This window comes from Pseudophryne corroboree (genome assembly GCF_028390025.1).
Source record: "Pseudophryne corroboree isolate aPseCor3 chromosome 12 unlocalized genomic scaffold, aPseCor3.hap2 SUPER_12_unloc_2, whole genome shotgun sequence".
NCBI classification, from domain to species: domain Eukaryota; kingdom Metazoa; phylum Chordata; class Amphibia; order Anura; family Myobatrachidae; genus Pseudophryne; species Pseudophryne corroboree.
In genome coordinates, this window is record NW_026967486.1 from 1,064,299 (window position 1) to 1,186,356 (window position 122,058).

Sequence of the window (122,058 nt, forward strand, 5' to 3'; positions counted from 1 at the left end):
CGTGTAATATAGTGCTATGTGTAGGACGTGTAATATAGAGCTAAGCGTAGGACGTGTAATATAGATCTATGTGTAGGGCGTGTAATATAGATCTATGTGTAGGACGTGTAATATAGATCTATGTGTAGGACGTGTAATATAGATCTGTGTGTAGGTCGTGTATTATAGATCTATGTGTAGGATGTGTAATATAGCTCTATGTATCAGATGTGTTATATTATCTATGTGTAAGTGCATTCGATCCTGAACATGTGCTGTTTTCTATTGTCAGATGGAGGAATTCTCTGTGGAACCTCCACCGGACGACCCTTGTACTGAGGATGAAACAGAACAGATGTACTTCATGGCAATAGGATGCCCAGATGTTGAGCAGCAGTGGAGAGAAACGCATGACAGCTTAGAGGACATTTATCTCAGTGCATACGATGACCTCAGCCCTTTGGTTATTGATTCAGATGAGGTCAAATTGGGTAAAGATCACAAGATCCAGCAAGAGAGTGAAGATCTATTGAAATGTTCTCAGAACCAGAAATATTGTATATCAAATGCAGATCCACTGAAAGTAAGGCATGACGATGAGCCGCAGCCCTCTGACGCATCATATAGGCAAACAGATGTGTATACAGTGTATGGACCACCTAATAACATACCAGAAGCTGGGGTTCATTACACTCTGCGCTGCAACCTTGGAGCTACCACAGAAAACGTGGATTACAAAGATGAATCGTGTACCGTGAAACCTCAGACAGTTCCAGATGATGAAGTAAATGCACAGAACCTCGGTGTCCGTGAATCGCAGACCATAGGATCTCTTTACAGAAAGATAGGCCATCTAGATGATGAGGCTACAATTATAAATGTAGGTTCCAGGGAATTCGAAGGCGGTCACATCTACAGTAAGGATGACACTCCAGAAAACATGGCTATTGTGGAAAGTCCATGTCTTGAAGAACCACAAGGTGGTGGTAGTTACTACAAGGATGACAATCTAGAGAATGAGGCAACTGTGGATAGTCCAAGTCCTGAAGAACCACAGGCTGGTGGTAGTTACTGCAAAGATGACAATGTAGAGGAGGCGGCTACCCTGGAAAGTCCATGTCTTGAGGAACCACAGTCTGGTGGGAGTTACTACAAGTATGACAATCTAGAGAGTGAAGCTACTGGGCAAAGTCGAGGTCCTGAAGAACCACAGGCTGGTGGTAGTAACTGCAAGGATGACAATCTAGAGGAGGAGGCTACCATGCAAAGTCCATGTCATGAAGAACCACACAGTAGTGTTCTTTGCAGCAGCAAGAAAAATCTGGGGCTTCGGGCTGCTGTCAAAAACTTGGTTTCTATAGAAATTGGGGATTATGGAGATTACAGTAGGGTTGACAATTTTTTAGAGGCAGTTACAGCAGTAGGATCTGGGACATCAGAGGGTGTGATGGCATATATTGGGGAACCCATGGATATTCTAGCAGAAAAAGAGGTCACACTGCTGAGTGTAGATTATGAGGGAGAACCACCGGGTAGCCTGGTAAACATGCCCATACTCTATACTGGTGACCACAGTGGACAACAGAAAGCAGATGATAAAGTAAATATGCCAGGTATATCCCTCTCAAGAATAGATGGCGCTGCAGGAAGCCAGGTGGAGACAGCTGCAGAAGAACATTGGGGAAATGAAGAAAGTAACTGGGATGAACATAAATCCTCCTCTGGAAACCAGCTGTGCTTTAGAGATGACTTTCAGACTCCTCTTTCTTCAGCTGTTGAGGATGAGGAAATGATGAACAGTTTGGGGTTATCTGACATTATGAATTTGAACCCTCTTCCAAAAGATCATTCTATTCAGCAGGATGGATCCACTGACCTGAAACAACAAGAATTTGACCCAAATAATTCCTATGAAGAGCAGAGGAGGTCTCCTGTATTACAGAACACAGTAATTAGTGGGACATACCCCAATGGAAGTGTGGGCATGTCGCTGGCTTCCACCACTAACAAAATACAGCAGGCAAAATCTGTTCCCATTGTACCACCAAAACCACAGTTTGCCAAGCTGCCTCCTGCGCTGAAGAGCAAACTACATGTTGCCTCCTCATTATCCACAAAGCCACAGAAACCAGAAAAGAGTCCAGCAGACTGCAGCAGGGTCTCTACACCAAAACGACGCTCCAGCTGGCGTAATGCCACCAGTGTATCCTTTGATACAGCCATGGCCCTTGCAAAAGAGCGGCAGCAGTCCCAAAACCCAGTTAGACGGATGCAAACGTATTGCATTGGGGATTCCTATGAGATCATGGACAGTTCTAAGTCTGATAACACTTCCCATTTCCAGAAAATTACCATCACATCCGCCAATAGCAGGGCAAACAGACCTTATAGCTATATGTCCCCTTCTGCTGCTGAGCTGGAACTTTGGGGGGAAAATCGGGGGAGTGAAGAGCCGAATGTTCTAACCATCCACAGATCTCAGCCGTTACTAATACCAGACCCTGACGCATATACAAAAGTGGTTCCCCACAGAAACAGACTCAGTATGCCACAGCTAGGGAGACAGGCGACTGGTGATGACCTGACCAACCTCTGCCAACAACAGCGCCAGTCACTGCTCTGAGTTTCTTCATCATATACTGGACATCTCCTCAGTGTCTGGGAGCAGATCCACCACCCACACAGGACAACGGCATGCTCTGTACAGGGGCAGCTTACTTGTTGCTTCCAGAACTTCAGACTATAAACTTTTACTTTGTTATTAGCGGTTACTGTTTATTTTACCGTTAATGTTTGTTAGAGAAGCACCATGTTGCTTGGCACGTACAGGTAGGTGATTCCTTTCACTTCATGTCTCTTTAGATCACCTTATGCCCCCGGAACAGCTTTCATAGCTCAGTTTATATCTGACCTTACTTAGACCTATCATGGTATTATGTGTAGGTTGATGCAACGGTCACAGTGTCTGGAATGGTGATGAGTGTGACTTCACTGGCTTTATCCACGATATGTCCAACATTGGGCCAAACAAACGATCATGGGGCATATTTCAGATCTGATCGCTGGGAAGCGATTTTTGCAGCGCTGCGATCAGATAGTCGCTGCCCATAGGGGGAGTGTATTTTCGCTTTGCAAGTGTGTGATCGCATGTGTAGCAGAGCGGTACAAACAGATCTTGTGCAGTCTCTGCGCAGCCCAGAACTTACTCAGCCGCTGCGATCACTTCAGCCTGTCCGTGACCGGAATTGACGTCAGACACCCGCCCTGCAAACGCTTGGACACGCCTGTGCTTTTCCAGACACTCCCTAAAAACGGTCAGTTGCCACCCACAAACGCCCTCTTCCTGTCAATCTCCTTGCGATCGCCCATGCGAACGGATCCGTCGCACAAACCCATCGCTGAGCGGCGATCCGCTTTGTACCCGTGCGACGCGCCTGCATGCGCAGTTTGGACCTGATCTCCTGCTGTGCAAATAGGCAGCCTAGCGATCAGGTCTGAATTACCCCCATGGATAATACATCACATACGCACCCTTCCCAGGCATGTACTAATTCCCCAGTACACACATGTACTAATTCCACAGGACACACATGTACTAATTCCACAGGACACACATGTGCTAATTCCACAGGACACACATGTACTAATTCCACAAGACACACATGTGCTAATTCCACAGGACACACATGTACTAATTCCACAGGACACACATGTACTAATTCCACAGGACACACATGTACTAATTCCACAGGACACACATGTGCTAATTCCCCAGTACACACATGTACTAATTCCCCAGGACACACATGTACTAATTCCACAGGACACACATGTACTAATTCCACAGGACACACATGTACTAATTCCACAGGACACACATGTACTAATTCCCCAGTACACACATGTACTAATTCCACAGGACACAGACATGTGGTCCACCATTTTCCATATACACCCAAACCCCAAATAGATATTGAAAACATTTGTTATTAAAGTAAATAATGTAAATGATTTTACAGGTTGCACTATTGGAGTGCTGGGAATGTGATGCTATTGGGGAATAGTACATAGCTTTGTTGTCACAAATACATGTTGGGTACACTGTAATGGCCACTCACCCCTAATAAAGCTGTGTTTACAGGACTGTCACATGGGTGTTTATTCTTTAATTGCTTTTAAACCTGAGTGCGATCCAAGTGGGAAAGGGTAAGAACGAGAAAGATGGAGGAGTACAGAGAGAAAGACGAGCGTGGCAGAGATGGAGATATATATCTATATAAATGCGAAACTCTCTGTAAGGGACGCTCAATTTTATATCGGAATGGGCATGATTAAAATGTATATTATTCACATTACCTGATGTATCAATACAAGATAAATGTCTCTGCATGACAAATGGTTGGAAGTTAATGGCCTTACTGGTATTTCTTTATAGCCTCAGAACTTCAGAGACAAGCTGTTATCGGCCCTAGGATCCAGTATGGGACAGTCATTAGAGGTGGAAGTTTGTGTATAACACAGCAGGGGTCAAACCACACAATCCTAGTTAAGCCAGCTTGAAACAAACAATTAAAGATAATGGAATTCAGCCCTGCTAGAATGGGTGGTATTCAGTATACCGTTTGTTGGGATCACGGCGCACAGTATAACGGCACTGTAATCCTGACAACCGGCATACCGACACCTTTTCTCCCTCTTGGGCGTCCACGACCCCCCCTGGAGGGAGAATAGATAGCATGGCACGCAAGAGGCTCATTTGCGCTCACCCCGCTGTTGGCAAGCCGGCGGTCGGGATCCCGGCACTGGTATGCTGGCCGCCGGGAACCCGGCCGCCGGCAACCCATACTACGCCCACTAGAATGGCTGAGAAACCACAAAGTGTAAGCTGAGACTCACTCCACTCTGGTTTTGGGAGGGTAAAAGGAATCCCAAAGAGGTGGGGGGAAGCTGCAGAATGTAGCTTTAAATATGGGAAGTTGACTCTGAAAATTGTCTTTATTTTTGAGGTGGCATTCAGGGAGAGACTGGAGCCTATAATGTCCAGGATAGGAAGAGAGACCTCACTCTATTGCGTTCTGTAGTGCAGGTGACTGGAGCGTTGGTTTTCTCCCTATTTTATTTTTTGAAATTGTAATTACTTCTGTGACTATTTAAACTATTATATTCTTGTAACCTTTCTTTTTCTGTAACTATAAGCTTTAAAGTTTTGACTTGGATTAAAAAATCTTAATCTTAGTTCTGTATTCTGTGTTTTCCCACCCAAACCCAGAGAGGCTCATGTCACCTAATTTTTTACATATTAATAATTGTGTGTGCAGGTGGAAGCAGATGCTTACTCTGGGCATGGTCCCTCAAAGTCACTTGGCCTGACTGGTGCAGTGACCGGTACTTCTGTTGGTGGCAGTTACCGCGTTGATTTACCACACGCACTGAGGTAATCAGTAAGGTGTCACGGGTAGCATTCTCAGATCGGTGTATCTGGAGAATTGCCATGCCTGGAATCGTGACACCCTCACTCACTCATCACTGATCATCTTACTTCCCTGTGACCGGACGGTCCCATATGAAAGCCCTCACCTCTTTCGCGTCCCGTCCCCAGTACACAGAATGGATGTTTAGGTCACACAAGACCTGGCCACATAGGGAATCCCCGCTTACCGTCAGTAACCGCCTGTTCTGACTCCACCCACTGCGCTGCGGGCAGGTTTATGCTGCCACCACCGAACTCCTAACCTGCCGTGGAGTTCGGAACCATGGTTCTGCTCTGTATGTGCCGACACGCTGCCTTACCACACCTGTGTGGTGTTGACGAATCCCCACTAGTCTCTTGACTAGGCCTCTACCGGTAGCTGGTGGAAGGTGGAACCTGGAGATGCTGGTTTACACCCTGGACAGCCGAAGAACGGGGCTATGTTTGTTATAGCCCTGTAGGTCACAAGATGAAGTAATCTTCTTGAGGCAGATGATGTTTAATGCCAACAAATAGTTCTGAAAAGAACTCTGCAATACAGCAAGATGTTACAGCAGAAGAAAATGGTATAATACACTTTTCATGGGGCAACTGCCCTCCTTTTATCCTACTCCAATACACAAGACCACAGGGGGTAAGTACCGCCCTGTGGTTTACAACCAATCAATGTTTACCCATGGGTTGTGCATGCCTTGGTCACATGCACAGCGACCATTGTCCTCTATGGACAGTGGGGAGTGGTCACTCTCCTCTGACCGTCCCATCCTGGAGGATCAGGATACGCCCCGGTGCCGTTCAGTCTAGGAAGGGGAAGATTTCCAACCTAAACTGACTTCCAGAAACCTCCCCGGGACCTAGCTCACCATCTGCAGCCTGGATTCGGGCTCCAGAGCTGGGCAGCCTAGATTCCCGGTCAGGGTTTCCTGGCTACTACGGGTGATCCCTATGGAGCTCCAGAAAACCACTCAGCTTGTTTCAAAGCTGAGCTTCTCCTCTCTCTTCCAATGCCACTTTCAAGTGTGAGGCTGGAAGAGAAAGTATTCCGTTTTTGGGGAAAAAGGTCTGGGAGAGTCCATCAGCCTGCACAGCCATGGATTCCCCCCTCCTGGGACACACAACCAAGTAAGTGCATTTTTACCTTAAAATACATTAAAAATACACTGTACACTTCTGTTAAATATATACTGAGCCTGTGCCCTGCACAGGCTCCACATACCCAGGCACTGCAGTGCCTCACAACACAATATATTTTTATATATATAGATTTAAAAAAACAATGTTTTGTTTTTATTCTGCTCCGCGCTGGGATACCTTAACCCTGCAGCCTGGCTGCTAGGGCTCTCCCAGTGCTGGAGGTATGGGGCTGGCTTCCCCCCATCCTCCAGCCTGCCTGGAATGCCTGCCACTGGGGTCCAGGGAGCTGGCTCTCCCTGTCGCCCCAGTGTGGCACTCACTCACTGGCCTCGCCGCACGGTGCGGCACACCCTCCTGATCTGAAGCCTGGCGGCTCAGGACGCTTGTCTCGGCCCCCGCTGCTTTTTGCTCCTTGTAGCGCTGAGGTGCCAGCAGCATAGCTCCCGGACCCCAGCACTCGCCATCCTGCTCACCCCCGCCGCTAGGGAGCCGGCTAGCACAGTCCCCTGTGTGCAGCGCTGAACTCTGTGGCTTCACCGCAGCGTCCGGCAGGGATATGGGCTGCGGCGCACCCCCCCCCTGTTGCCCAGCAGCCCGGGACGTTCATCCCGGCTGCCGCGGCTGGCCACCTCCGATGGGCTGAGTCGCCGGGAGCAGTGCTCCCGGCCCCCAGCGGTGGCACACACAGAGAGTACTGCAGCGGGAGCGGATCTCCTGCCTGCAGCGGCTCTCCCTCCTCCATAGCGCTGAGGTGTCGGGAGCGTAGCTCCCGGACCTCAGCACACAGCGCACCCGCCGAACAGGGGGACGGATAGCCTGGTCCCCCGGCGGGCAGTGCAGCGGCTCTCCTCTCTCCCCCGGCGTGCACACACAGCACAGTGCGCCGGGGGGCTCTCTCACTGCCGGACAGGTCCGGGACCACGGTGAAGAGACTAAATACACATTTAAAAATACATTTTTAAAACATTTTAAATATGGCGCCTAGCGCCAGGGCACATTTAAAAATGGTGCCAAGCGCCCATTGTCCACATAATGGCGCCAGGCACTAGGGGTTAACCCCTTCAGTGCCACGGTCGCCATTGTCCATGTGGCCACCAGGGCTGTCTGGCCACATTCCCGATATGTTAGGAAGCTGAAATGTAACATAGGTATTCTTCAGGTGGGAAATAGGAAAATGACATAATTATGATTTTAATAAACCTCCCCTAAGGGGATTAAAAAGGGGGTGACATAATGTCATCATTAACGATGCGTGAGTTGTATTGTGTGAACGATAACGCCCAAACGGAGAATCAAATCAAAATTTTGAGTGCTCTCAAGTGCAGGGCCGTACCTGGGTGTGTGCGGGAGGGGCACCGCACATAGCGCTGCAAGGTAGGGGGCGCTGTTGGCGCCACTGTTTTAATTTCTTTTACTTGCAGCTTTTTCCATCTTTGATGCCCAGCATCTCCTGACCGCCTACCCTGACCCCTTCTGTCGCTAATACCTGTGCAACATTCATGAACGCAACTTGAGATTTCTTTGTTATCCAGTCACACTGTATTTTATTACATTTCAAGATGCTGACATACCCAGGATTCTAACCCATTGCCTGTGTCATTGCAGCCAGACAATCTATTAATTGAGCTATCTGCCCTTGCATAGAAAGATAGATAATTCTAAGCTAGAGAATTTATTTGAAGCTTACCTTGTACTCTGTGAAATAATGATCAGCATTGCAGCTGAGCAGATCTATGTAGTGTGTGGCTGGAAAGGATTGGATGTGTGGCTGCACACTATACAGATCTGCTCAGTTGCAATGCTGAAGTACCAGTAGCTTCATATAGTGTTCATAGTTTTTATGCAGCATTTAATATCTCAGTGAGTAGGGTGTTTGATTATCTATCTATCTATCTATCTATCTATCTATCTATCTATCTATCTATCTATCGTGTGAAGGGGACATCATAGCATGGGCTTTCTCTGGGGTCAATCTTGAGATGCCCATTCCCCACGAGGCATGCGCCTTATGTCTTTATTGAAAACAATGAGGGGGGGGGGGGGCGCCAATGCTCTCTCTGGCACAGGGCACCAAAAAGTCTAGTTACGGCTCTGCTCAAGTGCATAGAATTAATAAACTACAAATACTCCTGTCACTTTTTACCATATCTGCTACGGGTGCTCCTCAGGTAACGCCAAGAACCATGGATTAATATTTACCTACATTAAGACGTCTCAAATGTACATCTCTATAGATTTACCAAATCATTAACACATTTATATTTACAACCATAAAAATCAGAAACTCCTGTGCAAAGAATGGGTAAAACAGCTAGTGTGTGTGTGTGTGTGTATGTATGTATGTATAATTTTATATGGCTGTCTAGCTGAACTACAGGAGTGGATGAGCGCCAGTTGGCTGCGACTGAACCCGGATAAAACAGAGGTCCTTATGATACGACCGCAACATCAAAGGACAAGACTGCAGCATAGCCAACCAACTGGACTTACACTCGGGGAATCAGAATTACAGACCAGTGATCGTGTGCGGAATCTTGGCGTTGTCCGGGATGGTGGCATCTGACACTTAAACATCAGATATCAGCCACAATCAAATCCTCATTCTTTCACCTGAGGAACATAGCCAGAATCAAGCACTTAATTCCCTCAGATGATCTGCCAAAAATCATACATGCATTTGTATCATCTCGTTTAGACTACTGTAATGCCCTCTACATTGGTCTCCCAGCAAAAGAATTGCAGCGCTTACAGCTGGTGCAAAACACAGCGGCCAGGCTGTTACCCAACCAGCCCCGTTCTAGCCACATAACACCCATCCTCTACTCCCTTCACTGGCTGCCTGTACGATGGCGAATCATCTTCAAGATTGGCTTACTGAGTTTCAAAGCATTACATGACCAAGGCCCAAGGTACCTGAAACAGCTTCTGACCCCATACTGCCCCACTCCATTACTGCGATCTGTAGATGAAGGACTTTTAGCAGTACCTAGAATCTACCGTAATTCATCTGGGGTCGAGCTTTTAGTCATGCGGCTCCGACTCTATGGAACTCACTTCCCCGCACAGTGCGAGAGGCCCCAACTATAGAATCCTTCAAAAGTAGACTCAAGACTTTCCTGTTACTCAGCATTTCCATAATATCCCCATAGTATCTTCATGCTTCTGTATTGTATGAAAAGCTGTTCTGTACTTCATTGTTTCTGTACTATATTATGCTATGTATCTGTTACGCACCATGAGTCCTATTGGAGAAAGAGCGCTATATAAATAAAATTATTATTATTATATATATATCTATATATATATATATATATATATATATATATATATATATATATATATATTTATATACACATACATACACACACACACACACACACACACACACACACACCCAGTATATAAATACATACAGTTGTGCTCATAAGTTTACATACCCTAGCAGAATTTGTGATTTTCTGGCCATTTGTCAGACAATATGAATGATAACTCACAAGCTTTTCTTTCACTCATGGTTAGTGGTTGGGTGAAGCCATTTATTGTCAGACAACTGTGTTTACTCTTTTTAAATCATAATGACAACAGAAACTACCCAAATGTCCCTGATCAAAAGTTTACATACCCTGGAGATTTTGGCCTGATAACATGCACACAAGTTGACACAATCGGGTTTGAATGACTACTAAAGGTAACCATCCTCACCTGTGATCTGTTTGCTTGTAATCAGTGTGTGTGTATAAAAGGTCAGTGAGTTTCTGGACTCCTGAAAGACCCTTGCATCTTTCATCCAGTGCTGCACTGACATGTCTGGATTCTGAGTCATGGGGAAAGCAAAAGAATTGTCAAAGGATCTGCGGGAAAAGGTTATTGTACTGTATAAAACAGGAAAGGGATATAAAAAGATATCCAAGCATATGACAAATGGCCAGAAAATACCAAATTCTGCTAGGGTATGTAAACTTATGAGCACAACTGTACATATATACTGTACATGGACACCCTTACAGCTCATTGAAACAAATGCCTCATTACTCCTGAGAAGTGAGGAAAATAAAAGCTATTACCTCATGTATACCCTCTGTCTTTGCTATTTCATAGAATAAAGCAAAGAATCCATGAAAATAACAGAAGTTGTTGGTTCCCCGGATGTTGTATAATGGTGTGAGGATACCGGGTTTATGTGTGTGTTAATTATGATTTTTGCTCACCGTAAAATTTCTTCCCTATAGTCCGCGAGGGAGGAACCAATACCTCTGGGTTATGTATAGTGAGCAGTGGAGGTGGCCACTAACTAGTGTAAGACTGGCACCCACCCCCTATATAACCCCTCCCCCCTATATAACACCTCCCCCTATATAACCCTTCTCCCCATAATATAACCCCTCCCCTTATATAACCCCTCCCCCATATAACCCCTCCTCCTATATAACCCCTCCCCATCCACTAGAACCTCAGTCTACATTTTAGCAAAGCTGGAAAAAAACCACAGAGCAGACTGAGATACCAGAAAACCGACAGGTAACTATTACGAAACCAAATAAGGGAGGGATCCTGGCATTCCCCAGGTGGACTTCAAGGAAGAGATTTTACGATGAGTAAAAATAGTATTTCCTTTCTCATCCATCATTGCCTCTGGGATCTATCAAAGCAAGCCAATTAAAGGGGAGCATTGGATTCGGCCGCTCAAATAATTCTTCACCTAACACTGGTGTCCTGCGCTCCAAATGTATGGAAGTGGTTACATTTTGTAAAAATGTGTGTACGGAGAACCAGGTAGCTGCTCTGCACACCTGCTCTACCGAGGCACCATGCGTGACACCAGAATGATTGGCCATCCCACTGAACCAATCTGCAGAAGTACCTCTGATAACTTTACCAGAAGAGTCCGTCTCTCAGTTGTCCACCCCTGGAATGTAAATTGCTGAAGATGCTGGGACTCCTTTTTCTGCCCGGGGAAGTATGTGTATCTCATTGCTCGCCAGCTGCGTGTGCCACCCTGTTTGTTTCTGTAAGCAACTGCCGTGGCATTGTCTGATTGGATTTGCACTGGTAGGCTCCTTAAATGGGATTGAGCCTGAACCAATGCAAACAGAATCGCCCTCAATTCCAGAATATTGATGGAAAGAGAAGATTCGAAAGAAGCCACCGATTTCCCCAGTAACTGCATAGCGCTTAGGACTGAGATATGAGGCAACTGTAAAATTATCCTTATTCTAGATTGAAGATCTTGGATCTTTACCTGTGGAAAAAACACTCTGTGACACTGGGGGCGGGATGTATTAACATACATCGCCGCCCCTCGCCGGTTACCGCAGCGATGTCGATCGCATATGTACTAACATATGCGCTCAACATCGATATGCGGTGACGGAGGCCCCCCGCGATACCTGTTAGTTGGTCTGCAGGGGGTCTCCGTCACCTCCCAGGGGTCCCCACACAGGCTAGATGCCGGGAAGCAGCAGCAGGCTGCCCCCGGCGCCTCCTCCTCCCCCCTGCAGCCGGAAGGATGTCCAGCTGCGTTGCTAGGGGGAGACGGAGACTACCTTCCGATACCAGGGCAGCCTGGAGGAAGGTAAGCTAGGGGGGAGGAGGGGTCGGCGTCTGCGGCGGGTTGCGGCGGTCGACGAAAAGAAGCCCATAGGCTTCTATAGGGTATCGCCATCCAGAGATGGCGATACCCTGGACGCCGAAAACGCGGCGGTAGGGTGTTAGTAAATATGAAAATGCGGTAAAACCCCCGTTTTCGGGGGTTTTACCGCATTTTTGCTTTAGTACATCCCACCCTGGGTGTCAAAGAAAAAGCCCCAAAATATCATCTTCTGAGATGGATTTAAATTTAATATGGGAAAATTGATAATCCAGAGGAATTTCTGGAGCAAGTCTATGGTAATCTGAAGATGAAGTTGCAATAGGGCTATTGAATGAGCCATGAACAACTAATCATCCAGATAGGCCAACACATTGAGCCCCTGCCTTCTGAGTAGATTGATCGTGTGTGCCATAAGCTTTGTGAATACCCTGGGAGTGGTGGACAAGCTGAATGGCAGAGCCTGGAACTGTAAACGCCGAGCCCCACTGCAAACCGCAGCCGGTGTTAATGATTCCTCCATATAGGAATATGGAGGTCTGCATCCTTGATATCTGTGGAGGCCAGAAATTCCCCTTCCTCCATGGAACCAATGACTGATCTTACAGACTCCATCATGAACTTTCCCAAATGAAGGTAAGGATTTAACTGATTGAGGTTGAGAATGGGCAGAAACGGTCCGTCTGGTTTGTCTACTAACAAAAGACTGGAGTAAAACCCCAAACCTTGCTGTAGTACCAGAACCGGAATCCTTCCTCCAGAATCAGAGAGCACAGGAATCGCCTGTATGAGAGCCGCCCTTCTGCAACCATCCCCTGGGAGAAGAGTGGAATCTTTTTTTCTGGAACAGGACCCTCCAGATGTAAAATGTAACCCCTGGTTACCAGTCCACTTACTCAAAGATCTGGGCTTAATTGTTAATTACGTTTCCCAGAACCTGAGCAAGCGGGATGCCACCAGAGGTCAGGTCTCGTGACGGGCATGTGGACTTTCCTGCTGACTTGGCAGCAGGTCGGCAGATGCTGGGTGATGTGAATGAAGGCGGCTACAAAACAGATAGGGAGAATGTTCCCCTCACTCACCCCTGTGAATTTTGGTGCCCTCGGGCTGTCTGACAAAGACCACATTAGAACAAAGCCCCCTCCATCACACTGACAGGGAAATTAGCATCTCAGGGTAATAAAACTGGTCACTGATAACCCCTTGTAGTCATCTGTGATGTCAGAGGCCATTCAGCTGACCATGGCTGCCTGTGAGGGAGGTGAGAGAGGGGGCGGTGTGGGGCGGTGTGGGGCGTCAGCTTTGGGGCTTACTGTACACAGGATGGCTTATCTGGCTGGGCAGTCACCCTGGTGAACAAGACATTATAACCTACTATATATATGTATAATACAATAATCAGTACAGAACATATCAGGACATTATCAGGCTGAGAGATATTGGACCTTATTCAGCTTGGCTCACTACTGAGACAGATACGACAATGTTCTCAGAACTGCTTCTGCTAAAAATCAGATGTCAAGAGCCGCGTACCGATGTATTCACCGAGTGCAGGGACATGCGCTGAGGAGGCGCTGGCTAGTACCAGAGCCAGATTTACACACAGTATATGAGACAAAGGGTACATATGGTCGTTATACACAGGTGCAGCGGTATATACATGTGGGCGTTATACACAGGTGCAGCGATATATACATGTGGGTGTTGTACACAGGTGCAGCAGTATATACATATGGTCGTTATACACAGGTGCAGCGGTATATACATGTGGGCGTTATACACAGGTGCAGCAGTATATACATATGGTCGTTATACACAGGTGCAGCGGTATATACATATGGTCGTTATACACAGGTGCAGCGTTATACACAGATGCAGCGGTATATACAATGTGGGCATTATACACAGGTGCAGCAGTATATATATGTGGTCGTTATACACAGGTGCAGCGGTATATACATGTCTTCATTATACACAGGTGCAGTGGTATATACATGTGGTCTTATACACAGGTGCAGCAGTATATACATGTGGTCGTTATACACAGGTGCAGCAGTATATACATATGGTCGTTATACACAGGTGCAGCGGTATATACATATGGTCGTTATACACAGGTGCAGCGTTATACACAGATGCAGCGGTATATACAATGTGGGCATTATACACAGGTGCAGCAGTATATATATGTGGTCGTTATACACAGGTGCAGCGGTATATACATGTCTTCATTATACACAGGTGCAGTGGTATATACATGTGGTCTTATACACAGGTGCAGCAGTATATACATGTGGTCGTTATACACAGGTGCAGCGGTATATACATGTGGGCATTATACACAGGTGCAGCAGTATATATATGTGATTGTTATACACAGGTGCAGCGGTAAATACATGTGGTCGTTATACACAGGTGCAGCGGTATATACATGTGGACGTTATACACAGGTGCAGCGGTATATATATGTGGTCGTTATACACAGGTGCAGCGGTATATACATGTGGTCATTATACACAGGTGCAGCAGTATATATATGTGATTGTTATACACAAGTGCAGCGGTATATACATGTGGACATTATAAACAGGTGCAGCAGTATATACATGTGGGCGTTACACACAGGTGCAGCGGTATATACATGTGGGCATTATACACAGGTGCAGCGGTATATACATGTGGGCATTACACACAGGTGCAGCGGTATACACATGTGGGCGTTATACACAGGTGCAGTGGTATATACATGTGGGCGTTATACACAGGTGCAGCGGTATATACATGTGGGCATTATACACAGGGGCAGAGGTATATACATGTGGGCGTTATACACAGGTGCAGCGATATATACATGTGGGTGTTATACACAGGTGCAGCGATATATACATGTGGGCGTTACACACAGGTGCAGCGGTATATACATGTGGGCATTATACACAGGTGCAGCGGTATATACATGTGGGCATTACACACAGGTGCAGCGGTATATACATGTGGGCGTTATACACAGGTGCAGTGGTATATACATGTGGGCGTTATACACAGGTGCAGCGGTATATACATGTGGGCATTATACACAGGCGCAGCAGTATATACATGTGGTCGTTATACACAGGCGCAGCGGTATATACATGTGGTCGTTATACACAGGTGCAGCGATATATACATGTGGGCGTTATACACAGGTGCAGTGGTATATACATGTGGGCATTACACACAGGCGCAGCGGTATATACATGTGGGCATTATACACAGGTGCAGCGGTATATACATCTGGCCATTATACACAGGTGCAGCAGTATATACATGTGGGCGTTATACACAGGAGCAGCGGTATATACATGTGGGCATTATACACAGGTACAGTGGTATAAACATGTGGGCGTTATACACAGGTGCAGCGGTATATACATGTGGGCGTTATAAACAGGTGCAGCGGTATATACATGTGGGCATTATACACAGGTGCAGCGGTATATACATGTGGGCGTTATACACAGGTGCAGCGGTATATACATGTGGGCATTATACACAGGCGCAGCGGTATATACATGTGGGCATTATACACAGGTGCAGCGGTATATACATGTGGACATTGGCCCTCATTCCGAGTTGTTTGCTCGCAAGGCGATTTTAGCAGTATTGCACACGCTAAGCCGCCGCCTACTGGGAGTGAATCTTAGCTTCTTAAAATTGCGAACGATGTATTCGCAATATTGCGATTACACACCTCGTAGCAGTTTCTGAGTAGCTTCAGACTTACTCGGCATCTGCGATCAGTTCAGTGCTTGTCGTTCCTGGTTTGACGTCACAAACACACCCAGCGTTCGCCCAGACACTCCTCCGTTTCTCCAGCCACTCCCGCGTTTTTTCCGGAAACGGTAGCGTTTTTATCCACACGCCCATAAAACGCCGTGTTTCCGCCCAGTAACACCCATTTCCTGTCAATCACACTACGATCGCCGGAGCGAAGAAAAAGCCGTGAGTAAAAATCCTATCTTCATAGCAAATTTACTTGGCGCAGCCGCAGTGCGGACATTGCGCATGCGCACTAAGCGGAAAATCGCTGCGATGCGATGAAATTTACCGAGCGAACAACTCGGAATCAGGGCCATTATACACAGTGTCAAATGTTTGGAGGTGGAAGACTGCATCATTCAGTTCCCATCTTCAAACAAACTGTGCAATATAGCACCTAGCTGGATAAAAAGGGGGGGAAGTGAGTGCAGCTGAGGGTATAACTATCCCTTCCACTGTACAATGTCTGTTCATTCTCACGGGATGTAACTGCAGCTAGAAGTGAACCGATAAACTCACCTGTGTCATCCCCACAGCTGGATCCTAGATTTGTGTGTAAATTTAGGCTTCTGAATTATTATCTCCTTTTATTTTTGTTTGAGATTGTATTGTACTCTGTGTGTATTCTTAAAATATTCTTAATAATCTTTATAACACTTTTTGTAACTAAAGCTCTGAAATATTCTTGCAATTAAAATTACAATTCTAGTTCCTGTTCCTGATTGTGTGCCTCTTAAAACCCTCTTAAAACCAAAAGCCTCGTGTGGCCCATGTTACCTATTTTTTCTGAGTATTACAGTGTGTGTGACAGGTGGAAGCGAAGTCTACCTTGCGTTTAGACGCTAAATCCCTCTTGCTGGTGGCAGCGAATATGTTTGTATAACCCCGTGTCCAAAGTGACCCCCACGTCACAGGCGGCGCTTCCCAGATTGGCGTATCTGGAGAATCGACTAGCAGATCCGTGACACTCATAATGAAATGAATGTGGACAATGGGTACTTTAAAGGATATGTTATCCATTTACTGAAACAAAAAACCTTAGCAAAAAAATGTTTTAACGAGATGGTGCTTTTAAAATGCAGATCACTTTAATAGCATTATAATTGTTCCGTGTGTCCTCCATTGTGGCCAACAAGTTTCCATTTTAATAACAACATTCTCTACAGCAGAACATGACACATCTGGAGGAATAGCCGCCGCATGCCGTCTAATGCGATCTTTCAGATCTGACACCTGGTTCTTTAACCACTAAACTGACAGAATAAATTTCCAAGAACCTCTGGGGGTTTTTGGTGGAGTGATCCAAAATGTGATAAAAAAAATAAAACAAAAAATAAAGATTTTTTTTTTAGATTTGTAAAAAATCGGATTTTCAAACATCGGAACATCAAATCGTCACCATGGGAACATTGCGATGATCATGACATTCATTTAAGCAGTGGCAGACACCATGTACACATTTGGGGGGGCTAATTTACATTTCCCCAGCGGCTGCTAATGTCACTAGCCACTGGGTGGGGGGTCCTGCTGTCCTGACCAATCAGCAGTGATCGGTAGCACAGCACATATTGGGGCAGGGTGCAGGGAAGTAGAGGGACCTCTGAGAGCGGAAGCTGCGGGAAGTTTCTCTTCCTGCAGCCCCAAACACTGTGTATCTGACTGGGTGCATCATTTGCGATCAGATAATGCACTTACAGGTGTAGTCACATACGATGCAACCATGCCAGGCTAGCAGTTAAATAATAAACAAAAAGACCTACATTCAAAAGTCACATGGGGTGAGGCACAGTGATCGTGGGGGCCAAGTAACCTATAAATGGATTATGAACTGCTGCATCCAGAATCTTGGGTATCCCGATTACCAGGCCTCACCCCATGCAACTTTGTTTTTTGTAATTGTTTTGAAGAACCAGATGCCATTCTACCTGATGTTTTACATTCTGCTGCAGAGATGTCTGTTCTTAAAATGAAAACTGTTGTTGCCCACAACGGAGGACACATTGAACAATGGTTTGTATTGCAACAGCGCCACCTGGTGACAACATCTGTAACTAAGCTTTTCAACAAATGCTAAAAAAAATCCTGTGATGTACCTGTTACTTTTCATTGTACGCTTTAGACCTTACTCCAGAGTGCTATAAGTAGGGCTACTTTCATTTTAACTACCACTATCTATATGAAGCAGTGGCACAGTGGCTAGCATTGCTGCCTCACAGCACTGTGTTCCTGCAGTCGATTACAACCAGGGCCTATCAGTGTAGAACTTGTATATGCTGAGTGGGCATCTTCTGGCTGCTCGTTTCCTAGTTTCTGGCACTGATCGATGTTTAGTAAATGTACCCTCATATCTGACTCTACCATACCTCCCAACTTTTAGTATTGCAGAAGCGGGACTCCTCTGCGCAACAAAGCAGCGGCCGTCTGAAAAAGGGGCATGGCTTTGATGAAGGGGTAGCATTTTGGGAATGCCACGTCTCCCATTTACGCCACTGCGGGGGCATACCCCCAGTCCTGTCTCCTGTGAATAGACGCTGTGCATATGTGACAGGGGTTCTCCCAACTGCCCTTCACCCCTCCGCGGGACACTGTGACCTGCAGGTTGGACATTCCTCCAAAAAAACTGGACTATCCAGCGAAAATTGGAACAGTTGGAAGGTATGCTACACTATTACATCATGCATCTATGATGTCATAGTATTATCCGTGTGATGTCTCATCTCACACATACTTGCTGACATTGCAGCTGTCAGAGAGGCAGAGGTGCGAGGTGCAGAGAGGCATGGCTCAGTGAATCACATCATTGCAGACCTGTCCCCTGCTGTACAATGGCAAGACCTTGCTGCATTGTGCTCCAGACCCTCTGACATGTCCTCTTCCACCAGGTACAAATGTTCTGCTCCTGGACTTCCCTGCTAATGTATGACTGCTGTCACCCGTGTTGGTGAGAATGGCGTGTATACTACAGGTGACTGCAATCATACATGAAGAGGGAAGTCCAGGATCCGTGTTTGTACATGGTAGAAGGGGTGAGGTCTGGAGGGTCTGATGCTGTCATGTGATCAAACCTCCAGAGACGTCTGGATATAACAGAATGGTCTACTCTCTAGAAGGCAAGGAGAGACCTCCACAATCTGTGTGTTTCCGGCCAGCTCTGATGTTACTTATGACTGGTTACCACCCCACCAAAAAGACGGAACACCATACCAGAAATGTCAGCACCTGCGGCTGTGTGCGTCTGAAAGAAGCAGCACTTTCATTGCTCTGTTGGGCACCATCTAGTGGTCAGCGTCGCGCAAACACTTGAATTCCCCCCAAAGAGTTAAGGAGCAGTGTTAGCCTTTTATTATATAGGATTAACTCTGATGTCATCGCTTATAACCAGTGACCTCCGAAGTTATTACTTATAACTGGTGAGCTTTGATGTCATCGCTCATAACCAGTTACCTGATGTCATCGCTTATAGCCAGTTACCTGATGTCATCGCTTATAGCCAGTTACCTGATGTCATCGCTTATAGCCAGTAACATGATGTCATCGCTTATAGCCAGTTACCTGATGTCATCGCTTATAGCCAGTTACCTGATGTCATCGCTTATAACCAGTTACCTGATGTCATCGCTTATAGCCAGTTACCTGATGTCATCGCTTATAGCCAGTTACCTGATGTCATCGCTTATAACCAGTTACCTGATGTCATCGCTTATAGCCAGTTACCTGATGTCATCGCTTATAACCAGTTACCTGATGTCATCGCTTATAGCCAGTTACCTGATGTCATCGCTTATAGCCAGTTACCTGATGTCATCGCTTATAGCCAGTTACCTGATGTCATCGCTTATAACCAGTTACCTGATGTCATCGCTTATAGCCAGTTACCTGATGTCATCGCTTATAGCCAGTTACCTGATGTCATCGCTTATAGCCAGTTACCTGATATCATCGCTTATAGCCAGTTACCTGATGTCATCGCATATAGCCAGTTACCTGATGTCATCGCTTATAACCAGTTACCTGATGTCATCGCTTATAGCCAGTTACCTGATGTCATCGCTTATAACCAGTTACCTGATGTCATAGCTTATAGCCAGTTACCTGATGTCATCGCTTATAACCAGTTACCTGATGTCATAGCTTATAGCCAGTTACCTGATGTCATCGCTTATAGCCAGTAACCTGATGTCATCGCTTATAACCAGTTACCTGATGTCATCGCTTATAGCCAGTTACCTGATGTCATCGCTTATAGCCAGTTACCTGATGTCATCGCTTATAACCAGTTACCTGATGTCATCGCTTATAACCAGTTACCTGATGTCAGCGCTTATAGCCAGTTACCTGATGTCATCGCTTATAGCCAGTAACCTGATGTCATCGCTTATAACCAGTTACCTGATGTCATCGCTTATAGCCAGTTACCTGATGTCATCGCTTATAGCCAGTTACCTGATGTCATCGCTTATAACCAGTTACCTGATGTCATCGCTTATAACCAGTTACCTGATGTCATCGCTTATAGCCAGTTACCTGATGTCATCGCTTATAACCAGTTACCTGATGTCATCGCTTATAACCAGTTACCTGATGTCATCGCTCATAACCAGTTACCTGATGTCATCGCTTATAGCCAGTTACCTGATGTCATCGCTTATAACCAGTTACCTGATGTCATCGCTTATAGCCAGTTACCTGATGTCATCGCTTATAACCAGTTACCTGATGTCATCGCTTATAGCCAGTTACCTGATGTCATCGCTTATAGCCAGTTACCTGATGTCATCGCTTATAGCCAGTTACCTGATGTAATCGCTTATAACCAGTTACCTGATGTCATCGCTCATAACCAGTTACCTGATGTCATCGCTTATAGCCAGTTACCTGATGTCATCGCTTATAACCAGTTACCTGATGTCATCGCTTATAACCAGTTACCTGATGTCATCGCTTATAGCCAGTTACCTGATGTCATCGCTTATAACCAGTTACCTGATGTCATCGCTTATAGCCAGTTACCTGATGTCATCGCTTATAGCCAGTTACCTGATGTCATCGCTTATAGCCAGTTACCTGATGTCATCGCTTATAGCCAGTTACCTGATGTCATCACTTATAACCAGTTACCTGATGTCATCGCTCATAACCAGTTACCTGATGTCATCGCTTATAGCCGTTGAGCTTTGATGTCATCGCTTATAGCCAGTTACCTGATGTCATCGCTTATAGCCAGTTACCTGATGTCATCACTTATAACCAGTTACCTGATGTCATCGCTCATAACCAGTTACCTGATGTCATCGCTTATAGCCGTTGAGCTTTGATGTCATCGCTTATAGCCAGTTACCTGATGTCATCGCTTATAGCCAGTTACCTGATGTCATCGCTTATAACCAGTTACCTGATGTCATCGCTCATAACCAGTTACCTGATGTCATCGCTTATAGCCAGTTACCTGATGTCATCGCTTATAGCAAGTTACCTGATGTCATCGCTTATAACCAGTTACCTGATGTCATCACTTATAACCAGTTACCTGATGTCATCGCTTATAGCCAGTTACCTGATGTCATCACTTATAACCAGTTACCTGATGTCATCGCTCATAACCAGTTACCTGATGTCATCGCTTATAGCCGTTGAGCTTTGATGTCATCGCTTATAGCCAGTTACCTGATGTAATCGCTTATAGCCAGTTACCTGATGTCATCGCTTATAGCCAGTTACCTGATGTCATCGCTTATAGCCAGTTACCTGATGTCATCGCTTATAGCCAGTTACCTGATGTCATCGCTTATAACCAGTTACCTGATGTCATCGCTTATAGCCAGTTACCTGATGTCATCGCTTATAGCCAGTTACCTGATGTCATCGCTTATAACCAGTTACCTGATGTCATCGCTTATAACCAGTTACCTGATGTCATCGCTTATAGCCAGTTACCTGATGTCATCGCTTATAACCAGTTACCTGATGTCATCGCTTATAGCCAGTTACCTGATGTCATCGCTTATAGCCAGTTACCTGATGTCAGTTACCTGATGTCATCGCTTATAGCCAGGTACCTGATGTCATCGCTTATAGCCAGTTACCTGATGTCATCGCTTATAACCAGTTACCTGATGTCATCGCTTATAGCCAGTTACCTGATGTCATCGCTTATAGCCAGTTACCTGATGTCATCGCTTATAGCCAGTTACCTGATGTAATCGCTTATAACCAGTTACCTGATGTCATCGCTCATAACCAGTTACCTGATGTCATCGCTTATAGCCGTTGAGCTTTGATGTCATCGCTTATAGTCAGTTACCTGATGTCATCGCTTATAGCCAGTTACCTGATGTCATCGCTTATAGCCAGTTACCTGATGTCATAGCTTATAGCCAGTTACCTGATGTCATAGCTTATAGCCAGTTACCTGATGTCATCGCTTATAGCCAGTTACATGATGTCATCGCTTATAACCAGTAACCTGATGTCATCACTTATAACCAGTTACCTGATGTCATCGCTTATAACCAGTTACCTGATGTCATCGCTTATAACCAGTTACCTGATGTCATCGCTCATAACCAGTTACTTGATGTCATCGCTTATAGCCAGTTACCTGATGTCATCGCTTATAGCCAGTTACCTGATGTCATCGCTTATAACCAGTTACCTGATGTCATCGCTCATAACCAGTTACCTGATGTCATCGCTTATAGCCAGTTACCTGATGTCATCGCTTATAATAAGATTTTACTTACCGATAAATCTATTTCTCGGAGTCCGTAGTGGATGCTGGGGTTCCTGAAAGGACCATGGGGAATAGCGGCTCCGCAGGAGACAGGGCACAAAAAGTAAAGCTTTTTCCGATCAGGTGGTGTGCACTGGCTCCTCCCCCTATGACCCTCCTCCAGACTCCAGTTAGGTACTGTGCCCGGACGAGCGTACACAATAAGGGAGGATTTTGAATCCCGGGTAAGACTCATACCAGCCACACCAATCACACCGTATAACTTGTGATCTGAACCCAGTTAACAGTATGATAACAGCGGAGCCTCTGAAAGATGGCTTCCTTCAACAATAACCCGAATTAGTTAACAATAACTATGTACAATTTATGCAGATAATCCGCACTTGGGATGGGCGCCCAGCATCCACTACGGACTCCGAGAAATAGATTTATCGGTAAGTAAAATCTTATTTTCTCTATCGTCCTAGTGGATGCTGGGGTTCCTGAAAGGACCATGGGGATTATACCAAAGCTCCCAAACGGGCGGGAGAGTGCGGATGACTCTGCAGCACCGAATGAGAGAACTCCAGGTCCTCCTTAGCCAGAGTATCAAATTTGTAAAATTTTACAAACGTGTTCTCCCCTGACCACGTAGCTGCTCGGCAAAGTTGTAATGCCGAGACCCCTCGGGCAGCCGCCCAAGATGAGCCCACCTTCCTTGTGGAGTGGGCCTTTACAGATTTAGGCTGTGGCAGGCCTGCCACAGAATGTGCAAGTTGGATTGTGCTACAGATCCAACGAGCAATCGTCTGCTTAGACGCCGGAGCACCCATCTTGTTGGGTGCATACAATATAAACAACGAGTCAGATTTTCTGACTCCAGCTGTCCTTGCAATATATATTTTTAATGCTCTGACAACGTCCAGTAACTTGGAGTCCTCCAAGTCACTTGTAGCCGCAGGCACTACAATAGGCTGGTTCAGATGAAATGCTGACACCACCTTAGGGAGAAAATGCGGACGAGTCCGCAGTTCTGCCCTGTCCGAATGGAAAATCAGATATGGGCTTTTGTAAGATAAAGCTGCCAATTCTGACACTCTCCTGGCAGAAGCCAGGGCTAGAAGCATGGTCACTTTCCATGTGAGATATTTCAAATCCACCTTTTTTAGTGGTTCAAACCAATGAGATTTTAGGAAATCCAAAACCACATTGAGATCCCACGGTGCCACTGGAGGCACCACAGGAGGCTGTATATGCAGCACTCCCTTAACAAAGGTCTGGACTTCAGGGACTGAAGCCAATTCTTTTTGAAAGAAAATCGACAGGGCCGAAATTTGAACCTTAATAGATCCCAATTTGAGACCCATTGACAATCCTGATTGCAGGAAATGTAGGAATCGACCCAGTTGAAATTCCTCCGTCGGAGCACTCCGATCTTCGCACCACGCAACATATTTTCGCCAAATTCGGTGATAATGTTGCACGGTTACTTCCTTCCTTGCTTTAATCAAAGTAGGAATGACTTCTTCCGGCATGCCTTTTTCCTTTAGGATCCGGCGTTCAACCGCCATGCCGTCAAACGCAGCCGCGGTAAGTCTTGAAACAGACAGGGACCCTGCTGAAGCAAGTCCCTCCTTAGAGGTAGAGGCCACGGATCTTCCGTGATCATCTCTTGAAGTTCCGGGTACCAAGTCCTTCTTGGCCAATCCGGAACCACTAGTATCGTTCTTACGCCTCTTTGCCGTATAATTCTCAATACTTTTGGTATGAGAGGCAGAGGAGGAAACACATACACCGACTGGTACACCCAAGGCGTTACCAGCGCGTCCACAGCTATTGCCTGCGGATCTCTTGACCTGGCGCAATACCTGTCCAGTTTTTTGTTGAGGCGAGACGCCATCATGTCCACCATTGGTCTTTCCCAACGGGTTACCAGCATGTGGAAGACTTCTGGATGAAGTCCCCACTCTCCCGGGTGAAGATCGTGTCTGCTGAGGAAGTCTGCTTCCCAGTTGTCCACTCCCGGGATGAACACTGCTGACAGTGCTATCACATGATTCTCTGCCCAGCGAAGAATCCTTGCAGCTTCTGCCATTGCACTCCTGCTTCTTGTGCCGCCCTGTCTGTTCACATGGGCGACTGCCGTGATGTTGTCCGACTGGATCAACACCGGTTTTCCCTGAAGCAGAGGTTCTGCCTGGCTTAGAGCATTGTATATTGCTCTTAGTTCCAGAATGTTTATGTGAAGAGACGTTTCCAGACTCGTCCATACTCCCTGGAAGTTTCTTCCTTGTGTGACTGCTCCCCAGCCTCTCAGGCTGGCGTCCGTGGTCACCAGGATCCAATCCTGTATGCCGAATCTGCGGCCCTCCAATAGATGAGCACTCTGCAACCACCACAGAAGAGACACCCTTGTCCTTGGAGACAGGGTTATCCGCAGGTGCATCTGAAGATGCGACCCTGACCATTTGTTCAACAGATCCCTTTGGAAAATTCTTGCGTGGAATCTGCCGAATGGAATTGCTTCGTAAGAAGCCACCATTTTTCCCAGGACTCTTGTGCATTGATGTACAGACACCTTTCCTGGTTTTAGGAGGTTCCTGACAAGCTCGGATAACTCCTTGGCTTTTTCCTCCGGGAGAAAAACCTTTTTCTGAACCGTGTCCAGAATCATCCCTAGGAACAGCAGACGAGTTGTCGGCATTAACTGGGATTTTGGAATATTCAGAATCCACCCGTGCTGTTTTAGCACTTCTTGAGACAGTGCTAATCCCATCTCTAGCTGTTCTCTGGACCTCGCCCTTATTAGGAGATCGTCCAAGTATGGGATAATTAATACGCCTTTTCTTCGAAGAAGAATCATCATCTCGGCCATTACCTTTGTAAAGATCCGAGGTGCCGTGGACAATCCGAACGGCAGCGTCTGAAACTGATAGTGACAGTTTTGTACAACGAACCTGAGGTACCCCTGGTGTGAGGGGTAAATTGGAACGTGGAGATACGCATCCTTGATGTCCAAGGATACCATAAAGTCCCCCTCTTCCAGGTTCGCTATCACTGCTCTGAGTGACTCCATTTTGAACTTGAACTTCTTTATGTACAGGTTCAAGGACTTCAGATTTAGAATAGGCCTTACCGAGCCATCCGGCTTCGGTACCACAAAAAGAGTGGAATAATACCCCTTCCCTTGTTGCAGAAGAGGTACCTTGACTATCACCTGCTGAGAGTACAGCTTGTGAATGGCTTCCAAAACCGTCTCCCTTTCGGAGGGGGACGTTGGTAAAGCAGACTTCAGGAAACGGCGAGGTGGATCTGTCTCTAATTCCAACCTGTATCCCTGAGATATTATCTGCAGGATCCAGGGATCTACTTGCGAGTGAGCCCACTGCGCGCTGTAATTTTTGAGACGACCCCCCACCGTCCCCGAGTCCGCTTGAGAAGCCCCAGCGTCATGCTGAGGCTTTTGTAGAAGCCGGGGAGGGCTTCTGATCCTGGGAAGGAGCTGCGTGTTGCTGTCTCTTCCCTCGACCTTTGCCTCGTGGCAGATATGAATAGCCCTTTGCTCTCTTATTTTTAAAGGAACGAAAGGGCTGCGGTTGAAAAGTCGGTGCCTTTTTCTGTTGGGGAGTGACTTGAGGTAGAAAGGTGGATTTCCCGGCTGTAGCCGTGGCCACCAAATCTGATAGACCGACTCCAAATAACTCCTCCCCTTTATACGGCAAAACTTCCATATGCCGTTTTGAATCCGCATCGCCTGTCCACTGTCGCGTCCATAAAGCTCTTCTGGCCGAAATGGACATAGCACTTACCCGTGATGCCAGTGTGCATATATCCCTCTGTGCATCACGCATATAAAGAAATGCATCCTTTATTTGTTCTAACGACAGTAAAATATTGTCCCTGTCCAGGGTATCAATATTTTCAATCAGGGATTCTGACCAAACTACCCCCGCACTGCCCATCCAGGCAGTCGCTACAGCTGGTCGTAGTATAACACCTGCATGAGTGTATATACTTTTTTGGATATTTTCCATCCTCCTATCTGATGGATCTTTAAGTGCGGCCGTCTCAGGAGAGGGTAACGCCACTTGTTTAGATAAGCGTGTTAGCGCCTTGTCCACCCTAGGAGGTGTTTCCCAGCGCTCCCTAACCTCTGGCGGGAAAGGGTATAATGCCAATAATTTCTTTGAAATTATCAGCTTTTTATCAGGGGCAACCCACGCTTCATTACACACGTCATTTAGTTCTTCTGATTCAGGAAAAACTATAGGTAGTTTTTTCATACCCCACATAATACCCTGTTTAGTGGTACCTGTAGTATCAGCTAAATGTAACGCCTCCTTCATTGCCAAAATCATATAACGTGTGGCCCTACTGGAAAATACGGTTGATTCGTCACCGTCACCACTGGAGTCATCGCCTGTGTCTGGGTCTGTGTCGACCGACTGAGGCAAAGGGCGTTTCACAGCCCCTGACGGTGTTTGAGTCGCCTGGACAGGCACTAATTGATTGTCCGGCCGTCTCATGTCGTCAAACGACTGCTTTAGCGTGTTGACACTATCCCGTAGTTCCATAAATAAAGGCATCCATTCTGGTGTCGACTCCCTAGGGGGTGACATCCTCATATTTGGCAATTGCTCCGCCTCCACACCAATATCGTCCTCATACATGTCGACACACACGTACCGACACACAGCAGACACACAGGGAATGCTCCTAACGAAGACAGGACCCACTAGCCCTTTGGGGAGACAGAGGGAGAGTTTGCCAGCACACACCAAAAGCGCTATATATATATCAGGGATAGCCTTATAATAAGTGCTCCCTTATAGCTGCTTTGTTATATCAAAATATCGCCATAAATGTGCCCCCCCCTCTCTGTTTTACCCTGTTTCTGTAGTGCAGTGCAGGGGAGAGACTTGGGAGCCGTCCTGACCAGCGGAGCTGTGAGAGGAAATGGCGCCGTGTGCTGAGGAGATAGGCCCCGCCCCTTTTCCGGCGGGCTCGTCTCCCGCTATTTAGAAAAATTAGGCAGGGGTTAAATATCTCCATATAGCCTCTAGGGCTATATGTGAGGTATTTTTAGCCTTTATAGGTACTCATTTGCCTCCCAGGGCGCCCCCCTCCCAGCGCCCTGCACCCTCAGTGACTGCCGTGTGAAGTGTGCTGAGAGGAAAATGGCGCACAGCTGCAGTGCTGTGCGCTACCTTTAGAAGACTGCAGGAGTCTTCAGCCGCCGATTCTGGACCTCTTCTGATTTCAGCATCTGCAAGGGGGCCGGCGGCGAGGCTCCGGTGACCATCCAGGCTGTACCTGTGATCGTCCCTCTGGAGCTTGATGTCCAGTAGCCAAGAAACCAATCCATCCTGCACGCAGGTGAGTTGACTCCTTCTCCCCTCAGTCCCTCGCTGCAGTGATCCTGTTGCCAGCAGGAATCACTGTAAAATAAAAAACCTAGCTAAACTTTCTCTAAGCAGCTCTTTAGGAGAGCCACCTAGATTGCACCCTTCTCGGCCGGGCACAAAAATCTAACTGGAGTCTGGAGGAGGGTCATAGGGGGAGGAGCCAGTGCACACCACCTGATCGGAAAAAGCTTTACTTTTTGTGCCCTGTCTCCTGCGGAGCCGCTATTCCCCATGGTCCTTTCAGGAACCCCAGCATCCACTAGGACGATAGAGAAAGCCAGTTACCTGATGTCATCGCTTATAGCCAGTTACCTGATGTCATCGCTTATAGCCAGTTACCTGATGTCATCGCTTATAGCCAGTTACCTGATGTCATCGCTTATAGCCAGTTACCTGATGTCATCGCTTATAGCCAGTTACCTGATGTCATCGCTTATAACCAGTTACCTGATGTCATCGCTTATAGCCAGTTACCTGATGTCATCGCTTATAGCCAGTTACCTGATGTCATCGCTTATTGCCAGTTACCTGATGTCATCGCTTATAGCCAGTTACCTGATGTCATCGCTTATAGCCAGTTACCTGATGTCATCGCTTATAACCAGTTACCTGATGTCATCGCTTATAGCCAGTTACCTGATGTCATCGCTTATAGCCAGTTACCTGATGTCATCGCTTATAACCAGTTACCTGATGTCATCGCTTATAGCCAGTTACCTGATGTCATCGCTTTTAACCAGTTACCTGATGTCATCGCTTTTAACCAGTTACCTGATGTCATCGCTTATAGCCAGTTACCTGATGTCATCGCTTATAGCCAGTTACCTGATGTCATCGCTTATAGCCAGTTACCTGATGTCATAGCTTATAGCCAGTTACCTGATGTCATAGCTTATAGCCAGTTACCTGATGTCATAGCTTATAGCCAGTTACCTGATGTCATCGCTTATAACCAGTTACCTGATGTCATCGCTTATAACCAGTTACCTGATGTCATCGCTTATAGCCAGTTACCTGATGTCATAGCTTATAGCCAATTACCTGATGTCATCGCTTATAACCAGTTACCTGATGTCATCGCTTATAGCCAGTTACCTGATGTAATCGCTTATAACCAGTTACCTGATGTCATCGCTTATAGCCAGTTACCTGATGTCATCGCTTTTAACCAGTTACCTGATGTCATCGCTTATAGCCAGTTACCTGATGTCATCGCTTATAACCAGTTACCTGATGTCATCGCTTATAGCCAGTTACCTGATGTCATCGCTTATAACCAGTTACCTGATGTCATCGCTTATAGCCAGTTACCTGATGTCATCGCTTATAACCAGTTACCTGATGTCATCGCTTATAGCCAGTTACCTGATGTCATCGCTTTTAACCAGTTACCTGATGTCATCGCTTTTAACCAGTTACCTGATGTCATCGCTTATAGCCAGTTACCTGATGTCATCGCTTATAGCCAGTTACCTGATGTCATCGCTCATAACCAGTTACCTGATGTCATCGTTTATAGCCAGTTACCTGATGTCATCGCTTATAGCCAGTTACCTGATGTCATCGCTTTTAACCAGTTACCTGATGTCATCGCTTATAACCAGTTACCTGATGTCATCGCTTATAGCCAGTTACCTGATGTCATCGCTTATAGCCAGTTACCTGATGTCATCGCTCATAACCAGTTACCTGATGTCATCGTTTATAGCCAGTTACCTGATGTCATCGCTTATAGCCAGTTACCTGATGTCATCGCTTATAACCAGTTACCTGATGTCATCGCTTATAACCAGTTACCTGATGTCATCGCTCATAACCAGTTACCTGATGTCATCGCTTATAACCAGTTACCTGATGTCATCGCTTATAGCCAGTTACCTGATGTCATCGCTTATAGCCAGTTACCTGATGTCATCGTTTATAGCCAGTTACCTGATGTCATCGCTTATAACCAGTTACCTGATGTCATCGCTCATAACCATTTACCTGATGTCATCGCTTATAGCCGTTGAGCTTTGATGTCATCGCTTATAGCCAGTTACCTGATGTCATCGCTTATAGCCAGTTACCTGATGTCATAGCTTATAGCCAGTTACCTGATGTCATCGCTTATAACCAGTTACCTGATGTCATAGCTTATAGCCAGTTACCTGATGTCATCGCTTATAACCAGTTACCTGATGTCATCGCTTATAACCAGTTACCTGATGTCATCGCTCATAACCATTTACCTGATGTCATCGCTTATAGCCGTTGAGCTTTGATGTCATCGCTTATAGCCAGTTACCTGATGTCATCGCTTATAGCCAGTTACCTGATGTCATAGCTTATAGCCAGTTACCTGATGTCATCGCTTATAACCAGTTACCTGATGTCATCGCTAATAGCCAGTTACCTGATGTCATCGCTTATAACCAGTTACCTGATGTCATCGCTTATAGCCAGTTACCTGATGTCATCGCTTATAGCCAGTTACCTGATGTCATCGCTTATAGCCAGTTACCTGATGTCATCGCTTATAACCAGTTACCTGATGTCATCGCTTATAGCCAGTTACCTGATGTCATCGCTTATAACCAGTTACCTGATGTCATCGCTTATAGCCAGTTACCTGATGTCATCGCTTATAGCCAGTTACCTGATGTCATCGCTTATAGCCAGTTACCTGATGTCATCGCTTATAGCCAGTTACCTGATGTAATCGCTTATAACCAGTTACCTGATGTCATCGCTCATAACCAGTTACCTGATGTCATCGCTTATAGCCGTTGAGCTTTGATGTCATCGCTTATAGTCAGTTACCTGATGTCATCGCTTATAGCCAGTTACCTGATGTCATCGCTTACAGCCAGTTACCTGATGTCATCGCTTATAGCCAGTTACCTGATGTCATCGCTTATAACCAGTTACCTGATGTCATCGCTTATAACCAGTTACCTGATGTCATCGCTTATAGCCAGTTACCTGATGTCATCGCTTATAGCCAGTTACCTGATGTCATCGCTTATAACCAGTTACCTGATGTCATCGCTTATAACCAGTTACCTGATGTCATCGCTTATAGCCAGTTACCTGATGTCATCGCTTATAGCCAGTTACCTGATGTCATCGCTTATAGCCAGTTACCTGATGTCATCGCTTATAACCAGTTACCTGATGTCATCGCTTATAACCAGTTACCTGATGTCATCGCTTATAACCAGTTACCTGATGTCATCGCTTATAGCCAGTTACCTGATGTCATCGCTTATAGCCAGTTACCTGATGTCATCGCTTATAGCCAGTTACCTGATGTCATCGCTTATAGCCAGTTACCTGATGTCATCGCTTATAACCAGTTACCTGATGTCATCGCTTATAACCAGTTACCTGATGTCATCGCTTATAACCAGTTACCTGATGTCATCGCTTATAGCCAGTTACCTGATGTCATCGCTTATAGCCAGTTACCTGATGTCAACGCTTATAGCCAGTTACCTGATGTCATCGCTTATAACCAGTTACCTGATGTCATCGCTTATAACCAGTTACCTGATGTCATCGCTTATAGCCAGTTACCTGATGTCATCGCTTATAACCAGTTACCTGATGTCATCGCTTATAACCAGTTACCTGATGTCATCGCTTATAGCCAGTTACCTGATGTCATAGCTTATAGCCAGTTACCTGATGTCATCGCTTATAACCAGTTACCTGATGTCATCGCTTATAGCCAGTTACCTGATGTAATCGCTTATAACCAGTTACCTGATGTCATCGCTTATAGCCAGTTACCTGAAGTCATCGCTTTTAACCAGTTACCTGATGTCATCGCTTATAGCCAGTTACCTGATGTCATCGCTTATAACCAGTTACCTGATGTCATCGCTTATAGCCAGTTACCTGATGTCATCGCTTATAGCCAGTTACCTGATGTCATCGCTCAAAACCAGTTACCTGATGTCATCGTTTATAGCCAGTTACCTGATGTCATCGCTTATAACCAGTTACCTGATGTCATCGCTTATAACCAGTTACCTGATGTCATCGCTTATAGCCAGTTACCTGATGTCATCGCTTATAACCAGTTACCTGATGTCATCGCTTATAACCAGTTACCTGATGTCATCGCTTATAACCAGTTACCTGATGTCATCGCTTATAACCAGTTACCTGATGTCATCGCTTATAGCCAGTTACCTGATGTCATCGCTTATAGCCAGTTACCTGATGTCATCGCTTATAACCAGTTACCTGATGTCATCGCTTATAACCAGTTACCTGATGTCATCGCTTATAACCAGTTACCTGATGTCATCGCTTATAACCAGTTACCTGATGTCATCGCTTATAGCCAGTTACCTGATGTCATCGCTTATAGCCAGTTACCTGATGTCATCGCTTATAGCCAGTTACCTGATGTCATCGCTTATAACCAGTTACCTGATTTCATCGCTTATAACCAGTTACCTGATGTCATCGCTTATAGCCAGTTACCTGATGTCATCGCTCATAACCAGTTACCTGATGTCATCGCTTATAGCCATTGAGCTTTGATGTCATCGCTTATAGCCAGTTACCTGATGTCATCGCTTATAGCCAGTTACCTGATGTCATCACTTATAACCAGTTACCTGATGTCATCGCTCATAACCAGTTACCTGATGTCATCGCTTATAGCCGTTGAGCTTTGATGTCATCGCTTATAGCCAGTTACCTGATGTCATCGCTTATAGCCAGTTACCTGATGTCATCGCTTATAACCAGTTACCTGATGTCATCGCTCATAACCAGTTACCTGATGTCATCGCTTATAGCCAGTTACCTGATGTCATCGCTTATAGCCAGTTACCTGATGTCATCGCTTATAACCAGTTACCTGATGTCATCGCTTATAACCAGTTACCTGATGTCATCGCTTATAGCCAGTTACCTGATGTCATCGCTCATAACCAGTTACCTGATGTCATCGCTTATAGCCGTTGAGCTTTGATGTCATCGCTTATAGCCAGTTACCTGATGTCATCACTTATAGCCAGTTACCTGATGTCATCGCTTATAGCCAGTTACCTGATGTCATCGCTTATAGCCAGTTACCTGATGTCATCGCTTATAACCAGTTACCTGATGTCATCGCTTATAGCCAGTTACCTGATGTCATCGCTTATAGCCAGTTACCTGATGTCATCGCTTATAACCAGTTACCTGATGTCATCGCTTATAACCAGTTACCTGATGTCATCGCTTATAGCCAGTTACCTGATGTCATCGCTTATAACCAGTTACCTGATGTCATCGCTTATAGCCAGTTACCTGATGTCATCGCTTATAGCCAGTTACCTGATGTCAGTTACCTGATGTCATCGCTTATAGCCAGTTACCTGATGTCATCGCTTATAGCCAGTTACCTGATGTAATCGCTTATAACCAGTTACCTGATGTCATCGCTCATAACCAGTTACCTGATGTCATCGCTTATAGCCGTTGAGCTTTGATGTCATCGCTTATAGTCAGTTACCTGATGTCATCGCTTATAGCCAGTTACCTGATGTCATCGCTTATAGCCAGTTACCTGATGTCATCGCTTATAGCCAGTTACCTGATGTCATAGCTTATAGCCAGTTACCTGATGTCATAGCTTATAGCCAGTTACCTGATGTCATAGCTTATAGCCAGTTACCTGATGTCATCGCTTATAGCCAGTTACCTGATGTCATAGCTTATAGCCAGTTACCTGATGTCATCGCTTATAGCCAGTTACATGATGTCATCGCTTATAACCAGTTACCTGATGTCATCACTTATAACCAGTTACCTGATGTCATCGCTTATAACCAGTTACCTGATGTCATCGCTCATAACCAGTTACTTGATGTCATCGCTTATAGCCAGTTACCTGATGTCATCGCTTATAGCCGTTGAGCTTTGATGTCATCGCTTATAGCCAGTTACCTGATGTCATCGCTTATAGCCAGTTACCTGATGTCATCGCTTATAACCAGTTACCTGATGTCATCGCTCATAACCAGTTACCTGATGTCATCGCTTATAGCCAGTTACCTGAGGTCATCGCTTATAGCCAGTTACCTGATGTCATCGCTCATAACCAGTTACCTGATGTCATCGCTTATAGCCAGTTACCTGATGTCATCGCTTATAACCAGTTACCTGATGTCATCGCTTATAGCCAGTTACCTGATGTCATCGCTTATAACCAGTTACCTGATGTCATCGCTTATAGCCAGTTACCTGATGTCATCGCTTATAGCCAGTTACCTGATGTCATCGCTTATAGCCAGTTACCTGATGTCATCGCTTATAGCCAGTTACCTGATGTCATCGCTTATAGCCAGTTACCTGATGTCATCGCTTATAGCCAGGTACCTGATGTCATCGCTTATAACCAGTTACCTGATGTCATCGCTTATAACCAGTTACCTGATGTCATCGCTTATAACCAGTTACCTGATGTCATCGCTTATAGCCAGTTACCTGATGTCATCGCTTATAGCCAGTTACCTGATGTCATCGCTTATAGCCAGTTACCTGATGTCATCGCTTATAACCAGTTACCTGATGTCATCGCTTATAACCAGTTACCTGATGTCATCGCTTATAACCAGTTACCTGATGTCATCGCTTATAGCCAGTTACCTGATGTCATCGCTTATAACCAGTTACCTGATGTCATCGCTTATAACCAGTTACCTGATGTCATCGCTTATAACCAGTTACCTGATGTCATCGCTTATAGCCAGTTACCTGATGTCATCGCTTATAGCCAGTTACCTGATGTCATCGCTTATAGCCAGTTACCTGATGTCATCGCTTATAGCCAGTTACCTGATGTCATCGCTTATAACCAGTTACCTGATGTCATCGCTTATAACCAGTTACCTGATGTCATCGCTTATAACCAGTTACCTGATGTCATCGCTTATAGCCAGTTACCTGATGTCATCGCTTATAGCCAGTTACCTGATGTCATCGCTTATAGCCAGTTACCTGATGTCATCGCTTATAACCAGTTACCTGATGTCATCGCTTATAACCAGTTACCTGATGTCATCGCTTATAACCAGTTACCTGATGTCATCGCTTATAGCCAGTTACCTGATGTCATCGCTTATAACCAGTTACCTGATGTCATCGCTTATAACCAGTTACCTGATGTCATCGCTTATAGCCAGTTACCTGATGTCATAGCTTATAGCCAATTACCTGATGTCATCGCTTATAACCAGTTACCTGATGTCATCGCTTATAGCCAGTTACCTGATGTAATCGCTTATAACCAGTTACCTGATGTCATCGCTTATAGCCAGTTACCTGATGTCATCGCTTTTAACCAGTTACCTGATGTCATCGCTTATAGCCAGTTACCTGATGTCATCGCTTATAACCAGTTACCTGATGTCATCGCTTATAGCCAGTTACCTGATGTCATCGCTTATAGCCAGTTACCTGATGTCATCGCTCATAACCAGTTACCTGATGTCATCGTTTATAGCCAGTTACCTGATGTCATCGCTTATAACCAGTTACCTGATGTCATCGCTTATAACCAGTTACCTGATGTCATCGCTTATAGCCAGTTACCTGATGTCATCGCTTATAACCAGTTACCTGATGTCATCGCTTATAACCAGTTACCTGATGTCATCGCTTATAACCAGTTACCTGATGTCATCGCTTATAGCCAGTTACCTGATGTCATCGCTTATAGCCAGTTACCTGATGTCATCGCTTATAGCCAGTTACCTGATGTCATCGCTTATAACCAGTTACCTGATGTCATCGCTTATAACCAGTTACCTGATGTCATCGCTTATAACCAGTTACCTGATGTCATCGCTTATAACCAGTTACCTGATGTCATCGCTTATAGCCAGTTACCTGATGTCATCGCTTATAGCCAGTTACCTGATGTCATCGCTTATAGCCAGTTACCTGATGTCATCGCTTATAACCAGTTACCTGATGTCATCGCTTATAACCAGTTACCTGATGTCATCGCTTATAGCCAGTTACCTGATGTCATCGCTCATAACCAGTTACCTGATGTCATCGCTTATAGCCATTGAGCTTTGATGTCATCGCTTATAGCCAGTTACCTGATGTCATCGCTTATAACCAGTTACCTGATGTCATCGCTTAATGCCAGTTACCTGATGTCATCGCTTATAGCCAGTTACCTGATGTCATCGCTTAAAGCCAGTTACCTGATGTCATCGCTTATAGCCAGTTACCTGATGTCATCGCTTATAGCCAGTTACCTGATGTCATCGCTTATAACCAGTTACCTGATGTCATCGCTTATAACCAGTTACCTGATGTCATCGCTTATAACCAGTTACCTGATGTCATCGCTTATAGCCAGTTACCTGATGTCATCGCTTATAGCCAGTTACCTGATGTCATCGCTTATAGCCAGTTACCTGATGTCATCGCTTATAACCAGTTACCTGATGTCATCGCTTATAACCAGTTACCTGATGTCATCGCTTATAACCAGTTACCTGATGTCATCGCTTATAGCCAGTTACCTGATGTCATCGCTTATAACCAGTTACCTGATGTCATCGCTTATAACCAGTTACCTGATGTCATCGCTTATAGCCAGTTACCTGATGTCATAGCTTATAGCCAGTTACCTGATGTCATCGCTTATAACCAGTTACCTGATGTCATCGCTTATAGCCAGTTACCTGATGTAATCGCTTATAACCAGTTACCTGATGTCATCGCTTATAGCCAGTTACCTGATGTCATCGCTTTTAACCAGTTACCTGATGTCATCGCTTATAGCCAGTTACCTGATGTCATCGCTTATAACCAGTTACCTGATGTCATCGCTTACAGCCAGTTACCTGATGTCATCGCTTATAGCCAGTTACCTGATGTCATCGCTCATAACCAGTTACCTGATGTCATCGTTTATAGCCAGTTACCTGATGTCATCGCTTATAACCAGTTACCTGATGTCATCGCTTATAACCAGTTACCTGATGTCATCGCTTATAGCCAGTTACCTGATGTCATCGCTTATAACCAGTTACCTGATGTCATCGCTTATAACCAGTTACCTGATGTCATCGCTTATAACCAGTTACCTGATGTCATCGCTTATAACCAGTTACCTGATGTCATCGCTTATAGCCAGTTACCTGATGTCATCGCTTATAGCCAGTTACCTGATGTCATCGCTTATAACCAGTTACCTGATGTCATCGCTTATAACCAGTTACCTGATGTCATCGCTTATAACCAGTTACCTGATGTCATCGCTTATAACCAGTTACCTGATGTCATCGCTTATAGCCAGTTACCTGATGTCATCGCTTATAGCCAGTTACCTGATGTCATCGCTTATAGCCAGTTACCTGATGTCATCGCTTATAACCAGTTACCTGATGTCATCGCTTATAACCAGTTACCTGATGTCATCGCTTATAGCCAGTTACCTGATGTCATCGCTCATAACCAGTTACCTGATGTCATCGCTTATAGCCATTGAGCTTTGATGTCATCGCTTATAGCCAGTTACCTGATGTCATCGCTTATAGCCAGTTACCTGATGTCATCACTTATAACCAGTTACCTGATGTCATCGCTCATAACCAGTTACCTGATGTCATCGCTTATAGCCGTTGAGCTTTGATGTCATCGCTTATAGCCAGTTACCTGATGTCATCGCTTATAGCCAGTTACCTGATGTCATCGCTTATAACCAGTTACCTGATGTCATCGCTCATAACCAGTTACCTGATGTCATCGCTTATAGCCAGTTACCTGATGTCATCGCTTATAGCCAGTTACCTGATGTCATCGCTTATAGCCAGTTACCTGATGTCATCGCTTATAACCAGTTACCTGATGTCATCGCTTATAACCAGTTACCTGATGTCATCGCTTATAACCAGTTACCTGATGTCATCGCTTATAGCCAGTTACCTGATGTCATCGCTTATAACCAGTTACCTGATGTCATCGCTTATAACCAGTTACCTGATGTCATCGCTCATAACCAGTTACCTGATGTCATCGCTTATAGCCGTTGAGCTTTGATGTCATCGCTTATAGCCAGTTACCTGATGTCATCGCTTATAGCCAGTTACCTGATGTCATCACTTATAACCAGTTACCTGATGTCATCGCTCATAACCAGTTACCTGATGTCATCGCTTTTAACCAGTTACCTGATGTCATCGCTTATAGCCAGTTACCTGATGTCATCGCTTATAACCAGTTACCTGATGTCATCGCTTATAGCCAGTTACCTGATGTCATCGCTTATAGCCAGTTACCTGATGTCATCGCTCATAACCAGTTACCTGATGTCATCGTTTATAGCCAGTTACCTGATGTCATCGCTTATAACCAGTTACCTGATGTCATCGCTTATAACCAGTTACCTGATGTCATCGCTTATAGCCAGTTACCTGATGTCATCGCTTATAACCAGTTACCTGATGTCATCGCTTATAACCAGTTACCTGATGTCATCGCTTATAACCAGTTACCTGATGTCATCGCTTATAACCAGTTACCTGATGTCATCGCTTATAGCCAGTTACCTGATGTCATCGCTTATAACCAGTTACCTGATGTCATCGCTTATAACCAGTTACCTGATGTCATCGCTTATAACCAGTTACCTGATGTCATCGCTTATAACCAGTTACCTGATGTCATCGCTTATAGCCAGTTACCTGATGTCATCGCTTATAGCCAGTTACCTGATGTCATCGCTTATAGCCAGTTACCTGATGTCATCGCTTATAGCCAGTTACCTGATGTCATCGCTTATAACCAGTTACCTGATGTCATCGCTTATAACCAGTTACCTGATGTCATCGCTTATAGCCAGTTACCTGATGTCATCGCTCATAACCAGTTACCTGATGTCATCGCTTATAGCCATTGAGCTTTGATGTCATCGCTTATAGCCAGTTACCTGATGTCATCGCTTATAACCAGTTACCTGATGTCATCGCTTATAGCCAGTTACCTGATGTCATCGCTTATAGCCAGTTACCTGATGTCATCGCTTAAAGCCAGTTACCTGATGTCATCGCTTATAGCCAGTTACCTGATGTCATCGCTTATAGCCAGTTACCTGATGTCATCGCTTATAACCAGTTACCTGATGTCATCGCTTATAACCAGTTACCTGATGTCATCGCTTATAACTAGTTACCTGATGTCATCGCTTATAGCCAGTTACCTGATGTCATCGCTTATAGCCAGTTACCTGATGTCATCGCTTATAGCCAGTTACCTGATGTCATCGCTTATAACCAGTTACCTGATGTCATCGCTTATAACCAGTTACCTGATGTCATCGCTTATAACCAGTTACCTGATGTCATCGCTTATAGCCAGTTACCTGATGTCATCGCTTATAACCAGTTACCTGATGTCATCGCTTATAACCAGTTACCTGATGTCATCGCTTATAGCCAGTTACCTGATGTCATAGCTTATAGCCAGTTACCTGATGTCATCGCTTATAACCAGTTACCTGATGTCATCGCTTATAGCCAGTTACCTGATGTAATCGCTTATAACCAGTTACCTGATGTCATCGCTTATAGCCAGTTACCTGATGTCATCGCTTTTAACCAGTTACCTGATGTCATCGCTTATAGCCAGTTACCTGATGTCATCGCTTATAACCAGTTACCTGATGTCATCGCTTATAGCCAGTTACCTGATGTCATCGCTTATAGCCAGTTACCTGATGTCATCGCTCATAACCAGTTACCTGATGTCATCGTTTATAGCCAGTTACCTGATGTCATCGCTTATAACCAGTTACCTGATGTCATCGCTTATAACCAGTTACCTGATGTCATCGCTTATAGCCAGTTACCTGATGTCATCGCTTATAACCAGTTACCTGATGTCATCGCTTATAACCAGTTACCTGATGTCATCGCTTATAACCAGTTACCTGATGTCATCGCTTATAACCAGTTACCTGATGTCATCGCTTATAGCCAGTTACCTGATGTCATCGCTTATAGCCAGTTACCTGATGTCATCGCTTATAACCAGTTACCTGATGTCATCGCTTATAACCAGTTACCTGATGTCATCGCTTATAACCAGTTACCTGATGTCATCGCTTATAACCAGTTACCTGATGTCATCGCTTATAGCCAGTTACCTGATGTCATCGCTTATAGCCAGTTACCTGATGTCATCGCTTATAGCCAGTTACCTGATGTCATCGCTTATAACCAGTTACCTGATGTCATCGCTTATAACCAGTTACCTGATGTCATCGCTTATAGCCAGTTACCTGATGTCATCGCTCATAACCAGTTACCTGATGTCATCGCTTATAGCCATTGAGCTTTGATGTCATCGCTTATAGCCAGTTACCTGATGTCATCGCTTATAGCCAGTTACCTGATGTCATCACTTATAACCAGTTACCTGATGTCATCGCTCATAACCAGTTACCTGATGTCATCGCTTATAGCCGTTGAGCTTTGATGTCATCGCTTATAGCCAGTTACCTGATGTCATCGCTTATAGCCAGTTACCTGATGTCATCGCTTATAACCAGTTACCTGATGTCATCGCTTATAACCAGTTACCTGATGTCATCGCTTATAACCAGTTACCTGATGTCATCGCTCATAACCAGTTACCTGATGTCATCGCTTATAGCCGTTGAGCTTTGATGTCATCGCTTATAGCCAGTTACCTGATGTCATCGCTTATAGCCAGTTACCTGATGTCATCGCTTATAACCAGTTACCTGATGTCATCGCTTATAACCAGTTACCTGATGTCATCGCTTATAGCCAGTTACCTGATGTCATCGCTCATAACCAGTTACCTGATGTCATCGCTTATAGCCGTTGAGCTTTGATGTCATCGCTTATAGCCAGTTACCTGATGTCATCGCTTATAGCCAGTTACCTGATGTCATCACTTATAGCCAGTTACCTGATGTCATCGCTTATAGCCAGTTACCTGATGTCATCGCTTATAGCCAGTTACCTGATGTCATCGCTTATAACCAGTTACCTGATGTCATCGCTTATAGCCAGTTACCTGATGTCATCGCTTATAGCCAGTTACCTGATGTCATCGCTTATAACCAGTTACCTGATGTCATCGCTTATAACCAGTTACCTGATGTCATCGCTTATAGCCAGTTACCTGATGTCATCGCTTATAACCAGTTACCTGATGTCATCGCTTATAGCCAGTTACCTGATGTCATCGCTTATAGCCAGTTACCTGATGTCAGTTACCTGATGTCATCGCTTATAGCCAGTTACCTGATGTCATCGCTTATAGCCAGTTACCTGATGTAATCGCTTATAACCAGTTACCTGATGTCATCGCTCATAACCAGTTACCTGATGTCATCGCTTATAGCCGTTGAGCTTTGATGTCATCGCTTATAGTCAGTTACCTGATGTCATCGCTTATAGCCAGTTACCTGATGTCATCGCTTATAGCCAGTTACCTGATGTCATCGCTTATAGCCAGTTACCTGATGTCATCGCTTATAGCCAGTTACCTGATGTCATAGCTTATAGCCAGTTACCTGATGTCATAGCTTATAGCCAGTTACCTGATGTCATAGCTTATAGCCAGTTACCTGATGTCATCGCTTATAGCCAGTTACCTGATGTCATAGCTTATAGCCAGTTACCTGATGTCATCGCTTATAGCCAGTTACATGATGTCATCGCTTATAACCAGTTACCTGATGTCATCACTTATAACCAGTTACCTGATGTCATCGCTTATAACCAGTTACCTGATGTCATCGCTCATAACCAGTTACTTGATGTCATCGCTTATAGCCAGTTACCTGATGTCATCGCTTATAGCCGTTGAGCTTTGATGTCATCGCTTATAGCCAGTTACCTGATGTCATCGCTTATAGCCAGTTACCTGATGTCATCGCTTATAACCAGTTACCTGATGTCATCGCTCATAACCAGTTACCTGATGTCATCGCTTATAGCCAGTTACCTGATGTCATCGCTTATAGCCAGTTACCTGATGTCAGTTACCTGATGTCATCGCTTATAGCCAGTTACCTGATGTCATCGCTTATAGCCAGTTACCTGATGTAATCGCTTATAACCAGTTACCTGATGTCATCGCTCATAACCAGTTACCTGATGTCATCGCTTATAGCCGTTGAGCTTTGATGTCATCGCTTATAGTCAGTTACCTGATGTCATCGCTTATAGCCAGTTACCTGATGTCATCGCTTATAGCCAGTTACCTGATGTCATCGCTTATAGCCAGTTACCTGATGTCATCGCTTATAGCCAGTTACCTGATGTCATAGCTTATAGCCAGTTACCTGATGTCATAGCTTATAGCCAGTTACCTGATGTCATAGCTTATAGCCAGTTACCTGATGTCATAGCTTATAGCCAGTTACCTGATGTCATCGCTTATAGCCAGTTACCTGATGTCATAGCTTATAGCCAGTTACCTGATGTCATCGCTTATAGCCAGTTACATGATGTCATCGCTTATAACCAGTTACCTGATGTCATCACTTATAACCAGTTACCTGATGTCATCGCTTATAACCAGTTACCTGATGTCATCGCTCATAACCAGTTACTTGATGTCATCGCTTATAGCCAGTTACCTGATGTCATCGCTTATAGCCGTTGAGCTTTGATGTCATCGCTTATAGCAAGTTACCTGATGTCATCGCTTATAGCCAGTTACCTGATGTCATCGCTTATAACCAGTTACCTGATGTCATCGCTCATAACCAGTTACCTGATGTCATCGCTTATAGCCAGTTACCTGATGTCATCGCTTATAGCCAGTTACCTGATGTCATCGCTCATAACCAGTTACCTGATGTCATCGCTTATAGCCAGTTACCTGATGTCATCGCTTATAACCAGTTACCTGATGTCATCGCTTATAGCCAGTTACCTGCTGTCATCGCTTATAACCAGTTACCTGATGTCATCGCTTATAGCCAGTTACCTGATGTCATCGCTTATAGCCAGTTACCTGATGTCATCGCTTATAGCCAGTTACCTGATGTCATCGCTTATAGCCAGTTACCTGATGTCATCGCTTATAGCCAGTTACCTGATGTCATCGCTTATAGCCAGTTACCTGATGTCATCGCTTATAACCAGTTACCTGATGTCATCGCTTATAGCCAGTTACCTGATGTCATCGCTTATAACCAGTTACCTGATGTCATCCCTTATAGCCAGTTACCTGATGTCATCGCTTATAGCCAGTTACCTGATGTCATCGCTTATAGCCAGTTACCTGATGTCATCGCTTATAGCCAGTTACCTGATGTCATCACTTATAACCAGTTACCTGATGTCATCGCTCATAACCAGTTACCTGATGTCATCGCTTATAGCCGTTGAGCTTTGATGTCATCGCTTATAGCCAGTTACCTGATGTCATCGCTTATAGCCAGTTACCTGATGTCATCGCTTATAACCAGTTACCTGATGTCATCGCTCATAACCAGTTACCTGATGTCATCGCTTATAGCCAGTTACCTGATGTCATCGCTTATAGCCAGTTACCTGATGTCATCGCTTATAACCAGTTACCTGATGTCATCGCTTATAACCAGTTACCTGATGTCATCGCTTATAGCCAGTTACCTGATGTCATCGCTCATAACCAGTTACCTGATGTCATCGCTTATAGCCGTTGAGCTTTGATGTCATCGCTTATAGCCAGTTACCTGATGTCATCGCTTATAGCCAGTTACCTGATGTCATCACTTATAGCCAGTTACCTGATGTCATCGCTTATAGCCAGTTACCTGATGTCATCGCTTATAGCCAGTTACCTGATGTCATCGCTTATAACCAGTTACCTGATGTCATCGCTTATAGCCAGTTACCTGATGTCATCGCTTATAGCCAGTTACCTGATGTCATCGCTTATAACCAGTTACCTGATGTCATCGCTTATAACCAGTTACCTGATGTCATCGCTTATAGCCAGTTACCTGATGTCATCGCTTATAACCAGTTACCTGATGTCATCGCTTATAGCCAGTTACCTGATGTCATCGCTTATAGCCAGTTACCTGATGTCAGTTACCTGATGTCATTGCTTATAGCCAGTTACCTGATGTCATCGCTTATAGCCAGTTACCTGATGTAATCGCTTACAACCAGTTACCTGATGTCATCGCTCATAACCAGTTACCTGATGTCATCGCTTATAGCCGTTGAGCTTTGATGTCATCGCTTATAGTCAGTTACCTGATGTCATCGCTTATAGCCAGTTACCTGATGTCATCGCTTATAGCCAGTTACCTGATGTCATCGCTTATAGCCAGTTACCTGATGTCATCGCTTATAGCCAGTTACCTGATGTCATCGCTTATAGCCAGTTACCTGATGTCATAGCTTATAGCCAGTTACCTGATGTCATAGCTTATAGCCAGTTACCTGATGTCATAGCTTATAGCCAGTTACCTGATGTCATCGCTTATAGCCAGTTACCTGATGTCATAGCTTATAGCCAGTTACCTGATGTCATCGCTTATAGCCAGTTACATGATGTCATCGCTTATAACCAGTTACCTGATGTCATCACTTATAACCAGTTACCTGATGTCATCGCTTATAACCAGTTACCTGATGTCATCGCTCATAACCAGTTACTTGATGTCATCGCTTATAGCCAGTTACCTGATGTCATCGCTTATAGCCGTTGAGCTTTGATGTCATCGCTTATAGCCAGTTACCTGATGTCATCGCTTATAGCCAGTTACCTGATGTCATCGCTTATAACCAGTTACCTGATGTCATCGCTCATAACCAGTTACCTGATGTCATCGCTTATAGCCAGTTACCTGATGTCATCGCTTATAGCCAGTTACCTGATGTCATCGCTCATAACCAGTTACCTGATGTCATCGCTTATAGCCAGTTACCTGATGTCATCGCTTATAACCAGTTACCTGATGTCATCGCTTATAGCCAGTTACCTGATGTCATCGCTTATAACCAGTTACCTGATGTCATCGCTTATAGCCAGTTACCTGATGTCATCGCTTATAGCCAGTTACCTGATGTCATCGCTTATAGCCAGTTACCTGATGTCATCGCTTATAGCCAGTTACCTGATGTCATCGCTTATAGCCAGTTACCTGATGTCATCGCTTATAGCCAGTTACCTGATGTCATCGCTTATAACCAGTTACCTGATGTCATCGCTTATAGCCAGTTACCTGATGTCATCGCTTATAACCAGTTACCTGATGTCATCCCTTATAGCCAGTTACCTGATGTCATCGCTTATAGCCAGTTACCTGATGTCATCGCTTATAGCCAGTTACCTGATGTCATCGCTTATAACCAGTTACCTGATGTCATCGCTTATAGCCAGTTACCTGATGTCATCGCTTATAGCCAGTTACCTGATGTCATCGCTTATAACCAGTTACCTGATGTCATCGCTTATAACCAGTTACCTGATGTAATCGCTTATAGCCAGTCACCTGATGTCATCGCTTATAGCCAGTTACCTGATGTCATCGCTTATAGCCAGTTACCTGATGTCATCGCTTATAACCAGTTACCTGATGTCATCGCTTATAGCCAGTTACCTGATGTCATCGCTTATAGCCAGTTACCTGATGTCATCGCTTATAGCCAGTTACCTGATGTCATCGCTTATAGCCAGTTACCTGATGTCATAGCTTATAGCCAGTTACCTGATGTCATCGCTTATAACCAGTTACCTGATGTCATCGCTTATAGCCAGTTACCTGATGTCATCGCTTATAACCAGTTACCTGATGTCATCGCTTATAGCCAGTTACCTGATGTCATCGCTTTTAACCAGTTACCTGATGTCATCGCTTATAGCCAGTTACCTGATGTCATCGCTTATAACCAGTTACCTGATGTCATCGCTTATAGCCAGTTACCTGATGTCATCGCTCATAACCAGTTACCTGATGTCATCGTTTATAGCCAGTTACCTGATGTCATCGCTCATAACCAGTTACCTGATGTCATCGCTTATAGCCGTTGAGCTTTGATGTCATCGCTTATAGCCAGTTACCTGATGTCATCGCTTATAGCCAGTTACCTGATGTCATCACTTATAACCAGTTACCTGATGTCATCGCTCATAACCAGTTACCTGATGTCATCGCTTATAGCCGTTGAGCTTTGATGTCATCGCTTATAGCCAGTTACCTGATGTAATCGCTTATAGCCAGTTACCTGATGTCATCGCTTATAGCCAGTTACCTGATGTCATCGCTTATAGCCAGTTACCTGAGGTCATCGCTTATAGCCAGTTACCTGATGTCATCGCTTATAACCAGTTACCTGATGTCATCGCTTATAGCCAGTTACCTGATGTCATCGCTTATAGCCAGTTACCTGATGTCATCGCTTATAACCAGTTACCTGATGTCATCGCTTATAACCAGTTACCTGATGTCATCGCTTATAACCAGTTACCTGATGTCATCGCTTATAGCCAGTTACCTGATGTCATCGCTTATAACCAGTTACCTGATGTCATCGCTTATAGCCAGTTACCTGATGTCATCGCTTATAGCCAGTTACCTGATGTCATCGCTTATAACCAGTTACCTGATGTCATCGCTTATAGCCAGTTACCTGATGTCATCGCTTATAGCCAGTTACCTGATGTCATCGCTTATAGCCAGTTACCTGATGTCATCGCTTATAGCCAGTTACCTGATGTCAGTTACCTGATGTCATCGCTTATAGCCAGTTACCTGATGTAATCGCTTATAACCAGTTACCTGATGTCATCGCTCATAACCAGTTACCTGATGTCATCGCTTATAGCCGTTGAGCTTTGATGTCATCGCTTATAGTCAGTTACCTGATGTCAACGCTTATAGCCAGTTACCTGATGTCATCGCTTATAGCCAGTTACCTGATGTCATCGCTTATAGCCAGTTACCTGATGTCATAGCTTATAGCCAGTTACCTGATGTCATAGCTTATAGCCAGTTACCTGATGTCATCGCTTATAGCCAGTTACATGATGTCATCGCTTATAACCAGTTACCTGATGTCATCACTTATAACCAGTTACCTGATGTCATCGCTTATAACCAGTTACCTGATGTCATCGCTCATAACCAGTTACTTGATGTCATCGCTTATAGCCAGTTACCTGATGTCATCGCTTATAGCCGTTGAGCTTTGATGTCATCGCTTATAGCCAGTTACCTGATGTCATCGCTTATAGCCAGTTACCTGATGTCATCGCTTATAGCCAGTTACCTGATGTCATCGCTTATAGCCAGTTACCTGATGTCATCGCTTATAACCAGTTACCTGATGTCATCGCTTATAACCAGTTACCTGATGTCATCGCTTATAACCAGTTACCTGATGTCATCGCTTATAGCCAGTTACCTGATGTCATCGCTTATAACCAGTTACCTGATGTCATCGCTTATAGCCAGTTACCTGATGTCATCGCTTATAGCCAGTTACCTGATGTCATCGCTTATAACCAGTTACCTGATGTCATCGCTTATAGCCAGTTACCTGATGTCATCGCTTATAGCCAGTTACCTGATGTCATCGCTTATAGCCAGTTACCTGATGTCATCGCTTATAGCCAGTTACCTGATGTCAGTTACCTGATGTCATCGCTTATAGCCAGTTACCTGATGTAATCGCTTATAACCAGTTACCTGATGTCATCGCTCATAACCAGTTACCTGATGTCATCGCTTATAGCCGTTGAGCTTTGATGTCATCGCTTATAGTCAGTTACCTGATGTCATCGCTTATAGCCAGTTACCTGATGTCATCGCTTATAGCCAGTTACCTGATGTCATAGCTTATAGCCAGTTACCTGATGTCATAGCTTATAGCCAGTTACCTGATGTCATCGCTTATAGCCAGTTACATGATGTCATCGCTTATAACCAGTTACCTGATGTCATCACTTATAACCAGTTACCTGATGTCATCGCTTATAACCAGTTACCTGATGTCATCGCTCATAACCAGTTACTTGATGTCATCGCTTATAGCCAGTTACCTGATGTCATCGCTTATAGCTGTTGAGCTTTGATGTCATCGCTTATAGCCAGTTACCTGATGTCATCGCTTATAGCCAGTTACCTGATGTCATCGCTTATAGCCAGTTACCTGATGTCATCGCTCATAACCAGTTACCTGATGTCATCGCTCATAACCAGTTACCTGATGTCATCGCTCATAACCAGTTACCTGATGTCATCGCTTATAGCCAGTTACCTGATGTCATCGCTTATAGCCAGTTACCTGATGTCATCGCTTATAGCCAGTTACCTGATGTCATCGCTTATAACCAGTTACCTGATGTCATCGCTTATAGCCAGTTACCTGATGTCATCGCTTATAGCCAGTTACCTGATGTCATCGCTTATAGCCAGTTACCTGATGTCATCGCTTATAGCCAGTTACCTGATGTCATCGCTTATAGCCAGTTACCTGATGTCATCGCTTATAGCCAGTTACCTGATGTCATCGCTTATAGCCAGTTACCTGATGTCATCGCTTATAACCAGTTACCTGATGTCATCGCTTATAGCCAGTTACCTGATGTCATCGCTTATAACCAGTTACCTGATGTCATCGCTTATAGCCAGTTACCTGATGTCATCGCTTATAGCCAGTTACCTGATGTCATCGCTTATAGCCAGTTACCTGATGTCATCGCTTATAGCCAGTTACCTGATGTCATCGCTTATAACCAGTTACCTGATGTCATCGCTTATAGCCAGTTACCTGATGTCATCGCTTATAGCCAGTTACCTGATGTCATCGCTTATAGCCAGTTACCTGATGTCATAGCTTATAGCCAGTTACCTGATGTCATAGCTTATAGCCAGTTACCTGATGTCATCGCTTATAGCCAGTTACATGATGTCATCGCTTATAACCAGTTACCTGATGTCATCACTTATAACCAGTTACCTGATGTCATCGCTTATAACCAGTTACCTGATGTCATCGCTCATAACCAGTTACTTGATGTCATCGCTTATAGCCAGTTACCTGATGTCATCGCTTATAGCCGTTGAGCTTTGATGTCATCGCTTATAGCCAGTTACCTGATGTCATCGCTTATAGCCAGTTACCTGATGTCATCGCTTATAGCCAGTTACCTGATGTCATCGCTCATAACCAGTTACCTGATGTCATCGCTCATAACCAGTTACCTGATGTCATCGCTCATAACCAGTTACCTGATGTCATCGCTTATAGCCAGTTACCTGATGTCATCGCTTATAGCCAGTTACCTGATGTCATCGCTTATAGCCAGTTACCTGATGTCATCGCTTATAACCAGTTACCTGATGTCATCGCTTATAGCCAGTTACCTGATGTCATCGCTTATAGCCAGTTACCTGATGTCATCGCTTATAGCCAGTTACCTGATGTCATCGCTTATAGCCAGTTACCTGATGTCATCGCTTATAGCCAGTTACCTGATGTCATCGCTTATAGCCAGTTACCTGATGTCATCGCTTATAGCCAGTTACCTGATGTCATCGCTTATAACCAGTTACCTGATGTCATCGCTTATAGCCAGTTACCTGATGTCATCGCTTATAACCAGTTACCTGATGTCATCGCTTATAGCCAGTTACCTGATGTCATCGCTTATAGCCAGTTACCTGATGTCATCGCTTATAGCCAGTTACCTGATGTCATCGCTTATAGCCAGTTACCTGATGTCATCGCTTATAACCAGTTACCTGATGTCATCGCTTATAGCCAGTTACCTGATGTCATAGCTTATAGCCAGTTACCTGATGTCATCGCTCATAACCAGTTACCTGATGTCATCGCTTATAGCCAGTTACCTGATGTCATCGCTTATAACCAGTTACCTGATGTCATCGCTTACAACCAGTTACCTGATGTCATCGCTTATAGCCAGTTACCTGATGTCATCGCTTATAGCCAGTTACCTGATGTCATCGCTTATAGCCAGTTACCTGATGTCATCGCTTATAGCCAGTTACCTGATGTCATCGCTTATAGCCAGTTACCTGATGTCATCGCTTATAACCAGTTACCTGATGTCATCCCTTATAGCCAGTTACATGATGTCATAGCTTATAGCCAGTTACCTGATGTCATCGCTTATAACCAGTTACCTGATGTCATCGCTTATAGCCAGTTACCTGATGTCATCGCTTATAACCAGTTACCTGATGTCATCCCTTATAGCCAGTTACCTGATGTCATCGCTTATAGCCAGTTACCTGATGTCATCGCTTATAGCCAGTTACCTGATGTCATCGCTTATAGCCAGTTACCTGATGTCATTGCTTATAGCCAGTTACCTGATGTCATCGCTTATAGCCAGTTACCTGATGTCATCGCTTATAGCCAGTTACCTGATGTCATCGCTTATAACCAGTTACCTGATGTCATCGCTTTTAACCAGTGAGCTTTGATGTCATCGCTTCTTGCCAGTGAGCTCTGATGTCATCACTTTCTTAAGAAATACTAGATCCTTGGACTTGCAAGATGCCATGGAGTACTTAAGAACTATTTGGGAACATAGCTTCCTTGGACTTGCTAGAAATCGAAGGAAGCTCCACTTCTATTAGGGTGAGACTCTAGAGCCCTCAAGAGGCGTTTCGCCATTAGCAACCGTCGCTGTTCTCGTAGTGCTTGTTGCACACACCGGTACTTGGGGGGCCCCTGGACTTAATTCCTCCAGCACTAGGAGCTCACCCAATAGACCAGAGATCCCAGATTTGACCTTGCAGAACATTAGTAGACAGGTCAGGTATGCAGGATTGGCCAAGGCTTGGCCTAGCAGAATGGCAGCAGACAGGGCTGGTGTACAGGATTAGTAAAAGTTTGATCTTGCAGAATGTCAGCAACTGGACCAGATGTACTAGATTTACCATAGGCTTGGCTTTGCAGAATACTGACTGGCAGACCAGGTGTGCAGAACTGACCTGAGCTTGGCCTTGCTACACGTTAATGGACAGACCAGGTGTGCAGGAATGCCTAAAGAAGACAAAGGGGCCAGGCAGATCTGGATTACAACACAGAGCGACAAGGGCTCCCGCAGAAAACAGAGGACTATAACCGGCAGTGACAGGCAGGAGAGTCTGGGAGATAAAGAGGAGAGACAATTCAAAGGCCAGCTGAGACGAGCCCCTGGTAATTATTAATTCTGTACAGCCGGAGCACTGCACGTCCTAATAGTTGGCCCACAATCCCCCATGGGTGTCCCTGTTGCCCGGGCGACCATCATAAAAGCCACCAGGCGGAAGCGCTGTGACGTCCCGGTCGCCTAGCAATTACCAGGACTAGTGCTGAGCCGCCGCATTGGCTTGTAACACACTTATAATTGGTGAGCTTTGATGTCGCCGCTTATACAGAAGAGTTGTGATGTCATTGTTTATAGCAGCTGAGCTCTGATGTTGGTGCTTTTTGCCAGGGAGCTGTGATGTTCGCCTTTATAACAGGTGAGCTCTGATGTCATCGCATATAGGGGGTCATTCCGAGTTGATCGCTAGCTGAAAATGTTCGCTGCGCAGCAATGAAGCTAAAAAACGGCACCTCTGCGCATGCGGCGTACTATTACAACGAACGATGCAGTTTTGCACAGGGTCGTGATGCATTTCAGTCGCACTGCTGGCCGCAGAATGATTGACAGGAAGAGGGTGTTTCTGGGTGTCAACTGACCGTTTTCAGGGAGTGTTCGAAAAAACGCAGGCGTGCCAGGAAAAATGCAGGCATGGCTGGCCGAACGCAGGGCGGGTTTGTGACGTCAAATCCGGAATTGAATAGTCTGAAGTGATCGCAAGCGCTGAGTAGGTCTGAAGCTACTCTGAAACTGCACAATTTTTTTTTAGCCGCTCTGCGATCCTTTCGTTCGCACTTCTGCTAAGCTAAAATACACTCCTAGTGGGCGGCGGCCTAGCGTTTGCACGGCTTCTAAAAACTCGGAATAACCCCCATAGGCCCTAATTCAGCTTCCACCGCAATATTCCAGCATTGCCGCCGATGCGTGTGTGCAGTACAGCATGGATCAGGAGAATGCGAACACATTGTGTATCTGACCTGTGCTGAATAAGGCTCATAGTTGGCGATATGTTACAGTTGTGCTCATAAGTTTACATACCCTAGCAGAATGTGTGATTTTCTGGCCATTTGTCAGACAATATGAATGATAACTCACAGACTTTTCTTTCACTCATGGTTAGTGGTTGGGTGAAGCCATTTATTGTCAAACAACTTGTCACGATCCGGGTATCTGGACGCCATTTCTTACCCATCAGATGCCTCCTAAGGCTGGCTCAGCGCTCCAGGACCGGATCCCATCTGTTATCCTGATGTGTACATTCCTGTATCCTCTCCTGTCACTCTGGGACGCTGTCACAGTAAACGCCATATTACACCTGGCATGGCGTCTCCCGCGGCCTCCGCCGCCGTCCCTGAACTTCTGCATGCAGAGTGTCTGAGTGGCGATTACGTCAGCTGCGGCCTCCGCTGTGTCCGCGTGGTTGGATGTGCATCTGTCAGCCTGGCGCCTCCTGTCTCCGGTGGCCGGCGCCGCCATTACTGTTTTCATTACCACATGGATTACAAACCAAACTTCCCTCCAAGTGTCTGCATGGGCGCAGCCATCTTGGATTCTGTCAGCTGATCATTTCCACCAATCTGTTCTCAGTATTGATAATCTGCATAATTGCCTAGCCAATCCCTTCCTTGCTGCAGGTATAAATACACTGTGCCTGAGCAAGGAAGGCGTCAGTGCTTTGGTTGTCAAACCTAGTTCCTGTTTGTCTCTCTCCTGTGATTGTCTTCCAGGTTCCAGCTCCTGTCTCAAGACTTCCACCATAGAGACCCGCACCAGCATTCCACCTGCGGTGTAGCCTGACTCTCCAATCCATTGTGGATTCATCTGTTTCCAGCTACAACATTACCTGCTTCCAGCTCAGCTTCCAGCAGAGTACAGCTTCCCTTAAAGGGCCGGTGTCCTTTCTACACTTTACCACTCTCCACCGGTATTATTATTTCTCCGCTCTCAAGTTCTACATTTCAGTTCATATTTCATCGCTCCCAAGTTCATTTATTATTTAACTGGTTCCAGCCAGTATCCACTCCGTGCTAACAACAGTCTGGTTCCAGCCAGTATCCACAGCAGCTGTTTTATCTTCAGCAACCCAGCTTTTCCTGGAACACCAGCTGGCACAATCCTGGGTTATCTCCATTGCTACAGTCGGGCCTGGTAAGGACTTTCCATCTAGAAGATCATAAGAACTATCTCACACTACCAGTGCCCTGTGGCTCCTGCCATCCTGTAGTACCCAGGAACTGTATTTATTCTTTGCTGACTTTTACGTTTTCTTTTACTGCTGCTGTGTTGCGGAGTTGTCATAATAAACATCATTGACTTTTATCCAAGTTGTCGTGGTCACGCCTTCGGGCAGTTATTATTCATGTTACTTACATGTCCAGGGGTCTGATACAACCTCCCAGGTTCCGGTACATCTCAGCCCCTACAACTGAGGCTGCCTCCCGTCAGCTCAGGCCCTCAGTTGTGACACAACTGTGTTTACTCTTTTTAAATCATGACAACAGAAACTACCCAAATGACCCTGATCAAAAGTTTACATACCCCAGTTCTTAATACCGTGTATTGCCCCCTTTAACATCAATGACAGCTTGAAGTCTTTTGTGGTAGTTGTGGATGAGGCTCTTTATTTTCTCAGATGGTAAAGCTGCCCATTCTTCTTGGCTAAAAGCCTCCAGTTCCTGTAAATTCTTGGGCTGTCTTGCATGAATTACACGTTTGAGAACTCCCCAGAGTGGCTCAATGATATTGAGGTCAGGAGACTGAGATGGCCACTCCAGAACCTTCACTTTATTCTGCTGTAGTCAATGACAGGTCGACTTGGCCTTGTGTTTTGGATCATTGTCATGTTGGAACGTCCAAGTACGTCCCATGCGCAGCTCCCGGGTTGATGAGTGCAAATTTTCCTCCAGTATTTTCTGATAACATGCTGCATTCATCTTGCCATCAATTTTGACCAAGTTTCCAGTGCCTTTGTAGCTCACACATCCCCAAAACATCAGCGATCCACCTCCGTGTTTCACAGTAGGAATGGTGTACCTTTCATCATAGGCCTTGTTGACTCCTCTCCAAATATAACGTTTATGGTTGTGGTCAAAAAGTAAAATTTTGGTCTCATCACTCCAAATGACTTTGTTCCAGAAGTTTTGAGGCTTGTCTCTGTGCTGTTTGGAGTATTGTAAGCGGGATGCTTTGTGACATTTGCGTAGTAATGGCTTTATTCTGGCGACTCGACCATGCAGCCCATTTTTCTTCAAATGCCTCCTTATTGTGCATCTTGAAACAACCACACCACTTTTTTCAGAGAGTCCTGTATTTCAGCTGAAGTTATTTGTGGATTTTTCTTTGCATCCTGAACAATTTTCCTGGCAGTTGAGGCTGAAATTTTTGTTGGTCTACCTGACCGTGATTTGGTTTCCACAGAATCCCTCATTTTCCACTTCTTAATTAGAGAGTTTGAACACTGCTGATTGGCATTCTAAATTGCTTGGATATCTTTTTATATCCCTTTCCTGTTTTATACAGTTCAATTACCTTTTCCCGCAGATCCTTTGACAATTCTTTTGCTTTTCCCATGACTCAGAATCCAGACACTTCAGTGCAGCACTGGATGAAAGATGCAAGGGTCTTTCAGGAGTCCAGAACCTCACTGACCTTTTATACACACACACTGATTACAAGCAAACAGATCACAGGTGAGGATGGTTACCTTTAGTAGCCATTCAAACCTGTTTGTGTCAACTTGTGTGCATGTTATCAGGCCAAAATCTCCAGGGTATGTAAACTTTTGATCAGGGTCATTTGGGTAGTTTCTGTTGTCATTATGATTTAAAAAGAGTAAACACAGTTGTCTGACAATAAATGGCTTCACCCAACCACTAACCATGAGTGAAAGAAAAGCTTGTGAGTTATCATTCATATTGTCTGACAAATGGCCAGAAAATCACACATTCTGCTAGGGTATGTAAACTTATGAGCACAACTGTATGTCATCGCTTATAACTGGTGATCTCTGATGTCATCACTTATAACCGGTGACCTCTGATGTCATCGCTTATAACTGGTGACCTCTGATCCCATCGCTTATAACCGTTGAACTCTGTCATCGCTTATAACCGGTGAACTCTGATGTCATCGCTTATAACCGGTGACCTCTGATGTCATCGCTTATAACTGATGACCTCTGCTCCCATCGCTTATAACCGTTGAACTCTGTCATCGCTTATAACTGGTGAACTCTGATGTCATCGCTTATAACCGGTGACCTCTGATCTCAACGCTTATAACTGGTGACCTCTGCTCTCATCGCTTATAACTGTGAACTCTGTCATCGCTTATAACCGGTGACCTCTGATGTCATCGCTTATAACCGGTGACCTCTGATGTCAGCGCATATAACCGGTGACCTCTGATCCCATCGCTTATAACTGGTGACCTCTGATCTCAACGCTTATAACTGGTGACCTCTGCTCCCATCGCTTATAACCGTTGAACTCTGTCATCGCTTATAACTGGTGAACTCTGATGTCATCGCTTATAACTGGTGATCTCTGATGTCATCGCTTATAACTGGTGAACTCTGATGTCATCGCTTATAACTGGTGATCTCTGATGTCATCGCTTATAACTGGTGAACTCTGATGTCATCGCTTATAACCGGTAACCTCTGATGTCAGCGCATATAACCGGTGAACTCTGATGTCATCGCTTATAACCGGTGAACTCTGATGTCAGCGCATATAACCGGTGAACTCTGATGTCAGCGCATATAACCGGTGGACTCTGATGTCAGCGCTTATAACCGGTGAACTCTGATGTCATCGCTTATAACTGGTGAACTCTGATGTCATCGCTTATAACCGGTGACCTCTGATGTCAGCGCATATAACCGGTGACCTCTGATCCCATCGCTTATAACTGGTGACCTCTGATCTCAACTCTTATAACTGGTGACCTCTGCTCCCATCGCTTATAACCGTTGAACTCTGTCATCGCTTATAACTGGGGAACTCTGATGTCATCGCTTATAACCGGTAACCTCTGATGTCAGCGCTTATAACCGGTGAACTCTGATGTCGGCGCATATAACCGGTGAACTCTGATGTCATCGCTTATAACCGGTAACCTCTGATGTCAGCGCATATAACTGGTGAACTCTGATGTCATCGCTTATAACCGGTGAACTCTGATGTCAGCGCATATAACCAGTGAACTCTGATGTCATCGCTTATAACCGGTGAACTCTGATGTCAGCGCATATAACCAGTGAACTCTGATGTCATCGCTTATAACCGGTGAACTCTGATGTCAGCGCATATAACCGGTGAACGTTGATGTCATCGCTTATAACTGGTGATCTCTGATGTCAGCGCATATAACCGGTGAACGCTGATGTCAGCGCATATAACCGGTGAACGCTGATGTCAGCGCATAGAACCGGTGAACTCTGATGTCAGCGCATAGAACCGGTGAACTCTGATGTCAGCGCATAGAACCGGTGAACTCTGATGTCAGCGCATAGAACCGGTGAACTCTGATGTCAGCGCATAGAACCGGTGAACTCTGATGTCAGCGCATAGAACCGGTGAACTCTGATGTCAGCGCATATAACCGGTGAACTCTGATGTCAGCGCATATAACCGGTGAACTCTGATGTTATCTCTTATAGGGGCCTATGTACTAACCTTGGAGACAGATACAGTAGCAGCCATGTCGCAGGCTGGGTGGCTGGTACTTTATCTCCGTCCACTGTACAGATGTGTCTGTGTATGGCGCTGCATGCGGTCCCTGCACATTGGGCGCGGTGTGTACGCACGCTTTCGCTGAATTAATAGTACAGACCCGCGGGAGCGACACAGCAATATAACAGCACACAGCTGTAGCTCTCTCCAAGGTTTAGTACATAGCCTCCCTGAGCGCATGTGATGGAAATATTGTGTCCTGTGAGGACAGCCCCCTGCGCCTGTATGAGAGATCGTTTCCGGCCACCCCCGGTTACTGTTATGTGTTGCATGTAATTCCCCCCGCTGCAAGTTATATGCATATTAGAAGTCATCATTGCACATCAGTATGTATTATGCTATGTGACTTCTAATAATGCAGTTGGAGGAGACATCAGAGCTCCCCGGCTACGAGTGCCGACATCAGAGCTCCACGGCTACAAGTGCCGACATCAGAGCTCCCCGGCTACGAGTGCCGACATCAGAGCTCCCCCGGCTACGAGTGCCGACATCAGAGCTCCCCCGGCTACGAGTGCCAACATCAGAGCTCCCCGGCTACGAGTGCCGACATCAGGGCTCCACGGCTATGAGTGCCGACATCAGAGCTCCCCGGCTACGAGTGCCGACATCAGAGCCCCACGGCTACGAGTGCCGACATCAGAGCTCCCCAGCTACGCGCGCCGACATTAGAGCTCCCCGGCTACGAGTGCCGACATCAGAACTCCCCGGCATCAGAGCTCTCCCGGCTACGAGTGCCGACATCAGAGCTCCCCGGCATCAGAGCTCTCCCGGCTACGAGTGCAGACATCAGAGCTCCCCCGGCTACGAGTGCCGACATCAGAGCTCCCCGGCTACGAGTGCCGACATCAAAGCTCCCCGGCTACGAGTGCCGACATCAGAGCTCCCCCGGCTACGAGTGCCGACATCAGAGCTCCCCGGCATCAGAGCTCTCCCGGCTACGAGTGCCGACATCAGAGCTCTCCGGCTACGAGTGCCGACATCAGAGCTCTCCGGCTACGAGTGCCGACATCAGAGTTCTCCGGCTACGAGTGCCGACATCAAAGCTCCCCGGCTACGCGCGCCGACATCAGAGCTCCCCGGCTTCGAGTGCCGACATCAGAGCTCCCCGGCATCAGAGCTCTCCCGGCTACGAGTGCCGACATCAGAGCTCTCCGGCTACGAGTGCCGACATCAGAGCTCCCCCGGCTACGAGTGCCGACATCAGAGCTCCCCGGCTACGAGTGCCGGCATCAGAGCTCTCCGTCTACGAGTGCCGACATCAGAGCTCCCCCGACTACGAGTGCCGACATCAGAGCTCTCCGGCTACGAGTGCCGACATCAGAGCTCTCCGGCTACGAGTGCCGACATCAGAGCTCCCCCGACTACGAGTGCCGACATCAGAGCTCCCCCGACTACGAGTGCCGACCTCAGAGCTCTCCGGCTACGAGTGCCGACATCAGAGCTCTCCGGCTACGAGTGCCGACATCTGAGCTCCCCCACTACGAGCGCCCAGAGTCGCCGAAGAACGTGCCCACAGTAATGATGGCCGCCGCCCAGAGCAGCCGGAGAACGTGCCCACAGTAATGATGGCCGCCGCCCAGAGCCGCCGGAGAACGTGCCCACAGTAATGATGGCCGCCGCCCACAGCTATCGGGAATGTTCATAGAACAAAGACGGATCCATTAGCGGGAATGTTAATAGCTGCCGCCCAAAATAAAGATGGCGGCAGCAGGGCGACTCTGCGCATGTCAGGATTTCCATGGCTAGTTGGACCGAACCCGGCGCCTCAGAGCGGGGGGAGAATTACAGGTAATCCGGGGTAGTTCCGTGAGTCCCGCGCGTGACGGGGGTCCCTGGGGAGGGGCGTGGCTCCAGTCTGTACAGCGAAGGGGCGGGGCCTCCCTGGCATTGTCAGTGACACACAGAGGCCTGAGACCAGCATCGGTTCCCGGGGGGATGTGGTTAGTATACACAGCCGGGGTATTACCACTGTAATTGCCCCTCCTCCCCCCATATGTGTATTACTGCCCCTCCTCCCCTCTACCTGTGTATTACTGCCCCTCCTCCCCCCATATGTGTATTACTGCCCCCTACCTGTGTATTACTACCCCTCCTCCTCCCTACCTGTGTATTACTGCCCCCCTACCTGTGTATTACTGCCCCTCCTCCCCCCATATGTGTATTACTGCCCCTCCTCCCACCTACCTGTGTATTACTGCCCCCTACCTGTGTATTACTGCCCCTCCTCCCCCCATATGTGTATTACTGCCCCTCCTCCCCTCTACCTGTGTATTACTGCCCCTCCTCCCCCCATATGTGTATTACTGCCCCCTACCTGTGTATTACTACCCCTCCTCCTCCCTACCTGTGTATTACTGCCCCCCTACCTGTGTATTACTGCCCCTCCTCCCCCCATATGTGTATTACTGCCCCTCCTCCCACCTACCTGTGTATTACTGCCCCCTACCTGTGTATTACTGCCCCTCCTCCCCCCATATGTGTATTACTGCCCCTCCTCCCCTCTACCTGTGTATTACTGCCCCTCCTCCCCCCATATGTGTATTACTGCCCCCTACCTGTGTATTACTACCCCTCCTCCTCCCTACCTGTGTATTACTGCCCCCTTACCTGTGTATTACTGCCCCTCCTCCCCCCATATGTGTATTACTGCCCCTCCTCCCCTCTACCTGTGTATTACTGCCCCTCCTCCCCCCATATGTGTATTACTGCCCCCTACCTGTGTATTACTACCCCTCCTCCTCCCTACCTGTGTATTACTGCCCCCCTACCTGTGTATTACTGCCCCTCCTCCCCCCATATGTGTATTACTGCCCCTCCTCCCACCTACCTGTGTATTACTGCCCCCTACCTGTGTATTACTGCCCCTCCTCCCCCCATATGTGTATTACTGCCCCCTACCTGTGTATTACTACCCCTCCTCCTCCCTACCTGTGTATTACTGCCCCCCTACCTGTGTATTACTGCCCCTCCTCCCCCCATATGTGTATTACTGCCCCTCCTCCCACCTACCTGTGTATTACTGCCCCCTACCTGTGTATTACTGCCCCTCCTCCCCCCATATGTGTATTACTGCCCCCTACCTGTGTATTACTACCCCTCCTCCCCCCTATCTGTGTATTACTGCCCCCCTACCTGTGTATTACTGCCCCTCCTCCCCCCATATGTGTATTACTGCCCCTCCTCCCCCCTACCTGTGTATTACTGCCCCTCCTCCCCCCATATGTGTATTACTGCCCCCTACCTGTGTATTACTGCCCCTCCTCCCCCCATATGTGTATTACTGCCCCCTACCTGTGTATTACTACCCCTCCCCCCCCCCCTACCTGTGTATTACTGCCCCCCTACCTGTGTATTACTGCCCCTCCTCCCCCAATATGTGTATTACTGCCCCTCCTCCCCCCTACCTGTGTATTACTGCCCCTCCTCCCCCCATATGTGTATTACTGCCCCTCCTCCCCCCTACCTGTGTATTACTGCCCTCCTCCCCCCATATGTGTATTACTGCCCCTCCCCCCCCCCATCTGTGTATTACTGCCCCTCCTCCCCCCTATCTGTGTATTACTGCCCCTCCTCCCCCCATATGTGTATTACTACCCCCTACCTGTGTATTACTGCCCCTCCTCCCCCCATATGTGTATTACTGCCCCCTACCTGTGTATTACTGCCCCTCCTCCCCCCATATGTGTATTACTGCCCCCTACCTGTGTATTACTGCCCCTCCTCCCCCCATATGTGTATTACTGCCCCTCCTCCCCCATATGTGTATTACTGCCCCTCCCCCCCATATGTGTATTACTGCCCCTCCTCCCCCCATATGTGTATTACTGCCCCTCCTCCTCCCCCCATATGTGTATTACTGCCCCTCCTCCTCCCCCCATATGTGTATTACTGCCCCCTACCTGTGTATTACTGCCCCTCCTCCCCCTATATGTGTATTACTGCCCCTCCTCCCCCTATATGTGTATTACTGCCCCCTACCTGTGTATTACTGCCCCTCCTCCCCCTATATGTGTATTACTGCCCCCTACCTGTGTATTACTGCCCCTCCTCCCCCTATATGTGTATTAATACCCCCTACCTGTGTATTACTGCCCCTCCTCCCCCCATATGTGTATTACTGCCACTCCTCCCCCTATTTGTGTATTACTGCCCCCTACCTGTGTATTACTGCCCCTCCTCCCCCCATATGTTTATTACTGCCCCCCCCCCCCATATGTTTATTACTGCCCCTCCTCCCCCCATATGTTTATTACTGCCCCTCCTCCCCCCATATGTGTATTACTGCCCCTCCTCCCCCCATATGTGTATTACTGCCCCTCCTCCCCCCATATGTGTATTACTGCCCCTCCTCCCCCCATATGTTTATTACTGCCCCTCCTCCCCCCATATGTTTATTACTGCCCCTCCTCCCCCCATATGTGTATTACTGCCCCTCCTCCCCCCATATGTGTATTACTGCCCCTCCTCCCCCCATATGTGTATTACTGCCCCTCCTCCCCCCATATGTGTATTACTGCCCCCTACCTGTGTATTACTGCCCCTCCTCCCCCCATATGTGTATTACTGCCCCCTACCTGTGTTTCTCTGTCGTCCTAGTGGATGCTGGGTACTCCGTAAGGACCATGGGTATAGACGGGCTCCGCAGGAGACTGGGCACTCTTAAAAGAAAGATTAGGTACTATATCTGGTGTGCACTGGCTCCTCCCTCTATGCCCCTCCTCAGACCTCAGTTAGAATCTGTGCCCGGCCAGAGCTGGATGCACTCTAGGGGCTCTCCTGAGCTTCCTAGAAAAGAAAGTATTTTGTTAGGTTTTTTATTTTCAGGGAGATCTGCTGGCAACAGACTCACTGCTTACGTGGGACTGAGGGGAGAGAAGTGAACCTACCTGCGTGCAGCTAGCTTGGGCTTCTAAGGCTACTGGACACCATTAGCTCCAGAGGGATCGAACACAGGCCCAGCCTCGGTCGTCCGGTCCCGGAGCCGCGCCGCCGTCCCCCTTGCAGAGCCAGAAGAACGAAGAGAAGTTGAAAATCGGCGGCTGAAGACTCCGGTCTTCATTAAGGTAGCGCACAGCACTGCAGCTGTGCGCCATTGCTCCCTTAGCACACCACACACTCCGGTCACTGATGGGTGCAGGGCGCTGGGGAGGGGGGGCGCCCTGGGCAGCAATTAGATTATCTTACTTGGCGAAAAGCACATAATACAGTCTGATAAACTGTATATGTGCATTAACCCCCGCCATTAAAGTACGTAAAAGGACAGAAGCCCGCCGCTGAGGGGGCCGGGCCTTCTTCCTCAGCACACCGGCGCCATTTTCTCTTCACAGCTCAGCTGGAAGGAAGCTCCCCAGGCTCTCCCCTGCAGTATCCTGGTACACAAAGGGTAAAAAAGAGAGGGGGGGCACATAAATTTAGGCGCAAAACTGTGTATATAAGCTGCTATAGGGGAAAAATCACTCAGTATAGTGTACATCCCTGTATTATATAGCGCTGGGGTGTGTGCTGGCATACTCTCTCTCTGTCTCTCCAAAGGGCCTGGTGGGGGAACTGTCTTCAAATAGAGCATCCCCTGTGTGTGTGGTGTGTCGGTACACGTGTGTCGACATGTCTGAGGTAAAAGGCTCCTCTAAGGAGGTGATAGAGCGGATATGTGTGTGGGAGGGTGTCTCCGTCGACAACGCCGACACCTGTTTGAATATGTGTAAGTGCTGAGGTAAAATTATTGCACAAAAGATTAGAGAACAGACAGGAAATCTACCCATGTCTGTCCCTATGTCACAGAGACCTTCAGAGTCTCTCTATGTTCACTATCCAAAATAATAAACTCGGATATCGACACGGAGTTTGGCTCCAGTGTCGACTACGATAATGCAAAGTTACAGCCAAGAGGGCTAAAAGATATTCAATATATGATTATTGTAATAAAAGATGATTTGCATATCACTGATGATCTGTCCCTGACACGAGGGTACACATGTTAAGGGGAAGAATGCTGAGGTAAATTTCCCTCCTCTCATGAGGAAAAAGAGCGGGAATCTCCAGACAAGAGACGGCAGCTTCCCACAAGAGAATTCTCAGGCTGTATCCTTTCCCCACTAGGGCCAGGATGTGTTGAGAATCTTCCCCTTGGGTGTCCTGTTTGCACTAGCTATTCTCAGGGATCCTGCAGATAGCGTGCACATTCTAGTATACTACCCAGACCGGCGATTGTGTCGGCATGGGTTTATAGCGCTGTGGCAGCGTGGACAGGTACCTTATCAGCAGAGATTGAGACCCTAGTATGCATATAAATATTTTAAGATGCTGTCTTAAGTGATAGATATATAATTATAAAGCATGCCCAAAGGGACATGAGTATACTGGGTCCTAGAGACAAAAGCTATGTCGATTTCTGCTTGACGTGTCCTGTAGAATTTACATTGGACAGATGATGCCGACTTAAGAGGCATATGGAAGGCTGAGGATTGTGTGGAGAAAGGTTCTCGGGCCTGGTCTCCACAGCTATAGCTGGTAATTCTGAGATTTTGCCTTATATTCCTGCACAGCCTAGGAAAGCACGACATTATTAAATGCAGCTTTTCGAATAAAGAAACAAGAAAGTCTGAGGTGCGTCCTTTCTTGTCAGAGCCGGGGGCAGAGGAAAGAAGCTGTACAACACAGCTAGTCCCCAGGAACAGAAGTCCTCCCCGGCCTCTACAAAAATCCACCGCATGTCGCTGGGGCTCCACAGGCGGAGCTAGGCCCGGTGGGGACACGCCTTCGTAAATTCAGCCACAAGTGGGTTCACTCCCTGTTAGATCCCTGGGCAATAGAAATTGTATCGCAGGGATACAGGCTGGACTGTGAGAAGATGCCCCCTCACCGAGGACCCGGCGGGCTTCCCCCCAAGAGAGGGAGCCAGTGTTAACTGCAATTCGTAAATTGTATCTTCAACAGGTGGTGGTCAAGGGTCCCCTCCTTCAACAAGAGGGTGTTATTATTCGACCATGTTATAATCCCGAAACCAGACGGTTCGGTTAGACCCATATTGAATTAAAATCCCTGAACATATACCTGAAAAGGTTCAGGTTCAAGATGGAATCGCTAAGAGCGGTCATTGCAAGCCTGAAATGAATCGGGACATAAGGGATGCATACCTTCGTGTCCCCATTTATCCACCTCATCAGGCGTACCTCAGAATTGCGGTACGGGATTGTCATTACCAATTTCACCGAGGTAATGGCGGATATGATGGTGCTCCTGCGGAAGCAAGGTGTCACTATTATCACATACTTGGATGATCTCCTCATAAAAGCGAGATCAAGAGAGCAGTTGCTGGACAGCGTATCACCTTCTCTGGAAGTGAAACGGCAACACGACTGGATTCTATATATTCCAAAGTCGCAGTTGGTTCCTACAGCTCATCTGCCTCGCCTAGGCATGATCCTAGACACAGACCAGAAGAGGGTTTATCTCCCGATAGAGAGAGCTCAGGAGCTCATGACACTGGTCAGGAATCCATTGAAAACCAAAACAGGTGTCAGTGCATCACTGCACTCGAGTCCTGGGAAGGATGATGGCATCATACGAGGCCATCCCCTTCGGCTGGTTCCATGCAAGGACAATGGAACTTACTGGACAAGTGGTCCGGATCACATCTTCAGATGCATCTGTTAATCACCCTATCCCCCAGGGCCAGGGTGTCTCTCCTGTGGTGGCTGCGGAGTGCTCACCTTCTCGAGGGCCGCAGATTCGGCATTCAGGACTGGGTCCTGGTGACCACGGATGCAAGCCTCCGAGGGTGGGGGGCAGTTACACAGGGAAGAAAATTCCAAGGTTTGTGGTCAAGCCAACAGACTTGCCTTCACATCAATATCCTGGAACTAAGGGCCATATACAACGCCCTAAGTCAAGCGGAGTTCCTGCTTCGCGACCAACCGGTTCTGATCCAGTCAGACCGCAGGGGCTCATGTAAACCGCCAGGGCGGCACAAGGAGCAGGGTGGCGAGGGTAGAAGCCACCAGAATTCTTAGCTGGGCGGAGAATCAAGTAAGCGCACTGTCAGCAGTGTTCATTCCGGGAGTGGACACGACCTCCACCCGGGAAAGTGGTGACTTCATCAGGAAGTCTTCACGCAGTTTTGCAAATTGATGGAAACTGCCTCAGGTGGACTACATGGCGTCCCACCTCAATAAAAAGATAAAAAAGGTTTTACGCTGGGTCAAGGGACTCTCAGGCGATAGCTGTGGTCGCACTAGTAACACCGTGGGTGTTCCAGTCGGTCTATATATTCCCTCCTCTTCCTCTCAGACCCAAGGGCTGAGAATTGTAATAAACGGAGGAGTGTGAACAATATTCTTTGCTCCGGATTGGCCAAGAAGGACTCGGTACCCGGAACTGCAAGAAATGCTCTCAGAGGACCCATGGCCTCTGCCTCTCAGTCAGGACATGTTGCAACAGGGACCCTGTCTGATGACTTACCGCGGCTGCGTTGGACGGCATGGCGGTTGAACGCCGGATCCTAGCGGAAAAGGGCATTCCGGATGCAGTTATTCCTACGCTGATAAAGGCTAGGAAAGACGTGACAGCAAGACTTTTTCACTGTATATGGCGAAAATAGGTTGCTTGGTGTGTGGCCGGGAAGGCCCTACAGAGGAATTCCAGGGGGGTCGATTCCTGCACTTCCTACAGTCAGGAGTGACTATGGGCCTAAAATTAGGATCCATAAAGGCCAAGATTTCGGCCCTATCCCTTTCTGTCTCAAAAAGAACTGGCTTCACTGCCTGAAGTTCGGACGTTGTTACAGGGGTGCTACATATTCAGCCCCTTTTGTGCCTCCAGTGGCACCTTGGGATCTTAACGTGTGTTGGATTCCTAAAATCCCACTGGTTTGAGCCACTTAAGACCGCGGAGCTAAAATATCTCACGTGGAAAGTGGTCATGCTTTTGGCCTTAGCTTGGACTAGGCGTGTGTCAGAATTGGCGGCTTTGTCATGTAAAAGCCCATATCTGATCTTCCATATGGAAAGGGCAGAATGGAGGTCTCGTCCCCAATTTCTCCCTAAGGTGGTATCATCGTTTCATTTGAACCAACGTATTGTGGTGCCTGCGGCTACTAGGGACTTGGAGGTTTCCAAGTTGCTGGACGTAGTCCGGGCCCTGAAACTTTATGTTTCCAGGACGGCTAGAGTCAGAAAAACTGACTCGCTATTTATCCTGCATGCACCCAACAAGCTGGGTGCTCCTGCTTCAAAGCAGACTATTGCTCGCTGGATCTGTAACACGATTCAGCTTGCACATTCTGCGGCTGGACTGCCGCATCCTAAATCAGTAAAAGCCCATTCCACGAGGAAGGTGGGCTCTTCTTGGGCGGCTGCCCGAGGGGTCTCGGCTTTACAACTTTGCCGAGCTGCTACTTGGTCGGGTTCAAACACTTTTGCAAAATTCTACAAGTTTGATACCCTGGCTGAGGAGGACCTTGAGTTTGCTCATTTGGTGCTGCAGAGTCATCCGCACTCTCCCGCCCGTTTGGGAGCTTTGGTATAATCCCCATGGTCCTTACGGAGTACCCAGCATCCACTAGGACGTCAGAGAAAATAGAATTACCGGTGAGTAAATTCTTATTTCTCGTAGTCCGTAGTGGATGCTGGGAGCCCGTCCCAAGTGCGGACTCTCTGCAATACATGTATATAGTTATTGCTTAACTAAAGGGTTATTGTATGAGCCATCTGTTGAGAGAGGCTCAGTTATTGTTCATACTGTTAACTGGGTATAGTTATCACGAGTTGTACGGTGTGATTGGTGTGGCTGGTATGAGTCTTACCCTGGATTCCAAATCCTTTCCTAGTAATGTCAGCTCTTCCGGGCACAGTTTCCCTAACTGAGGTCTGGAGGAGGGGCATAGAGGGAGGAGCCAGTGCACACCAGATATAGGCCCTCATTCCGAGTTGTTCGCTCTGTATTTTTCATCGCATCGCAATGAAAATCCGCTTAGTACGCATGCGCAATGTTCGCACTGCGCCAAGTAACTTTGCTATGTAGAAAGTAATTTTACTCACGGCTTTTTCATCGCTCCGGCGATCGTAATGTGATTGACAGGAAATGGGTGTTACTGGGCGGAAACACGGCGTTTCAGGGGCGTGTGGCTGAAAACGCTACCGTTTCCGGAAAAAACGCAGGAGTGGCCGGAGAAACGGTGGGAGTGCCTGGGCGAACGCTGGGTGTGTTTGTGACGTCAACCAGGAACGACAAGCACTGAACTGATCGCACAGGCAGAGTAAGTCTGAAGCTACTCTGAAACTGCTAAGTAGTTAGTAATCGCAATATTGCGAATACATCGGTCGCAATTTTAAGAAGCTAAGATTCACTCCCAGTAGGCGGCGGCTTAGCGTGTGTAACTCTGCTAAATTCGCCTTGCGACCGATCAACTCGGAATGAGGGCCATAGTACCTAATCTTTCTTTTAAGAGTGCCCAGTCTCCTGCGGAGCCCGTCTATACCCATGGTCCTTACGGAGTACCCAGCATCCACTACGGACTACGAGAAATAGAATTACCGGTGAGTAAATTCTTATTATTACTGCCCCTCCTCTCCCCATGTGTGTATTACTGCCCCTCCTCCCCCATATGTGTATTACTGCCCCTCCTCCCCCCATATGTGTATTACTGCCCCTCCTCCCCCCATATGTGTATTACTGCCCCTCCTCCCCCCATATGTGTATTACTGCCCCTCCTCCCCCATATGTGTATTACTGCCCCTCCTCCCCCCATATGTGTATTACTGCCCCTCCTCCCCCATATGTGTATTACTGCCCCTCCTCCCCCTATATGTGTATTACTGCCCCCTACCTGTATATTACTGCCCCTCCTCCCCCCATATGTGTATTAATGCCCCCTACCTGTGTATTACTGCCCCTCCTCCCCCCATATGTGTATTACTGCCCCTCCTCTCCCCATATGTGTATTACTGCCCCTCCTCCCCCCATATGTGTATTACTACCCCTCCTCCCCCCTATATGTGTATTACTGCCCCTCCTCCCCCCTATATGTGTATTACTACCCCCTACCTGTGTATTACTGCCCCTCCTCCCCCTACCTGTATATTACTGCCCCTCCTCCCCCTATATGTGTATTACTGCCCCTCCTCCCCCCTATATGTGTATTACTGCCCCTCCTCCCCCCTATATGTGTATTACTGCCCCCTACCTGTATATTACTGCCCCTCCTCCCCCCTATATGTGTATTACTGCCCCCTACCTGTATATTACTGCCCCTCCTCCCCCTATATGTGTATTACTGCCCCCTACCTGTGTATTACTGCCTTTCCTCCCCCTATATGTGTATTACTGCCCCCTACCTGTGTATTACTGCCCCTCCTCCCCCCATATGTGTATTACTGCCCCATACCTGTATATTACTGCCCCTCCTCCCCCTATATGTGTATTACTGCCCCCTACCTGTGTATTACTGCCCCTCCTCCCCCTATGTGTATTACTGCCCCCTACCTGTGTATTACTGCCCCTCCTCCCCCCATATGTGTATTACTGCCCCTCCTCCCCCCTATATGTGTATTACTGCCACTCCTCCCCCCTATGTGTATTACTGCCCATCCTCCCCCTATATGTGTATTACTGCCCCCTACCTGTGTATTACTGCCCCTCCTCCCCTATATGTGTATTACTGCCCCCTACCTGTGTATTACTGCCCCTCCTCCCCCTATATGTGTATTACTGCCCCTCCTCCCCCTATATGTGTATTACTGCCCCCTACCTGTGTATTTTTGCCCCATCTCCCCCCATATGTGTATTACTGCCCCTCCTCCCCCCTATATGTGTATTACTGTCCCTCCTCCCCCTATATGTGTATTACTGCCCCCTACCTGTGTATTACTGCCCATCCTCCCCCTATATGTGTATTACTGCCCCCTACCTGTGTATTACTGCCCCTCCTCCCCCCATATGTGTATTACTGCCCCCTACCTGTATATTACTGCCTCTCCTCCCCCTATATGTGTATTACTGCCCTCTACCTGTGTATTACTGCCCCTCCTCCCCCCATATGTGTATTACTGCCCCCTACCTGTATATTACTGCCTCTCCTCCCCCTATATGTGTATTACTGCCCTCTACCTGTGTATTACTGCCCCTCATCCCCCTATATGTGTATTACTGCCCCCTACCTGTGTATTACTGCCCCTCCTCCCCCTATATGTGTATTACTGCCCCCTACCTGTGTATTACTGCCCCCCCCCCCCCCCATATGTGTATTACTGCCCCTCCTCCCCCCTATATGTGCATTACTGCCCCCTACCTGTATATTACTGCCCCTCCTCCCCCTATATGTGTATTACTGCCCCCTACCTGTCTATTACTGCCCCTCCTCCCCCTATATGTGTATTACTGCCCCCTACCTGTGTATTACTGCCCCTCCTCCCCTTATATGTGTATTACTGCCCCCTACCTGTATATTACTACCCCTCCCCCCTATATGTGTATTACTGTCCCTCCTCCCCCTATATGTGTATTACTGCCCCCTACCTGTATATTACTGCCGCTCCTCCCCCTATATGTGTATTACTGCCCCCGACCTGTGTATTACTGCCCCTCCTCCCCTTATGTGTATTACTGCCCCCTACCTGTATATTACTGCCCCTCCCCCCTATATGTGTATTACTGCCCCTCCTCCCCCTATATGTGTATTACTGCCCCCTACCTGTATATTACTGCCGCTCCTCCCCCTATATGTGTATTACTGCCCCCTACCTGTATATTACTGCCGCTCCTCCCCCTACCTGTGTATTACTGCCCCTCCTCCCCCTATATGTGTATTACTGCCCCCTACCTGTGTATTACTGCCCCTCCTCCCCCTATATGTTTATTACTGCCCCCCTTCCGCCCCATATGTGTATTACTGCCCCCTTTCCCCCTACCTGTATATAACTGCCCCCTCTTCCCCCCATATGTGTATTACTGCCCCTCCTCCCTCATGTGTATTACTGCCCCCCCTTCCCCCTACCTGTATATTACTGCCCCCCTTTATCCTACCTGTGTATTGCTGCCCCACTACTTTCCCCTACCTGTGTATTACTGCTCCCTCCTCCCCATATGTGTATTACTGCACATCCTCCCCCTATATGTGTATTACTGCTCCCTCCTCCCCCATATGTGTGTTACTGCCCCTCCTCCTCCTATATGTGTATTACTGCCCCCTACCTGTGTATTACTGCCCATCCTCCCCCTATATGTGTATTACTGCCCCCTTCCGCCCCATATGTGTATTACTGCCCCCTCTTCCCCCCATATGTGTATTACTGCCCCCTCCCTCTACCTGTGTATTACTGCCCCTCCTCCCTCCCATATGTGTATTACTGCCCCCCTTCCCCCTACCTGTATATTACTGCCCCCTCCTCCCCAATATGTGTATTACTGCTCCCCCTTCCCTTTACCTGTGTATTACTGCCCCCTTCCGGCCGATATGTGTATTACTGCCCCCCTTATCCTACCTGTGTATTACTGCCCCACTTATCCTACCTGTGTATTACTGCCCTCCTTCCTCCATATGCCTATTTCTGCCCCCCTTCCCCCTACCTTTGTTACTGCCCCCCTTCCCCCATAGACCTATTTCTGCCCCTCTTCCCCCTACCTGTGTATTACTGCCCCCCTTCCCCCTACCTGTGTATTACTGCCCCCCCTTTCCTGTGTATAACTGCCCCCTCCTCGCCCCATATGTGTATTACTGCTCCCTTTCCTCCTACCTGTGTATTACTGCCCCCGCTTCCTCCTACCTGTGTATTACTGCCCCCGCTTCCTCCTAACTGTGTATTACTGCCCCCGCTTTCTCCTACCTGTGTATTACTGCCCCCGCTTCCTCCTACCTGTGTATTACTGCCCCCTCCTTCCCCTATATGTGTATTACTGCCCCCGCTTCCTCCTACCTGTGTATTACTGCCCCCTCCTCCCCCCTAGATGTGTATTACTGCCCCCGCTTCCTCCTACCTGTGTATTACTGCCCCCTCCTTCCCCTATATGTGTATTACTGCCCCCGCTTCCTCCTACCTGTGTATTACTGCCCCCGCTTCCTCCTACCTGTGTATTACTGCCCCCTCCTTCCCCTATATGTGTATTACTGCCCCCGCTTACTCCTACCTGTGTATTACTGCCCCCTCCTCCCCCCTAGATGTGTATTACTGCCCCCGCTTCCTCCTACCTGTGTATTACTGCCCCCTCCTTCCCCTAGATGTGTATTACTGCCCCCGCTTCCTCCTACCTGTGTATTACTGCCCCCTCCTTCCCCTATATGTGTATTACTGCCCCCGCTTCCTCCTACCTGTGTATTACTGCCCCCTCCTTCCCCTATATGTGTATTACTGCCCCCGCTTCCTCCTACCTGTGTATTACTGCCCCCTCCTTCCCCTAGATGTGTATTACTGCCCCCTCCTTCCCCTATATGTGTATTACTGCCCCCGCTTCCTCCTACCTGTGTATTACTGCCCCCTCCTCCCCCCTAGATGTGTATTACTGCCCCCGCTTCCTCCTACCTGTGTATTACCCCCTCCCCCCTTCTCCCTATCTGTGTATATGGATGTAAGCCCAAGCCGCTACTCTACCCCCAGTGATTATCTGTAGCCGACACCCCCTGTGTCCTTAGCCCTAGCCGCCACCCCAGCCGAATTAGGGGAGGGGTAAGTTAATTGCTCTGTCTCCTGACAGCATTATATAAGTTGGGATGCGACGGTGGGTTATGTGACCTCTGACATTTAGTACCACACCCCCACCTCACCCTACCTGGGTATTACCGCAACAGGGTATAAGTACAATTTTTGGCCCCTTCCCAGGTATTACTGACATCCTTTTCTACTTTGGTATCACTGCTAGTGCCCCTCCCCTTCCTGAGTATTACTAATACTTCCTCTCCTCTACCTGTTGCTATTCATCCCCCACCTGCAGCCCACGTAATGTCTATAGGTGTCTGAGTGTGTCGCTGGCAGTACCGGGTGTGTAATGTGTATAGGGGTCTGAGTGCTTCGCTGGCAGGCTCAGGTGTGTAATGTGTATAAGTGACTGCGTCGCTGGCAGTACCGGGTGTGTAATGTGTATAGGGGTCTGAGTGCTTTGCGGGCAGGCTTGGGTGTGTAATGTGTATAGGTGTATGAGTGTGTCGCTGGCAGGCTTGGGTGTGTAATGTGTATAGGTGTATGAGTGCTTTGCGGGCAGGCTTGGGTGTGTAATGTGTATAGGTGTATGAGTGCTTTGCTGGCAGGCTTGGGTGTGTAATGTGTATAGGTGTATGAGTGTGTCGCTGGCAGGCTTGGGTGTGTAATGTGTATAGGTGTATGAGTGCTTTGCTGGCAGGCTTGGGTGTGTAATGTGTATAGGTGTATGAGTGCTTTGCTGGCAGGCTTGGGTGTGTAATGTGTATAGGTGTATGAGTGCTTTGCTGGCAGGCTTGGGTGTGTAATGTGTATAGGTGTATGAGTGTGTCGCTGGCAGGCTCGGGTGTGTAATGTGTATAGGGGTCTGAGTGCGTCGCTGGTAGGATCAGATGTGTAATGTGTATAGGGGTCTGAGTGTGTCGCTGGCAGACTCGGGTGTGTAATGTGTATAGGTGTCTGTTACTGGCAGGCTCCGGTGTGTAATTTGTTTCGCTGGCAGGATCAGGTGTGTAATGTGTATAGGGGTCTGAGTGCGTCACTAGCAGGATCAGGTGTGTTATGTGTATAAGTGACTGCGTCGCTGGCAGTACCGGATGTGTAATGTGTATAGGGGTCTGAGTGTGTCGCTGGCAGGCTTGGGTGTTTAATGTGTATAGGTGTCTGTTGCTGGCAGGCTCAGGTGTATAATGTCTATAGGCGGGCTCAGATGTGTAATGTCTATAGGGGTCTGTTTCTGGCAGTATCAGCTGTGTAATGTGTGTAGGTGTCTGCGTGTGTCACTGTCAGGGTCAGGTGTGTAATGTGAATAGGTGTCTGTCACTGGCAGCCTCAGGTGTGTAATGTGTATAGGTGACTGCACCGCTGGCAGACTCAGGTGTGTAATGTGTATAGGTGACTGCACCGCTGGCAGACTCAGGTGTGTAATGTGTATAGGTGACTCCGCCGCTGGCAGGCTCAGGTGTATAATGTGTTTAGGGGTCTGAGTGGGTCGCTGGTAGGCTCAGGTGTGTAATGTGTATAGGTGACCGCTGCTGGCAGTACTGGGTGTGTAATGTGTATAGGGGTCTGAATGTGTCGCTGGCAGGCTCAGGTGTGTGATGTGTATAGGGGACTGTGCCACTGGCAGGCTCAGGTGTGTAATGTGTATAGGTGACTGCGTCTCTGGCAGGCTCAGGTGTGTAATGTGTATAGGTGACTGCTTCTCTGGCAGGCTCAGGTGTGTAATGTGTATAGGGGTCTGAGTGTGTCGCTGGCAGGCTCAGGTGTGTAATGTGTATAGGTGACTGCGCCTCTGGCAGGCTCAGGTGTGTAATGTGTATAGGTGACTGCTTCTCTGGCAGGCTCAGGTGTGTAATGTGTATAGGTGACTGCGCCGCTGGCAGGATCCGGTGTGTGATGTGTATAGGGTTCTGAGTGCGTTGCTGGCAGGACCGGGTGTATAATCTCTATAGGGGTCTGAGTGTGTTGCTGGCAGGCACAGGTGTGTAATGTGTATAGGTGACTGCGCCTCTGGCAGGCTCAGGTGTGTAATGTGTATAGGTGACTGCGCAGCTTGCAGTACCAGGTGTGTAATGTGTATAGGTGACTGCGCCGCTGGCAGTACCAGGTGTGTAATGTGTATCAGGGTCTGAGTGTGTCGCTGGCAGGCTCGGTTGTGTAATGTGTATAGGTGTCTGTCGCTGGCAGGCTCGGTTGTGTAATGTGTATAGGTGTCTGTCGCAGGCAGGCTCAGGTGTGTAATGTATATAGGTGACTGCGTCTCTGGCAGGCTCAGGTGTGTAATGTGTATAGGGGTCTGAGTGCATTGCTGGCAGGATCGGGTGTGTAATGTGTATAGGTGACTGCGTCGCTGGCAGTACCGGGTGTGTAATGTGTATAGGGGTCTGTGTGTGTCGCAGGCAGGCTCAGGTGTGTAATGTGTATAGGTGACTGCGTCTCTGCAGGCTCAGGTGTGTAATGTGTATAGGTGACTGCGCTGCTGGCAGTACCGGGTGTGTAATGTGTATAGGGGTCTGTGTGTGTCGCAGGCAGGCTCAGGTGTGTAATGTGTATAGGGGTCTGAGTGCATCGCTGGCAGGCTCAGGTGTGTAATGTGTATAGGTGACCGCTGCTGGCAGTACTGGTGTGTAATGTGTATAGGGGTCTGAGTGCGTCGCTGGCAGGCTCAGGTGTGTAATGTGTATAGGGGACTGTGCCACTGGCAGGCTCAGGTGTGTAATGTGTATAGGTGACTGCGTCTCTGGCAGGCTCAGGTGTGTAATGTGTATAGGTGACTGCGTCTCTGGCAGGCTCAGGTGTGTAATGTGTATAGGTGACTGCGTCTCTGGCAGGCTCAGGTGTGTAATGTGTATAGGCTGCTTCTCTGGCAGGCTCAGGTGTGTAATGTCTATAGGGGTCTGAGTGTGTCGCTGGCAGGCTCAGGTGTGTAATGTGTATAGGGAACTGTGCCACTGGCAGGCTCAGGTGTGTAATGTCTATAGGGGTCTGAGTGTGTCGCTGGCAGGCTCAGGTGTGTAATGTGTATAGGGGACTGTGCCACTGGCAGGCTCAGGTGTGTAATGTGTATAGGTGACTGCATCTCTGCAAGGCTCAGGTGTGTAATGTGTATAGGTGACTGCTTCTCTGCAAGGCTCAGGTGTTTAATGTGTATAGGTGACTGCTTCTCTGGCAGGCTCAGGTGTGTAATGTCTATAGGGGTCTGAGTGTGTCGCTGGCAGGCTCAGGTGTGTAATGTGTATAGGTGACTGCGCCGCTGGCAGGATCGGGTGTGTAATGTGTATAGGGGACTGTGCCACTGGCAGGCTCAGGTGTGTAATGTGTATAGGTGACTGCGCCGCTGGCAGGATCGGGTGTGTAATGTGTATAGGGGACTGTGCCACTGGCAGGCTCAGGTGTGTAATGTGTATAGGTGACTGTGTCTCTGGCAGGCTCAGGTGTGTAATGTGTATAGGTGACTGCGTCTCTGGCAGGCTCAGGTGTGTAATGTGTATAGGTGACTGCGTCTCTGGCAGGCTCAGGTGTGTAATGTGTATAGGTGACTGCGCCGCTGGCAGGCTCAGGTGTGTAATGTCTATAGGGGTCTGAGTGTGTCGCTGGCAGGCTCAGGTGTGTAATGTGTATAGGGGACTGTGCCACTGGCAGGCTCAGGTGTGTAATGTGTATAGGTGACTGCGTCTCTGGCAGGCTCAGGTGTGTAATGTGTATAGGTGACTGCTTCTCTGGCAGGCTCAGGTGTGTAATGTCTATAGGGGTCTGAGTGTGTCGCTGGCAGGCTCAGGTGTGTAATGTGTATAGGTGACTGCGCCGCTGGCAGGATCGGGTGTGTAATGTGTATAGGGTTCTGAGTGCGTCGCTGGCAGGACCGGGTGTATAATCTCTATAGGGGTCTGAGTGTGTTGCTGGCAGGCACAGGTGTGTAATGTGTATAGGTGACTGCGCCGCTGGCAGTACCAGGTGTGTAATGTGTATAGGTGACTGCGCCGCTGGCAGTACCAGGTGTGTAATGTGTATAGGTGACTGCGCCGCTGGCAGTACCAGGTGTGTAATGTGTATAGGGGTCTGAGTGTGTCGCCAGTACCAGGTGTGTAATGTGTATAGGGGTCTGAGTGTGTCGCTGGCAGGCTCGGTTGTGTAATGTGTATAGGTGTCTGTCGCTGGCAGGCTCGGTTGTGTAATGTGTATAGATGTCTGTCGCAGGCAGGCTCAGGTGTGTAATGTGTATAGGTGACTGCGTCTCTGGCAGGCTCAGGTGTGTAATGTGTATAGGGGTCTGAGTGCATTGCTGACAGGATCGGGTGTGTAATGTGTATAGGTGACTGCGTCGCTGGCAGTACCGGGTGTGTAATGTGTATAGGGGTCTGTGTGTGTCGCAGGCAGGCTCAGGTGTGTAATGTGTATAGGTGACTGCGTCTCTGGCAGGCTCAGGTGTGTAATGTGTATAGGTGACTGCGCTGCTGGCAGTACCGGGTGTGTAATGTGTATAGGGGTCTGTGTGTGTCGCAGGCAGGCTTAGGTGTGTAATGTGTATAGGGGTCTGAGTGCATCGCTGGCAGGCTCAGGTGTGTAATGTGTATATGTGACTGCGCCACTGGCAGGCTCAGGTGTGTAATGTGTATAGGTGACCGCTGCTGGCAGTACTGGGTGTGTAATGTGTATAGGGGTCTGAGTGCGTCGCTGGCAGGCTCAGGTGTGTAATGTGTATATGTGACTGCGTCGCTGGCAGGCTCAGGTGTGTAATGTGTATATGTGACTGCGTCGCTGGCAGGCTCAGGTGTGTAATGTGTATAGGTGACATGCGTCGCTGGCAGGGTCTGAGATGGGCGGGCCGGTTACTTCCCCAGGGTCTGAGGTGGGCGGGATACGGCTGCTTCCCCAGGGTCTGAGTTGGGCGGGATACAGCTGCTTCCCCAGGGTGTGAGGTTGGCGGGGTGGGTGGATACGGCTGCTTCCCCAGGGTGTGAGGTGGGGGGGATATGGCTGCTTCCCCAGGGTGTGAGGTGGGGGGGATACGGCTGCTTCCCCAGGGCCTGAGGTGGGTGGGGGGGGGGGGGGGTATGGCTGCTTCCCCAGGGTGTGGGGTGGGGGGGATACAGCTGCTTCCCCAGGGCCTGGGGTGGGGGGATACGGCTGCTTCCCCAGGGTGTGGGGTGGGGGGGATACAGCTGCTTCCCCAGGGTCTGAGGTGGGCGGGGTGGGGGGATACGGCTGCTTCCCCAGGGTGTGAGGTGGGGGGGATATGGCTGCTTCCCCAGGGTGTGAGGTGGGGGGGATACGGCTGCTTCCCCAGGGCGTGGGGTGGGGGGGATATGGCTGCTTCCCCAGGGTGTGAGGTGGGGGGGATATGGCTGCTTCCCCAGGGTGTGAGGTGGGGGGGATACGGCCGCTTCCCCAGGGCCTGGGGTGGGGGGGATATGGCTGCTTCCCCAGGGTGTGAGGTGGGCGGGGTGGGGTGGATACGGCTGCTTCCCCAGGGTGTGAGGTGGGGGGGATACGGCTGCTTCCCCAGGGCCTGAGGTGGGTGGGGGGGGGGGGGGGTATGGCTGCTTCCCCAGGGTGTGAGGTGGGGGGGATACGGCTGCTTCCCCAGGGTGTGAGGTGGGGGGATACGGCTGCTTCCCCAGGGTGTGAGGTGGGGGGGATACGGCTGCTTCCCCAGGGTGTGAGGTGGGGGGGATACGGCTGCTTCCCCAGGGTGTGAGGTGGGGGGGATACGGCTGCTTCCCCAGGGTGTGAGGTGGGTGAGGTGGGGTGGATACGGCTGCTTCCCCAGGGTGTGAGGTGGGGGGGATACGGCTGCTTCCCCAGGGTGTGAGGTGGGGGGATACGGCTGCTTCCCCAGGGTGTGAGGTGGGGGGGATACGGCTGCTTCCCCAGGGTGTGAGGTGGGGGGGATACGGCTGCTTCCCCAGGGTGTGAGGTGGGGGGGATACGGCTGCTTCCCCAGGGTGTGAGGTGGGTGAGGTGGGGAGGATACGGCTGCTTCCCCAGGGTGTGAGGTGGGGGGATACGGCTGCTTCCCCAGGGTGTGAGGTGGGGGGATACGGCTGCTTCCCCAGGGTCTGAGGTGGGTGAGGTGGGGAGGATACGGCTGCTTCCCCAGGGTGTGAGGTGGGGGGATACGGCTGCTTCCCCAGGGTGTGAGGTGGGGGTGATACAGCTGCTTCCCCAGGGTCTGAGGTGGGCGGGGTGGGGGGATACGGCTGCTTCCCCAGGGTGTGAGGTGGGGGGGATACGGCTGCTTCCCCAGGGTCTGAGTTGGGCGGGATACAGCTGCTTCCCCAGGGTGTGAGGTGGGCGGGGTGGGGTGGATACGGCTGCTTCCCCAGGGTCTGAGGTGGGCGGGATACGGCTGCTTCCCCAGGGTCTGAGTTGGGCGGGATACAGCTGCTTCCCCAGGGTGTGAGGTGGGCGGGGTGGGGTGGATACGGCTGCTTCCCCAGGGTGTGAGGTGGGGGGGATACGGCTGCTTCCCCAGGGTGTGAGGTGGGGGGGATACGGCTGCTTCCCCAGGGTCTGAGTTGGGCGGGATACAGCTGCTTCCCCAGGGTCTGAGGTGGGTGAGGTGGGGAGGATACGGCTGCTTCCCCAGGGTGTGAGGTGGGGGGGATACGGCTGCTTCCCCAGGGTGTGAGATGGGGGGGATACGGCTGCTTCCCCAGGGTGTGAGGATGGGGGGATACGGCTGCTTCCCCAGGGTCTGAGGTGGGTGGGGTGGGGGGGGATACGGCTGCTTCCCCAGGGTGTGAGGTGGGGGGGATATGGCTGCTTCCCCAGTGTGTGGGGTGGGGGGGATACGGCTGCTTCCCCAGGGTCTGAGGTGGGCGGGGTGGGGGGGGATACGGCTGCTTCCTCAGGGTCTGAGGTGGGCGGGGTGGGGGGGATACGGCTGATTCCCCAGGGTCTGAGGTGGGGGGGGGGGATACGGCTGCTTCCCCAGGGTCTGAGGTGGGGGGGGGGGATACGGCTGCTTCCCCAGGGTCTGAGGTGGGGGGGATACAGCTGCTTCCCCAGGGTCTGAGGTGGGGGGGATACGGCTGCTTCCCCAGGGTCTGAGGTGGGGTGGGGGGGGGGGAGGATACGGCTGCTTCCCAGGGCCTGAGGTGGGTGGGATTGGGGGGGGGGGGGGGGGGTACGGCTGCTTCCCCATGGTCCGGACTGAGGCTACGTTATCAGTATAGCGATTGTATCGGGGTCGCACACCGCTAGTCTCTGATGTTCTCTTCTTGCAGAGCCTGCGAGCTGCCTGGAAGGCGCACCTGATGTGTAAGCGAGCAGAGCTATGAAGGGGTGAGTATTGCAGCAGATGTAATGATCGCCGTGTGCCGCCTTGCTGTGTGCCGCTGACCCTAAGGCCGGTGTCTGTGGTTATAGGCAGCAGAAAGCGGCAGAGATTGAGGAAGGCGCGGTCCGTGTACAGGAAGGTGAGTGCTGAGACGCGGGTGCTCCTGGGGACCTTCCCCTGAGCCGTTACATAACCGGCCTTTCTTTTGCTCACAAGGTGCAGTGGCAACAGGTGAAGATCCCACCAGTGTTGCGATCGCTAGTATCCAATCAGCCGCCACCTTCTCAGATCCCAGCGTTAAGTATGTGTTCCGTACAGACAGCGGTGGCACGCAGGTAGGTGGCACAGGAATCGTGATGGAAGCGGTGTCCTGTCTGGCAGAGTGCGGTGACGGGGTAAATAAATCTTTTCTACATTGTAACCAGGCTCCTTCCTAGTACGTGTTATGGGTTACCAGCCGTGTTATGTTGCAGCGGGTGGAGGAGGGTTCCTCTTGTCGGGTTCCTGACGCACATTGGGCCATGTAGAACCATTGGGCGGGGGGGTACAGATCTCCCTTACACCTGATCCCGCATGAGTTCCCTCTTGTTTCCTGTGCAGGTAATGTATAGGGTCATACAAGTAGCCGAGGGTCAGCTGGATGGAGGAGGCTTCCTCTTGTCAGGTTCCTGACACACATTGGGCCATGTGGCCATTAGAACCGGGATTGGAACCATTGGGCGGGGGGTAGAGATCTCCCTTACACCTGATCCCGCATGAGTTCCCTCTTGTTTCCTGTGCAGGTAATGTATAGGGTCATACAAGTAGCGGAGGGTCAGCTGGATGAAGGAGGCTTCCTCTTGTCAGGTTCCTGACACACATTGGGCCATGTGGCCATTAGAACTGGGATTGGAACCATTGGGCGGGGGGGTAGAGATCTCCCTTACACCTGATCCCCCATGAGTTCCCTCTTGTTTCCTGTGCAGGTAATGTATAGGGTCATACAAGTAGCGGAGGGTCAGCTGGATGGAGGAGGCTTCCTCTTGTCAGGTTCCTGACACACATTGGGCCATGTGGCCATTAGAACTGGGATTGGAACCATTGGGCGGGGGGTAGAGATCTCCCTTACACCTGATCCCGCATGAGTTCCCTCGTTTCCTGTGCAGGTAATGTATAGGGTCATACAAGTAGCGGAGGGTCAGCTGGATGGAGGAGGCTTCCTCTTGTCAGGTTCCTGACACACATTGGGCCATGTGGCCATTAGAACCGGGATTGGAACCATTGGGCGGGGGGTAGAGATCTCCCTTACACCTGATCCCGCATGAGTTCCCTTTTGTTTCCTGTGCAGGTAATGTATAGGGTCATACAAGTAGCGGAGGGTCAGCTGGATGGAGGAGGCTTCCTCTTGTCAGGTTCCTGACACACATTGGGCCATGTGGCCATTAGAACTGGGATTGGAACCATTGGGCGGGGGGTAGAGATCTCCCTTACACCTGATCCCGCATGAGTTCCCTCGTTTCCTGTGCAGGTAATGTATAGGGTCATACAAGTAGCGGAGGGTCAGCTGGATGGAGGAGGCTTCCTCTTGTCAGGTTCCTGACACACATTGGGCCATGTGGCCATTAGAACTGGGATTGGAACCATTGGGCGGGGGGTAGAGATCTCCTTTACACCTGATCCCGCATGAGTTCCCTTTTGTTTCCTGTGCAGGTAATGTATAGGGTCATACAAGTAGCGGAGGGTCAGCTGGATGGACAGACAGAAGGCTCCGGGGCCATCAGTGGATTCCCTGCAGCCCAGTCTATGACCCAGGTAACGTATGCTCCCCTCTGTAATGTCACAGGTCACCAGTGGGACTGGAAGCCATGACGCTCTGTCTGCTCCGCAGGCTGTCATCCAGGGGGCGTTTACCAGTGATGATACCGGCGAGAACGATGTCTCGGCCACAGAGACCCATTACACCTATTTCCCCGCAGTGGCAGATGCCGGTACATCGGTGGGCGCCGGGGGCACAGCGACCACCGTGGTGACCACACAGAACAGCGAGGCTCTTCTAGGACAAGCTGCCTCCACGGGTGCAGGTGAGACCTGGCCTCCTCCGTCATGTGGCCGCTACCTGTAAGTCACTGACTTACCTCCTCTGTCTTCTCCTGACAGGTCAGTTCTTTGTAATGATGTCTCCTCAAGATGTCCTGCAGGGAGGGGCCCAGCGCTCCATCGCCCCAAGAACGCATCCGTACTCGCCGTGAGTACTTCTTCCTCAGATAACCACCTGGGCCTTTCTGTGAGGTTTCAGCTTATCCCAATTGTGGCACCTGGGAATGTGGGGGAGGGAGGGGGGTACAGGACGACCGGTGTGTGTGTGTGGGGGGGGGGGGGGGTACTTGTGTGGTGGGAGAAAGGGGGGACGACTTGTCCGGTGGGGGAGGGGGTGGGGGTACCTGTTTGGTGGGAGAGGGGGGGACTGGAGATGACCTGCCCGGTGCGGGATGGCGGGGGTACCTGTGCGGTGGGAGAGGGGTGGGACGGGACGACCTGTGCGGCTGGGGGTGGAGGGTGGGAGGGGCGACGACCTGTGCGGTGGAGAGGGGGGGGCTGTGCGGCGGGAGAGGGGGGGGCGGGAGACGACCTGTGCGGCGGGGGAGGGGGGCGTACCTGTGCGGTGGGAGAGGGGGGGGGGGGGGGGGGCGGGGGACGACCTGTCCGGTGGGGAAGGGGGGAACAGGACGACCTGTCCGGTGGGGGAGGGGGGGTACCTGTGTGGTGGGAGAGGGGGGTGCGGGGGACGACCTGTCTGGTGGGGGAGGGGGGGATGGGGACGACCTGTCCGGTGGGAGAGGGGGGGGTACCTGTGCGGTGGGAGAGGGGGGGATGGGGGACGACCTGTCTGGAGGGGGGGGGCGTACCTGTGCGGTGGGAGAGGGGGGGATGGGGGGACGACCTGTCTGGTGGGGGAGGGGGGGGCGTACCTGTGTGGTGGGAGAGTGGGGGATGGGGGACGACCTGTCCGGTGGGGGGGACGGGGGGACCTGTCCGGTGGGGAAGGGGGGGCATACCTGTGTGGTGGGAGAGTGGGGGACAGGGGAACGACCTGTCCGGGGGAGGGGGGGACGACCTGCCCGGCGGGGGAGGGGGGGTACCTGTGCGGTGGGGGGTTTACCTGTAGTGGGTCTGGTTTCTGATTCTCTCTGTCCCATCAGGAAATCAGACGGTCCTCGCACCACGCGGGATGAGAAGAGGAGAGCGCAGCACAATGAAGGTACGGGGGCTGGGCATCTGCCCCGGGCTCCGATGTCCCCGTTCCACCCGCTGGACACCTCTGTCTGATAAAGTAGAATACAGAAAAAATAGAACGCCATATTTATGTCAGACCTCCGCCATGGTCCGTTCCCCCAGTGCCGTCACGAGCGTCAGCCTAGCGGAAATATTTCCTCCCGCGGGTACACTCTCTCTCCAGGGCCGGGTGCGGGGGGGTGAGAGGATGTTCTCTCCAGGGCCGGGTTCGGGGTGGGTGTGTTCTCTCCAGGGCTGGGGGGGGGGGGGGTGTTCTCTCCAGGGCCGGGTGCTGGGGGGAGGGGTTTTCTCTCCTGGGGAGGGGGGGGATGGGGTGTTTTCTCCAGGGCCGGGTGCTGGGGGGGGAGGGGTGTTCTCTCCAGGGCTGGGGGGGCGGGGGTGTTCTCTCCAGGGCCGGGTGCTGGGGGGGGGGGGGCATGGGGTGTTTTCTCCTGGGCCGGTGCTGGGTTAGGGTATGGGGTCTTTCCTCCAGGGCCGGGTGCTGGGGGGGGAGGGGTGTGCTCTCTGGGGGTGGGGGGGCAGGGGGTGTTCTCTCCAGGGCCGGGTGCTGGGGGAAGGGGGGGCGTTCTCTCCAGGGGGGGTTGTTGTATTCTCTCCAGTGCTTGGGGGGGGGGGGGGGGGGATGTTCTCTCCAGGGCCGGGTGCTGGGGGGGGGGCGGTGGTGTTCTCTCCAGGGCCGGGTGCGGGGGGGAGGGGGGTGTTCTCTCCAGTGCTGGGGGGGGGGGTGTTCTCTCCAGTGCTGGGGGGGGGGGGGTGTTCTCTCCAGTGCTGGGGGGGGGGGGGGGGGGTGTTCTCTCCAGGGCCGGGTTCAGTGTGGAGAATGCTGACACCATGATGATCTCCTGATGCGTTCTGATATTTCCATACATGGGTTGGTGATTGTAGTATTATCTCTCTCTCTCTTCCCCCCCCCCCCACAGTGGAGCGCCGTCGTCGGGACAAGATTAACAACTGGATCGTTCAGCTGTCTAAGATCATCCCGGACTGCTCCATGGAGAACACCAAGTCTGGCCAGGTACGCGGATCTCCTGTCCTCTGTATGGCTGGTCTATCGCTGTGTGTGTAGGCTGAGGCCGCCCTGATGAAGCCCCCCTCTCTCCTCCACACGCGGTGCCGTGTAAAGATAATAATATTTCTGCTGCGGGGTACACTGGGCTCCACAAGTCTGGACAATGGGGTGTAGACTAGGATCTTGATCCGAGGCACCAACAGGCTCAAAGCTTTGACTGTTCCCAGAATGCACAGCGCCGCCTCCTCTATAACCCCGCCTCCCTGCACAGGAGCTCAGTTTTGTAGTTGGTGCTGCAGTAAGCAGGCACATAACAGAGGGGCTGCTCCAGGCAGCCCTGAGAAAAGCTTTTTATGAGGTAAAAAGTGAAGACTTCATGGGCAGCAGCGTTGGTAAATGTCTAGTGACATTCTCAGCTGCAGCTCCAGCTCTCCCCAGCGGCGCTGTACACTCCCGTGCCCTGGTTGCCGGGTAACTACAGCGGAGGCTCCGATTTTCTTCACGTCAGGCACACACGACGGAGGCTCTCCAGGATCGCGTGGCCGCGCTTCGGGAGGTGGTAAGTGGGTCCCGCTTGCGGGACCCGGTCTTTATCGCGTTCCGGCGCGGTCAGTGGGAGGCGGGCCGTGCACGCTGGCGGTGGACACTGTGGCAGTACAGGCGATCCCACTAGATCACCAGGGCATGGGACAGGTCAGGTTTTCTCTTAAAACCGATTTTAATATCTCCCATAGTACCCGGTGGTTTTGCCAGCAGAGGGGATAAGGCTTAGACCTGAAGCCCCTCCCCCAGCCCCAGGGCGCCATTTCCAGCAAGTGTTCCCGCCCTGGAGCTGCATATCGGTCTCTCCCTCACTCCCTGTCAGTGTCTGGGCACCATTATCCCTCAGCTCACTGTTCCTGGGACTGCTTGGGCAAATCCTCCTATGTAAAGCCGCCTGGTTGTCAGCGCTGTGACTTTACATGACACTTAAGTATTCTACCTGCCTTTTTAGTCAGTGTTAGTAAGAAAGAGTGCACTTAGTCAGGGTTTATAGTACAATTACCCTGTGATATACATCCAGTTCTTACTGTGTACTGTTATATCTATTGTTATATAGCTGTGTAAGCTAGTCCAGTGCAGTATTATTGTTAGTAATAACCTCTGCATTGTACAGACTGTGACTATCTGTGTGTGCATTGATAGCTGAGTGGTGTCCATCTCGTGTCTTTCACTCAACCTGCTATCCCTATATTCTATAACCTGAGGGGGCTTGGTGAGTCAGGTTTTATCTAATATAGGATTTTCACAAAGATATACTGTATTACGTATTTCTCTAACGTCCTAGTGGATGCTGGGGACTCCGTAAGGACCATGGGGAATAGCGGTCTCCGCAGGAGACTGGGCACTCTAAAGAAAGATTTAGTACTATCTGGTGTGCACTGGCTCCTCCCTCTATGCCCCTCCTCCAGACCTCAGTTAGAATCTGTGCCCGGCCAGAGCTGGATGCACTTAGTGGGCTCTCCTGAGCTTCTAGTAAAGAAAGTATTTGTTAGGTTTTTTATTTTCAGAGAGATCTGCTGGCAACAGACTCACTGCTACGAGGGACTGAGGGGAGAGAAGCAAACCTACCTGCGTGCAGCTAGCTTGTGCTTCTAAGGCTACTGGACACCATTAGCTCCAGAGGGATCGAACACAGGTACCTAACCTTGATCGTCCGTTCCCGGAGCCGCGCCGCCGTCCCCCTCGCAGAGCCAGAAGAACAGAAGCAGCAGAAGCAAGAAGACATCGAAATCGGCGGCAGAAGACTCCTGTCTTCACTTAAGGTAGCGCACAGCACTGCAGCTGTGCGCCATTGCTCCCACAGCACACCACACACTCCGGTCACTGTAGGGTGCAGGGCGCAGGGGGGGGCGCCCTGGGCAGCAATTAAGATACCTTTTGGCAAAATTATACATATATACAGTCAGGCACTGTATATATGTACGAGCACCCGCCATTATTTTTACACAGAAACGGGACAGAAGCCCGCCGCTGAGGGGGCGGGGCCTTCTTCCTCAGCACTCACCAGCGCCATTTTCTCTCCACAGATCCGCTGAGAGAAGCTCCCCAGGCTCTCCCCTGCAATAGAAGAGGGTAAAAAGAGAGGGGGGGCATATAAATTTGGTGCAAAAACAATATTTCTCTGACGTCCTAGTGGATGCTGGGAACTCCGTAAGGACCATGGGGAATAGACGGGCTCCGCAGGAGACTGGGCACTCTAAAAGAAAGATTAGGTACTATCTGGTGTGCACTGGCTCCTCCCACTATGACCCCCCTCCAGACCTCAGTTAGATTTCTGTGCCCGGCCAAGCTGGATGCACACTAGGGGCTCTCCTGAGCTCCTAGAAAGAAAGTTTATTTAGGTTTTTTATTTTACAGTGAGACCTGCTGGCAACAGGCTCACTGCAGCGAGGGACTAAGGGGAGAAGAAGCGAACCTACCTGCTTGCAGCTAGCTTGGGCTTCTTAGGCTACTGGACACCATTAGCTCCAGAGGGATCGACCGCATGGAACTGGCCTTGGTGTTCGTTCCCGGAGCCGCGCCGCCGTCCCCCTTACAGAGCCAGAAGCAAGAAGAGGTCCGGAAAATCGGCGGCAGAAGACATCAGTCTTCACCAAGGTAGCGCACAGCACTGCAGCTGTGCGCCATTGCTCCTCATACACACTTCATACTCCGGTCACTGAGGGTGCAGGGCGCTGGGGGGGGGCGCCCTGAGCAGCAATAAAAACACCTTGGCTGGCAAATATATCACAATATATAGCCCCAGAGGCTATATATGTGATAAATACCCCTGCCAGAATCCATAAAAAAGCGGGAGAAAAGTCCGCGAAAAAGGGGCGGAGCTATCTCCCTCAGCACACTGGCGCCATTTTCTCTTCACAGTGCAGCTGGAAGACAGCTCCCCAGGCTCTCCCCTGTAGTTTGCAAGGCTCAAAGGGTTAAAAAGAGGGGGGGCACTAAATTTAGGCGCAATATTGTATATACAAGCAGCTATTGGGAAAAATTCACTCAATATAGTGTAAATCCCTAAATTATATAGCGCTCTGGTGTGTGCTGGCATACTCTCTCTCTGTCTCCCCAAAGGGCTGTGTGGGGTCCTGTCCTCAGTCAGAGCATTCCCTGTGTGTGTGCGGTGTGTCGGTACGGCGGTGTCGACACGTTTGATGAGGAGGCTTATGTGGTGGCAGAGCAGATGCCGATAAATGTGATGTCGCCCCCTGTGGGGCCGACACCAGAGTGGATGGATAGGTGGAAGGTATAAACCGACAGTGTCAACTCCTTACATAAAAGGCTGGATGACGTAACAGCTGTGGGACAGCCGGCTAATCAGCCCGCGCCTGCCCAGGCGTCTCAAAGGCCATCAGGGGCTCAAAAACGCCCGCTCCCTCAGATGGCAGACACAGATGTCGACACGGAGTCTGACTCCAGTGTCGACGAGGTTGAGACATATTAACAATCCACTAGGAACATCCGTTACATGATCCCGGCAATAAAAAATGTGTTACACATTTCTGACATTAACCCAAGTACCACTAAAAAAGGGTTTTATGTTTGGGGAGAAAAAGCAGCCAGTGTTTTGTTCCCCCATCAAATGAGTGAATGAAGTGTGAAAAAGCGTGGGTTCCCCCGATAAGAAACTGGTAATTTCTAAAAAGTTACTGATGGCGTACCCTTTCCCGCCAGAGGATAAGTTACGCTGGGAGATATCCCCTAGGGTGGATAAGGCGCTCACACGTTTGTCAAAAAAGATGGCACTGCCGTCTTAGGATACGGCCACTTTGAAGGTACCTGCTGATAAAAAGCAGGAGGCTATCCTGAAGTCTGTATTTACACACTCAGGTACTAGACTGAGACCTGCAGATAGTGCTGCTGCACGTGGTCTGTGACCCTGTAAAACAGGGATACTATTTTGCGAACATAAGAGCATATTAAAGACGTCGTCTTATATATGAGGGATGCACAGAGGGATATTTTGCCGGCTGGCATCCAGAATTAATGCAATGTCCATTCTGTCAGGAGGGTATTAGAGACCTGACACTGGACAGGTGATGCTGACTTTAAAAGGCACATAGAGCCTTATAAGGGTGAGGAATTGTTTGGGGATGGTCTCTGGGACCTCGTATCCACAGCAACAGCTGGGAAGACATTTTTTTACCTCAGGTTTCCTCACAGCCTAAGAAAGCACTGTATTATCAGGTACAGTCCTTTCGGCTTCAAAAAAGCAAGCGGGTCAAAGGCGCTTCCTTTCTGCACAGAGACGAGGGAAGAGGGAAAAAGCTGCACCAGTCAGCCAGTTCCCAGAATCAAAATTCTTCCCCCGCTTCCTCTGAGTCCACCGCATGACGCGGGGGCTCCACAGGCGTAGCCAGGTACGGTGGGGGGCCGCCTCAAAAATTTCAGCGATCAGTGGGCTCGCTCACAGGTGGATCCCTGGATCCTTCAAGTAGTATCTCAGGGGTACAAGCTGGAATTCGAGGCGTCTCCCCCCCGCCGTTTCCTCAAATCTGCCTTGCCGACAACTCCCTCAGGCAGGGAGGCTGTGCTAGAGGCAATTCACAAGTTGTATTCCCAGCAGGTGATAGTCAAGGTGCCCCTACTTCAACAAGGACGGGGTTACTATTCCACACTGTTTGTGGTACCGAAACCGGACGGTTCGGTGAGACCCATTTTAAATTTGAAATCCTTGAACACATACATAAAAAAATTCAAGTTCAAGATGGAATCGCTCAGGGCGGTTATTGCAAGCCTGGAGGAGGGGGATTACATGGTATCCCTGGACATCAAGGATGCTTACCTACATGTCCCCATTTACCATCCTCACCAGGAGTACCTCAGATTTGTGGTACAGGATTGCCATTACCAATTCCAAACACTGCCGTTTGGACTGTCCACGGCACCGAGGGTCTTTACCAAGGTAATGGCAGAAATGATGATACTCCTTCGAAAAAAGGGAGTTTTAATTATCCCGTACTTGGACGATCTCCTTATAAAGGCGAGGTCCAGGGAGCAGTTGTTGGTCGGAGTAGCACTATCTCGGGAAGTGCTACAACAGCACGGATGGATTCTATACATTCCAAAGTCACAGCTGGTTCCTACCACACGCCTACTGTTCCTGGGGATGGTTCTGGACACAGAACAGAAAAAAAGTGTTTCTCCCGCAGGAGAAAGCCAAGGAGCTGTCATCTCTAGTCAGAGACCTCCTGAAACCAAAACAGGTATCGGTGCATCACTGCACACGAGTCCTGGGAAAAATGGTAGCTTCTTACCAAGCAAAATTCCATTTGGCAGGTTCCATGCAAGAACCTTTCAGTGGGACCTCTTGGACAAGTGGTCGGGATCGCATCTTCAGATGCATCGGCTGATAACCCTGGTCCTTGGAGACAGGGTTATCTCTACTGTGGTGGCTGCAGAGTGCTCATCTTCAAGAGGGCCGCAGATTCGGCATACAGGACTGGGTCCTGGTAACCACGGATGCCAGCCTTCGAGGCTGGGGGGCAGTCACACAGGGAAGAAATTTCCAAGGACTTTGGTCAAGTCAGGAGTCGTCCCTACACATAAATATTCTGGAACTGAGGGCCATTTACAATGCCCTAAGTCTGGCAAGGCCTCTGCTTCAAAACCAGCCGGTACTGATCCAATCAGACAACATCACGGCAGTCGCCCATGTAAACCGACAGGGCGGCACAAGAAGCAGGACGGCGATGGCAGAAGCCACAAGGATTCTCAGATGGGCGGAAAATCACGTCTTAGCACTGTCAGCAGTGTTCATTCCGGGAGTGGACAACTGGGAAGCAGACTTCCTCAGCAGACACGACCTACACCCGGGAGAGTGGGGACATCATCCAGAAGTCTTCCAACTGTTGGTAAACCGTTGGGAAAGGCCACAGGTGGACATGATGGCATCCCGCCTAAACAAAAAACTAGATATTGCGCCAGGTCAAGGGACCATCAGGCAATAGCTGTGGATGCTCTAGTGACACCGTGGGTGTACCAGTCGGTTTATGTATTCCCTCCTCTGCCTCTCATACCAAAGGTACTGAGAATAATAAGAAAACGAGGAGTAAGAACGATACTCGTGGTTCCGGATGGGCCAAGAAGAGCTTGGTACCCAGAACTTCAAGAAATGATATCAGAGGACCCATGGCCTCTACCGCTCAGACAGGATCTGCTACAGCAGGGGCCCTGTCTGTTCCAAGACTTACCGCGGCTGCGTTTGACGGCATGGCGGTTGAATTCCGGATCCTAAAGGAAAAGGGCATTCCGGAGGAAGTCATTCCTACGCTGATAAAAGCCAGGAAAGAAGTAACCGCAAACCATTATCAGCGTATTTGGCGAAAATATGTTGCGTGGTGTGAGGCCAGGAAGACCCCAACAGAGGAATTTCAGCTGGGTCGTTTTCTGCACTTCCTACAGTCAGGAGTGACTATGGGCCTAAACTTGGGTTCCATTAAGGTCCAGATTTCGGCTCTGTCGATTTTCTTCCAGAAATAACTGGCTTCACTGCCTGGAGTTCAGACATTTGTAAAGGGAGTGCTACATATTCAGCCCCCTTTTGTGCCTCCTGTGGCACCTTGGGATCTCAACGTGGTGTTGAGTTTCCTAAAATCACATTGGTTTGAGCCACTTAAAACTGTGGATTTGAAATATCTCACGTGGAAAGTGGTCATGTTATTGGCCTTGGCTTCGGCCAGGCGTGTGTCAGAATTGGCGACTTTGTCATGTAAAAGCCCTTATCTGATTTTCCATATGGATAGGGCAGAATTGAGGACTCGTCCCCAGTTTCTCCCTAAGGTGGTATCAGCTTTTCACTTGAACCAACCTATTGTAGTGCCTGCGGCTACTAGGGACTTGGAAGATTCCAAGTTACTGGACGTAGTAAGGACCTTAAAAATGTATATTTCTCTATCGTCCTAGTGGATGCTGGGGTTCCTGAAAGGACCATGGGGATAGCGGCTCCGCAGGAGACAGGGCACAAAAAGTAAAGCTTTTTCCGATCAGGTGGTGTGCACTGGCTCCTCCCCCTATGACCCTCCTCCAGACTCCAGTTAGATTTTTGTGCCCGGCCGAGAAGGGTGCAATCTAGGTGGCTCTCCTAAAGAGCTGCTTAGAGAAAGTTTAGCTAGGTTTTTTATTTTACAGTGATTCCTGCTGGCAACAGGATCACTGCAGCGAGGGACTGAGGGGAGAAGGAGTCAACTCACCTGCGTGCAGGATGGATTGGTTTCTTGGCTACTGGACATCAAGCTCCAGAGGGACGATCACAGGTACAGCCTGGATGGTCACCGGAGCCACGCCGCCGGCCCCCTTGCAGATGCTGAAATCAGAAGAGGTCCAGAATCGGCGGCTGAAGACTCCTGCAGTCTTCTAAAGGTAGCGCACAGCACTGCAGCTGTGCGCCATTTTCCTCTCAGCACACTTCACACGGCAGTCACTGAGGGTGCAGGGCGCTGGGAGGGGGGCGCCCTGGGAGGCAAATGAGTACCTATAAAGGCTAAAAATACCTCACATATAGCCCTAGAGGCTATATGGAGATATTTAACCCCTGCCTAATTTTTCTAAATAGCGGGAGACGAGCCCGCCGGAAAAGGGGCGGGGCCTATCTCCTCAGCACACGGCGCCATTTCCTCTCACAGCTCCGCTGGTCAGGACGGCTCCCAAGTCTCTCCCCTGCACTGCACTACAGAAACAGGGTAAAACAGAGAGGGGGGGGCACATTTATGGCGATATTTTGATATAACAAAGCAGCTATAAGGGAGCACTTATTATAAGGCTATCCCTGATATATATATAGCGCTTTTGGTGTGTGCTGGCAAACTCTCCCTCTGTCTCCCCAAAGGGCTAGTGGGTCCTGTCTTCGTTAGGAGCATTCCCTGTGTGTCTGCTGTGTGTCGGTACGTGTGTGTCGACATGTATGAGGACGATATTGGTGTGGAGGCGGAGCAATTGCCAAATATGAGGATGTCACCCCCTAGGGAGTCGACACCAGAATGGATGCCTTTATTTATGGAACTACGGGATAGTGTCAACACGCTAAAGCAGTCGTTTGACGACATGAGACGGCCGGACAATCAATTAGTGCCTGTCCAGGCGACTCAAACACCGTCAGGGGCTGTGAAACGCCCTTTGCCTCAGTCGGTCGACACAGACCCAGACACAGGCGATGACTCCAGTGGTGACGGTGACGAATCAACCGTATTTTCCAGTAGGGCCACACGTTATATGATTTTGGCAATGAAGGAGGCGTTACATTTAGCTGATACTACAGGTACCACTAAACAGGGTATTATGTGGGGTATGAAAAAACTACCTATAGTTTTTCCTGAATCAGAAGAACTAAATGACGTGTGTAATGAAGCGTGGGTTGCCCCTGATAAAAAGCTGATAATTTCAAAGAAATTATTGGCATTATACCCTTTCCCGCCAGAGGTTAGGGAGCGCTGGGAAACACCTCCTAGGGTGGACAAGGCGCTAACACGCTTATCTAAACAAGTGGCGTTACCCTCTCCTGAGACGGCCGCACTTAAAGATCCATCAGATAGGAGGATGGAAAATATCCAAAAAAGTATATACACACATGCAGGTGTTATACTACGACCAGCTGTAGCGACTGCCTGGATGGGCAGTGCGGGGGTAGTTTGGTCAGAATCCCTGATTGAAAATATTGATACCCTGGACAGGGACAATATTTTACTGTCGTTAGAACAAATAAAGGATGCATTTCTTTATATGCGTGATGCACAGAGGGATATATGCACACTGGCATCACGGGTAAGTGCTATGTCCATTTCGGCCAGAAGAGCTTTATGGACGCGACAGTGGACAGGCGATGCGGATTCAAAACGGCATATGGAAGTTTTGCCGTATAAAGGGGAGGAGTTATTTGGAGTCGGTCTATCAGATTTGGTGGCCACGGCTACAGCCGGGAAATCCACCTTTCTACCTCAAGTCACTCCCCAACAGAAAAAGGCACCGACTTTTCAACCGCAGCCCTTTCGTTCCTTTAAAAATAAGAGAGCAAAGGGCTATTCATATCTGCCACGAGGCAAAGGTCGAGGGAAGAGACAGCAACACGCAGCTCCTTCCCAGGATCAGAAGCCCTCCCCGGCTTCTACAAAAGCCTCAGCATGACGCTGGGGCTTCTCAAGCGGACTCGGGGACGGTGGGGGGTCGTCTCAAAAATTACAGCGCGCAGTGGGCTCACTCGCAAGTAGATCCCTGGATCCTGCAGATAATATCTCAGGGATACAGGTTGGAATTAGAGACAGATCCACCTCGCCGTTTCCTGAAGTCTGCTTTACCAACGTCCCCCTCCGAAAGGGAGACGGTTTTGGAAGCCATTCACAAGCTGTACTCTCAGCAGGTGATAGTCAAGGTACCTCTTCTGCAACAAGGGAAGGGGTATTATTCCACTCTTTTTGTGGTACCGAAGCCGGATGGCTCGGTAAGGCCTATTCTAAATCTGAAGTCCTTGAACCTGTACATAAAGAAGTTCAAGTTCAAAATGGAGTCACTCAGAGCAGTGATAGCGAACCTGGAAGAGGGGGACTTTATGGTATCCTTGGACATCAAGGATGCGTATCTCCACGTTCCAATTTACCCCTCACACCAGGGGTACCTCAGGTTCGTTGTACAAAACTGTCACTATCAGTTTCAGACGCTGCCGTTCGGATTGTCCACGGCACCTCGGATCTTTACAAAGGTAATGGCCGAGATGATGATTCTTCTTCGAAGAAAAGGCGTATTAATTATCCCATACTTGGACGATCTCCTAATAAGGGCGAGGTCCAGAGAACAGCTAGAGATGGGATTAGCACTGTCTCAAGAAGTGCTAAAACAGCACGGGTGGATTCTGAATATTCCAAAATCCCAGTTAATGCCGACAACTCGTCTGCTGTTCCTAGGGATGATTCTGGACACGGTTCAGAAAAAGGTTTTTCTCCCGGAGGAAAAAGCCAAGGAGTTATCCGAGCTTGTCAGGAACCTCCTAAAACCAGGAAAGGTGTCTGTACATCAATGCACAAGAGTCCTGGGAAAAATGGTGGCTTCTTACGAAGCAATTCCATTCGGCAGATTCCACGCGAGAATTTTCCAAAGGGATCTGTTGAACAAATGGTCAGGGTCGCATCTTCAGATGCACCTGCGGATAACCCTGTCTCCAAGGACAAGGGTGTCTCTTCTGTGGTGGTTGCAGAGTGCTCATCTATTGGAGGGCCGCAGATTCGGCATACAGGATTGGATCCTGGTGACCACGGACGCCAGCCTGAGAGGCTGGGGAGCAGTCACACAAGGAAGAAACTTCCAGGGAGTATGGACGAGCCTGGAAACGTCTCTTCACATAAACATTCTGGAACTAAGAGCAATATACAATGCTCTAAGCCAGGCAGAACCTCTGCTTCAGGGAAAACCGGTGTTGATCCAGTCGGACAACATCACGGCAGTCGCCCATGTGAACAGACAGGGCGGCACAAGAAGCAGGAGTGCAATGGCAGAAGCTGCAAGGATTCTTCGCTGGGCAGAGAATCATGTGATAGCACTGTCAGCAGTGTTCATCCCGGGAGTGGACAACTGGGAAGCAGACTTCCTCAGCAGACACGATCTTCACCCGGGAGAGTGGGGACTTCATCCAGAAGTCTTCCACATGCTGGTAACCCGTTGGGAAAGACCAATGGTGGACATGATGGCGTCTCGCCTCAACAAAAAACTGGACAGGTATTGCGCCAGGTCAAGAGATCCGCAGGCAATAGCTGTGGACGCGCTGGTAACGCCTTGGGTGTACCAGTCGGTGTATGTGTTTCCTCCTCTGCCTCTCATACCAAAAGTATTGAGAATTATACGGCAAAGAGGCGTAAGAACGATACTAGTGGTTCCGGATTGGCCAAGAAGGACTTGGTACCCGGAACTTCAAGAGATGATCACGGAAGATCCGTGGCCTCTACCTCTAAGGAGGGACTTGCTTCAGCAGGGTCCCTGTCTGTTTCAAGACTTACCGCGGCTGCGTTTGACGGCATGGCGGTTGAACGCCGGATCCTAAAGGAAAAAGGCATGCCGGAAGAAGTCATTCCTACTTTGATTAAAGCAAGGAAGGAAGTAACCGTGCAACATTATCACCGAATTTGGCGAAAATATGTTGCGTGGTGCGAAGATCGGAGTGCTCCGACGGAGGAATTTCAACTGGGTCGATTCCTACATTTCCTGCAATCAGGATTGTCAATGGGTCTCAAATTGGGATCTATTAAGGTTCAAATTTCGGCCCTGTCGATTTTCTTTCAAAAAGAATTGGCTTCAGTCCCTGAAGTCCAGACCTTTGTTAAGGGAGTGCTGCATATACAGCCTCCTGTGGTGCCTCCAGTGGCACCGTGGGATCTCAATGTGGTTTTGGATTTCCTAAACTCTCATTGGTTTGAACCACTAAAAAAGGTGGATTTGAAATATCTCACATGGAAAGTGACCATGCTTCTAGCCCTGGCTTCTGCCAGGAGAGTGTCAGAATTGGCAGCTTTATCTTACAAAAGCCCATATCTGATTTTCCATTCGGACAGGGCAGAACTGCGGACTCGTCCGCATTTTCTCCCTAAGGTGGTGTCAGCATTTCATCTGAACCAGCCTATTGTAGTGCCTGCGGCTACAAGTGACTTGGAGGACTCCAAGTTACTGGACGTTGTCAGAGCATTAAAAATATATATTGCAAGGACAGCTGGAGTCAGAAAATCTGACTCGTTGTTTATATTGTATGCACCCAACAAGATGGGTGCTCCGGCGTCTAAGCAGACGATTGCTCGTTGGATCTGTAGCACAATCCAACTTGCACATTCTGTGGCAGGCCTGCCACAGCCTAAATCTGTAAAGGCCCACTCCACAAGGAAGGTGGGCTCATCTTGGGCGGCTGCCCGAGGGGTCTCGGCATTACAACTTTGCCGAGCAGCTACGTGGTCGGGGGAGAACACGTTTGTAAAATTTTACAAATTTGATACTCTGGCTAAGGAGGACCTGGAGTTCTCTCATTCGGTGCTGCAGAGTCATCCGCACTCTCCCGCCCGTTTGGGAGCTTTGGTATAATCCCCATGGTCCTTTCAGGAACCCCAGCATCCACTAGGACGATAGAGAAAATAAGATTTTACTTACCGATAAATCTATTTCTCGGAGTCCGTAGTGGATGCTGGGCGCCCATCCCAAGTGCGGATTATCTGCATAAATTGTACATAGTTATTGTTAACTAATTCGGGTTATTGTTGAAGGAAGCCATCTTTCAGAGGCTCCGCTGTTATCATACTGTTAACTGGGTTTAGATCACAAGTTGTACGGTGTGATTGGTGTGGCTGGTATGAGTCTTACCCGGGATTCAAAATCCTCCCTTATTGTGTACGCTCGTCCGGGCACAGTACCTAACTGGAGTCTGGAGGAGGGTCATAGGGGGAGGAGCCAGTGCACACCACCTGATCGGAAAAAGCTTTACTTTTTGTGCCCTGTCTCCTGCGGAGCCGCTATCCCCATGGTCCTTTCAGGAACCCCAGCATCCACTACGGACTCCGAGAAATAGATTTATCGGTAAGTAAAATCTTATTTTCCAGGACGGCTGGAGTCAGGAAAACTGACTCGTTTTTTATCCTGTATGCACCCAACAAAATAGGTGCTCCTGCTTCTAAGCAGACTATTGCTCGCTGAATTTGAAGCACAATTCAGCTGGAGCATTCTGCGGCTGGATTGCCGCATCCTATATCAGTAAAAGCCCATTCCACGAGGAAAGTGGGCTCATCTTGGGTGGCTGCCCGAGGGGTCTCGGCTTTACAACTTTGCCGAGCTGCGACTTGGTCAGGGGCAAACACGTTTGCTAAATTCTACAAATGTGATACCCTGGCTGAGGAGGACCTTGAGTTCTCTCATTCGGTGCTGCAGAGTCATCCGCACTCTCCCGCCCGTTTGGGAGCTTTGGTATAATCCCCATGGTCCTTACGGAGTTCCCAGCATCCACTAGGACGTCAGAGAAAATAAGATTTTACTCACCGGTAAATCTATTTCTCATAGTCCGTAGTGGATGCTGGGCGCCCGTCCCAAGTGCGGATTGTCTGCAATACTTGTATATAGTTATTGCCTAACTAAAGGGTTATTGTTGAGCCATCTGTTGAGAGGCTCAGTTATATTTCATACTGTTAACTGGGTATAGTATCACGAGTTATACGGTGTGATTGGTGTGGCTGGTATGAGTCTTACCCGGGATTCAAAATCCTTCCTTATTGTGTCAGCTCTTCCGGGCACAGTATCCTAACTGAGGTCTGGAGGAGGGTCTTAGTGGGAGGAGCCAGTGCACACCAGGTAGTACCTAATCTTTCTTTTAGAGTGCCCAGTCTCCTGCGGAGCCCGTCTATTCCCCATGGTCCTTACGGAGTTCCCAGCATCCACTACGGACTACGAGAAATAGATTTACCGGTGAGTAAAATCTTATTATACGGCAGCTACTGGGTTAACACTAAGTTACTGTGTGATTCCTGGGTCATATAGCGCTGGGGTGTGTGCTGGCATACTCTCTCTCTGTCTCTCCAAAGGGCCTTGTGGGGGAACTGTCTTCAGATGAGCATTCCCTGAGTGTGTGGCGTGTCGGTACGTGTGTGTCGACATGTCTGAGGTAAAAGGCTCCCCTAAGGAGGAGATAGAGGAAATATGTGTGTGAGAGGGTGTCTCCGTCGACAACGCCGACACCTGTTTGGATATGTGTAAGTGCTGAGGTGAATTTATTGCACAAAAGATTAGAGAACAGACAGGAAATCTACCCATGTCTGTCCCTATGTCACAGAGACCTTCAGAGTCTCACAATGCTCACTATCCAAAATAATAAACTCGGATATCGACACGGAGTTTGGCTCCAGTGTCGACTAAGATAATGCAAAGTTACAGCCAAAATGGCTGAAAGTATTCAATAATAAGAATTTACTTACCGATAATTCTATTTCTCGGAGTCCGTAGTGGATGCTGGGGTTCCTGAAAGGACCATGGGGAATAGCGGCTCCGCAGGAGACAGGGCACAAAAGTAAAGCTTTCCGATCAGGTGGTGTGCACTGGCTCCTCCCCCTATGACCCTCCTCCAAGCCAGTTAGGTACTGTGCCCGGACGAGCGTACACAATAAGGGAGGAATTTTGAATCCCAGGTAAGACTCATACCAGCCACACCAATCACACCGTACAACTTGTGATCTAAACCCAGTTAACAGTATGATAACAGCGGAGCCTCTGAAAAGATGGCTCACAACAATAATAACCCGATTTTTGTAACTATGTACAAGTATTGCAGATAATCCGCACTTGGGATGGGCGCCCAGCATCCACTACGGACTCCGAGAAATAGAATTATCGGTAAGTAAATTCTTATTTTCTCTATCGTCCTAGTGGATGCTGGGGTTCCTGAAAGGACCATGGGGATTATACCAAAGCTCCCAAACGGGCGGGAGAGTGCGGATGACTCTGCAGCACCGAATGAGAGAACTCCAGGTCCTCCTCAGCCAGGGTATCAAATTTGTAGGATTTTACAAACGTGTTTGCCCCTGACTAAATAACCGCTCGGCACAGTTGTAAAGCCGAGACCCCTCGGGCAGCCGCCCAAGATGAGCCCACCTTCCTTGTGGAATGGGCATTTACATATTTTGGCTGTGGCAGGCCTGCCACAGAATGTGCAAGCTGAATTGTATTACACATCCAACTAGCAATAGTCTGCTTAAAAGCAAGAGCACCCAGTTTGTTGGGTGCATACAGGATAACAGCAAGTCAGTTTTCCTGACTCCAGCCGTCCTGGAACCTATATTTTCAGGGCCCTGACAACATCTAGCAACTTGGAGTCCTCCAAGTCCCTAGTAGGTGCAAGGCACCACAATAAGCTGGTTCAGGTGAAACACTGACACCACCTTAGGGAGAGAACTGGGGACGAGTACGCAGCTCTGCCCTGTCCGAATGGACAAACAAATATGGGCTTTTTTGAGAAAAAAAACCCACCAATTTGACACTCGCCTGGTCCAGGCCAGGGCCAAGAACATGGTCACTTTTCATGTGAGATGCTTCAAATCCACAGATTTGACTGGTTTTAAACCAATGTGATTTGAAGAATCCCAGAACTACGTTGAGATCCCACAGTGCCACTGGAGGCACAAAAGAGGGTTGTATATGCAATACTCCCTTGACAAAGTTCTGGACTTCAGGAACTGAAGCCAATTCTTTTTGGAAGAAAATTGACAGGGCCGAAATTTGAACCTTAATGGACCCCAATTTGAGGCCCATAGACAGTGACACTCCTGTTTGCAGGAAATGCAGGAATCGACCGAGTTGAAATTTCTTTGTGGGGCCTTCCTGGCCTCACACCACGCAACATATTTTTGCCACATGTGGTGATAATGTTGTGCGGTCACCTCCTTTCTGGCTTTGACCAGGGTAGGAATGACCTCTTCCGGAATGCCTTTTTCCCTTAGGATCCGGCGTTCCACCGCCATGCCAACAAACGCAGCTGCGGTAAGTCTTGGAACAGACATGGTACTTGCTGAAGCAAGTCCCTTCTTAGCGGCAGAGGCCATAAGACCTCTGTAAACATCTCTTGAAGTTCCGGGTACCAAGTCCTTCTTGGCCAATCCGGAGCCATGAGTATAGTTCTTACTCCTCTACGTCTTATAATTCTCAGCACCTTAGGTATGAGAAGCAGAGGAGGGAACACATACACCGACTGGTACACCCACGGTGTTACCAGAACGTCCACAGCTATTGCCTGAGGGTCTCTTGACCTGGCGCAATACCTGTCCCGTTTTTTGTTTAGACGGGACGCCATCATGTCCACCTTTGGTATTTCCCAACGGTTTACAATCATGTGGAAAAAACTTCCCGATGAAGTTTCCACTCTCCCGGGTGGAGGTCGTGCCTGCTGAGGAAGTCTGCTTCCCAGTTTCCATTCCCGGGATGAAACACTGCTGACAGTGCTATCACATGATTTTCCGCCCAGCGAAAAGTCCTTGCAGTTTTTGCCATTGCCCTCCTGCTTCTTGTGTCGCCCTGTCTGTTTACGTGGGCGACTGCCGTGATGTTTTTCCCACTGGATCAATACCGGCTGACCTTGAAGCAGAGGTCTTGCTAAGCTTAGAGCATTATAAATTTACCCTTAGCTCCAGTATATTTATGTGGAGAAAAGTCTCCAGACTTGATCACACTCCCTGGAAATTTTTTCCTTGTGTGACTGCTCCCCAGCCTCTCGGGCTGGGCTCCGTGGTCACCAGCATCCAATCCTGAATGCCGAATCTGCGGCCCTCTAGAAGATGAGCACTCTATAACCACCACAGGAGAGACACCCTTGTCCTTGGATATCGGGTTATCCGCTGATGCATCTGAAGATGCGATCCGGACCATTTGTCCAGCAGATCCCACTGAAAAGTTCTTGCGTGAAATCTGCCGAATGGAATTGCTTCGTAGGAAGCCACCATTTTCTACCAGGACCTTTGTGCAATGATGCACTGTTTTTAGGAGGTTCCTGACTAGCTCGGATAACTCCCTGGCTTTCTCTTTCGGGAGAAACACCTTTTTCTGGACTGTGTCCAGAATCATCCCTAGGCACAGCAGACGTGTCGGTAGCAAGAGAAAGAAAGACCTGGCACCGGTATAAATTGTAATGGAATGAAAAAGAGGCCAAAGTGGACAGATATTGAGAAGGAAAACGCTTTCTCAATTATGGTCCTTATTGGCGGTGCGCCCAGAGCTAGAAAGTATCTGTACATACACACGGAGAGAAAGAAAGCTCTGGTGTGGGCGCACTCTTGAGGGAAAAATCAAAAAAATATATATATAATAATTTTTTGAAAATGAATAGCAAAAGTTGTAAAAGCAATATTTATTAGCAAATTGATTAAAAGTTATTAGTTATCCCACTATGATCAGAAAGTGTCTAGGTGTTGGTTAATAGGAAATTAAATTATTATATTGTATTATTCTTTATTGGAAATAACCAACAGAGGTATAAGACAGCAGGAGACAAAGAGAAAAGGAAAGAAATGTTCTGGTCTCGTTAATCACACAAGATAGATTAGAAGGGTTGCAGACACTGGCTAGTCTAGCAACCGTTTCTCCTGACCAGCACAGAAATTCTGTGTTACTGACAACAGAGAGATCCAATAATATATCTTTGAAAGACCAATACGATGGTCAATGTCGGACAAATTACTGATCACCAGATATACCATCAATCACAAATTGAAACATATCTGAAACATTTTTGGAGCATAATGCAGACATAGCCATGCTGGGTGGAAAAGAAGAGGAGAAAGAAAAGGAAAAGAAGAGAAAAAGGGAAAGAAAAAACGGGTACAAATGGAAAAGACAGGAGAGGGGGTATAGAGGTGAAAAAGTGGTGATCCTGCTGTTGGTGTCCACCCTTCTAATGAAGGGGAATAGTGTCCTTCTCTACAACACCAGGTATTCCCAAAAAGTCTCCTTGGAGGTACTGACCCGGCCCAACGCTGCTTAGCTTCCAAGATCGGACGAGATCGGGCATTAACAGCGTGGTATGATAGTAGAGAGGCTATCTACCAATGAGAGTGCACCTATATATGAGGAGTGAAAAGGAATAGGGAAAGGGGGGAGGTGCAGTAATGGTGTGGATCTGCTTTCCTCGTTAGGCGGGGGGACTCATCTACCTGATGGCAAATGATACCCCTGGATCGAGGATGAGAGTCCACAGAAAAAGGCTGGGTCAGTGAAAAAGGTCAGGGAGGAGTGGAAGAAATGGAAGAGTAAAATAGGTGGAATGATAGAGTTGAAGGTCGCGGATAGATTGTCCAAGGGAGGAGGATGGCGTGCCTGTTGTCTCTATATAGGAAAAATTAGCATGCCATGCACAAAACACAAAGATTGATGGACGGTTCCTGGGAAACTGGAACCAACTACGTCCTGTGCCTAAGCACTTAGTAGTGTAGTGGTGTAAATTCACAGTTTTTACACACGGTTAGCATGTTGTCTGAAGCATATACAGATAAATTCCTAAGTCATATGAACAGATGTCAGATAGGCTACAAACTATGCGGTAGGTGGAGAACCACCAAGTTAGGATTACTACGTCTCTATACCATGATTGTGATTAACATCTATGAGGTAAAAGATAAACAAGTTTGATACTCATGATAGGTGTAAATCCAATTCCAGGAACCTCTGGTAATCAGTGAATATCTCTGAAAGAATCTCCTGCTGGGATCCCGTGAAAACGCGTTTCACCCGCTGGGCTTGCTCACTTCCAGGATCTCACCCTTGAGCATCTGGGCAATATACGTAATGCTTCCAAAGATCTGGCACGCATGAGACAACTCACTACGGTTGCCAGACACTTCCACGTTCAACATAAAGGTCAGATAAAAGACTTTAAAGTCTTTGGCCTGGACCGTATTCATTTGGGAATACGAGGAGGTGACATGACCAAAGAACTGTATAAAAAAGAGAGTGAATGGATTTTTCGCCTTGGTACCCTAAGACCTGCTGGCCTCAATGAAAATATTAATTTTGGTGCTTTTCTATAAAACACCCACCACCATCCCTAATAGTAATTATTTACTCATCCATTCCCTCCCAGTCACCCTACTCATCTCTCATCATCACACTATTCTCTTCACACATTTTTAATTCCTATCACCTATTCCCCCCTCCACCCCATCCTTGTCACTTTCCCCACCCTCACTATCACTCCCAACATCATTAATTCAATGTTGCACACACTCACCTAATCATCTTTATTCACGTGCATCATACTTATATCCCCCCCCAGAAAATGGTGGGCTTTACCCCTTATCCCCTACACCATCAATCCCTACTTCGGTAGCAGCATTCACACACTGTTCACCCTATTCATTTCCTCATTCTTTTTCACTCTCTTTATCACTTCACATTGCAACTTAGCACGTTCCTGGCACCTATTCACCACAATCTCTTCAAATCCCCCATAATAATCTAACTTTTTAACTATTTCTAACAACATTTTTCATTAATTTTGATTTAATTTCATTTTCATTTTTTAATTCTTTATTAATTTTAACTATTATTTATTTATTTTTCATCATTTTTTAATAATCTAAGGTTTACCATGTTCTTTTTATTTTATTTTATTTTATCTTTTATTTTTCATTATTCTTCACCTTTATTATTTATCTATATCTTTTTCATGTCATCATTTTTGTTCTCTATCATACTATGGCAGCATCACCTATCCACTGATCTATCGATCAGATTGCAATATACATAACACGAGTTGTTACCTCGTGTGCCCGGGTTACCATGGCAACACATAGTTCCCTCGTCTAATACTGGCATACCCTTGCTTAATATGGCGCCATTGAGCTCATCAGCATGAATACGTCAGCCAGGTTTTCCTCCCCCTTTCCCCTGCGCATACTCATCGGCGCATCATCCCTTCCTTTACTATACCCTCTGCACGCGTCGCAGACGTCATCACGTCAGGTATTTCCCTACGTGCACATTCTCCCTGCCTATGTGACCGCACTCCGGTCATGTGCCGCTCACGTCAGTCATGTGCCGCTGACGTCACCCGGCACATACAGGGAACGCGCTCGAACAGCTGTTTAATAGCGGTGAGCAAAATGTGATTGGCTGCTACCCTAATTGACAGGGTTTTTAAACCTCACATCGAGACAAGGAACCTGAGATCCTGGAAGTGAGCAAGCCCAGCGGGTGAAACGCGTTTTCACGGGATCCCAGCAGGAGATTCTTTCAGAGATATTCACTGATTACCAGAGGTTCCTGGAATTGGATTTACACCTATCATGAGTATCAAACTTGTTTATCTTTTACCTCATAGATGTTAATCACAATCATGGTATAGAGACGTAGTAATCCTAACTTGGTGGTTCTCCACCTACCGCATAGTTTGTAGCCTATCTGACATCTGTTCATATGACTTAGGAATTTATCTGTATATGCTTCAGACAACATGCTAACCGTGTGTAAAAACTGTGAATTTACACCACTACACTACTAAGTGCTTAGGCACAGGACGTAGTTGGTTCCAGTTTCCCAGGAACCGTCCATCAATCTTTGTGTTTTGTGCATGGCATGCTAATTTTTCCTATATAGAGACAACAGGCACGCCATCCTCCTCCCTTGGACAATCTATCCGCGACCTTCAACTCTATCATTCCACCTATTTTACTCTTCCATTTCTTCCACTCCTCCCTGACCTTTTTCACTGACCCAGCCTTTTTCTGTGGACTCTCATCCTCGATCCAGGGGTATCATTTGCCATCAGGTAGATGAGTCCCCCCGCCTAACGAGGAAAGCAGATCCACACCATTACTGCACCTCCCCCCTTTCTCTATTCCTTTTCACTCCTCATATATAGGTGCACTCTCATTGGTAGATAGCCTCTCTACTATCATACCACGCTGTTAATGCCCGATCTCGTCCGATCTTGGAAGCTAAGCAGCGTTGGGCCGGGTCAGTACCTCCAAGGAGACTTTTTGGGAATACCTGGTGTTGTAGAGAAGGACACTATTCCCCTTCATTAGAAGGGTGGACACCAACAGCAGGATCACCACTTTTTCACCTCTATACCCCCTCTCCTGTCTTTTCCATTTGTACCCGTTTTTTCTTTCCCTTTTTCTCTTCTTTTCCTTTTCTTTCTCCTCTTCTTTTCCACCCAGCATGGCTATGTCTGCATTATGCTCCAAAAATGTTTCAGATATGTTTCAATTTGTGATTGATGGTATATCTGGTGATCAGTAATTTGTCCGACATTGACCATCGTATTGGTCTTTCAAAGATATATTATTGGATCTCTCTGTTGTCAGTAACACAGAATTTCTGTGCTGGTCAGGAGAAACGGTTGCTAGACTAGCCAGTGTCTGCAACCCTTCTAATCTATCTTGTGTGATTAACGAGACCAGAACATTTCTTTCCTTTTCTCTTTGTCTCCTGCTGTCTTATACCTCTGTTGGTTATTTCCAATAAAGAATAATACAATATAATAATTTAATTTCCTATTAACCAACACCTAGACACTTTCTGATCATAGTGGGATAACTAATAACTTTTAATCAATTTGCTAATAAATATTGCTTTTACAACTTTTGCTATTCATTTTCAAAAAATTATTATATATATATTTTTTTGATTTTTCCCTCAAGAGTGCGCCCACACCAGAGCTTTCTTTCTCTCCGTGTGTATGTACAGCAGACGTGTCGTCGGGATCAGCTGCGATTTTGGAATATTTAGAATCCACCCGTGCTGTTGTAGCAGTATCCGAGATAGTGCTACTCCTACCTCCAACTGTTCCCTGGACTATGCCCTTATCAGGAGATCGTCCAAGTAAGGGATAATTAAGACGCCTTTTCTTCGAAGAAGAATCATCATTTCGGCCATTACCTTAGTAAAGACCCGGGGTGCCGTGGACAATCCAAACGGCAGCGTCTGAAACTGATAGTGACAGTTCTGCACCACGAACCTGAGGTACCCTTAGTGAGAAGGGCAAATTTGGGACATAGAGGTAAGCATCCCTGATGTCCCGGGACACTATATAGTCCCCTTCTTCCTGTTCGTTATCACTGCTCTGAGTGACTCCATCTTGATTTGAACCTTTGTAAGTGTTCAAAAAATTTTTAGATTTAGAATAAGTCTCACCTAGCCTTTGGCTTCAGTACCACAATATAGTGTGGAATAATACCCCTTTTCTTGTAGTAGGAGGGGTAATTTAATTATCACCTGCTGGGAATACAGCTTGTGAATTTTTTCCCATACTGCCTCCTTGTCGGAGGGAGACCTTGGTAAAGCAGACTTCAGGAGCCTGCGAAGGGGAAACGTCTCGACATTCCAATCTGTACCCCTGGGATACTACTTGTAGGATCCAGGGGTCCTGTACGGTCTCAGCGCCATGCTGAGAACTTGTCAGAAGCGGTGGAACGCTTCTGTTCCTGGGAATGGGCTGCCTGCTGCAGTCTTCTTCCCTTTCCTCTATCCCTGGGCAGATATGATCTTATAGGGACGAAAGGACTGAGGCTGAAAAGGCGGTGTCTTTTTCTGCAGAGATGTGACTTAGGGTAAAAACGGTGGATTTTCCAGCAGTTGCCGTGGCCACCAGGTCCGATGGACCGACCCCAAATAACTCCTCTTCCTTTATACGGCAATACACCTTTGTGCCGTTTGGAATCTGCATCACCTGACCCCTGTCGTGTCCATAACATCTTCTGGCAGTTATGGACATCGCATTTACTCTTGATGCCAGAGTGCAAATATCCCTCTGTGCATCTCGCATATATAGAAATGCATCCTTTAAATGCTCTATAGTCAATAAAATACTGTCCCTGTCAAGGGTATCAATATTTTTAGTCAGGGAATCCGACCAAGCCACCCCAGCTCTGCACATCCAGGCTGAGGCGATCGCTGGTCGCAGTATAACACCAGTATGTGTGTATATACTTTTTATGATATTTTCCAGCCTCCTGTCAGCTGGTCCTTGAGGACGGCCCTATCTATAGACGGTACCGCCACTTGTTTTGATAAGCGTGTGAGCGCCTTATCCACCCTAAGGGGTGTTTCCCAACGCGCCCTAACTTCTGGCGGGAAAGGGTATACCGCCCATAATTTTCTATCGGGGGGAACCCACGCATCATCACACACTTTATTTAATTTATCTGATTCAGGAAAAACTATGGTAGTTTTTTCACATCCCACATAATACCCTCTTTTGTGGTACTTGTAGTATCAGAAATATGTAACACCTCCTTCATTGCCTTTAACGTGTGGCCCTAATAAGGAATACGTTTGTTTATTCACCGTCGACACTGGATTCAGTGTCCCTGTCTGTGTCTGTGTCGACCGACTAAAGTAAACGGGCGTTTTAAAACCCCTGACGGTGTTTTTGAGACGTCTGGACCGGTACTAATTGTTTGTCGGCCGTCTCATGTCGTCAACCGACCTTGCAGCGTGTTGACATTATCACGTAATTCCCTAAATAAGCCATCCATTCCGGTGTCGACTCCCTAGAGAGTGACATCACCATTACAGGCAATTGCTCCGCCTCCTCACCAACATCGTCCTCCTACATGTCGACACACACGTACCGACACACAGCACACACACAGGGAATGCTCTGATAGAGGACAGGACCCACTAGCCCTTTGGAGAGACAGAGGGAGAGTTTGCCAGCACACACCAAAAACGCTATAATTATATAGGGACAACCTTATATAAGTGTTTTCCCTTATAGCATCTTTTTTATATATTTCTAACGCCAAATTAGTGCCCCCCCTCTCTGTTTTAACCCTGTTTCTGTAGTGCAGTGCAGGGGAGAGCCTGGGAGCCTTCCCTCCAGCCTTTCTGTGAGGGAAAATGGCGCTGTGTGCTGAGGAGATAGGCCCCGCCCCTTTTTCGGCGGCCTCGTCTCCCGCTCTTAACGGATTCTGGCAGGGGTTAAATATCTCCATATAGCCTCCGGAGGCTATATGTGAGGTATTTTTAGCCAAAATAGGTTTTCATTTGCCTCCCAGGGCGCCCCCCTCCCAGCGCCCTGCACCCTCAGTGACTGCCGTGTGAAGTGTGCTGAGAGGAAAATGGCGCACAGCTGCAGTGCTGTGCGCTACCTTTAGAAGACTGAGGAGTCTTCTGCCGCCGATTCTGGACCTCTTCTTATTTCAGCATCTGCAAGGGGGCCGGCGGCAAGGCTCCGGTGACCATCCAGGCTGTACCTGTGATCGTCCCTCTGGAGCTGATGTCCAGTAGCCAAGAAGCCAATCCATCCTGCACGCAGGTGAGTTCACTTCTTCTCCCCTAAGTCCCTCGTTGCAGTGATCCTGTTGCCAGCAGGACTCACTGTAAAATAAAAAACCTAAGCTAAACTTTTCTAAGCAGCTCTTTAGGAGAGCCACCTAGATTGCACCCTTCTCGGCCGGGCACAAAAATCTAACTGGCTTGGAGGAGGGTCATAGGGGGAGGAGCCAGTGCACACCACCTGATCGGAAAGCTTTACTTTTGTGCCCTGTCTCCTGCGGAGCCGCTATTCCCCATGGTCCTTTCAGGAACCCCAGCATCCACTAGGACGATAGAGAAATATGATTATTGTAATAAAAGATGATTTGCATATCACTGATGACTCATCTGTCCCTGACACAAGGGTACACATGTTAAGGGGAAGAAAGCTGAGGTAAATTTCCCTCCTCTCATGAGGAAAAAGAGCGGGAATCTCCAGACAAGAGACGGCAGCTTCCCACAAAAAATTCTCAGGCAGTATCCTTTCCCTACTAGGGCCAGGATGTGATGGGAATCTTCCCCTAGGGTGTCACGTTTGCCCAAAAGGTAGCCCTAGCTATTCTCAGGGATCCTGCAGATAGCGTGCACATTTGGGTACACTACCCAGACCGGCGATTGTGTCGGCATGGGTTTATAGCGCTGTGGCGGCGTGGACAGGTACCTTATCAGCAGAGATTGAGACCCTAGTATGCATATAGATATAGATATATGTGTATATATAGAAATATATATATATATTAAAGATCATGTCTTAAGTGATAGGTGTATATATATATATATTAAACATGCCCAAAGAGACATGAGTATACTGGGTCCTAGAGTCAAAGCTATGTCGATTTCTGCTTGACGTGTCCTGTAGACTATGCAATGGACAGATGATGCCGACTTAAGAGGCATTTGGAAGGCTAAGGATTGTGTGGAGAAGGGTTCTCGGACCTGGTCTCCACAGCTATAGCTGGTAATTCTGATATTTTGCCTTATATTCCTGGACAGCCTACGAAAGCACGACATTATCAAATGCAGCCTTTCGAATAAAGAAACAAGAAAGTCTGAGGTGCGTCCTTTTCTTGCCAGAGGCGTGGGCAGAGGAAAGAAGCTGCACAACACAGCTAGTTCCCAGGTACAGAAGTCCTCCCCGGCCTCTACAAAAATCCACCGCATGTCGCTGGGGCTCCACAGGCGGAGCTAGGCCCGGTGGGGACACGCCTTCGTAAGTTCAGCCACAAGTGGGTTCACTCCCTGTTAGATCCCTGGGCAATAGATATTGTGTCTCAGGGATACAAGCTGGACTTTGAGAAGATGCCCCCTCACCGACGGCCCTGCCGGCTACCCCCCACGAGAGGGAAACAGTGTTAACTGCAATTCATAAATTGTATCTTCAACAGGTGGTGGTCAAGGTTCCCCTCCTTCAACAAGGAGGGGGTTATTATTCGACCATGTTGTAGTCCCGAAACCAGACGGTTCGGTCGGACCCATATTGAATTTAAAATCCCTGAACATATACCTGAAAAGGTTCAAGTTCAAGATGGAATCGCTAAGAGCGGTGATTGCAAGCCTGAAAGGGGGAGATTTTATGGTGACTCGGGACATAAAGGATGCATACCTTCATGTCCCCATTTATCCACCTCATCAGGCGTACCTCAGAATTGCGGTACGGGATTGTCATTACCAATTTCAAACGTTGCCGTTTGGTCTCTCCACGGCCTTGAGAATATTCACCAAGGTAATGGCGGAAATGATGGTGCTCCTGCGGAAGCAAGGTGTCACTATTATCACGTACTTGGACGATCTCCTCATAAAAGCGAGATCAAGAGAGCAGTTGCTGAACAGCGTATCACCTTCTCTGGAAGTGTAACGGCAACACGACTGGATTCTATATATTCCAAAGTCGCAGTTGGTTCCTACAGCTCATCTGCCTCTCCTAGGCATGATCCTAGACACAGACCAGAAGAGGGTTTATCTCCTGATAGAGAGAGCTCAGGAGCTCATGACACTGGTCAGGAATCTATTGAAACCAAAACAGGTGTCAGTGCATCACTGCACTCGAGTCCTGGGAAGGAGGGTGGCATCATACGAGGCCATTCCCTTCGGCAGGTTCCATACCTTCCAATGGGACTTACTGGACAAGTGGTCCGGATCACATCTTCGGATGCATCGGTTAATCACCCTATCCCCCAGGGCCAGGGTGTCTCTCCTGTGGTGACTGCAGAGTGCTCACCTTCTCGAAGGTCGCAGATTCGGCATTCAGGACTGGGTCCTGGTGACCACGGATGCAAGCCTCCGAGGGTGGGGGGCAGTCACGCAGGGAAGAAATTTCCAAGGGCTGTGGTCAAGGCAGGAGACTTGCCTTCACATCAATATCCTGGAACTAAGGGCCATATACAACGCCCTAAGTCAAGCGGAGACCCTGCTTCGCGACCAACCGGTTCTGATCCAGTCAGACAATATCACCGCAGTGGCTCATGTAAACCGCCAAGGCGGCACAAGGAGCAGGGTGGCGATGGTAGAAGCCACCAGAATTCTTCGCTGGGCGGAGAATCACGTAAGCGCACTGTCAGCAGTGTTCATTCCGGGAGTGGACAACTGGGAAGCAGACTTCCTCAGCAGGCACGACCTCCACCCGGGAGAGTGGGGACTTCACGCAGATTGCAAATCGACGGGAACTGCCACAGGTGGACATGATGGCGTCCCGCCTCGACAAAAAGCTAAAATGGTATTGCGCCAGGTCAAGGGAACCTCAGGCGATAGCTGTGGACGCACTAGTAACACCGTGGGTGTTCCAGTCGGTCTATGTGTTTCCTCCTCTTCCTCTCATACCAAAGGTGCTGAGAATTGTAAGAAAAAGAGGAGTGAGAACAATACTCATTGTTCCGGATTGGCCAAGAAGGACTTGGTACCCGGAACTGCAAGAAATGCTCACAGAGGACCCATGGCCTCTGCCTCTCAGACAGGACCTGTTGCAACAAGGGCCCTGTCTGTTTCAAGACTTACCGCGGCTGCGTTTGACGGCATGGCGGTTTAACGCCGGATCCTAGCGGAAAAAGGCATTCCGGATTAAGTTATTCCTACGCTGATAAAGGCTAGGAAGGATGTGACAGCAAAGCATTATCACCGTATATGGCGAAAATATGTGATTGGTGTGAGGCCAGGAAGGCCCTACAGAAGAATTCCAGCTGGGTCGATTCCTGCACTTCCTACAGTCAGGAGTGACTATGGGCCTAAAATTAGGGTCCATGCAGGTCCAGATTTCGGCCCTATCCATTTTCTTTCAAAGAGAACTGGCTTCACTGCCTGAGGTTCAGACGTTTGTTAAGGGAGTGCTGCACATTCAGCCTCCTTTTGTGCCACCAGTGGCACTTTGGGATCTTAACGTGGTGTTGGGTTTCCTGAAATCCCACTGGTTTGAGCCACTTAAGACTGTGGAGCTAAAGTATCTCACGTGGAAAGTGGTCATGCTATTGGCCTTGGCTCCGGCTAGGCGTGTGTCAGAATTGGCTGCTTTGTCATGTAAAAGCCCCTATCTGGTTATCCAGATGGAAAGGGCAGAATTGTGGACTCGTCCGCAATTTCTGCCAAAGGTGGTGTCATCTTTTCATTTGAACCAACCTATTGTGGTGCCTACGGCTACTTGTGACTTGGAGGATTCCAAGCTGTTTGACGTAGTCCGGGCTTTGAAGATTTATGTAGCCAGGACGGCTGGAGTCAGGAAAACGGACTCGCTGTTTATCCTGTATGCATCCAACAAGCTGGGTGCTCCTGCTTCTAAGCAGACTATTGCTCGCTGGATCTGTAACACGATTCAGCAGGCTCATTCTGCGGCTGGATTGCCGCATCCAAAATCAGTGAAAGCCCATTCCACAAGGAAGGTGGGCTCTTCTTGGGCGGCTGCCCGAGGGGTCTCGGCATTACAGCTTTGCCGAGCTGCTACTTGGTCGGGTTCAAACACATTTGCAAACTTCTACAAGTTTGATACCCTGGCTGAGGAGGACCCTGTGTTTGCCCATTCGGTGCTGCAGAGTCATCCGCACTCTACCGCCCGTTTGGGAGCTTTGGTATAATCCCCATGGTCCTTACGGAGTCCCCAGCATCCACTAGGACGTTAGAGAAAATAAGATTTTACTTACCGGTAAATCTATTTCTCGTAGTCCGTAGTGGCTGCTGGGCGCCCGTCCCAAGTGCGGACTTTTTCTGCAATACTTGTATATAGTTATTGCTTAAATAAGGGTTATATTATAGTTGCATCAGGGTTTATCTGATGCTCTGTTATTGTTCATACTGTTAACTGGGTAAGGTTATCACGAGTTGTACGGTGTGATTGGTGTGGCTGGTATGAGTCTTACCCTGGATTCCAAAATCCTTTCCTTGTAATGTCAGCTCTTCCGGGCACAGTTTCCTTAACTGAGGTCTGGAGGAGGGGCATAGAGGGAGGAGCCAGTGCACACCAGATAGTACTAAATCTTTCTTTAGAGTGCCCAGTCTCCTGCGGAGCCCGCTATTCCCCATGGTCCTTATGGAGTCCCCAGCATCCACTACGGACTACGAGAAATAGATTTACCGGTAAGTAAAATCTTATTTTTTCTCTATGATTTAGTCACCATATCTCTCCTTTATCTCTGCTGGGGCTGACTACACTGCGCAGGGGTTTGGGTAAGAGGTATTGTGCTGCTGATAATTGTACCGTGTTACCTCATACTGCAAGTTACATCATGTCTGCTTCTGAGGGTAACGGTTCTGGGGCGGAACACACTGCCGGTGTTGCTGAAGCCACAGATACCTATGAGGAGACTATAGCAGCTGTGGGCTCTGGTTCTGGGGGCTCCTTGTCCCCCAGTGGGACTGTGGCAATGGAGGTACATAATGACCCACCGTGGGCCGCTTTTTCCACGCTTCTGCATACGCTAGTTCATAAACTAACACCCCCTATGGGACCCCCAATGCTGGTACAACCGTATGTGGTCCCTGCAGCTAACCCGCCGTGGGCGGACAATTTATCTGCTCAATTAAAGAAGTTGAACCAGTCCCTGACTACTAAAAAGTCTGACCAACGCTCGCCTAAGTCCAAGAGGTCCTCTAAGCGAGCACTCGTCTCCTCACAGTCCACTGCTGTCACTGACACCTCGTCTGATGAGGACGGCACTTACACTGACCCCACAGATTCTGACTCTGATACGGCTGATGGGGAGGGTAGTTCACATGTGGATGTTCCTGATCTTTTGGAGGCTATTAAGTTGATTTTACAGATTACGGATGATCCCCAGCCATCCGTCCCTCCTAAGAAACCAGATAGGTTCAAGCGTCAGAAGGTGGTTAAACAAGTTTTACCTCACTCTGACCACCTAGTGGATATACGTCAGGAACCCTGGCAAAGCCCGGGTACGAAGTTTGTGCCTCAAAAGAAGATGCTGGCTCGCTATCCCCTCGCGCCAGAGCTGTCTAAGAATTGGGAAACGCCTCCTCCAGTAGACTCACATGTGGCTAGGACGGTGGTTTCCTCAGCTCTACCTGTCATTACCGTCACGTCTCTAAAAGAGCCTACGGATAAACGTGTGGAGGGTTGTCTAAAAGCGTTTTACACCCTCACGGGTGCTGCACAAAGACCCACTATTGCAGCTGCATGGGCGGCAGAGGCTATTGAAGCGTGGGCCTTGGAGTTAGATGCTGAAATCTCCTCTGACCATGCTAGACAATGCTTGTCTTATATTGTCACAGCTTCTCGATATATTAAAGAGGCGGCTTCTGATGCCGGTATCCTAGCAGCCAAGGCCTCTACTACGTCAGTCCTGGCTCGCAGGATATTGTGGCTGAGATCCTGTCTGTGGATCTGGACTCTAGAAAAACCCTGGAGGTACTCCCTTTCAAGGGGGATATTCTGTTTGGGGAGGACTTAAATAAGATAGTGGCTGACTTGGCTACTGCCAAAACTGCCTGTCTGCCTAATACCGCTCCTTCTGTGTCGAAGGCCAAAGGCACGTCCTTTCGCCCCTTTCGTCCTTCAGGTAAAGCAAAAGGTCAGGCGTACCATAAGCAGGCCCGCACTTCCAAACCTGGCAAGTTGAAGCCCAAAAGAGCCTGGGCTGCCCGACAGCCAGCAGCCAAGACCAATAAGTCTGAAGCAGCATGACGGGGCGGGCCTCCCCCTGGGGGATTCCAGGGTGGTGGGCCGGCTTCTAGGGTATACCCAGGAATGGTTGAAGACCACTTCAGATGCCTGGGTACGGGAAGTCGTCACTCGAGGTTACGCCATACCCTTCAAAAAACGACCCCCTCATCGATTTTGCCAGACAGACGTCCCGTCGGACCAGACAAAGGCTAACACTCTGCATTCGGTGGTACAGAACCTCCTGGATACAGGAGTCGTAGTACAGGTGCCTCTTGCTCAGAGGGGCCGGGGGTACTATTCTCCGCTGTTTCTAGTCCCGAAACCGAATGGGTCCTCCCGGCCCATTCTCAACCTCAAGGCACTGAACAAGTTTGTGAAGGTTTCCAAGTTCCGTATGGAAACCCTTCGCTCTATAGTTCTGGCCTTGGAACCTGGGGACTACATGGTCTCCCTGGGCATACAGGATGCTTACCTGCATATTCCTATACAGTGATCGCGCTGAGCCCCCCAAAAAGTGGGTCCCAGGGACCCCTCACTTTTAAAAATTGGGGTCCAACCGGTCCTTTTCTGGGTCCCATTGGGTTAAAGGTTCTTATTGATCTTAATCTTATTTGGACACCACAAAATAGAGTTGGAAGGGGGGTTTGGGGTGACAATGCTGCTGGGTTGTGTAGCATGCAGGACACCCTGCACCAGAGCTGTAACTAGACATTTTGGTGTCCTCTGGCAGAAAGTGAAATGCTGCCCCACCTCCAAGACCACAGACTACAGGCAGTGCGCGCCACAAAAATTTAGGGGCGTGGCTTCATGGGGAAGGGACGCGGCCACACAATAGTGCCGCTTATACACATTGCACCAGGTAGAACCTCTTATACACACTGCGCCAGTTAGAGCACATTATACACATTGCTCCAGATAGAACACATCATACACAATGCGACAGGTAGAGCACATTACACACATTGCACCAGATAGAGCACATTATACACAATGCGATAGGTAGAGCACATTACACACAATGCGCCAGATAGAGCACGTTACACACAATGCGCCAGATAGAGCACGTTACACACAATGCGCCAGATAGAGCACGTTATACACAATGCGCCAGATAGAGCACGTTACACACAATGCGCCAGATAGAGCACGTTATACACAATGCGCCAGGTAGAGCACGTTATACACATTGCACCAGGTAGAGCACGTTATACACAATGCGCCAGGTAGAGCACGTTATACACATTGCGCCAGGTAGAGCACGTTATACACAATGCGCCAGGTACAGCACGTTATACACATTGCGCCAGGTACAGCACGTTATACACATTGCGCCAGGTACAGCACGTTATACACATTGCACCAGGTAGAGCACGTTATACACAATGCGCCAAGTAGAGCACGTTATACACATTGCACCAGGTAGAGGATCACTTAAACACTGCAGACACCACCTCAGACCCCCACTACTGGATGTGTAGGCTAGAGATGGTGTAATATCACCAGGGAGAGAGAGAGGGGACAGGATACACCCTGCTGTTGCTAGTGGCTACTATTACATGTCTCCCTGCAGCTCAGCCTCTTGGGCTCCATGAGCTGAACTTTCAGAGCAGCCCTCACCCCTGGCTTGTGCCTAGCCCTGTCCTATGCTGGGAGCTGGCTGCACGCAGTAATAACTGTATGGACACTGCAGCCCTCCCCCACCACCTCCGAGCTCCGCTCACAGCACAGCCTAATAAATCAAGCAGAGGGCGGCTGCCGCTGATCTCCATAAATCCCGGGTGGTAAGGGAGTGTGTACAGTGAGAGCAACGTGATGGATTACATAGAGAGGATCAAGGACGGACTTTGCTAGGGGATGTGAACACTAGCAATGACGTGCGGTAGTGCACTGTAGCCGCCCTTTCCCTCCTTCACTGCCAGATCCTCCTGTGCGGTGTGCTCCTGGACATACTCCCCAACCCCATCCCCGCTGCTGCTGCGCTTACTGAAGCATGCGGGACATCAGAGGTGCGTGGCCCCCCTCCCCCATGTGATTCGTATCTAAAACAGCGCATCAGCCGATCAGAACTGCAGCAGCGCCAGCACTGAACAGGCAGGTAGCTGCTGGGTTATGAATACACAGACGGTCACTCACTGTCGCGGCCAGCCAGAGCGCCCGGGAAGCAGGGAAGAGTCAAATACACTTTTTCTGAAGGGGTGTGTCCCTGGGGACGCGCTCCACTCAGATTGGCTAGAGGTGTAATGATTGATGTCTCCCTTGACCAATAGGCTCCTTCTCCACATATTTAGTTCTCTCTGCAGCCGGACAAGGTAGAAATCAATCATTACACCTCCAGCCAATCCCAGTGGAGCGCGTCCCCGGGGACCCACCCATTTAGAAAAAGTGAGTCCCTGGACCTTAATATTGGGTAAAATACGCGCTATGCCGCGTTTTTGCGATCACTGCCTATAGCAGTGTCACATCAACAATACCTGAGGTTCGCTATTGGCAACCTCCATTACCAGTTTCGGGCGTTACCTTTTGGTTTAACAACGGCTCCGTGAGTCTTCACCAAAGTTATGGCGGTGATGACGGTGGTACTCCGCCGTCAAGGGGTCAGGATACTGCCGTATCTGGACGACTTGTTAATCCTGGCAAATTCCCCAGATCTTCTCCTGCATCATCTGGATATGACGGTCCGGTTTCTACAAGCCCACGGGTGGCTCATCAACTGGAAGAAATCCTCCCTGGTCCCTGCTCAGAGCATGGTGCATCTGGGAGCGCTGTTAGACACTCACAACCAGAGGTTGTTCTTGCCTCAGGAGAAAGTCCTGAAACTTCAGGACAGGATTCGTTGCTTCCTTTCTCATCCGCAAGTGTCGATACATTCGGCAATGCAGGTGCTGAGCCTCATGGTATCAGCATTCGACATGGTGGAGTATGCTCAATTCCATTCTCGCCCCCTCCAGAAGCTGATTCTAGCCAAGTGGGACGGCCTGCCTCACCGGATCAGGTCTCAAATGATCTCTTTGACTCCGGAGGTCCATCTGTCGCTGCTCTGGTGGCTCCAGGACCGACAATTGTGCAGAGGCCGTCCCTTCTGGATATCCAACTGGGTCCTGTTGACGACAGATGCCAGTCTAAGAGGTTGGGGCGCAGTGCTGGAGCAGCACTCCTTGCAGGGTCGGTGGACCAAGGAGGAATCTTTCCTCTCGATCAACATTCTGGAATTACGGGCGGTCTTCAATGCGTTGAACCTAGCCCAGCATTTGATTCAGAACCGTCCTGTTCAAGTACAGTCGGACAACGCCACCACAGTGGCTTACATAAATCATCAAGGCGGCACTCAAAGCCGTTTGGCAATGAAGGAAGCCTCACGGATTCTACGTTGGGCAGAACGCCATCTACCGGCAATATCGGCAATATTCATTCCGGGAGTCCTGAATTTGGAAGCGGACTTTCTCAGTCGTCAGGGCGTGCATGCCGGCGAGTGGGGCCTCCATCCAGAAGTGTTTCAACTCCTCGTGGAAAGGTGGGGTCTTCCAGATGTGGATCTGATGGCGTCTCGACACAATCACACGGTTCCGGTCTTCGGAGCAAGGACAAGGGATCCTCAAGCAGCATTCATGGATGCGCTGGCAGTGCCGTGGAGGTTTCGGCTGCCGTACGTGTTCCCTCCGGTGTCACTCCAGCCCAGGGTAATTCGGAAGTTCAAGCAAGAAAAAGGAAATCTGCTTCTCATAGCTCCAGCTTGGCCCAGACGGCACTGGTTCTCAGACCTGCAAGGCCTATCGTCAGAGCATCCACTTCTACTTCCACAATGCCCAGACCTCCTTGTTCAGGGCCCCTGTGTCTACCAGGACCTAGCCCGGCTGTCTTTGACGGCGAGGCTCTTGAAGCTTCCGTCTTAAGAGCTAAGGGTTTTTCTGAAGAGGTCATTAAAACTATGTTGCGGGCCCGGAAACCGGCCTCTGCTCGGATTTACCATCGGGTCTGGCATTCCTACTTTGTTTGGTGCGCATCTAACCATTATGACGCTTCCAAGTGTAGTACAGCCAAATTTTTGGCTTTTCTACAGCAGGGCCTAGATTTAGGCCTGCGTCTGGCCTCCCTCAAGGTTCATATTTCTGCCTTGTCGGTGTGGTTTCAGAGAAAAATTGCGACTTTACCCTGATGTTCATACTTTCACTTAGGGTGTGTTGCGTATCCAACCTCCCTATGTCCCGCCTGTGGCTCCTTGGGACTTGTCGGTGGTTTTGGAGGTGTTGCAGGAGCCTCCATTTGAACCTCTTGGTTCAGCTGACCTTAAGTGGCTTTCCCTTATGGTGGTGTTCTTGCTGGCTATTGCCTCTGCTAGAAGAGTGTCGGATTTGGGTGCCTTGTCTTGTAGTTCCCCATATCTGATTTTTCACTGTGACCGGGCGGTTCTTAGGACTCGTCCCGGATATTTACCTAAGGTGGTTTCTTCGTTCCACCTTAATCAGGAGATTGTGGTTCCACCTTTTGTCTCTCCTGATTTGTCTCCCAAAGAGCGGTCTTTGGATGTGGTACGGGCTCTCCGTATCTATGTGAAGACAACTGCTTCTATTCGAAAGTCTGATTCTCTTTGTTTTGTTTGGATTTCACAAACGTGGCTGGCCTGCTCACAAGCAGACCCTGGCCAGATGGATTAGAATGGTGATTGCGCATGCTTATGTGAAGGCTGGTCTGTCAGCTCCTGTTCATATTACGGCCCATTCTACTCGGTCTGTTGGACATTCTTGGGCGGCCCAACGTGTTGCGACCCTTGATCAATTGTGCAAGGCGGCTACGTGGTCTTCAGTGAACAGGTTCATAAGGTTCTATGCCTTTGATACTGCCGCTTCCCAGGATGCTTCCTTTGGACGCCGGGTTCTTGTGCCCGCTACAGTGTGTCCCCTCCCATGAGGAACTGCTTTAGGACATCCCCATTGTCCAGACTTGTGGAGCCCAGTGTACCCCGCAGCAGAAAAGGAGATTTATGGTAAGAACTTACCGTTGCTAAATCTCTTTCTGCGAGGTACACTGGATTCCACAAGGCGCCCACCCTGACGCACTTAGCTTCTTTGGGTTGGTATGGCATTAGCCGCTGACACTTCTCCTGTCGTGAGATTGTGGTGTTTGTGGCTACTAACTGTTGTCGTCTCTTTTACCTGCTACTGCATTGGACTGGTTAACTAAAAACTGAGCTCCTGTGCAGGGAGGCAGTGTGTTATAGGAGGCGGCGCTGTGCATTCTGGGAACAGTCAAAGCTTTGAGCCTGTTGGTGCCTCGGATCAAAATCCTACTCTACACCCCATTGTCCAGACTTGTGGAGCCTAGTGTACCTCGCAGAAAGAGTTTTAACAAGGGTAAGTTCTTACCATAAAACTCGTTATAGGTGACAGAAGGTCAACAGCGGAGGGTCCACACAGAAAAGGAGGTTCCCTGACCCCCACCCCCCCCCTCAGTGCTTAACCATAAGTGTCCACTCCGACAGCCCAACCTTACCTCTTACCTCCACCCCCACCCCCCTCCTCCCCTCCACCCTCCCTCCTCCCCTCCCTCCTCACCTCCACCGCCCCTCCTCCACTCTCCCTCCTCACCTCCACCGCCCCTCCTCACCTCCACCCCCCCTCCTCACCTCCTCCCTCCCTCCACCTCCACCCCCCTCCTCACCTCCACCCCCCCTCCTCACTTCCACCCCCACCTCCACCCTCCCTCCCTCCTAACCTCCACCCTCCCTCCTCACCTCCACCCTCCCTCCCTCCTCACCTCCACCCTCCCTCCTCACTCCACCCCCCCCCCTCACCTCCTCCTCCCCTCCACCCTCCCTCCCTCCTCACCTCCTCCCTCCCTCCTCACCTCCACCCCCACTCCTCACCTCCACCCTTCCTCCTCACCTCCACCCTCCCTCCTCCACTCTCCCTCCACCCCCCCCCCCCTCCTCACCTCCACCCTTCCTCCTCACCTCCACCCCCCCTCCTCCACTCTCCCCCCCTCACCTCCACCCCCCCCCCACCTCACCTCCACCCCCACCTCACCTCCCACCTCACCTCCACCCCCCACCTCCCCTCCTCACCTCCACGCTCCCTCACCTCCACCCTCCCTCCCTCCTCCACCCCCCCTTCTCACCTCCACTCCTCACCTCCACCCCCCCCTCCCTCACCTCCACCCTCCCTCACCTCCCCACCCCCATCTCGCCTCCCTCCTCACCTCCACCCTCCCTCCTCTCCTCCACCCTCCCTCCTCTCCTCCACCCTCCCTCCTCTCCTCCACCCTCCCTCCTCTCCTCCACCCCCCCTCCTCACCTCCACACCCCCCCCTCCTCACCCCCCCCTCCTCACCTCCACGCTCCCTCCCTCCTCCACCCCCCCTTCTCACCTCTCCCCCCCCCCCCCCCTTCTCACCCCCCGCCCTTCTCACCTCCACCCTCCCTCCCTCCTCCACCCCCCCTTCTCACCTCCACCCCCCCCCTCTTCTCACCTCATATACTCTATGTGCCCTCTCTCCGCAGAGTAAAGGTGGCTCCCCATATACTCTATGTACAGTCTCCCCTGTATCTGTCTGCCCCCCGGCGGCCCCTCATATACTCTATGTGCCCTCTCTCCGCAGAGTAAAGGTGGCCCCCCATATACTCTATGTACAGTCTCCCCTGTATCTGGCGGCCCCTCATATACTCTATGTGCCCTCTCTCCGCAGAGTAAAGGTGGCCCCCCATATACTCTATGTACAGTCTCCCCTGTATCTGTCGGCCCCTCATATACTCTATGTGCCCTTTCTCCGCAGAGTAAAGGTGGCCCCCCCATATACTCTATGTACAGTCTCCCCTGTATCTGGCGGCCCCTCATATACTCTATGTGCCCTCTCTCCGCAGAGTAAAGGTGGCCCCCCATATACTCTATGTACAGTCTCCCCTGTATCTGTCTGCCCCTCATATACTCTATGTGCCCTCTCTCCGCAGAGTAAAGGTGGCCCCCCATATACTCTATGTACAGTCTCCCCTGTATCTGTCGGCCCCTCATATACTCTGTGCCCTCTCTCCGCAGAGTAAAGGTGGCCCCCCATATACTCTATGTACAGTCTCCCCTGTATCTGTCTGCCCCTCATATACTCTATGTGCCCTCTCTCCGCAGAGTAAAGGTGGCCCCCCATATACTCTATGTACAGTCTCTCCTGTATCTGTCGGCCCCTCATATACTCTATGTGCCCTCTCTCCGCAGAGTAAAGGTGGCCCCCCATATACTCTATGTACAGTCTCCCCTGTATCTGTCTGCCCCTCATATACTCTGTGCCCTCTCTCCGCAGAGTAAAGGTGGCCCCCCATATACTCTATGTACAGTCTCCCCTGTATCTGTCGGCCCCTCATATACTCTATGTGCCCTCTCTCCGCAGAGTAAAGGTGGCCCCCCATATACTCTATGTACAGTCTCTCCTGTATCTGTCGGCCCCTCATATACTCTATGTGCCCTCTCTCCGCAGAGTAAAGGTGGCATACTCTCTAAGGCCTGTGACTACATCCAGGAGTTGCGTCAGGGTAACATGCGTCTGTCCGAGGAGCTGCAGAACCTGGAGCAGCTGCAGATGGACAATGAGCTGTTGCGACAGCAGGTGGGTGACTGGCGCGGTGGTTGGGGGAGGTGACGTGAGTACAGGGTGGCACTGACCATTTCTCTCTGCCAGGTGGAGGATCTGAAGAATAAGAATCTCATTCTCCGAGCGCAGCTCCGACACCACGGCGTGGAGATAATCATCAAGAATGACAGCCGCTGACGGGAGCGGCGCAGCTTCCAGCGACCCTCCTGCCTGGCGTCCAGCCCGCTGCTGCAGTGTGACCCCCCGGGGTGTCCCCGGATCTGTAGAAATGTATATTTGTCCATTTTTGTACTTGTGTTGAATGCTGGGTGCGGCCCTTTCCTTGTGCTGTACAGTCATTGCCGTCTTGTTCTTTATTTATGGAGGGAGCCGCACTTCTTCCTCCTCTCCACCCTGCCCTAATCCTCACAGGTGTGACCACTGTGCCGCCGCGCCTTCCAGGAGGACGGAGTATGGTTTATATTCACATAACAGAGACAGGTTCCACCCCTCCAGCGTAGCAGCCGGGCCTGGCACCTGTGCGAGTGGGTACAGAGAAATGGCACCAGGACAATGCGAGGAGGGGGGGGGGGGGGGGGCATATAACTCGCCCCCTGCCATCCACTGCTCCCGCCCCTGCAGGCGCCCGGCCAATCCCTACACTCACCGGTGTATTATCCTGAATAAATGCCATATTTATACCACATGCAGATGGTGTCTCTATATGTGGCGACCGTTCTTGTACTCAGTGCTGTGCGGGGGCTGGTGCCGCTATTACACACCAGGCGCAGTTATTACATGTATGTGGGGAGGGGGAGTGGACTGTTCCTGTACTCAGTGCTGTGTGTGTGGGGGGGGGGAGGGAGTGGACTGTTCCTGTACTCCGTGCTGTGCGGGGGCTGGTGGCGCTATTACACACCAGGCGCAGTTATTACATGTATGTGGGGGGGGGGGGGGGGGGGAGTGGACTGTTCCTGTACTCAGTGCTGTGCGGGGGCTGGTGCCGCTATTACACACCAGGCGCAGTTATTACATGTATGTGGGGGGGGGGAGTGGACTGCTCCTGTACTCAGTGCTGTGCGGGGGCTGGTGCCGCTATTACACACCAGGCGCAGTTATTACATGTATGAGGGGGGGGGGGGGGGGAGTGGACTGTTCCTGTACTCAGTGCTGTGCGGGGGCTGGTGCCGTTATTACACACCAGGCACAGTTATTACATGTATGTGGGGGAGTGGACTGTTCCTGTACTCAGTGCTGTGCGGGGGCTGGTGCCGCTATTACACACCAGGCGCAGTTATTACATGTATGTGGGGGGGGGAGTGGACTGTTCCTGTACTCAGTGCTGTGCGGGGGCTGGTGCCGCTATTACACACCAGGCGCAGTTATTACATGTATGGGGGGGGGAGTGGACTGTTCCTGTACTCAGTGCTGTGCGGGGGCTGGTGCCGCTATTACACACCAGGCGCAGTTATTACATGTATGTGGGGGGGGGGGGGGGGGGGGGGGGGGGGGGGGGAGTGGACTGTT

The 122,058-nt window shown here is 48.9% G+C and overlaps 2 protein-coding genes and 2 pseudogenes across 6 annotated transcripts in view; 3 read left to right on the forward strand and 1 right to left on the reverse strand.

Moving 5' to 3' along the window:
* Positions 1 to 4,128, forward strand: part of ARHGAP30 (Rho GTPase activating protein 30) — a 94,788-nt gene extending 90,660 nt beyond the window's left edge. For both annotated transcript variants that reach the window (XM_063948718.1, XM_063948719.1), the window contains exon 12: positions 272 to 4,128. In XM_063948718.1, the coding sequence (XP_063804788.1) occupies positions 272 to 2,602 (2,331 nt within the window). In that variant the 3' untranslated portion in view covers positions 2,603 to 4,128. The remainder of the gene's footprint in view (positions 1 to 271) is intronic.
* A 54,454-nt stretch (positions 4,129 to 58,582) lies between these two features.
* USF1 (upstream transcription factor 1) lies at positions 58,583 to 121,237 on the forward strand. Of its 4 annotated transcripts, none has more exons than XM_063948720.1 (11): positions 58,583 to 58,699; positions 78,768 to 78,825; positions 78,910 to 78,959; positions 79,037 to 79,215; positions 80,510 to 80,611; positions 80,688 to 80,880; positions 80,957 to 81,044; positions 82,000 to 82,058; positions 83,014 to 83,108; positions 120,439 to 120,567; positions 120,640 to 121,237. In XM_063948720.1, exons 2-11 carry the CDS (start codon positions 78,818 to 78,820, stop codon positions 120,727 to 120,729), a joined length of 993 nt encoding a protein of 330 aa, XP_063804790.1. In that variant the 5' UTR covers positions 58,583 to 58,699; positions 78,768 to 78,817; the 3' UTR covers positions 120,730 to 121,237. The 4 variants fall into 4 exon arrangements, with proteins under 4 accessions (XP_063804790.1, XP_063804792.1, XP_063804793.1 ...); XM_063948722.1 differs by having other exon boundaries at positions 79,043 to 79,215; XM_063948723.1 differs by having other exon boundaries at positions 58,585 to 58,699; positions 79,037 to 79,155.
* Positions 100,539 to 100,656, reverse strand: LOC134983025 (5S ribosomal RNA; annotated as a pseudogene).
* LOC134983026 (5S ribosomal RNA) lies at positions 103,505 to 103,622 on the forward strand (annotated as a pseudogene).
* Positions 121,238 to 122,058: the final 821 nt, after the last annotated feature.

What these genes read in the sequence shown, in the direction of transcription:
- USF1 (XM_063948720.1), top strand. An exon ending in AGCTGCCTCCACGGGTGCAG is followed by an intron (nt 80,881 to 80,956) that starts GTGAGACCTGGC and finishes TTCTCCTGACAG; the next exon opens with GTCAGTTCTTTGTAATGATG. An exon ending in AGAACACCAAGTCTGGCCAG is followed by an intron (nt 83,109 to 120,438) that starts GTACGCGGATCT and finishes CTCTCTCCGCAG; the next exon opens with AGTAAAGGTGGCATACTCTC.